The sequence below is a fragment of the Ciconia boyciana genome, chromosome 4, assembly GCF_034638445.1.
Source record: "Ciconia boyciana chromosome 4, ASM3463844v1, whole genome shotgun sequence".
Classification (NCBI taxonomy): Eukaryota; Metazoa; Chordata; class Aves; order Ciconiiformes; family Ciconiidae; genus Ciconia; species Ciconia boyciana.
The window spans coordinates 62,190,219-62,327,035 of record NC_132937.1 but is presented as its reverse complement, the minus strand read 5'-3'; the positions used below and the strand labels follow the sequence as shown (position 1 = coordinate 62,327,035).

Sequence of the window (136,817 nt, the reverse complement as noted above, 5' to 3'; positions counted from 1 at the left end):
CAGCCAAAAGATTGCCAACCACGCTGTAGCTATCTGGCCCTACAAGTTACCAGATGACAGAGGCCATGCATTTCTTAATAGTCCCAAAAACTTGCACAGCAGTATATTGCCTCTGCAGTTGGAGGAATGAACTCCGCATTGATCTCCAGGGAAGCATCTCATCAACATGAAACTCAGCTGCCGCTGCATATCCCAGGTATGCAGCACAATCCTCCCCCTCTGGAACCACTCTGCTTATGTGAATCCAAGATTTCTGAAAGTTGTTTTGTACTTTTAAATCCTTTTTCTTCTTTGTTCTCCTGGTACAAATACACAGAGGAAAGGGCCAGCCTGTATCTGCCAGAAGAAGACCCAGAAATGAGAAAAGCAAAGCTCCTTTGTAATGGTAGTTGACTTGCAAAGCTACTGCAGGCTGGCAATGTATCAAAAATACCTGTGCAATGTAAATAGAATAAGCTATGTCACACTTAACTGTGATAGGAGTGTGGCACAAGCAGCTCCCACAGATCAGCTATCTCACCATAACTTGTGTGCTGTGATCCTTCCTGAAGTAAAAACAAATGGTTTATTTGGATGCAATTTCTCCAAACAGCAAGGGAAGGACATTTTATTTAGGCAAACATCCATTTTTGCATTACTATGAAGACTAAATTCAGGATCTTTATTCCTGGAATAGAAAAAGCTGAGCTGGCTTACTTAAAAGGTTATGACTGTGAACATGTTTATTTATACCACGTTAAAGTCCTCTGGCTTAAATCTGGTTTCCATCATTTTAGCTTACTACACTGTGACTTAAGAATGGACTTCTACAGCAGCATGGTCTTAGTCAAGATGTATCTTAAAGTATTATCTACCCTCAAATGCAGATTACTGTATTTTATAGCAAGCTTTCACTTACCAACTTTTATTAGATGCTACAAAACCAAAAAAAATTTTCAGTCACATATGTAATTCTGTTTAGCCAAACATTGATCCAGTTTCAAAAAGCACAGGTATATTTCAGGGAGCACTGTGCTGATTTTACATGCCAGAGTCTGGTTTAGGTGTAAGAAATGCCAGAGTCATATTTGTGTGTAGGAAAACAAAACTTTAAAAAAACAGGTCAACTTTCTTTTCAGAAAAATAATCATGTTTTTTCTTCTATTTTACAGTAAAGATCCTTCTTACAGAAAAAAGCACAGTAAATTTCCAACACCAGAGTGACTGTTTCAGAAAGCTAGGAAGCTGTGAGAAGACAATTATAGAATGGATATCCCTATGCCATCTTAAGAAATGCTACTCACTTTAATACTTATTTTTAGTGCCAGTTTCAGAAAAGTTTTAGGAACTGCAGATATTTTTTACCTAACTTGATTTGAACACGGCTGGTAAAAAGGCTACCAAAAAAGCATGAGCAGTTTCTCTTCTTCCTTGCAGCTCCATGAAAAGTAACCGGCCTTCCTCCCCAGCCTGAGCATTCCTCACCAAAGATCTGAGGTGGCTCTGGAGTTTATAATGTCCCTCTGGCATTAACGACATTCATAAGTACCCACTTAAGAATCTTTGGTTTTGATTCTCCCTAGTAAAATATCACATTCAAACTATGCTTCAGCTGGAGCACCCATAATGAAGTTAGTTGCATCATTACGAGGTTAGAAAAGGAAGCAGCATCTGCTTCAAGGGAACATAGATAGGGTTCTGTGAGTTTTCTGAAGACCTGGGAGATGGCTGGGGAGCAGTGACACAACCCTTCTGAAACAACTCTTTGTTTTCAGCAGTCTTGTGATCTCCCAGAACCATCATTTCCTCACCCAAGTGCCAGATAAGAAACTGCATTCCAGCTTCTCTGCTGGCCTACAAGGCAAAGGCGACTTCGTTTGCATCTCAATGTCTTTCTTACCTGGTCACAAGAGTTGGGGATGATGCAAGGGATTGCTTGCCTTGCAAGAAAGACCGGGTGGGGGTCCTAGTATCGCCACTACTCAGGGTTAGGGTTTCCCAAAAGCAGTATTATTTTCCTGTGAGCTTTTCTGATGAAGTTATTTTTTGTATGTGTGGAAAAAATGAGTTGTTTTGTTTTCTTTTTTCTTTTACCTTAGCTTGTATTTTTTTAGAGAGGCTAAATACTGAGTCATACTTGAAGTCAGCATTGAAGCTTTGACCATGGTGTAACTCATGTACTTAAAATTTCAAACCTCAATTTGATTGATTCCTCATTCATTACTCAGTGTCTCCTCCTGATTTCTGGCGGATAGTCATTTCTGAGTTTTGGGAGATGTGTGATTTTAAAAGCTAACCTGGGGAAATAGTAGTGGGAGGATGTGGGGAAGTATCATATTAAATTGCTGATGTAGGAGTTCACAAATATAGAATAATTTCCACATTGTACTGACGTTTCTCTGAAGTTTAAAGGACATTGGTGTTTTTTTCCCTCATACTAAAAAGCTTTTTTTTTTTCAATTTTTACACAAAAGTAGTTACTATTTCCTGACTCTCTTAATTTAAGATTTTATTGTAACACGTTGGAAGTTGCAAATCCTGTCTGTATTGTAAAGTTCCTCTGACCAAGACCAATTTTTTATTGCCCCTGCCCCTCTCTACTCTAGCGATCACAGTGAAGGCATTTTAACAGAATTCAAAGAAGGCTTTGGGGAGTATTTCATATACTACTTAATATTTGAAATCACATTTTGATTTAAACAAACCATGATCCAACATTTCTGTTTTGAAACGGAAGTAGTAATAAAGTTCAGATAAGTATAAATCTTTAAGTGCTTGAGTGCAATGTTTGTGCTTCTGCAAGCTGTTGTAAACAGTTGCAGAGCATGAAAGAAAAATCTGTTTGTCTGTCTCCTGTCTCTTGGAGCAGTGGTGTCTAAAGGGCAAGCTAACATGCTGGAAAGCATTTCCCATGATAAGGTTAGGGACTGCGAGTGATGTGAGGAATTATTTTTAAACTTAAAAGTTACAGGCTGGGCTTCATTAACAGATCATGTGAGGGAAGGTTAAACAAAAGCTGCTTGCAGAAGAGGAGAGAGGCAATTGAAACAATCAAATACTGGTTTAAGGTTTGTTTTCCTGAAAATCAGGTAAGAGGAAAAAGAGACCAGTGCATGTGCTTTTTGGGTAAGAGCAGTGGTGACTCACAACTGCTGTTATTCCCGCTTTACAAACGGGAAGACTGAGGCAAAAAGAAGCGGTACCATGCTGTTGTGGCCACTAAAATCAAATGAATGACCCGTGGATAGATCACTCTAGGCTCTTCAATACAGAGGCTAGCCATGGTAAATCATAATGCATCTTTTTTCCCTCTTCTGTTAATCAAAATAAATCCAAGGGAATGCAAACAGATGTGATGATACAAATCAGTGCAATATGCATTGCCTTGCCTGTCTCTGAGCACCAGTTGAAGCACACTCAGCCCATTGAACACCAGGATGCTGGTAATTGCTGTAAGATTTACATAATCACTTCAAATATTTCAATCACTCTTTAATCACTGTGGCAGACACACACTACACCAGGTCTTTCATAGGACCTTTCTGGCCACCAAGGACCTGCTTGATTGGAATCTTCTCACTACCAGTAGAGCAGAGTTTCTTTTGATCTCTCCCTCTTTGATCACCCTCAACCCGTGGAGCATCCTAAATGTACACCCAGAAGCTTCAGGACAGCACAGCAGAAGGAAAAGGACTTCTGCACTGATTCCTCATGGGATACAGAAAGTGAGCGTGCACAAGGGGACATTCACCTGGATGTGAGGTGAAGCTGGTTTAGTTAGTGGCCAGCACGAAACAAGATATTTTAGGAGACTGTTTCACATCACAGTGGTGTCTTGTTGACTCCATGACGAGGCCATACATATTGCAGCAGCCGCAGAGCTAAGAGCTGAACGCTGCTTCTCTGACTTGTCTCAGGAGCAGCTATTAGCTTACACAATTTCCTCTTGCTCCATATGGGAACATCCACAGGGATTTCACTAGACCTTACCCTTAGGCTTGCAGAAGAGCACAGTGTGTGACTGACACAACATTCATACAATCACTTCTCATCCCCACCACCAGAGTCTTCTTCTGCTTTTGCGGTAGGCGATCTCTTGGTGTGTGGTCATGCAGTGGTGGAAAAGTGGGCTGGCATGGGGTGATCGCTGTGGTGCCTATGGTAGTGTGGAGCTGTGCTGGACTGTGGCCCAGCTGCCTAAAATCTGGGGCTGCTGAAGTCCAAGCCTCACCTTTCACATGTCAGCATCCTTTACTAGCAGATTCTTCCCTCCCCAAGCAGTATTGCTGCAAGTCAGAGACTTGGGTATCAGCCAAGTAAGATGTTTTACACACTGGCTTGCAACCAACTCGATACCTACAATACTCATGATTTAATGCAAAAATTTGACCTTTGCCCATGGCTGGAAAGCTGCTGATGAAACCCCTTTGCCCAGGTGCTGTCCCGATGACGCGTGCCTGGGCTGCCTTCTGCTCCCCTGCCCCCTGATAGTGGTCCCAAATGCCTCCCATTAGCATGAAGGGCAGACACCTGAGCACACACTGCAATCCAAACACAGCGCTGGCTGTTTCCTCTCCCCCAGTTAGCTTTTTTCCAAGGATTTTGTGTTTGACTAAACAAATAACTGTTCAAAACACAGGGTGTGTTTAAGGGAGAACAGTTTGGGCTCCTTTCGGCTTTCTTTAATTGGCAAAGGCTGGGGCAGCCACGCTGGGGGGGCACAGGAGCCACTGTCTGATGGGTCCCTCCTCCGCGCCGTGGGAATTAGCCTGCCTGGGTGAACGCAGGCTGTGCCAGCTACCATCTCTGCGGACAGAGGCTTTCCCTGCTGCAGGTTTCGATGCAAATTTACACAGGCCCTCAGTCCTGACACATGGATCTAGAACTAGGTACATTCACCGTCTGGCTGCAAAAGGTTAATCCCCAAATACTTCAATGGAGACAGACAGAAAGGAAGGAAGGGAGAAAGAAAGGGAGAAACATACAAAAGATTCAACATACTAGCAGTCTAGAGTTTACCTATAAAACCTTATTTTGTGACTATTTTGACTATACGTACAGTGGCAAATATCAATGTAAATGTTAAAATATTTTTCTAATTATTCTTTTTTCCTAGCAAGAAGAGTCTTCTTGGAATTGGTTTTGGGGTTTTTTGGGAGGTTTTTTTTGCATTACCAATAATTGTTTCATGAAATAATATATTCATAACTCATACATAACAACATATGCATTGTTTCATGTATTGTTCAATGGGCTGAATTTGTACTGTCCTAAACCATTCACAGAATGTATATGAAAATGACCAGAAAGAAGGATAAACTATTAATGGAAAAACATGCTCTAGTGATGTTCTGCATTTAGTATACTACGATAATTTAAATTAAAATACTCCTTCATAATAGTATTAAAACTTTCTCCCCTTGCAGCAGTAGTTGAAACTAAAACTAGAGAATTCTCTAGTCAACTACTGGATTAGACTTGGTTGAGATGGCTAGAAAGATTTCTAATTCCTGATAGAAAGCTTTTTCCCCCTCCTCCCCTTTACTGCTCACTGAAAGGCAAGCCAAGCAGAACTGGCAAAGTCCAGCTGAGACTAGCCCGTACTTCTGTCTGTATTTGGCTGCATTTAAAAACTATGTATAAAACATTGCCCGTTGCCCCAGTATTCACATCTTCAGTTGCCTGGTTTGTCTGAAGGGGCTGAAAACATTAAATTGGCTTCTAAAAAGCTATCAAATAAAGGCTGGTAGGTACAGATTTTCTTTTAAAAATAGTTTAGATAATTCAGACTCAGATAACTTGCTGGCTTTCCATGTTTGCTTTTAAACAGGAATCAATATACACGTTTTATACCAGAATGCCTAGCATGGATATGTCTGCATGTTTTAGCTCTGGCCGTAACATGCCCTTTTCACCCGGGCTCAGGGATAATTTTGTGCCTTGCAGATGATCCCGTACAAACCCAGTGCCGCCGAGGTTGTTTGCTCCTCCCGCGGTAACCTCGGCGAGGTAGAAGTCCGCTTCCTTGGCTGCGGGCCCCGCTGCTGCCGGCGGTCTTTCTCTTAACCTTTCCTCATGTGACAACGGTTGCGTGCTGACGGCTCCTCGCGCCGAGTGAAAATGAAGACAAACAAAGGATAGAGTTGCCAGAAGCGACTGATAGTTGGCTTAAATAGAATACGTGGGATTTCTTAACATTTCCCCTGGCTTTTTCTCTTCCACCCATCAGGTCAGTTCGTAGTCCTTTATAGTGAGTGTTCTTTTATGCCTCAACTTCTTCAAAACAAAAAAAAGCAAAAATAACCTTTCCCTCCCTCCTGCCCCTAACCTTTATCAGCAAGACCATTCACTCTGTAAAACTCGGTTTCATTAAGTGTCAGCCTTACCTTATCACCATCCTTTGGGAGAAGCAGAGCGCACCAGCCACCCTAGATACTGTGTTAACGCACATTGTATGTTTTCGGCTAAATCTTGATTGAAGATAATCAGAACAAAATAAAAATGAGATAATAAAATACCTCACTGTAATGATATCACTACTAAATGCGATGCTTTGCATTGATTGTTTTGTTGCATGCATGTTTTGTTGCATAACAAATTGCAACGCTTTGTTAATTAAGTCCTGTGAGGGAGTGGGGGATCAGTCCTGGAAATAATTTGGGACTGGTGTCTCTATAAAATCTCCACACAGCTGTCAGGATGCTCTCCTATGTATTTTCCTAGCTAAAGTCTGGCTGCAAAGATGAATGCCTCGGGCTGACAAATCAGCATATGTGTTGCTGCAGGGTTGCCTAAACTTTAGGGGCAGAAGATGAAAGCCAATTCTCAAGCTGATTTTTCTTTTCTTCTTTTTTTTTTTTTTGAGATAAAATGTTAGTACATTCTTTGAAAAAGGCCCAGAACCATTTGTTTAATGCAAAACACTGGAAAGACTACAAGAGTTCATCAAATAGGTTTGTAATTCATCAGCTCAGATGTAATTCTGGATCCTGAATTCACTACAGACCTGGATGAGAAAACGGCAGAATAGCAGTATCACGGTCCAGTGAGGTCTTGGCTGAGCTGTTGCTGTTCTCAAGCAGAGGAATTGAGGAGGATGCTGGTTGCTTGTTCTCATGTACGACAGCAAAGGTATATTCATAGAAACCCAGCTGCTCTGTGCAGTGCTTTTTTTTCTGATAAGACTGCACATAGTGGGGCTGTGGGTGGCTCTTTATGAATGCTAAGTAGGTGAGATCTATCATAAGAGCACAGTTTTGTCCTCAAGTCCCTGGACAACCTTCTCCTCACCTTTGGTTATGTACTTGCAATTGTGTACCTACGTAATTCACCTGCCTGTTGCCTGTTGTTTTCCCCCAAGTTTCCGTTTTGTTCCTCCCTCCCACTGGTTCTGGGAACAGCCGGGGTTACCTTGCATTTCTTAAACAGCTTTTTGAAGTTACTAACCCCAGTGTTTTTCTCATTAAATTGCTGAGTGTGCCATGAAGCAGAGGCTTCTTATAAACAGGGAGCGCAAGCAGAAAATCAGCACTAGTTTTTTCCATTTTCCTGTTTCGGAAGGACAAGAAAATACTCAGTTTCATGTGAATCATAGAAAAGCGCACAGTGCCTTATCATGCATCCTTACGTAGGCTGAGCTCAAAAAGCAGCAGTAAGAGTTTCGCTAGGTAGGCAGTGCAGAATAAATGGTGAGATTCACGCTTGAGACCTTAGTGAGACCATCAGTACCTTCTGTTTTTTTTTTCCCTAGGAGTATGAGACCGAGGGCAACATATCATCCATGTGTCTGTTTTCTTCCTTGTGTATCTTTTGAGCGTGTTGGCCATCACAAGTCAGGTGTGGAAGGGAGGAGGTTTCCAGCTTGCCTGGAAGGCAGCAGTTTAGTAGGAGAGAAGAAAACCAAACCAGAGCCTCCGCTGGGGGAAAGGCAGGCAGACCACAGCTGCCACAAAACAGTGCTCAGCAGCTGCCGCTGCTCCCCCGTCCGAGCACGTACAGCTCCAGACTATCTTTGGCACAGCTCTCTCTTGCTCAGTGGGGATGGGAAGAGATACAGAGAGGAAAGGAGGAACAGGAGACAAAAGAGAGATGCAACGATAATGAGAATTCATCGGTTCTGCCCTCCCACCACTTTTTTCTCCCATCCATGTTGCCCAGCTGTCTCCACAGCTGGTTCTCTCATTTACTTGCAGAAGATCCTATAGCTACCTCTGTGTCACTACTGAAGACAGACAGATTATTGAAATGATGAATCGTAGCTACGAAGAGCAAGAGGGAGCATATTCCTACCTGCGCTGCTTTTGTAAAGAAACTGAAGTGGGTTGAAGCAAAAGGGCAGTGCAGTATCCTTGGCTAGGAAGATCAAGCCTTTGCACTGCAAGCAGGCAGACTGCCGACAAAGGAGGAGGCAGAGGCAGGATGAGTTTTTCTTTTCTGTTTGGCTGGTTTTGATTATGTGAAGTCTTCTGGGGTAAGTGAAATCACTGTAAAGATTGAACGCCCTGCGACTGCCAAGTATGATGTGACAATGTACTTCTCATCAGTAGCAGAAACCAACAATGGTAATAAACATCAATAATTTTTCTAACCAAACATCTTAGAAAAGCAGACTGACAGGATCAGCACTAAAGCTCAACATATTGCAACATATATCATTATTTAATATGAATTTTAAAAATAGAACACTTTCCCGTTTCTATAGATGCCACTTCTAAAATACTTGGCAGGAACCTCCAGCCACCCCAGTTCTGAAGACAGTGAAACACCATGCCCTGTAATATTATCCACAAAGGTGATTTCATATAATTCTGTGAATTCACTCACATGAATAAACTACACACACACATCTAAATGTTTGCAGCGCCGAGCCCTAAACACCTAAGCTGTCTGCTTCAATGGGATGGTGGAATTAATTCTTTTTGCTCAGGGAATAGCTGATAACACTAAGTCTTTTGTCCACTTGTAATGCAGTGCCTCATTTTTTTTTCAGCACTGTAGCACTAAATTTCATGAAGACTGTAAAATAAAAAATAGTTATAGGGAACATATATGCAGTCTTACCGAAGAAAGTGTGTTTTGAACAGTGTATAATTTAAGATGGTATTTTTCAGAGGACTAAGTGGAGAGTAACCTGACATTTTTGCTGTGGAAACACCTAACTTGAGAAATTAGCAACTTTCTAAGAGCTGTGTAAGCAAATTGTATGGTCTGGAGGCCAAGTGGAACTGGTGAGAAGAAATTTTCTCCCTGCCCCAAAGCTGCTGTGAGCTCATGCAGCAGCTTTTGCAGGTGTCACTCTCTGCAATGCACAGTATAAGGATCATTAGTGTTTTGTTCGAACCTGTACAAGTGTTACAGCAATATTTCATAGTTATATACATCCAGTGTCCAAGGAGTCCAAGCTGAGGGCTTGAATGTGGTGAATCGATGATGGTAGTGTTGCTGTTTATGCACAACATGTTTCATGCTTCTCATTCTCTTCCAAACCCTCCTGGTTTTCCTCCTTCAGAGGTTATATGTGAGGAGGAGAAGGCTCTGAGCATCGTGAGCTGAGCATTTTCTTTAGGCAGAGTTGGTGAAGCAATGCCACTCACAGATGAGATTAGCGGTCGCTCACATTACTTGTATGTAATGTGACTGGCAGGCTGAGTGCAGAAGATCAGAGCTGCTGTTTTACATAGACCTTGTTACAGCCTTTTCTTCACTTGTCTTTAAGCCTTGCTTTATATGCTTTCTTCTCCTACAGCTTCTGTAGAGTTTTCTTTTGTCACTTGAAGTACTTGATGTCTTCTGAGCTTACTCAGGCTGGAATAGATTGTGTTTGGTGGTTTTTCCCCCCCTCTTTGACTAAATAAGCCATCGCCTGTGCTGTAAACATCCCTGCAAACTGCTTCTTTCCTACTTCTTAAGTTGTTCCCCTGATAGAAAAGCCCAGCTATCTATCTACATGGAGAGGGCAACTGAAAGGACAGCAGGAGGCAGCAAATGGTGTGGAGGACAGCCTCCTCTCTAGGGCCTTCTTCAGCATGGAGCCTGAGCAGAACAGGTAAATTCACACGCACTAACATGGACGGACGTGGCACCCAGAGTGCTGGACAAAGAAAGGCATTATGTTTTCCCTTTGAAAGATGAAACAACTCCCAGACTCCTTTTGCTGCTGCAGAAGTAGCATGTGCCTAGATACATTCCCATCCAGCCAAGCATTTACAGAGCTGTTTTAAGTGTGTTGAGCAGGGCCCTGCTAGCTTGGTGACTTCAGATGCCTGTGTCCACACATGACTTATTTGGCTAGCAGCTATAGCAATTAAACAAGTTCTGCCAGTAGCTTGGGTCGACATAGTCCTTTTCCCATTAAATAGGTCACAACATTGTTTTTTGATTTGTGCTCTTGTTTACCGGATTCTTACCCTGGCTGACAGATGGCCTGAAGGCACAATGTTGCGAAGGGGCAGTGGGATGGCTATGGGTCCTCTGATGAGAGATACATCCCTCCTGTTCAGGCACAGAGCTACCGCTACAATGCCCTCCGTACTTCCAGAGGAGCCCCTGCACAGACTGACGGGAGGTGAGTGAGGGGAGGAGGTGGGGGTCAGGGCACGTTGTGCTCTGCGGTTTGGCGAGTGTGCAATGCAACATCCCCAGGCAGAGACTTCAGCCAGTGCAGCGGTGCATTCGAGTGCCTCCCTGCACCAGACACCTCCCCTTATTTTACCAGAATGCATTGCATACAGGCTGCGCAGGAAATCAGATGTAATAGATATGTGGTTACGTTGCGAAAAAACCTGACTGTGAAATCACCACATTTGTTTATCTTACAGAATGGTCAGATGAGAGACCCTCACCTCCTTTCACAGGTGAATTGAACAGATTGTGCCTCCAGGGGTGACGGGGCAAAATAAGACCCTCTCTCTCACCTCCCAGAGGCAAGTGTGCTGACAGGAGTTGAGGAAGGATTGTAAAACAGCCAAACAAAGGAGGAATGTTGCAATGGTCATTTTGAAATAAACCTGTTTGTGACAAGCAGTGACTGTGGCGATATTTATGCTATGACTCATAGCGAAGTGCAGCACCTGCAGTTTTAGTCTGGATGACTTTTAGGATAAAAGCAGCAGCAAATACTGTTCTGACATTGGAGAATGAGAAAACAAGCATCAGGGGTGCTCTTGGCTCTGGGACTGCATTAACTTAGAGCAGGGCTTGTGTAAGAGGTGGCTGGAGCATCTTTCCACTGCAAGGTGCAGCTTGCTTATAACTGACTCATGACGAACAGGGGTTTGCACAGTTGCGTATCTCTCCATATTCACTTGCAGTCTCTCTTCTCTTTTATGTGGTAATTGCAGTTACATTGAACTCTTACCTGGCGTGTATTATACCACATTAGAGCTCTTCGAGGATGTCCTCAGAAAGTCCCTTACAGCACCTCCCGCTCCTCCTTGATAAGTCTGAACCTTCTTATCTGTGTCTACGCTAGATTGCCGGAGACAGCGTCTGCCTCTGTGTCTGTAGGCTCCAGGCACCTCCTGGCAGCCTCCCTACAGCAGTCCTTGCTGAGAGACATGCATGTTATTCTCTCAGAGCTACTGATAAGCAAACTCTTGCAGCCAGGAAGAGGTCAGAGATGGTCACTGCTTTGTATGCCTGGTTGTTGATGCCATCGGAAGGCGGCTTGGGTTTCTGCTTTTATGAACTCATCATATTCCAGTGGGCATCTGTGGGTGCTGCACGTGATAACACTGGAAAAACAGCTCTTCTGGGGGAATCAAGAAGTCAGGCTCCCGTTTCTTTACAGAAACACAGCATGGAGGCTTCAGAATATGGGACTGCACTCCCACTTCTGCCTTAAGACCATTGCTAAATATCAAGTTGGTGAAAATGCCTGGCTTACTGCCTCTCTTATCAGGGGAAAATGAGATCAGGAAAGGAAGTGTCCAAAGATTATTTCCTCCAAGAAGATCTTTGCTTCCAACAAAATCCTCAGTGCACAGACTTCTCAGTTCAGTCCTCAAGGGTATTCAGTGTTTCTTCCTACAAGTGCTTAAAATACTTGGAAGTGCAGTGAGAAATCTTTACACAGGCTGGTTGGATGACTCCTCTGCTTAGCACTACACATGTTCTTTTGTTGGTTTTTCCCTGTACTCAACCACTGGAGCTAGTTTTGAACAGTTTAAACAAAACGCCCTTAAACACTTAGGGGAAAAAAAGAGAAAAAAAGCAGTTTGTTCAAATAGACAAATGCCTATCCAAAAGCCTGGAAGAACTGCTTCCTGTGGGAAACCTTCATGCTGACATTTTTGCCCTTCTCACCTGACTTAATTTTTCACTTGAAGGAATTTTTGTTTCTTTTCATTTCCATTTCAGAAAAGGAAGATGACTTTCTATATCCTAAGTCAATGCAAATGTATCTCAGATCCTAGCCAGTGTATTTTTTTTTACTGCTGGAAAGGTAAAGTTTGTGCCTCTGCACTTTGGAAGCGGGTGTGTGAAAGCCAGTGTTATCCACACCTGAAGCAATGACAGATCCTTTGCCTGTCCTAAACTTTTAACAGCTTTTCCCTGCAGCACAGCCCAGTCCTTCCTATTTATTTATTTTCATGGGTCCTTACATTTGCTTTATACGTGAAGAGGAAAATAATTCACAACTACAGATTTTCTAAGCCCTGCTAAATTAATGGTGTTTTCTATATGTAGTAAATAAAAGACAAAACCTATAGGTAAATAGAATTACAAATAGCTTTCTGTACTCCCTTTTATTACATACACAGACCACTTAGAGACACATAGAGTCTGGAAGTTGTACAAAGGGACATCCTCTCCCACTCACAGGCAGTGTGACCTTCCCAATCCGCAAATCTTCCCAATCAGATAGGGCCAATGCAGAAAACATCATGGGGCAGGGAGAGTTGGGAGGGGGCTGCATCATCGATGTGTCTGCAGATGATGCTGTTACACAAGGAAAACCCTATTCCCTGCAAGAAGGGTTGGGGGTGAGAGGAGAGGTGCTGTCACTTCTTTAGTGAGAAAATGTGGACCACTTGGAGAAAAGCTTACGCTAAACTACGGTTACGGTTTAGCTGTGGTACTGTCTGGAGTCTGGTATCCAGCTGCAATACCCAGGGAACCCACTGTCCAAAAGCAATACCCTGATCCTTGGTCACACCTGACCTGGTGTCGGGGACCACATTGTCCTCTGCTGTAGCTCTCGGGGTGGTGGCTTCCTGGGAAGGCTGGTCCTGGAGCGTGGCCCCTGCGGACAACCCGTGCTGCGTGTCAGCCACAGTGTAGCAATCCCTGCTGCTTTAAGGGTGAAGAATGAATGGATTAAATGAACACCATTCTTCAGAAGCAGGATCACAGAGCATCCTTTAAATTCATCAAGGTTTGTTAAAATACTAGGCAAAGTGCTTTACAATTCACTTACAGAATCAGCACGGTTTGTTGATTTGTTTTTTTAAATGCTTTCCCAGGCAGAGTGACCTAGACTCAGGTCTTGAACCCAACAGTAATATCTGGTGTGCAAGAAATGGGAGATTGAGCCTTGCTTTGTAACAGGACTTTGATTTTTAATTCCATTTTCTCATTATGTTGGTTTAAGATGCAGCATTTACAGCAGCTGCTATATATCTGTAAAATCAGGGTGGGTTTTTTTTCCCTTCTTTTCCGACTGAAATCCGAAAGCCAATAGACTAAAAAGGTCTGCTGGGTATAATGAAAGAGATGAAAGGTGTCAGGTGACACAGATGAGTTTTACTCAGAAATGTTTAATGGCAAGTAGTACCGTATTTCTTCTTCATGTTCTGTGTCTGTCCATCCACATCTCCAGCTAGCCTCTTTCCTCCTAGTGTTTGTTTTGTTACAGCATGTAGAGCCCAGGGCCCACTGAGCTAGGGTGGTATGGCCCATGTCTACATCTCTGTGACAGTGCTGTAGGACCACAGCATGCCCTGTACAGCTCTAGGAGTTTAGCAAAAGCAATGGCCATCTGAAGGCGTACAGCTCCTGCAGCACCGAGACTTCAACCACCTGTAGAATGTTCCCTGTGCTGAGCCTCAGCCCAGCCCTCGCAGGCAGGGCAGTACCATTATCTGCTTGCATCCCGTGGAGGGATGAGTCACGGGTGGACTCTACGACTTCAGCAATGCCACAGGAATCCTGTGGCACAGGCAGGAGCACAGCAAACTCCCTTTTCCGTGCTTCAGTACTAACCTTGCCTTCATCACCAGATGGACCAGAATTAGCTGTACCCAAAGAGAGCTTGAGGAGAGAAGGAAAGGGCTATGGATATAGCATTCTTCATTCACTAACAGGAATAAAACAAATTGCAATTCCTAGTGCTTCAGGGATGGCCATGAGTCAGAAGTGGTCAATCCCACAGCCGTGGATTTGCTGTACTGCCCTCCCCTCCGCAGCAGAGCAGCTGCAATCATTCCTCGGGGCTGGCTTTCCTGGTTAAACACCCCCCAGGGTAGAGGCTCTACCGTCTCACGTTTGCTGGTGTTTCTGGCTGTGGGATAGTTGCTGATTCCCTAGGAGGGGAAACAGCCCTAGATGACTGTTTTAGCTTATTGCAATCTTTTTAAAGTGTCTTTTCTGCCAAAGGCCACTGACATCTGCCAAGATTTTTATCAGAGCGTGTGGAAATGCCTTTACCTAAAACAAATATTGAAGTCAAACCTCTACAGGGTTTGAAACTATTTATGGGTGTGGTTTCCCAAGCAGCTTAGGTGGATTTGAACAAGCATTACTGCTGAAAAAAGGCAGTCTGGCCCTTCCCCTCACCTGTGACTTCTCATTCCTGCTCTGCGTCGTAGCAGCAAGCTCATCAGGCTGCAGACAAAGCCTACCAAACAAAGTGATAGCTTCCTGCTGGATCAGTGAGCTGAACTGGCTGAGCTGAATCACATGGGTACCAGTGCAAGCCCAAAAGACTGCAGAGCAAGGGTGGAGAGGACAGGACTTCTCCTTTCAGTGGAACAAAGCTTCAGATTAGCTTAAGATACTTGGGAAAATGGACCATCAAATCTTACAGCGTCAAGACTAGAGTGCTGACTTGAGATATGGCAGAACTTGGTTAAAGTCTCTTCTGTGCCAAGCTGAGCAGGGATTCAGACAAGCCAGAATCAAATTCTCTCTCTATCTCTCTCCATTGTTGCGAAAATATTCTACATTAGAGTAAGGATAAAAAGAAGAGAGAGCAAAATGTCAGAAACACAGAAGCTGGTGCAACAGGGTATCTAACCCCCATCAGCTGTCCTGAGTGTAGTTACAAACAGACATGCACCACCTGCACACACCAACTACCCTGCAAATAAGAGACGTCAGCCTTGGACAGATTTACTGATCAGTTGCCAGCAGTCTCCTGACCAAAATACACAAGAGTTTGAGTTGTGGCTATCAGCCAGAAGAGCACCTGCTCCTCTCTCTCTGCCCCAAACATGTAGTTATGTTAGCTGCTGCATGCTTAGTTTTGTTTACTGTTTCCCACTAGCCTCTACTGTGCTTCTTTTCCAAGACAGCTTAGATAAAGCTGAACATGGCGCTTATGAAGCTGGCAGAATTGGACTCCCTCCTGCAATCGATGCAAAGGGGCTCTGCCAGAAATGGACGTGCAGGGCTCTTCAGGAACCCATACCAGAACATGGACTGGCTTCAGAAAGTGTTTAATCTTACTTCTCAGGTGCACTCAACTCTTGTTTACTACAACTATGGATGAACCAGGGCCTCCCTCTCCGAAGCCCCTGTCTGTGTCACAGGGAGTAATGCAGAGGATTTGTCACTGCTTCCTGCTGCCATTTAAAACTGTTTCTGCTCCCTACAGAAAGCAGTGTAGGTGTTTCACAAAGGTGAATGCCATCAATATGCTTTCTAATCTGACTATTTCAACACTTAATTATTACATTCCCACTCCCCCAAATGTTTTATTTACTCAGCTCCTCAGAGCTGGCTCTCACAGATAGACTTCAGGTAGCAGAGGTTAGGAGGAGCACATCTGGCTTTCCAGATTTGAAATTGTCCCTGAAGTTTGTTGCCTCAATGAACTAGAACTCAGAAGAAAGGACTGTAGCTATTTGTGATATAGCAAAGCCAGATAGCTTGTGAAATTTGTTCCTTGTGCAAGAACACCAACCTTTTTTTGACCCTAGACTCTAATTTCAGTCCTTGGCATCTGAACACTGCATCTATGATAAACAGCTGTACTTAACATCCCCAGCCATATGGCAAGATCAAGAAGCCACTGATTTCACAGATTTCCTTATTTTTCACATTCCTGTTCTACTCTCAACGCTAGCCCCCTTTCATATAATTAATAGAAATAGCCTGAGGTGACAGAGAACACCAACTATCGCATCTCTGCCCATCAGGAATAAGACAGTGACACCCCTGGCTAATGCTGGGAAATGTGAGGAGACAACATGTCAAGAGTTTGAACTTGGCTCTGCCATAACACCACGGCTGTGGCTGTAAATAATTTTTACTGTAACAATTTGGACAACATCCCTCATCAACAGTCGGACTGATTCAAACGCCAACAAGAGGAAGGACATCCTCACAATTAAGCATGCGTCAGATGAAAACTAAGTGGCAGAGGCAGTTTAATAACCTACCACCACACCCTGCCTGATGGCAACGCAGCATGTCAAGAAGTTGCTGCTGTTGGCAGTGCTAATGGAGGCCTTGTCCAAATTACAGAAAAGTGCACCTACACAGTATGTCTCCAGCTGGGATTTGCAAGTGCTGGGAAGCAACCTCAAGCATTGATAGTCACCCAGAGCCACATGTGATAATCATATTTGTGAGGAGATGCATGCATCCGCTGGTTATTCTGTTGGCCAACAGTGGTCCAATGTAGAGACTCTTCTGCTGGGCAAAGAGAGGAAACATTTCTACCAAGCAGAGGAGAGAGAAGACAGAGACAGTGCTCTTGGGTAATGTTTCCAGTGCGCAATTCCAGTCCAATTTCTTAGTAGTCATATTTCAGAATATAGCCCCAGTCGCTCACACTACAAGCTTTCTAGACTCTGCTACGTTTCCTAGATTCAAAAAAGACCAATGACTTTACCTGGCAGTTTTTTTTTTTTTTAACTGGAAGTTGCAGGAAGCGAACAAAACCAGCTGGTTGTTGCAACTGAAGTGACCTTACTGATCTTACAGCTTCTCAACATCATCATTAGCGCTGTTGGCACACTTTGCCTTTTGAGGCTTGCCTCAGCTGGATAAACATGTGGAGCTGCGGGCAGATAACAGGAGTAAAAGGACAGGCAGAGAAACGCAAGCCCTTGAGTAGGACTGAGACCAGGTCTGCGGGTCAGTTCCTCCAAGCTACAAATGGCAATCTTGCCTTCAGCTTACACAAAATGCGGCTCTGGGCCTGGTGGATATTAACAAGAAGGTTGCAATGGCATAAGTGGTCCTTGTAGGTCTGACCTACACAGGCTTCGTGCCTCCTGAGTGACCTACAAGTCTCTAAATACCTGTTAGGGAGGGCAGTCGTCATTCATGTCAATCTATTATGCAGAGGCATGCAGAAGTCATGACTCTGCTGTGGTAGTTACTATAGTTACTGTGGTAGTTGCTGTGGTAGATGCTTAACAAGGAGTTGTGGCTCCAGACTGATAGTGGATTAAAGGAGGTTCTTCTATCAGGTTTTGAAACTAATTCTTCTAATGACAGAAACAATTTGCATATTACTTCACTTACCAGTCAAAGTAACAGTCAGCAGCAGTCTCTATTAGTAGCTTCTATGAGTAGAAAATTGCTGCCAAAGGGTTTGTTTCTCCGTTGGGGAAAATTTTATTTTAGAAATTTCATTGAAACCACATCCTAGAAACAATGTGGACCAGAGACGGAGATGATAAACACTTGCTGAAAACAAGTGGTTTCCAGCACTTGTACAGAAGCCAGCTTCAGTTCTGGGAACAAAAGAGAAAAAGTGGAGCCCAATGACACACTGAGCAAGGCAGGAATGTCCCCCTTACGGCTTAACGCAGTGGTGCTGGGCTTTACACAAACACACATGAGTGTCAGACCAAGTTTCAGATAGATCCCTTTGTGCCTACAGTGCCTGTTCCTGAGCTCACTGGTGGAATGTGAAAGATGCTTCAAGTCAATCACACCATAAAGAAAAGCATAAGACAGTCTCCCCTCCACTCTCTTTAATATATGTGACATTTTGTGTTTGCTGCTAATGCCACGAGAAATCCAGAGAGATCACACCCACACTGCACAGCTGAATTGTGCTGGAGTCAGGAGCATGGCTTGTCTGAGGCTGAGAGAGGCCCTGTGACCATAATAAAAAATATGCATTTATTTGGCCAGCGACAGCAGCCGCCACGTCCATTTGCTTTGCCCTGTGCTCTTCCCCCATGCAACACCTGACCCGCCTGGTGCTGCAGATGGCATTTTGCATCAGTGTAGCACTCTTCCCTGCGGCGAGCAATTTAAAGCAGAAAGGGGGGTCCGGTAGGGGAATTGTGAAACTACTGCACTAGCATGGAAGATTGGAATATTTAAATAACTGAATATCCTTAGTGGAGCAGAATACATAAAGCAAATCAGAATTTCTCCCTGTCACTTGCACCTACCTGTGGTGGTTATGGGAGTTCCTACAGAGCTTTCCTGGCCACGACAGAAATAGGATAACTGCATAGTGCTAGGTCACAGCTAGGGAAGTGGCTCTTCCTGTGACACTCCTTGACCTTCCGCCACTGTGGGAAAGTTGCTCTCCCTGTTTCATTAAGTACAAACGAACACTGGTCCTTGGAGAATGAATGGCAAATGGGGAGGTCACTTGGTGGCTTTGTGTTCATTCTTTACACCCGTCCTGTATACTCAAACTGACACCAGTAAATTAGGTTCCTTCCAATATTTTCCTGAGAAGGCAGCAACAACTGCTTTGCAAAGGACTTCTCAGCCAGGTAATAACTACTTGGGATAAAAAGGTCTGGAAGTCCTCCTGGTAGCACTTCCAAGCTCTAGGCCTTGTTTCAGTTCCTGAAGCACACATGGAAACTGTGTTAATCCATCAGTTTAAGCATTCACGCAGCTCCTTGCTGAACCTCTGTAAGCAGACTGATACTGCAGGTATGCTGCAGGCCTCAAACTTCCTCTGAAATCTTTACTGGCACTTGAGTGCCAGGTCTAACAGCTACAAGCAATATTTCTTCCTGACTGTGAGCAACCCAGGAAATTCAGCCCATCCTATCTGATGCTAATTTGGTTACGGTGACTCACCCCCTTCCATGATTTCCAGGCTAATTGCTACAACTGTCCAGATGTCTCCAGCTGCCAACACAATCCCCAGGGGGCTGCAGAAAATTTTGATTCCAGGTCTTCTAATTGTAGAGGATAGTGGTTTAACTCCTTATGTATAACCAAATCAAAGAATCTAATCCTGCCTATCAAAGCCTTTAATGGGTGGAAATACCTACAAAATAATCTCTTTCCTGCTTCTTCTGCCAATATGTACCTTAGGAATGATGAAATAATCCACATTATAGGCTTAGGAAAGTAGGACCTGGTTCTGTCCTGCAGCTCACCCGGGTTTGGCACTGGCTTTCATGTGCCCTGACACATTGCCTTCAGCACAATATTCAAGACCTGTACCCTCTCTTTTCCACAGTAATAAAAGCTTTGGCTTAGCAGTAGTTGATTGCACTCAGCACTCTGCAGAATAATTTTTTTTTTCACATTTGCAACCCATAGAACTAAAAAAAGATGCCAATGCTACGAAGTTGTAGTGCTTTGTATGTAAACTTAGTGATAGCAGGATTTGCTGATGTTATCCCAATGTTCCCAGCAGATGACCCTTCTCTCTGCACTCCCTTTGCTTAGCTGATTCACTCTGCTACGTACACTTTTGCTTGTATTCAGTCCTGTGTAGGGGGTATGCAAGTAAGACTGATTAATCTCTAGGGGAAACAGACTATAGTGATCAAAGTATACTACTTTGTGGCCAGGCTAGAATAGCAGATTTTGCAATGCAAGGAGCAGCTCAAAAAGTGAAGCGCACAGTGACTCAGAGTCATACACACGTGATCTTTTAACAGCATCAGCAGTGTAACCCCCCTAATGCAAGAGCCCTCCCTTCTCTCCCATGTTTCTCTGGGAAGAGTTTTGAAAAGCACAACTTTATGCTCCCCTCCCTGCGCACCACATGCTGGTGTCTCACCCAGCCCTTACTCACTCCTGCAAATTCCACCCCCCCAGCCTCAACTGCTGAGATGCAGCAGAAGCATCCTGACTATACTTCCAACACACAGGGCCCGAAGCTTCTCGAGGTCAGTTACACTCAGCTGTGACAGTGCCAGAGCCCGCAGGGAAGATCTGCACTCTTTGGATCCCGTGCAGATGCAAGTGAGTGCATGTTCCCAACGCGGACACAGAGCCACTAGAAATGCCCAAACTAGTGCAGCAGGTGTTGCGACGTTTCGGGAGGAGGAAGTATGGGCCCAGGCTGTCAACATCTCTGGGCCAGCAAACCCATGTGAATAAGATGCAGCATGCCTAGGCATTTACTCCTGTTCAAGACCCCTCATCATCCTGCACAGGATTCTTTCTAGTCTTCTCTCTGCCTAGGAGATGTGAGCTCGCGTAAGTTGTGTAGGTGCCCCAGCCTTAGTGACAGCAGGACCCAGAGTCTGGGCAAGACAAGTCCAGGTTTGCCCCGTCTCAGGGCAGGGCTGCGGTTTTTAAGGTACATCCAACTGACTCAGCAACATGGTTGCATTCTGAAGAATGATCTTTAAATACACATTTTGTATTTGGACCTCACCCAGGGTAGTCTGGCTGGTGCAGAAATGCTACGTCAATTTGGTTAGTGCAAACCTGAACCAGGTCCATCAAGACCCTCGTCTGGCTTTGAGGCAGCATTAGCTGCTGGCCCCACTGTTCCTGTAAAGCTTGTTATGATAAATGGTGTAGCCACACAGAGGAATACCATCAGTCAGTCTTCTTCTACCTACAGCTCATCTGACTTTTGGAGACCCAAACACTTCTACCTGTGAAGTCTGAGCGGCTTGGCTGTAACCCTTTTGGAAACCAAGTACTTCAGGCATTGTTAAAAACTGATTTTCTTCCTCTTTTCTACCTACCACCTTGCCTTCTAAGTCAGACAAAGACTGAGAAGATATGGGAGTGAATCTGTGGTGCTGTTTAATGTTTTTTGTGACGCTCTAGACTGAGTTTCACGAACAAAGAGTCAAATAGAAATAAATTTTAATATTGTACACAGTGCTTTCAGGCCACCTTCAAAGAAGATACTGCACTGCTCCATCTCCTCTGACCAAGAGCATACTTCATTTACTTCGTTTGGAGTTACAACTTGGGCATTACTCCTCCATTTCATCAGCAAAGCTGAAAGAGTGAGGTGATTCAAATCAAGGCACCTGTTTTAAATAACAATGCTGCAACACAGCATCTTTGGAATACAAAGGTTGCAATGAACTAACAGGTAACTTCTTCTTGGGGGACAGCACTGCAGCCAGCACAGGTTTAGGATGTGGAATTGGCTCCAGCACAGCCAGCTGTAACAGCTTCACTACTGCTCTCTCTAGAGACCTGACCATTTAGGAAACTCTGTTCTGGCTCCTTTCTGAGCCTCCTGGCTCCGTCAATCTCTGACACTTCGGAGTTGCTAAACCCCTGTAGTTTCATAACTCTTTCTCAATCATTTGAATCACAAGGATCCTAAAACCTGTGGCTGTCTCCAGTTTACATCCTCTTAAGGCGAGAAGAATCATATATCCACCACCACCCAAGAAGGGCATCACCTCTGGATGCCCTTCTTGTCCCACCCTCAAAATCATCTGCATCTCCTGTGGCTTTCCAAACTCACCAGTCAGGTCAGCAGCAAAAATCCCACAAGGAATAAAACCAGTCCCTAATACAAATAGCAATATAAAGCACTTTCCTATCCTATGCAAGCTCCTGCATGCCAGGGAGAAGTCTACTTGGAAAAATGGTTTGCACTAAAATGCTCAATTCCTCCCTACCTTCTTCTTCAGAAAATTTCTTCAGAATCTGAGTCCAGATGTCAGCAACATACATTTCTAAACTGCAAGATCATCTGTAATGCATCTTGGCCTTGAGCAACTGTGTTGCAAGCTTGAGAGTTTGTCTGTATTACATATTTTGAAGACAAAATGAACACAGGGCTAATCCGCTTTACCTTCAGAAGTGTGTTTCAGAAGCTCTGCTCTGAAGCTACAAAGAAGTGCAAGTAAGAGAGCCTCCTAATGGCTAGTATCCAGCTTCACTTATCTCACCGGCAGGAGCTGAGCTTAGCATGTTCCTTGGACAAACTATACACAATTTACATTTATGGCTAAACTTTTTGGTCTTGCAAAGACTTGCATTTCCTCCATTTCTGGAGTGAGTCAGGCAGGATCAGTGCGTTACACAGTTCTACAAATTGTGGAATGAAGCTCTGCTCCTAGTTGCATTCACGAAACAAAACACGAAATCAGTAAAAGTGAGGCAACTGAAGGGATGCCCACTTCTATCACTTTGCTAACCTTTTTTTGTCAAAATTGTCATTTAGGACAACAACTTTTTTTTTTTAATGTCAGTGGCACATGATTTATAGGAAAGCAATCCAAAGCTAGCCTATGACTGTGATTCACTTTCCTGAACCTATTACCATGAAAACTGTAAATGATGCAATAGGTTGTTACTGCCATTCAAAGATCCATCATAGCATCTACTAAGTAATTTATACTCCCAGGGCTGCACTTTACAGTAAATGGAAGCAGAGAATTGTCAGGAACATGCTGCTGGGAGGAAAAAAAAAAAACAAAAGACGACTGTATCAATGTCGGTTAAGTTGGCCATGCATCTTGAGCATGCATAAAGCATCTGGGGACGCAGGCAGGGGAGGAGCTACCTGGTATCTCAAAATCTTGCCACTCCAGCACAAGCGGTACAGTGGTGAATTAAATCCTGAACTAACACATCACTGACAGCCCTGCATGGGAAAAGCATCTCACAGTAGTCTCTGCTCTCACAGGACTTCTGATACCAAATCCCACTCCTCTGCAGTCACACAGACTCAGTGAAGGTAACTCCCAAGTTTGATGCCTGGGGAACAGGGCTAAAAAACCAGCTAGAAAACCAGAAAGTCTTATGAGATGAGAAAGACCCCTTCACATACCAGAATCTGACAGAAGCGCTGAACATGTCCACAGCTGGAAGGTGAAGCATGGTGGTGGCCATGAAGTAACACAGGCAAATACGGGTAAAGTTGCTCCACTGAGCAACTTTAAGCAGTGGTGGGAGATGCTGAACTTGGTTTGTCAGAGGCAGGATACGGGAGCAGAGACACCTCAGGGTAGGACTGCTCATTAACTATACTTCTCACTGAGGACTAGACTTTTAAGGAGCCCAGCGATGCCCGGGGAAGGATTTAATGAAGCAAGGGTAAAATATGCAAAGAGAGGCCATGGGAAATGGCAGCTAGCATTTTAAGAAGAGTCTGTTTAATTCCTTTGCAGCATACACAGGGAGGAGGTATTGTGCAGAGCTGCCTGCATAGAGTGCTGTACAGAGACTGTGCAGCTATCAGTGACTGATGCTGAGAGTTTAAATCGTCATCAGCAGCACAGTCCCTTGTGTGACGAGGGGATCCTTAATGTAAAGGACCATAACCGCAGCACAGGCTCTAACGCAGCGTTCTCCCCCTTTGCAACACAGCATAATCTGGAGGATTCCCGATGACAGACTCGCATCTGCTGCTTTGTTTTTAATTGTAAAAAAACACAAAGGAAAAGCTATGTAGCAAACTGCTTTGGCTTGCCATTTGTCAAAATGAATGCAAATCCCTCTGCTGCAGAGGGACCACCTCTGCAGTAAACAAATAAATAAATATTCCTCCAGCATACTGAGAAATCCCCCTGAAGTGAAACAGGAGGTTTCCAGAACTTCAGAAGCCAGACATTGCCTCTCCAGGATTGTGACTGTAAGGAAAAGAGAAGTTTTGGTCCCTTTCAGCTACAGAATATGAACGACAAGGATGCAACAAGCAACAGTTTATTTGTAGAAAAATCCTTTAAAATTTTACTACATTGTAAGATCAAGGAAAAAATAGTATTAATATGTACATACAATATATATAAACAAACACACATCGCACCATTAAAATTACATGCTTTTTAGAACAGAGAATGGGTCATATTCCCTCATATCAATTTTAAAGTTATCACTGCAAGTAACCTTGCTTCCTTTTTGTTTTTATCCCCATCAAAGTTTTCAAGTACAGGAAGTAAGTAATGCAGGATCTAATAGTAGAAAACCTTTGTTATACACAAATTACAACTGACAGCTATACAATATTATTCTGCAGTATCCAACACTTGTGTTTTTTGAACTCTATAATGATATGAACTTTTACCTGAGGTGCATGGAAATAATGAAGCATGATAATTGGCAAGTTTAAGAGATTTTCACATTATGATTTGACTGTAATTGAAGTTGATTAGGTATCACATGTCTATACCCATAGTACTGGCACAAGAATGCTCTGTGTGAGTCTCATCACCAATGTCTTAGAAGTGCAGGAAAAATTAAAAGGCAAGCACCACTTGCAATGATAAGCATGCAGACAATTTCAGTGAAACAGAGGTAGCATGTTCTTGTAACTCCAGCAGGGTCATTCAAATCAACTGCACCCTCCCTTCTGCAAAAGGCACTCACTTTTTCAGCTATAAACAACGTGGTTTTAAATTCAGTCAGATGGACCACAAATGGTGGATTTCTCTCCTTACAAATATAAAAAAAGTTAAGCAGAGGACATGATGAAAAGAAAAAAATGGGTGTAAGAAATACACAATTCAGGTAATATGTGCTATTCTTCTCCCCCTACCTTTTATGGGGAGAATCGAAATATTTTATAAAACAGCTGCAGTACGTAATCCAAAAGTTAAGACTTTCCAGTTAAAATGGCAGTATCAAGCAGCACATTATGTATCAGGAATAATTTTAAAACACCAGAAGTACACCAGCCTTTTTAATAGATAAAGAGCAACAATTCACAGTTAGAAGTAGAAAGTTTATGCACAAAAAGGTGGTGCTGGAGAAGGATAAAGATCCTTTGATGTGAAACCTCATAAATTAAAATGCACATAAACTCTGGTACTGTATCATTTATCCTTTCTGCAGTTTGAAAAGACGTCCACGCAAAACTCCTGCTCTTACCGTGACACTACAGAGCTAATCGAGTTATAAGATGTGCCACTGTTGCAACTGGAAGCATAAGCCTCTTGACCATTAGCATCTAAATTTATTTTGAATACAGAAGATGCCTTCACTAAGAAGTCTGCTGCATCTCTGCGACCTAATTCCCTCAGCTTAGACATTAGGATACCTATGGTGCTCTCAGGAGCATTACTCCACTCCTGCAGAAGGGCATGGACTGGGCTTGAGGGAAAGTCATTTTGTGTTCCATTATTTGTATTGTACTTTGCAACGAGATCAGGGAGGCCCAGGTTCATGGCCAGAAGGCACCAATCTTTGCCCATAGGATCAGGTGGATCCAAAAGTCGACTTAGTTTTCTCCTGGTAAGTAGATTCAGATCGGAAACATGAATATCCATTCCTAGGCTTCCCTGGGAGTAGACATCAAGACACCCAAAACACAGTATACTGCTAAAGCTCTCTTTATATCCCCCCATAGTGTTAGTTAGCGATGTCTCCTTTTGACTCTGTGCACGGAAAAAGTCTCTAGGCTGGTAGACCATTACTGGTTCATGATGTTCCCTCAGCTGCTGAGGACTAAGGTAGTATTTCCCGGTCAGAAGGCCTGGTAAGGTTGTGGCCATTAAGTTATCAATGGTGCTGCATACAGAATCCAGGAGTAAACAGCACTTGATCTTCTCTGTTTCCAGTCCTCTAACTTGAACCTCTATACCCTGACCATGGTTGACCAGCAGCACTAAAAGCTCAGCTCCACGATTCATAATCTTTGATCCATTTACCCACAGACGTATATCAGCATCTCCCTCTGTGCTTTGCTGATGAATCCACCTGCAGAGATTCACCTGAACTTTATGAAAAATTCCACAAGGAAATGGGGTAAGATGTTCCACAGGAACGATTCTAACACCACCATAAATCAGCACCTCATCCTCCTCATCTGTCCAAGACCTGTGGAGATTGTCAGTCTTTATGAGAGCAGGAATATCCACCATTGCTCCACTGCTAAGGTCCCTTGCACAAATATCCATGGCATCCAAAATCTGTATCAGTTCTTCCACATCACTATCTGTCACCAGACGCTGGATGTCCTCTATAGTGTACCGACCTCTATAGTGATGGAGGGCTTTTGGGTTCTCCACCGACAGGATTTTTCCAAGGACATTTGAACAGAGCCAGCGAGGATCCAGAAGCACAACATCTTGGACAGTTTCACTCTGCATAATGTTAATCTGTTTATAAATATGAAAGTTACTATTTACATCTTGTGAATTACAAGAGGATACCCCATGTTCTCTCTTTCCTAACTTACTGACCCAATCATTTCATTAACACTGCTGACTGGACAAAAAACAAACAGTGCATTTTAATTTCTTGCAAGTATTCAGAACAAAGAGCAGATCTTATTCTTGATTTCCACTAGTAATGAAGCCATTAGAGCCCAAAAGCAGTAAAGCCTAGCCATGCCCTGCAAGTTATTTATGCAGAGGTGTTATCCTACAATTCAATTCCTAATGGACAGACATAAATTTCTCATATGCAGTGAACACATTAGGCACTACCTAATTTAAAGATGATAGCATGCTTATCCTTTCTGGGTATTATATATTCTTACAACTATAGCAATAAACCATAATTCTTCCTGTCTCAAAGAAATAATGTTGAATGAAATAGGAGCCACAAGACAATAACAATAACAAAAAGCATTATTAACCAATCTCTACTTCTTATGATGTCTTAAGAGGGAGGAGAAAAAAAATTAACTATAGGAGTTGGCTTAAATTCCATTAAGCAATATTCTACCAGAGCAGTACCTTCCTAGTAAAGATATGGAATTTAGATAAAAACACTTACTTCTCCTATGCTATGCAACTGCTGTGCAATATGCCGTAGGTCATCTTCACTTGCTAGGGGATTAAGCTGTTCCTGTACATCGTATACAAACTGCTGCAAGGACATCAGCTGGTTGGGTCCATTCATTTTTCTCCATGAAGGCAGTGTGGAGATTATTTTTTCACACAGATGAGTCATAGGTGGGCAAGTCTTACAAAAGCACAGAAAACATCCATTTGTAATTTTACATTGCTGAGAATAACAGTAGTATTGGTGGGGTTTTTTGTTTGTTTGTTTGTTTTTTAAGGGAGGTTACAAGGTGTAATGCATTAATGATGTATATTCACGTCTAAAGAGTTCCCCCTGTGATGGACCCTTACTCTTCCATCTGGCATTCAGTAAGATCTAACTTTTCTTAATAAAGTGAATTCCAGAAACAACTTTTTTGCTGAAAGAAGCAAACTTTCCAAACATCACCATGATTACAAAGGGAATCCTGAGATGTGGAACAAAGTTTGGTTTATATAGTCCTGCCTTGTCAAATGTGCTGACCACCTGAAACAGTGACTCCAAAATAATCAATTGCCTTCATGCATCTAGAAGTTAATCTTTATTTCAGAAACTGTCAACATTTAATTAAAATCTGTACTCATCAATAGCTCTACAGGACCAATTTACTTCACCAGGTGAGAAGCAGAGTACCAGATAAGAAGTAAAGATGGTACTTTTATCTACTGATTGTCTTGGACATCACTGATGCCTTCATCCTATACTCTCAAGCCACAGCACGCACTTCTTATGCGGCAAAACCCTCCAGATTTCAAGCTAGTGACGATGGCTATGATAAAGTTTTGTCACAGAAGAAAAGCTTATTAAATCAAGAGGCCATCTGGAACATACAATAGGCTGAATTTTGCATAAAAATAAACATTTACAGAATAAACTCAGTAATACACTAATTTTAAATTCATTTATTAAAAAATACCTATCAGAAGTAGCTGCAGAAAGTCTTGTTGGTGTGTCACACAAGTAAGAGGGCCTCTGGTATGAAAAAACTTACACCCATTTAGCACAGGCGACATAACAACTTGACTTGGTCACACTCAGTATGGAAGTCTTTGTGGATTCATGGTGATGACATCAAACCATGGCTTTTTTACCTTTAGTCTCATATACATATATCGACACATATATATACAAAACTCCAAGCACATATTTTTCAGTAAAAAAGCACAGTAAAAAGTTAATGCATATTCAGTTCACACATCTATGTAGGGAATTATCTTTCTAACAGTTGAGGAAACTGTTCTACACTGGTTTTTTTTTTTTTTTTAAATGAAAAACTTGTTTGCCTGAAATATATTCTGTTTCTCTGTAATATTACGCTGATTAAAAAAAAAAATAAAAAACAAAAAAGGGTCAACACCAGAATCCAATCACTGTCAATTCAAAATATGAAACTATAACTTCGAACTGAAAATCTCCAATCATTTCCTTTCAAGAGAGATCACTCTGGTGACCTGTACAAAACAACTACAATTTTAAAAATGCGGACTGAATCTTTGATGTCAGGAGTTTGTTTATCACCATCTCTGTCATGCATTCTGCTAAAAAATTGAAACAGCACTCATTTCTTTTTTCATAATGTAAGTAGTAAATTTACAGTAAATTATTACACAAGATTTTCACATTTTGGCTGGCCCAACCCAGACCATTAGACATTACTTACAGAAATTATCTGGCTTCTTATTTCTTGCAAGTGATTTCGGAGAAGCTTCATATCTTTAGACCCAGATGCTCCAGCATCCAAGACAAATAACTTGTCTGAAATTTGCAGATCATTTCCAAATCTAGAAGAGAAAAAGCGAGCAATTACTTACTTAGTCCCAAATCCCAAATAGTTTTATTTGTTAATGCAGTTGTACTTCCATCTTTAATTACACAGGAATTATTCTTCTTCAAGGAATGATGAAAAAGTTTAAGTACTGATTATGCGAAGATATTTTATAGCTGCTCTTTTATTTTCTTGAAAATAAATAGATATTGAGAAAAAATTGTTGTCTTTCCTAAGGGAGAAGGCTGAAGATGTGTAAGAAAATTACAACTGCGTCACAGGAGTTGTAATTACAAACCCAAACATTTTACTAGAGAAGCGATAGCAGGAATTAATTATTTTTAAGGACTTCATATTTGTTGTTTTCTTTCTTCTCACTTTAAAGAGTTCAGTTGTCATTGCTATTGACACCAGCTCTCTTTCTCACTTCCTTTTGACTTTTCAACTGCACATACTTGTTTTCCTAGCTCTGGGCTGATTTGCATTTAAAAGGATTCCAACATCAAAGATTACACACAGGTATTTTCTGTTGGTCTATTTCGATTGATTAAGATACTGCCCTGCCACTATTGTGCTGGAGCTCCTACAGCTGTTTCTTGTACAGTCCAGACAAGTGCCTATGCTCACAGGTATGGATGGTTCCTCATACCATGTATTACCCACTTAACTTGCTCACTGTGAATATAAATTATTATTACTTTATACAATAGTATGTTCATGAAAAATTCCCTATTTCCTTCTACAATTAGCATGCTCTCCAAACATTTGCTGAAGAAGGCTACAAGTTTCCCTAAATTCTAGGTACCTCTTGGATGGCCTTGTCACCTGTGTGACTCCACAGTGTCCAGCTCTTCACAAACTGTGTATGGAGTACCTCCAGGCCTGGTTTAAGTTTTTTTCCTACCCATCCTAAATCCGTTCAGAGCAAAGGGTGGCTCTCCTGTAAAGATTCTTCTTTTGCACCCAGAGTTTGTAGCTGAGAACTGTCCACTTTTCCGAGACTTGGCGCAAAACCTGAGCACCAAGATGTTAGACAAATGGCTGATAGAGGCCTTTGGATGTATCCCAGTGTTTGCAGTGTGAGACTTCCTGAACCTCAACTCATTTTTGCACCACTTGTCTCATTTTAGCTCACTTGAGGCAGCTCACTCACTGTAATATTGGTAAATGTTTCAATTTTTGCACAATATAAGCTTCCTGAATATACTAAAAATATCATAATATCATAAAGCTTAAGCCACATAAAAGCCTTTTACATATTCCTATGCATTTCAGGGTTTTTTCTTTCCAACTGACATGTTTAAACACTACACATAAATACAATCCCCACTTACCTGTTCCTGATTTCTCTCAACAACGACATGTCTTTGTCATACCAAAACTCTCCTCCAACAGGCCGAGGAAGATTCACTATGTCAGCATGTGTGGCAACCAAAACAACATACAGGGGACGTTTCAGCTTTCCACCAAATGCTAGAAGAGAAACAAAAGCACTCCCTCACTATGAGACATGCCTATGAAGATGAGCCAGGAAAGTAGCAATACATTTTACATTCTTCATACCAATCACTTTTGCAGTGGATTTACCAAGTCTAAGCATAGGCATACTGTGCTTACACCACTGGTCCTTTGGCTGTTATCTGCCTATAGGATTATCTATATAACATCCAATTTGAATAGCTAGACTCTTTGAATAACATCACATACCTTGATATTACACGACTTTATTGTTTTAACAAAAACATTAATCAGTAACACTAATGACATCTCTATTAACTACAAACTATAATAGTGTGAGGAAAAATAATTAAAAATAACAGCTTCTTGAAAGGGTTTCTCAATCTTTGGATGGTCCTTAATACTACAGGTGCAGAGTAGAGGATTATAAATAGAACACAAAACATCTACAACATTCATACGTTGGTATGAATGCTATTTTGCAGTACTTACACAAACAATGACCTCCCACTTAGGTGAGAGTTAAGTAGGAAAGCCTGTCAGAAACCATGAAAAAGAATGAGAAAGAAAGAAAGATACAAATGGCATGAATGAAGTGAGCGTATGGAACACAGTTTTCAATCTTTTCTCAAACTGATCTTCCAGAAAAGAGGAAACATCATTAGACTATTTTTAAAAAAGATAGTACAATCCAATCCTGCTGGTTTAGTCTGACAAAACTTCACATGGGAGAAATATGCTTACATCACTGATCAGTTTTCATCAACTGACAGCTACAGAATCTTGATTCATTCATAAAAAGCCACATTTTCCCAAATCTCTGCTTAGCACTTCAAGGTCAGTATTTTGTAATTGTAAATCTTTTTTTTTTTTTTTCTTTTTCTTTTGTGGCAGCTGAAGGATTTAGACAAAATAACTGGAAAGTAATTGCAAAAGTTTAAGTTTTCTGCTAACATCAGTTATTACCTATTACTTGAGAGAGTTGTACAAAAATGCATGGGTACCCAAACTGAGCTGACTAGTATAAACACTGACTTAAGCAAAGTATCTAAATAATGCTGATAATTAGATCACCGAGAAGAAACAATTAACTCGAATTCTAACTTGGTCAAAGCAAGAACTAAGTTTCCTTGCTAGACTGAGGAGCTGTGAAAAGATTTCAGCAATTGCAAATTAACTGTATTTTCAGCTTTGATACTTTTCTGCAAATATCTGAGCTTTCACTTCCAGAAGTAATTTCATGTTGGTTAGATGCAAATGCTCATATTGTTAACTTTGTGATTTGACCTAAAACGGAACATGAAAGACATGCAGATGCCTGAACTGAAAACTGAAGGTCTGCCTTGGCTTATCATTATTACGATTTGACTGAGATAATGCATACAGAATTGAGCAGAAAATAAAAAGAGAGGGGAAATACTCTTTGCACTATGTAAGTATTTGATATGCTTGTCTGGTGAATCCCTAGCAGCGTTATAAAAGTCCATGAGCGCTGAGTTAGATCCACGGGCCAGAATAACATTTCGGTTCGTAGTACCAAGACACATGTCAGAGCTTGGTTCATCCATGAAACTGTCACAGTCTGCAGACCAATGCTCAGGTACAAACACGAACAAGTTATATGGTACTTATACCTAGACCTACAGACCTTTTAAGGGAAAAAAACCAGTTATGTAAGTTAATTTGTTTACTTGCCAAGTAACTTCCAGTTTGTTAGAAAGCTTGAATATAAAACAAGTAAACTTACTTAAAACCTGTGCAAAGTCTGAGAATATGTGAAGTGAAATTTACTAGAAATACTGGTTTCTGTACACCCTGATGCACCACAGGTTAACATATTTGAAGTCCATGTACAACTCCAGCTAAACATGTTGAAGTGGCATGTACTGAGAGGTAACACCACTCCACAATGTCGTTCTGTCCTGTTCTCACTGAGAACATCAATTTATGCTGGAAACACTGTTAATTGGGGTTAGATATAAATAGAATTTAAACAATGCATCTAAAAATGGTTTTAAATGGTTCCAACCCTCTGAAACACTTTTCCATGCAGCTTATCTGACATAAAACTTCATCTACCATTTACAGATGTAAATTCCAGTGCCACAAGAGGCTGCACTGTACCTCATGACTCTTTTTAGCTGGACTAAGTGGTGTGTACAACTCTTCACACTTGTTCCACAGATGAAATTCCCTTTCTCTAAGAAACCTTGTGTAAAGTTTGTTTGAATACATGGGAATGAAGACACATAACAGCACGCAACACGGAGGATGTACAAAGTTGCAGAGAAACACAAGAAGCTTTATCTTATAGTCCCCTACTATTTCATTAACAGGCAGAAGAGCATACCTATTGGCTCCTCAACTGGGACTAATGATTTCAGGAAACTGAGCCAAAAGGTCACTTGGTTTAGCTGGATTTCGTAAGGCTCCTCGAGACTAAAAAGCACTATATGAATTGCAGTGGGATCATTTGCAGCAAAAAAATCGTAACAGCAGAAATACACAGGATTCCCAGCGAATTCCCAGATGCTGAAATCACCAACTCCTGAAAAAGAGACAAACAGATGACAAGATCACACTTTGTCAGTAAGCACGAAGCATCTTTCAGCCATGGAAAGACAAACGAAAGAGTTAATCTGATTTAAACTTTCACAAAGATAAACTGTATGCATGTGAGAAAGCAAGACTGCAAATGCAATCATGAACAAAGGGAACAGGTTTCAGTCAGTCTCAGAGGCTGAGAAGTTGGGTCCTCACAATCTGTTCCTCTCTCACATTCACTTCCCTAGGACATTCAGCTGGATGCCACATGGAAGCACCTGTGTGTTAAATGCATGAAGCCTTACACATTAAATTGGCCTTTGCCTTGCACAATAGCAACGGATCTTGTAATTCCCTTGAAAAACAAGAATAATGGCCCCCATTCTTTTCCTGCTTACCCCAAAAAGCTCAACATTTTAATTAATTTTTCTTCTTAACATGCCACTGCTGGTATTAAAAACACCTGAAGGATATTCTCAAAGAAACCACTTTGCTTTACAGAACTGTTCTATTCACATCAGGTTATTAAGAAGAATCACCATGTTAAGAATCCCAACAGCACCGTGCTTCTTTTTGCCATCTCCTTTAGCTTCAGGCAAGAAAAGTATTAGTGTGTTGCACTGTATGGCACTTCCCAGACTCACCATCTGATTAGGGTGAAGTCTGCTGCACTTTTACTACCTCTATTTAAATAAATGCTGATTAAGATGCACCTCAAATTTCTACAAGAAAATAAGCCAGAAAGCTCAAATCTGTTCAGTATAGCTATTTGGAGTTCATCCCCGTGCACGCTTTCCTTCTATATCAAGACAGCACAGAGAAAGAAAAGAAACCCCTTCTGACAGTCTGTTGCGCAACTCTCTCTCACTGCAGAATTTGACTTGGTTTCAAATTACACTGAAAGAGGAAATTAGCCTGGACAAAGAACAAGCTTTAGCTACATGCCAAACTCTTCAGCATCTAGGCCAAACGTTTTGTCACTGCATGTGTTAGTGTGCATATACTGCATTCATAAATAGGTCTCCCTCTCCAAAACAAAATGTTGATTAACCCTAACTCAGCTTCAAAATTGCAGCTGCTAAGGCATGCAAAACATTTTCCTTATTAAGAAGAGATCTTACCACCTATATAACTGTTAGTATGGCTGGTGGTCTATATGCACCATTTGTATGGTCTTCACAGTCAAAAGACATATATGTACTTATGACAACCTCTCTGACTGACCTGTTACTGCTAACTGGTCTAAATTGCAGAGCAGTTAGCTTCCTTTCAAAAAAAATTAAATCGGAAGCTCCACTCACCATGTTTGGTGAGCTCCAGGACCTACCAAACATGCTCCAGTCCTGCCATGGGGTGAGAATGGTGGGTCCTTCATACAGCTGAGAATCACTTACATGGTGAAGACATTTGGGTCTATGGGACCAGATTAAATCTGATAAAATCCCCAAACGATATACACTATAGGTGAAGGACCCTTCACACTAGTAGCTGGTCTGCCAACCCACTCATATTACACCAAATCCCTCCTTCCTCCTGCCCCACTTATTAATCTCAAAAACATTTCTATGTGACACTATAAGGATCTGACACATGATTCCTATGTGTATTACAGGTAGAGAACCTCACGCAGATTTACCTTCTGCTTAACCAAACCAAACCCCACCAGTGTTGGATTCTCAACCACAGTCACTACCACACTAAGTCAGATTTTTTTTTTCCCTTTTTATTTTCAAAAACAAGCAACATGGCATTAACCATCCCGCAGCATTAAGGCACGCCACCCCAGGGCTCTGCTTACCATGCAAGCAGGCATTTTGAATGTCAATGGCCTTCGTGGACTGGTCATCAGCAGAGAAGTGAGAGTGATGAGCAGGTGAAACGAAAGCTTCTAATACCCCTTTGGTCAGGCCCGGCTCAAACATCATACTACGGCTTCTCACGCTGACATTCTCACAACCAGGATAAAGATTCGTAATGCTTACTGAAACTGGGCCAGGGAAAGGAAAATGAGATTACAAACCATGTGAAAAATCACAGCCAGATCACTTCAAAATAAGTATGCAAAGCATAAGACCTTATTAAAAAAAGCCAAACTGCTCTTCAAGGAAAGGAGATGATGACAAGGTGTGAGCATATACAACTACAACCTTATTCTGAATGATGAAAAGGAAAATATTAGAATGATCCCATATAGCTCTTATTGCCCTTCAGCAGATACATCGCTGGGTGGAATGCATAGAAAAAACCTGAATGATTTGGGAATGAAAGGTTTCAATAGTTAAAGTTCTTCTGTGTTGCAAAGATATACTGCTTTTTTAGCTAGGGGCTGCAATTTCATAGCATGGTGTATTTTTATTGGCAAGGAAATGCTACATATTTATATACTAGAGTTGTGTAAGTAAGGATAGAAATATCACTGTGTAACAACTGTTTCTGGGGAGGTGGGGGAGAAAACCAGGCCCTTAACCAAGATTGTTTTACTAATAAGCAATTAGTTTAGTTCATGCTTAATTCAGATTCGCTAACAGTAAATGAGAAATGAAAGGGCTTTTTAATTGACTTGCACCATCTAGTGGAGAAAGTAAAGATTTCTTTCCTCCACTAGATGCTGAATTTTAATATTTGGCTTTTAATATAGAAGGAAACTACCTGTCAGCTGTAAAACTATATTTTCATGTTTGATCTTCTAGTGTAATATTTAAATCTTTAGGCTCTTGTAAATAAATACATGGCGAATTCACACACTTATTTTTACAGAATTTAAACAAACCTTAGCATGTAATCACGTATAGATGAAACTGTGCTGGTTTAAATGTTTATCTGATTATGTCACTCAACCCATAACATTATTTACATGTTAGATAACGATTTTCATCCAAAAAAACCCCAAATCCTGAAACAAGCAAAAACCAAGAATCCAAACATTAAAACAATGCCATAGTAGCTTTGTTTGCATAGAACTGAACGAGTTTCAAGTGTGCGTAGCACTGCACAACTTTCTGGCTTTATATCTAGGTAAGCTATTTTCAAGTGCATGCTTCAAATTCACCATTATTTTTATTCACATTATTTCTATTTCTAGTCACATTTGCCAATGTGACATAACACCTATCCTCTGGTTCTGGTACCAACCAACGTAAGAAAAAAAAAATAAAAAAAAAATCTGTCTTCAGTCAAAACCTTCCTGCACTGCCTCCAGGAACTGATATTCCTTGAGTGACTTACCTACCCTTGTATGACACAGTAAATTAAGATAAATAAATCAAGAACTTCTGATTGATTCATTTAATCAATGTCTTTATTCTGTTGTCACAGATATGAGCCCCTTGTATTAAGTAAACAGCAAATGCAGTAACAATCTCTGTGCCAGGTATCTTCTCTTGTTAAAGCCACTCTTGTGAGTACCTTATAGCTTCCTCAGGTGACTAGAGAGAAACCAGAGATGAAATCTGCTACTAGGCCTGTTCTAACATTACTTAAAAATGATGAACAAAACCTAAACCTGCAAGTATTATCCAAAGGTTTCTACAGAAAAGGCAACCCTGACCCCATCTAAAACTTACACAGTAAGACTCCTTCTAAACATCAGTTTAAACTTGAGCTCCTCAAAGAGCCTGCTTCGCTAGTATACATTGTGCAGCCTCTCAGTGTTAGAAGAGAGACCTGGACAAATAGTTCACTACTCCTTCCAGTGTCCTTCTGCCACAGCTGTGGGTTCTTCCAAAGCCAGGCACATGCTGAAGTGTAAACCTAGCTAGTTCCTCCGCACCCTATAGCTCTTCTCACTTCACACAGGCCAACTGGTGCTACGTGGGCAAAGTTTCCCTATTATTTGCACACATTTTCTTCAGTTTAGAAAATCTCCATTTTCATCTTGTTTGGAGACAATTTTAGACACCTCTAACTGGGCTAATCCACTCCTGTACCTTACGGAAAAGCACTCCAAAGCATCAGAGGGAGTTCTGAATCCTCTTATTATTACTTAAAAATCACATAAAGATGGAGCAACTGTTTCGATTTGCAACAGAGTTTATTGAAGCTACTCAAACAAAAAGGCTGAGAAAACAATCCCCAAAACCACGACGGTGGAATCTGGTCACAACACTGGTGTTCGTAGCCCAGGACTTCTTGTGAAAAATAAATGTCAGTGTTCGTAAGTCCTGTCCTCCACTCTCCAAATTCACTTATGCAGCATGTGAATAAACAAAACCTTATCTAATCCTACACCCTCCACACCGGCTACTCCTCTTCACTCTTACTTTAGGTATGAGCCTGCACACAGAGAAGTCAATACCCTCTCCGCTTTGCTTTGGTTTCTTACACACTTAGCCTGTCCTGTCTTTTGCAGTGCAGCCAACAGTTCTTCCTTAGGAGCTACACAGACTAAGAGGAAAATGTTTTCTCATTCAAACTTTACATCTTTGAAGTCATACCTGAAGGTTTGGAAGACAAAGGAGATGGGGGGAATCTGGTTGAGTTTGTGGAGGAGAGCCTAGGCCTACGTCTTCGGAAAAAGCTTCGTATCAGGCCACACTTGAGAGACTCGACGAGGGTTGTTTTCCCAGCGCCAGAGTGTCCAAACAGCTTCAGTTTGATCCGGGGCTGTGGATTCTGCGTGTGCCGCAGCTGCTGGATAAAAAGCCCCCGGTGTGCATCCTAAAATTCAACATACAGAAGAAATGAGAACGTGTGGCAGGCAACTTCTGCCTCCCAACAAACTCAAAACACAGGGTTTAGATAACGCTTTCTTGCCAGGCTGGTGTTCATCTGAATCACTTCCTCCATCTGCTTCATCATGCAAGTGATCAGTTACTGGCAGAGGGCAGGGACAGGTAGACAAGGCACAGCTGACTACTTGCTCTCAACAGCCTTGAGTCTTCATGAAAATCACACATGATTTCAGGCGCAACATCAGTGAATGGGATCATTTTGACCTCTGATGGAGAGGGCAAAGGAGGAAAAACTAGCCTCTTTCAGTACACATTCTCCTTACCTGTCAGTCCCAGTAGCATAACCAATATCCATATTCTTAGATAATATATATGCAGCATTGAATAACTTTGCAGTGACAGCTACCACCTAAGCAATCCAAAAACTTGATGTGTATTTCCCCTCTTCTTTACATCATCTTTTTTCTGTACTTCTCATATTTGGGAGAATTCTCTTCCTGCTCCCCCCCTCTGTTTCTTTCCACTTCAGTTCTTTGCAAGGTAAATATTGCTTTTGCCAGACCACTCTTATCTCTCCTTTCCCCACACACTTATTCTTCTTTACCTTAAAAAACCTCTCGCATACTATTCACCTTCCATTTTTCTAACCCTCTACTGCAAGTGTACATCCTCCACACTGGTTTCCCTCTTTACTCCCAGGCCTCCCTGCTTAATTCTCCACTCACAGTTTGCCCTCTGTGTGCATTCATTATCTCTTCCACAGCTGCAATCTCATCCTCCTACACAGGCCTTCCTCAAACCCAATCACATCTCCTACAGAAGAGCTTTCCACTTTGAGCTCCCCCATTATCCATCTGTATCTTGTCTTGTAGTATCTGAAGGTTACTCCTTCTGTTCCTGCTGAAGACAGAGTCGGGAATGAACAAATCAAGTTTGTCTTTTCTCTTTGCCCAGCAAGAGGCAACGAGACATGGATGCTCTATTTCCCACACAAGCTGAGCTTGAAAAATCAACTCAACAAGGGGATGCAGTGCAGGTCAGTGAACTATCAAGTGTCTCCCACCACAGAAAGACCTGTTTTAAGGAAACAGGGAGACAGCAGAAAGGTGGAAGGGCAAAGGAACTACCTTCATCCTCCCTTCCTTCATTCCCCCATTTGGAGCTGAGAGAGTGGCTCTGTTGTTCTGCATTTGTACTGAGTTTAACATGTAGGATGAGTCATTAAGTGAGCACCTACAGCCCCCCAAAATTATAAGCATGCAGCAATTAAGCTGAGAAATTTGACAGAAATAGTAGCGCATATAATTTAGTTCCTTCCTTTCTAACAGGCACTTATTAAATAAGTTAGTCACCATGCAAATACTGCACCCCCTCATGGCTAATACTGAATCCTCTGCAAGAGCCACTATGACAGTAGGTTCTTCATGTGTGTCCTATTAGGGACAAAACCCTCCACAGGCACTGAAAATAAAACAAGTGTCAGGTATGCTCTCTACTAGATGATACTGAGCATTTTGAGTAGTACTAGAATATTTTCAGTGGTTTGATGTAGTTTATTAATTCCAGTTGATCAGATTCTCTGTTGCAAAGTATACTCTGATAAAGTATATAATTATACATTTTCCCCATATATATAGGCAGGCCTTCAATAATTAAGTATACTTGGCTATCAAGAACAGAGTTACAGATACTAACATCTCTTTCAGAAGGGATTTATCTGATCTTCTCCCTTTTGTTCTAGGTCAATTTGTATTAGTTCCATATTTACATCACGACTAAAACACAAATTTACCCACCTGCATGCAGAAACAGGTAAGGGTTCAGCGTCGGGATGCAACTATGCAAAATGGATCCTGTTACAACAAATGTTTACAAAAGCTATCATTGCAAAGGAAGCCTGAACTTTGGCACTTTCTGACACCTTCACTGATATATTTTACAATGCTAGCAAGTATAGATTTACTGGCAGGACTAAAGGACATGATTCTACTTCCATGTTGGCAATGCCTGGTATACACCATATGCTATTGCTACTCTGAAATGGTCATTTATTTCAGTCTTCCACAGACCCATCAGCATAATTAAAACAGGACTCTTTTAACTGGTCTGGTTGTTGCCTGGAATCTCCAAGCCAGTGGTCCCTGAACCTTCACGGCATGAGTGATGCTGCCTATCCAGAATAATCAATGCGTATCAGATGTGTCAGACTTACTGCCTTACAACAAGCCAAGATCAGCTTTGCGTTCTAGTTGTCAGGGTATTTGTAGACAATGAAATTGCAGAATTAAAAAAAGACACTTAGAACTTACACAACAATTCCACATGGTATTAGAGTTTCCAGAAGCAGCACAAACCTCTCATACTTCCTAACCCTAATGTAACTAAAATGGTGATGGTGGGGAAATAAGTCCTCTTGTGGGATGTGCTAATTCTTAATAGTTTATTTTCCAGTTTCTGCTAAATACCTTAAATGCTTTGCTAGGCATTGTCAGAAATGGGATAAAATAGATCAGTGGTGCAGACTAGCTTAGCCATTTTTCTTAATATGTACATACTAGCTTTAACTGAGGGCATAATTTCAAATTAAAAAGGGGGGGGGGAAGAGACACTATTCCAGTAAGGATTTTTGCAACAGCTTTTTAGAATGGCTTTGATTAATATCTTATCATATGATTTCCCATGGTCAAACTTTTCTTGGTATCTTAAAAACATGAAAACCTCAGTTAAAATTCATGCATTCCCAACCTTTTTAAGCCTTGCAAGCAGACTGGCTACATGTTCATGCTGCTCTGCTCTGGCGAGATCTTCTGCTGTTTTCCCATCCTGTTAAAACACAAATTATTAGCAGCAGTTCCTTCCTTTTGCCCACAATAAAAAAATCACGTGCAACATAGCTCAGCTGCTCAAGGCAGTAACAGAATTGCTGTCAGATGCAGATGAAATAGGGAGAAGAAAAAAAAAACCAAACAAAACCAATGAGCAATAATTACCCCCTCCGAATCCCTGTTTTTTTAAATTGTCCAAAAAAATATGGTACAATGCAGAACAATGGCACTTCTTTTGTAAACTGACATCTGGATGCCACTGTAACAAGATACTTTGAATTCAGAGCCTGAGAGTGATGCCAATACTCCCCCCATCTGAATTCCCCTTCTCTTCTCACCAGTAGGGGATGACTGCAATTTATAGGTACTACATACTGAACAGACCTACAAGTTTAAACAGTTCACAGAGGGGGACACATCAGCATATTCACTCACATGAATAGCAGGTGAATTTTGTTTACTAATGGATAAAGAATGACAGTGGCTTATCAGTCACTGGAGATTTCCAGAAAGCAAGAACATTGTAAGGGATATGTATCAGCAAATTTAAAAGGAGAAGCAAAGCTGCCTTCAGCATTCTGGTCTTGCCATTTAATTACCCATGTTTCACAGGTCAGCAGTTTAATATTAAATAGGCTGAAAGAAAAATTGCTCACTACTTTCACTCTTATAACTACATTAAGCTATTGTGTTGTTTTAAATTTTGGGTAAGAGGTAACTAATTTATGAGCACTTTGCTTCTTTCACTCTAGCAGATAAGAGCTTTCAATTATTAAGAAGTAGTACTGGAAAACGAAGATCTCTTTCATGGGTTTCTACCTTTGATTTTACTAGTTTTTCATGTGAAACCTGCATTGTCTTAAGTTGTTTCTGAGGTTACTGTAATTATTATCCCTACATATGAAATAAATATCTTTGACAATTGACTGTCCACCTACAGAAGCCATTTTCAGGTTTCCATAACAGTTATTATGTACTCCAGAACTTTGGATAATTCAGACAGAACAGGAGCAGAATATTAGCAAGAAACAGCCAAAACTGTAGTTGATGGCATGAATTGACTACATTTGAACCAATACCTTACCGTTAAATTCCTTCCAGAGTTGACATGTAGTTGCAACTTTAGTAAAGAAATATCTGAATGTATTTTTAAAATTAATTTTCCTTAGAGAAGATGTATCAAAGGGGAAGAATCTCTTTGTCTGTGCTGACCCTACGCTCCCAATCCCAGTTAATCCTGAGTGCCTGCTGTATGAGAGGAAGAGTGGTCTAGTGGCTGGGCAGCTAGCCTGCCATCAGGAGAACTGCTTCAATACTTCTAGTGCTTCCTGAGTTTGCAGTCTTGGGCACATCCAGGGGAATCCAAAACCTTCAAATAAAGGGGAAAACTTGATCCCCTTCCTGAGAATCCCTGTGGTAACAGGATGTGGCTTTCACCAACCTAAAATGTGAATTTTACCTGGATCCCCAAATCTTTGGCCTCCTCTTAATCCAAAGCAGGACTGCTACAGCCTGGCCCTGCGCTCTTCCAGAGCACAGCATGTTCCTGTTGCAACATAAGGTTGGAGACGGCCTGGCAAACTCCAGCACCAAGCACACATGCAGCGACAGATCCCTGCATGGGCACTGTCCCTTTGAAATCAGAGCAGGTTGCACACCTCTCGATGCACGTGCCACAACTGTGGTGGCATGGCTTGGGTAACGTGACATCCTTGCTTGCTGTGTCTCATTGCTCCAGGGGGGTTTGTTCTGGCTTCAAGCCTGGCTTTGCCTAAACAGCTGTACTCCAATATATCATTTGTTTAAGCTCAGTCACAGCTATTTGGGCACAAACACAAAGGAAATAACCACCTGGTGAGTATTGGGCAAGGAGTGTGGATGGCAGTGGCTCAGTCAGAGCCTGACCGGTGAGCATGGTTATAATGGGATGGAGGTGACTGCTCCCAAAACTGGAAAAATGGCAAGAGGAATGGTTCAAATTGCTAAAAGTCTAAGCAGATGTGTGCACAGAGCAAGCCTACCTGTAACAGCACTGTCATGACCCAGAGCTCCCTCCTCATTTCCTAAGAGGTTCCTGAGCTCAAGACCAGCTGTCTAATCTTGGTTCAGGCTGCTGTGAAGGAAGAAGACCTGAAAAGAAGCCCCACCAGGGGCTTTCGCGCTACCTTTTGCTCAGGCGTTGCTCTTAGGCTGAGGCTTTTGCCCTTGGTCCTCACCTGGGCAACACTGCAGCTATATGCCTGCATGTGGCCGTGTATGCCACTGACCTGGCCCCTGACTTCCAGGTTTCACCTTGAACCTGTCTCTTCACCATGGACTTGCCTGGCGATCACTAGACCCTTGGCTGACCGTGGTCACCGAGCCCAATTCCTGACCTTGACTTAACCTCACACCTGCCTCATTCTTACAAACTTGTCTGGCGACCCGGACTCTTGGCTGAAGCTGGTTGCCATCACTGGACCTGGTCTGCTTGCCTTGCTTGGGTACTGTGGGACTGGGTGAGGACACTGTCCCTGCTTGCCTTGTTGTTTACTCTTGGCTCCTAGCTCACCTTCCCTTACGGAACAATGCCTTAGCAAGGGCATTGCCTGAGAAGCATCATTTTTGACGTCCATGGTCATCAGACCACACAGTAAACATGACAGGCAGAAAGGCCTCTGGAGTAGGTGAAGGATACCCCAGAGCATTGGCAACAAGCACCAAGTACAGCAGAAAAAATTTACTCTAGGTTAAATTTACCCCAAAAAAGCATTTTGACAGGTTTACACTGACAGATACTAGCAGTTCAGTTCACATCTCTGTTGAAAATTTAGACTCAGATCTGGAAGCTCAATTTATTGATTGAGAGAACAGCTGGAAAAATAATTTGTTTCAATGAAAAAGATATTAACACAAAGTTCCCTTTTTTGTCCAAAACTGTGAACTTGATGAGACTGTTTAATTCTCTGGATGTCCACTGCAGGATGAACTGTAGAGCACAACAAGAATTAGAAAATACATACACAAGCAAAATAGCAAACGGGCTGCAGTAAGTTATTTTCCCGTTCAAGCTTTCTTCAAAAGTACAGGGTATCTATACACTGGAATAGCAGTGTGTAAGCAAAGCTGGCATCTGAAAAGGGCCTTGTTACAGGATCCATGAAAGCATATTTCACACCTGGTGGTAATATTTCATTGCAATTGCTGACTGGCTCCTTTGTTGCAAATCAGATAGCTATGCCTGCAAGAGTGGTCCCGAGTTTAACTGGCCATTTGCAAGCACCATCATTCAAAGTTTTTAAGCAATCTGACAATTTTAAACTTGGTAAAATTTTAGAAACTTCCATGAGGAGAAGCCAAGAACATGGTGCCAGCTACCATGTGAGCACAACAGAATTTTTTGGAGGATATTCAAACATTGGAAATGATTGTATACTCCAGGAGCATAAGGTTTTCTAACAACATTCATGCAATCAAATTCAAAATCAAACTGAAATGGGCTTTAGCCTGGGGAGGAGGCAGAGAAATCATACTGCAGCCTGTTACTTAACAGTGCTGAAAAAGTTAACTCTCTCAGAAATGGCATTCTGAGAGAAGAAAAAGGTAATTAATTCTACTGCACTGGTTTGGAAAGAGCTGTTAATAAGACTTTTCAGAACAGTTTAACATCCACCTAGCAAACTAATGCAAAACTGAAATGCCATTAAAATCACCACACGCGCTTCCTCCCTTCCTCTCCTCCCTTTTCCCTTCTCTCTGCTACAACACTGCTGCAATAATAGATAGTTATGTATATTCAGTTATGTATAGTACATAACTGTTATGTATAGTTATAGTTATGTATAATATGAATAATCAGATAGTTATGTATAATCTGCCTCTCCTGCCAGATTTAGTATCAGCACTATTTAATTTGTTATCTCCTTCAAACTGATCTAAACTAAAGAGATAAAAAGTACTTTTATCTTGGAAGGACAGGGTCCACACAGGCAATTATACCAACACAGCTGTCATGACATAAATGGAGTGATACAGCTCAAGAATTCTCCCATCACCTTTTTGTTATATCTTATCTCTACAGTATGTAATAGTGAAAATACAGATACACAATGAGACATACCAAAAAACAAAGAGGGGGGGATGGGGGGGGGACGGACAGACACGGGGACGACAAAAACAGGTGACGAAGGAAAATCTGTAAAACATCACACAAAGTCCACTGCATGCACATTTCATTATTATTGATTAACAGGGGACATGGCAATCCATAATCTAGTAGTTATCAAAAAGTCATTTTTAGATGCTAAACTTGTTTAAGCCACAGTTCCATGTTCATTGGTTTTAATGACTGCTTTTTGAAAGCTTCCTCCTGCCACACAAGATACACGCTTAAAGGAAAAAAACGCAGTGCTAAATGCACAGGAAAACAACAAAACCATTTGTATTTTCTACGAAATGGGTTAAGCAAAAGAAACAGAAGTTTTCTCCTTTTTCCCTCCATTTCAGCCGTCTCAGGAATAATTCATACGGAGAAGAACTTTGAAAAACATGGACTCAATGAAAATCTAATCACAACATGATTTCAAGATACAGAGCAATAGTTATTTCTGAACAGAATGCATTGGTTACGGCGAGTTCCAATGTAAACTGATACAATACGTCTGAAAATAAAACATGGTTAGTTTGTTCAAAACACAGGTAATGGTGTGTATGATGCCTATAACGCATCATGTGCGTATGAAGTGTGCATGATGAAGGACACTTCATTCTTGGTGTGGATATGTCAGCTAGGAGGACGTTTCTCACCTTAGTGAGAATGAAAAATACCTTCAGTGGTGCCAATTGGAAGCAGTGGTGCTGACTGATCTGACATAAACGATTTGTTTTACAAGGATAGTTGCATGCTAGTTCACACATCCATGTACCCACACATCTCCTACCACGAAAAGAAAACTTTTTAATCCCCAGAAAGCAAGAAAAATATTTAACATATATACATTTGTACAGTAAACTGTACGTGATGTGAAATGAAATACATCTTAATGACAGTGGCTCACTGTGCTGACAGAAAACACAATGCTATGAGTAATTCTTAGGTGAAGAATTCTTAGGTGTAGATGAAGTGGCAGCTGTACTGTACCTTAATCAGTTTCAAATTCAGTTGTAAGAAGGGAACAAGTGGACAACAGAGAATGCTTTTCAAGTTGTGGACATAGAACAGACTTTTTTTTTTTAAATTTCAAAATGTAATTATATTAGACCATTGTCGTTCCATCCTCCGCCCCCGCCGAGATGAATTTGTTTCCATAATAAATTCCACATAAAAGAAGCAAGAAGCACAACAATATCTCTCAATACTTACAGAGGTTAAAGCTTCTACATTGGCACCAGTAAGACACAGGAACCGGACAACATCAAGAATGCCATTGTTTGCTGCCAAATGTAAAGGTGTTCTTCCATACTAACATGGGGAAAAAAATGTCATTACGTTAGTCAAAGAACTTCACTCCAAATTTTATAACTAATAATAAAACACATTGTATAATTATACATACTGATACACAGCAAAGTTCTTGCAAAAACTGTAAGAAAAAGGACTTTTGATTACAGCTTAAGCACAACTGCTTAAACCTCAATTAAAAACAAAGGCTAGATTAACTACTTAAAAAATGGGAACAATTTTATAGCTAAATCCCCCACAACTGTGGAGGAATCCTTTAGAGTTTTTTGGCTATATTTGAGAATGTCTTTCTAATTCCCAGTAGATTTAATTGCATTTTGATTAATTAAATATGAACCAGTTAAGCAATGCTAAGTCCTTAACCTTTAAAGCTCTGGATTCCATTTAAATTGAAGTATTACTGAAGATTACATATCTGCAGCCTCTCCCCTTCCGCCCAAAGGAATAAAAGGGATGAATGCAAGAAGTCAGCCCAAAGGAATTTGTGCTTTCAGTGACAGAGGGAAAGTGCTGTTAAGTATTGCTTCCCCAATTTTTGCACTTGCCCCTGAATCTCTCCACTGACAGCAGGTGGTCCTCATGACATCCACTTCTGCTCTTCCATGTCAGAGCTACTGTTGTAAATATCACTACCATATATTCTCTGCTTGTAAATCCTCTTACTATTACTTCACATATTTTCATGCTTTCAATACTGTTCTCCCTGTTTCAACCCTACATTCAGAAACAAACTCACAAAATTACTTCACAAAAGAGTAATTGAAAGCAAAGCTAACTTTCTGACAACTGGAAACTGAAAAGACACCCAGCTCCCCAAAACCCTACACATCAACTCAAATAGCATCCTGGCTTGTAGTATGGCCAGCAGGACTAGGGAAGTGATCGTGCCCCTGTACGTGGTATTGGTGAGGCCGCACCTCGAATACTGTGTTCAGTTTTGGGCCCCTCACTACAAGAGAGACATCGAGGTGCTGGAGCATGTCCAGAGAAGGGCCTCAAGTTGCGCCAGGGGAGGTTTAGATTGGATATTAGGAAAAATTTCTTCACCGAAAGAGTTGTCAAGCATTGGAACAGGCTGACAGGAAAAGTGGTTGAGTCACCATCCCTGGAGGTATTTAAAAGACCTGTAGATGTGGTGGTTAGGGACATGGTTTAGTGGTGGACTTGGCAGTGTTAGGGTAATGGTTGGACTCGATGATCTTAAAGGTCTTTTCCAACCTAAAAGATTCTGTGATTCTGTGATTTGAAATAAATGCATATGATGTTTTCCTGCACATAGTCTGTGGAAGAAACAAACAGTGCCTTCAATTGGTATTACGTACATGTGGGACAATGCCAGATGTGAGGACCAAGGATAAATGTCATTACGCTAATGCACTCCATTACAGGGCTCATGCTGAAGACTACCAATAGAAATAAAGATTCTCTGTTTGACAAGACCCAAACTCACCCTTTCAAATAAAAAGCGCTCTAAAAATCACTCTAGTATACATGACTCCTAAAAGAGTAACAGGACACAAACTTTAACCACAGGTTCTGTAGCCATGATCCCACCCCCACTGATCATTTGAAGACTGATTATTTTTTCCACATCATGCTTGTGGCCAGGCCACTGATGCCAGCTCAGCATTCTCCATTATGAAAGGAGGTGATAATCCAGCCTTGTGCTGCATTAACTCACCTTCCCCAAAATGTGTTCTCAGCTGTGGATCTGGATTTAATTGCCTAGTCAATCAGGTTTAAGCTCAGAGGCAGGACTGGGGAGCTCATTATTCTAAGTTTTTTCACTTGGCAGCTGATGATTTTAGTTATTAAAACCAAAAGTGATTACACTGGACAACCCTCAAGCCAAAAGCCCCACAACTTTCTTCAGCTGGCTAGTACAGAGAAGGTCAGTGCTTTGGTAATAAATGGAAGTGTTAACTAGCAAAATTTTATTGCCAGAATATGTACTTTTCCAGAAAAACAAAGAAGCTACAACACCTGAATCAAACAAATTGCAGATACCAACATAAAGACTCCTATGAATAACTTTCAAACTTTGTAGCATATAAAAATTAAATAGGGCAGAGAAAGACAATCGGAGCTAAATATCAAGCCCTAAGTCCCACAGCCTGTCAGCAGAGTCCAATGGCTGACCTTAACCTATTCAAACTAACCAAAGGAAAAGTTTCCTGAAACAGCTTGCTTTTCTCTTAAAGATCTCTAGCAGGAAAGCCAGGATATTAAACCTGTAGAGCATCACATTCAGTTATGCCATACACTGCAGCACTAGCACAACAGAAGAAGCAAACAAGGCACTAGTATGTCAAAGTTTAGGGACAGGCTATTAAACATTCTCTTTGGAAAGTGCTTACAACAATTATGGACAGTTCATATTTTTAGTTGGCAGTAATCCAGTGATATGCACTGGAATCAACATTTTTAGGTTTATAACATTTACCAAGTGTTTCTGCAATTGTTACGTGTTTGTGAAACAACGATCAGTAAGAAAGTTCCCAAAAAGCACCTCACTCAGACTGCTGACTTCAACTTTTGAAAATAATTTTATATTTAACATTTTAATTCTGAGATTTCCTGTACCCTGCCAGTGACAATTTGCTTAATAGCTAAATTAAAGCTATTCTATTCTAAGATAAACGTTTGATTAGGATTTATTTTAATAAATCAGCTCAATGCAGAAAAACATAAACCAGCCAATATGACACTTATTTTTATAACCAGGAATAGAATCTGCCTTTCAGTTAAATCCCTTGTTAGATGACAGTGCAGATCTTTTAATGTAATTTGGAGAATTCAAAGCAGATTTTTCAGAAAAATGTACCAGTCTTCAATTCTGTATATAAATTACTGTTATTAAATCACATCAAATCAAGGCCAGCAGCAATGTATTTCATCTGCTCTTCACTGCCTAGATGTAATCTACACAAAGCAAAGCTATACAGCTAGGGAAGAAGGTTGGCATATACTCCAACATTAGAGTTGAGTGGCAAAATACACTGTGATAATTCACTTGGGCTCTTTCTTCATGGATCTTTAATCATCTATTCAACTGAAACAAACTTAGGTAAATTTGCAAGGCAAGTCATTTAATGCTTTGCGTTTGGCCACTTTGAGAGAGAAAAAAAATGAAAAGGAAAAACATTTTTCATACCAGAGACCTGGAAAAGGTCATCTAATGCAATAGGTAAGCTATTAAAGTAGTTCAGTAACCGTATTCCACCTACCTTATTGGTGACATCCAAATTACAACTTGCTTCACAGAGTGCCATCACAATAGGAACATTCCCATCTTTGCAGGCCACATGTAAGGGAGTGTTGCCATGTCTGTCTTGGAAATCTACAAAACATCCTTGATTGATCAGAGTTTTAACTACTTCTATTTGACATCTTCTCACAGCAAGGTGTAGGGCTATATGACCATCCTGAAATCACAAGACAGCTTGTAAGTGAGATTTAATAATAGGTGTGATTTATCCAACCCATAGAAATCAAAGCCAAACCATATATCCACCTTTTTTCTCTTAACAGTTTGTTGCCAATTACAGAACCCAATGTTCCTGCCATTTTTCAGAGTGTTACTCATAAGGTGAGAATTGATAAGGTGATAATGAATCAGCAAAAACCCCATAGTGGAAAAATAATCAGTGGGCAACTTTAAAGAGTATTCCAGTCATCAGTAGTCTTGGTGTGAACTGCTCAGAAAACCCACGCCATGGAAACACTGCTGGCTTGCAGTATTCAACTGAAGCAATTGAGAGATACGGCTCTGTGACACCTGTGGTCTCTGGACGTAATTCCTGACCAAAAGCAACTCAAACTAACCTTATCTGTTGCATCAAGGTCAGCCCCGTGTTCTGCCAAGCATTCCACAATATCATGGTAACCCCTAGCAGATGCTGTCAGGAGCGGAGTCTCCCCTTCTTTGTTTTTAATGTTCACATTGCAACCTGCTTCACAGAGTGCTTTGGCAACAGAGTAGTAGCCATGCCATGCAGCACAATGCAGTGGGGTTTCTTCTTCCTATCAACATGGAGAATAAAAAAAACCACAACAGAGCTGAACCAAAGGCCAGGAGGAACAGTTCCCTGCCTTAACTTAGACAGAAAGATGACATGAAAGAAAAAAGCCTACTAAGTAAGCCCTATAACAAGATCCTATAATTTCTAATGCTGACATTCTCAAAGCAAGAATAACTCCTGCTGACATACCAAGTGATTATGGTAACACAGATGATTTTCATCATTACGTGGATTCTGAGAGTCCATATTTCTCACCATAAAACTAATTACTGACAACACCTTGCATGTCAGCAATCTTAGTTTAGATGTTTCCATGCTCCTGAAGCTATCTTGGTTCTCTCACTTGAAAACTGATCCTCATTCATAAGCAACTTCTACATCCTGTATACTGAGGGACTAATCCAGTGTTTAAAACAGATCGCCCACCAAGGAGATGCAAATCCCACTAGACTTGCAGTTTGAGGCAGATCACTCTGCTTACCATGGATTTAGGAGTGCAGGCAGTGACTCGGGTACTTAGAAACCCGAGTCCTTTAAACCCGCATCACGACAAGCCTTTGAAACTGTAGGAATTTTGAGTTCAGTTGTGACTGAGGTTCTAATTTGTTTTTTTGCTTGAACCCAGGAAGCTTCAAAATATTCACCTTCAATCTCCTTGCACTTCATAACAGTTATGTTGAACATCATTAAGAAACTCAAATGTTTTACAAAAATATGCTACTGAAAGTAGCCCACTGAAAAGCAGGGAGGATTAAAACCCACCAAAAAAGTAATTCTATCAAATTCTAAGAAATGGGATATCCTTTCTGTACCTAGCAAATACCAATGAGGAGACAATCAATGCTGATAATAGTAGAGGACTTGGACTGTATTCAAGGTTTCTGTAAAAATCTGAGGAAAAATAGTCGAACAGCATATCCTGTGGTCCCTTGGCCTGCTGCTGCTTAAACAATATAAAGGTAGTCCTAGAGGATGCAACACTTGGGGAGGCTTGTGGAACTCCCACACACAGTTAAATTTGGGTCAACTGGATGTTTTGTTCTATCAAGCCTTTCCTTTCCTGACTTCTCACAAGAGTTCAGAGCTTTAAAGAAGCCCTCCTCTCATTTTCCAAAATGAGTGCTTGACACTTCAGAAAAGTCCCATGACAGCTAAAAACAAGCTGAAGTCAAGTCAAAAACTAGTAAAAAGCTTTAGCTAAACTCACAGAGCACACACTACCACTCATCCCTTCATGATGTTGAGTTTCTCCATCTTTAAGCTTTCATTTTCGAGAAAACCTGTGTTTTATAGCACTATTTGGTTCATGCACACTTTTTTTTGCATAGTCTTCTACTAAGAGGTATTGAAACCTCCATAATTCTGTTATTTTTTTCAAATGGAAACATGCCAGAGGCTGCAAGGCAAGACTAAGAGTTTTGACCACTCATACTAAAGCTTTATTTGTTGAAGAAAAACAGTGTCCATGACTCACCTTGTCTTGAAAGTTTGGATTGGATCCAATGCTACAGAGAAACTGAACCACATCCACGTGCCCGTAACGAGCTGCGACATGGAGAGCGGTCTCCCCAGACTGCAATTACAGAAGAACACACCAATGTAATTTCATATGTCACCCCTAGATATACACTGCCGTGTACAGCCTGAATGCCTGTCAGCTGCATGGGGTACTCCTCCTCTCCATAACCCAGCAGGACAGCTGCAGTCAGCAGAGATCTCCTGCTTACAAACTGAGTTGTATGTGACAGATACACCACCACCCGGCAGGTTATTTCTTCAAAGGCCTTCCTTTTTTGGAACTTATTTTCCTACTTAGTTTGTTCCAGGTCTCAGCCACAATGGCATTTCTGAGCAGTACGAGGCGTCAGCTGCATGTGCAATTGGTGTTGAAAGAGATGTCCTATTTCTATTCATACTATTTCCATATGCTACCCCTTGGCCCTGTACATACAAATGTAGGGAGCTGGCCTATGACTTTGGTATATCCTGGCGTATTTTGGTCATTACATGTAATTATTAGCAACCTTTTGTTGAAATTATATAAAAAAGAAATGGTATTTTTATTAAGAGAGTAACTTCTTTCCTAGTAGCCCTATCAGGAGTCAAACACTAATTTTGCTAATGTGCCCTGCCTTGCACTAGTTCCCTCAACAAAGCAAACTGTGTTTCACAAGTATAATTGCCTCTGTACTGGAGCTTTGGCTAGTATAAAAACATCTCTATGGTATGAGATTTTAACAGCAACTAGTTTCTTGGGCAAATGTTGCTCAAGTAACACTGCTGAAGACAAGGTAAGTGCTCATCAGCTATAAATTGTTAGGCTTCATTATACTCAACTTAATAACAGTCAAATTTACTTGTCAGACAAAAGTGATTTTCAATCAAGAGGAATGAAAAACAGAATCATGATTTTACCCTGAGTTCCAATGAGAAATCTAGTCTTCAAGCAAAAATTAATTTAGGTCTGTACTTCCCCACCTACCCACCATGTACTCACCACATTTAATATGCATGCTTGGTTAACATTTGTCAGGAAAATAATCAGTACATCCAGCTACTTTAAAGCTCTGTTATTGCAGCCCTATATGTCAGCTTAAAAAACCACACTAAAAAAGCCAGTCACATTCTTGAATTTATGGCACAGCTGAAAATCATTCCAATTGAAAGATCTCTCTCTTTGCTAAGATAAAGTTATAAAAAAAAAAGGCTCTCTGCATGAAAAATAAAAATAATTGTTTTCTTACCTTATCCTTAACATCCAAAGGACATTTATTATCATTGAGAAATTTCAGCGTTTCTACATGACCATGTCGAGAAGCCCAATAGATTGCATTAGATCCAACCTGTCAAAAATATTTGCTTACAAATGTTATTGATCAATTTAGAATCCTAATTCTAGATTTTCAACTGAGGTATACATGCACTTAGAAGTACACAGGTATATTGAACAACTATTCAAGCTTACATGAACATATTTTACTTTTTAAAAAAAAATCTTCAAATTGATTCAACAACTCCACATACCAACAATGACAACAAAAACCCCTCTATGCAAGGATGATTAACAGCATCACTGTTGGCAAAGATAATCCTCTTCCCCCTTGTAAGGGAGTTTTTTGGACAAAACAGTCATGAGAGAAAAACTTTGCTACTGCTTACTTTACCACTTATTAGATAGAGAAGCAGACCGTGCTTCAAGTTTGCTTTAAATGAACCCCAGATCATTACAACACATTTTGAAAAAAAGCTTGTGGCAAAGCATACCCTCTGTCACATACGAGTTTCAGTTGCGACACTCCTCATCGCTAAAATGTGCTTTTATCTTTCTATATTAAAGAAAGTTCACCATTGTGTTTTAGGGCAATCACTAATTTGAATTAATTGAGGCAATTCTGTAAGCACGAACTACATTTTAGGATTAGTGTCATTCAAATTACTTCAGCTAATAAAGTGATCAAAATCAGAGGATATGCACTAGTAATAAATGACATTATTAAAGATTTGCTTTTATCTTTTTGCCGTGGAAGACAGAAAACAAGCTCTGCAGCATAGGTTTTTTTATTTCCAATACAACTTCGTCTGAACTGCTTGCCCTCCGCTAACTGTACTGAAAAACTTATACAGAATGGTGACAAAGCAGAACTCTGACCTTATCTTGAACATCAATGCGGGATCCACGCTTTAAAAGCAACTGAAGCATCTGAATGTTTCCACAGCCAGCAGCAATCAGTAGCGGAGGTGTTCCATGCTACAATGAAATACAAACAAGAACGATATATTTAATTTTTGAAGGATTAAGAAAAGAGAGTGGAATAGAAGACAGGCATTGAGCGGCATTTCTGGATTTCCAGTTTCAAATTAAGTCTTCAGGGAATACCGTTTAAAAAATAATTTGTCCCTTTGTCCAAAGAAGTTTATTGCTCAGCAATCTTCCATATTTTTTGGATGAATTCACATTTACTAAATGATACACCACACAGCAAAGGCATGCTTTTCAAATTGGGAATATTAATGTTAAGCTCTCATTAGCCCAATTTGGCAAGGATGTTCCCCTTTGCAACTTCTTTATATCTACATTTTAAGCCAGATTACCTAAGCTGTTTGCCACACCACCTGAAAAACACAAGCCACCATCAACATATGGGAAAGTTAAATGGGACTGCACCATTAAAACAAAAAAGACAGTGATTTCTTGAAAGGTTCAAGACCCCATCACAGTAAAATAACAAATGTTTTACTTTTATAGTGCTCTTCATGAATATTTCTCAAAGTATTTTATTATAATGAAGGTCAGTATAACCATTCAAAAAAGTGAAAATTAGAGCAGAGATATTTATCCAAGGTTAAACAGCAGAGCCAGCAACAGAACTTTGGTCTCTTGGTCTCATTTCCAATATTCCTGTTAGTACAGCAGCAGCGCACTGAAATACTGTAGTAGGCAAGTAATTTCATTTCTGAAAATGAACGACACCATCTAACATTATTTTCACATAACCAGTTTCTGCAGTATGGCACTTCTGTTTCTAACAGTGCTTTGCAAAGTCAGTTTTGGCAGTCTGGTTCATCTGATATACCACAGCTCTTGACAATAAATTTGATTAATACTTTTTCAAAGACCTAAGCAAAAAAAAAACCCAAAACCATTTTGGGCTCCATTTTCAGATAGTTTGAGAAGACTGAACGCAGAACACATTAAAATTTCTCCCAAAGAAAGGCAGAATTATTTCGAATCCACTTGTCTTTTCATTTCAGGTGTTACATTTCTATTTTACAACCACGTTGCTCTATTCAACAGGGTGATAGCTAGTCCCCCACGCACCTCAACTCAGACCCACACTACCTTGTTGGGTTGATTGACATCGTAATTTGTCAGAGATCCCAGAAGGTGCTGTAATCCAGGAACATTGTCATCATTGATGGCATGAATAATAGCTTTCATAACAAAAGAATCTTCCTCATCCTTGTAATTAAATGAGAAAGAAGAAAAATTGTTAGCTTCAAGGTAAAAATCCCTATCTCAACAGCTGCCAAGACATCTAAAAAAATTTAAAACAGTAAAATTTTCAAAGTCTTTTAGAGTGCTTCAGCTGCAAGTTGTAATCCTTTGTGAAGCATATGGCTAATAAGCACGCATGTTATTTGCAAACCCACACCAAAAACCCCCACACTTTTTCTAGTACAGTATGCTTCCCTTTTCTTCGCACATGAACCTGTTACTCACTGAGATTCCAAACAGGTTTCTCTCATTAGGTGTATTTTCTTTTTCCTCCTAGGACTTTCAACAGATGCAATACTTGCATGAATTCCATGCATATATGTGAACATATGTGAAAACCAAGGGGTACAAAAATACAAACTGGAGTATCAAGTTTTGAACTGTCCAGGAATATGACACAGGCGAGGTACTTTGGACCAAGCTTTCATCTATACAAATGGACCAGTTAAAAATCTAGAACATAAGTAATGAACCTAGATACCTCTGCAGGTGTAACGCTATTTTTCTCCCATGTACTAAAATATCAAAGAACTGAAATTCACTGAGCCCAATATTTGGATCACTCTTACCTCCTCTCTCCTGAGGTTTCAGATTTTTTAGAACACTAACATTAGGCTACAATCCTTTCTGCTGCAACACAGGTGTGAAATGCTGATCCAGCATTAAAAGGCATACTGACAGCTGAGGTGGGGGAGACAGGGAAAGGAGGGCAAGACCAAGACAACAAAAAGCATGGAAGCAGAAAGATAAGAGGATGAAAAGTGGAAACAAGAGCGCGGAGGGACACAGGGAAGATAATATGGATAAAAAGGGCTTTGCAGAGTTTTTGAAGTTTGATCCTATCAATGCACAGAAAAGATAAGGTTACCCAGCTCTAAACACATTAACATACATACTTTGCTGATCACAGGGAATTTGTGAAGTGTGTATTAAAACCTGGAGAGTAAGTTAAATAAGAATGCTTTTGGATTTACAAGCATTTGTAATTACAAAGCATACAGCAATTGCTCCTGACTACTTAAATCTAGTAGATGTATATAATACCACAAACTGAATACTGGCCAACTTTAAAATTTCCTCCTTAAATAACTGCTTATTGTGATACTGCTGTCTAGCATTCATTAGATCTAAGAGGTTCTCAATGATTTTGAATAATGTGCTAAAAAATTGCAATATTATGTTACTCTACACAGTGCCATGAAAAATTCAGATGCAACTTTTTCACATTATAATTGCTACAGTACAAAAAATCCTCCTGAATCAAACTTCAAAACCAAGATAGATGAACTTCTAGCACTAGCTATCAGCCCCACCATGGTAATTAATAAATTAAATTTCAATGTTTGTCTCATGCAGAAGATCAGACTATGGATAACTGACCTCTGTAGCCTTAGAATGGATTTCTTCCTACATATGAGATTAATTAATTATGCAGATATTTCTGTTAGAATAATTTCAGAAAATCTTAAGTTTCAGATGCAGTAAAGCATTCTAAGCATGTAAGTACACACTTACCAGAGTATCATCACTCCTAGCGACACTCATGTTACTTCTGGACAAGAAAGATCTTGATAATCTTTGGCACAAGGATATTAAGCGCACTGATTGCTTTTTAAAAATAAGAAAAAAAAAGCTATATGTAAAAAAAATCAAAACAGAATACTTGTGATAAAATGCTATTGCAGAGATTTTAAAGGAATACTGTCATATTAGCAAAACAAACTGGAATTTGACTTCAACATCCCCCATCTCCTTTTTATATTGCATTTGAACCTTCAATTTCTTTTGACATTTATCACCTAAATAGGCTATTCATATGCACTAAACAAAGCCACATAATATTTTTGGATTGCTACTATGTCACCAAGCTGTTCAAATACAAAGCAAAACAGATTTGTATTACATCCTCTTGTTCACACTAAAAACATCTAAATGTACATATTTTAAAGTATGTAGACAGAGAAAACCTAAACTGAGTGCAAATTAGCTAACAGCATTCCTTTAAAAGCCATATTACAAAACAGTTTAAGATATTCTTAGACCCACCATTTCCTTCTAGGGCAACAGACTAGTACTTAAATTTTATAAATACCATAGATGTTCACCTAACACAGACACTAAACTGTGGCAAAAAAATGGTACTGCGTAACTGCATATTTTGCCCCATTGGTCTGTAGCTTAGCAAAATCACCCTAGTTCTTGGCCTCTGTGACCATGAATAAAACTCCTTTTCTCATAATAGCAACCTCTGTTGTCTCATGTCTCATCTCTCCTCACGATAAACAGATGTCTCATGCAACAGTCCTGCCCTTGCTTAGTATCAGTGTGAATTCCCCAATGTGCATGCTGAAGGAGGATGGACAACTGTCTTGATGAACTGCTCCTTGCGCAGATCAACACTTTCAGCTAATACCTTGCCCCACTTCTGGAAAGATTAAGTGATGCCAACCTTCTAAACAGGTTGGCAGTCTCAGACCAAAAATCCTTTGCAAAAGAGACTCGTTTTTTTCCTTCCTACTCTGTTGAGTGTTGGCATAACTACTGGAATAATTAATTCTGTGAGGCCTGCTTAAGGGATATTTGATTTACTGGGATTACTGTCACAAAAATGTGTACCTACACTTAGAAGTGCCTCTTCTCTGAAAACATTACCAAGACAGATGACGACAGCATACAGCTAGATGGATAAAACAAACAATCCACACACTAGCATTTGTATGCAGATCATTAACAAAGAAGTCTTCTCCCATACCACCATACTCAAGCATCTAATTCATTCCAAGTGACAGAGGAACGGGTTTCTTCTTCCTTCTTCTCCACTCTTAAAGACACTGATGTTTCCCTGGAGCAGGTAAGACTACTGCATTTGTACGTCACCAACATTTTGAAGATTTATTGAATGACTTACTTTCCATTTTCGTCGTGCTGCGAACTTTTTGAATTTCTCCATATTCACTGCAGATGCTTTTCTACTAAGTGCTTGCTGGGTGTCTTTAGGCTATGCACAATAAGGAAAATAAAGCTGTTGTAAAACATCGCACAGTTACAACCAGAACTTTAATAAAGCACATTCCTGTATGTAAGACTGTGCTTCAATGATGACTTCCACTTACATTATAATAATACTGTAATAATAAAGTAATTGTAAGCACATCATTTTAACATCCACAGCCTAGTGGGGCATGCAGATGGAATTTCTTGAGAAAATACCATAAAGGAAATCCAGGCCTAAGAGTATTTCATGCAATACTAAAATTTGTTTTTCCTTTTAAACAAAAAAAGCCAACAGTCAACAGAACATTCAGCTTTATCCTTCACCTCCCTCTGTAATGGAGGCATCGGATATCATCTCCTACATAAATCTTGTCTTCTGGGAAGATTTCCCAGCTGGTTTTAAATGCAGTCAAACTTTGTTCCAGTCCCAGTGTAATCAGCTGGATGCTGCTGGGAGCCCCAAAAAATCACACCCCACCTATCTGTGCAGCAAGCTCTAAGGCTGCACCCTTTGAACCTTCTCATAGGCTAATACTAAGCACCAGCTACCAGTGGAGTATACCAAATTTTGCATTATATGATCCCACACTTAAAGTCATTTTTATGGAGAAATGCAGGTAAAGGTAGTGATAGGAAGGGGGAAAAGAGGATATGACCAGTGGGGTGGGGGGAGAATGCCCAGAAAGTTGAGATATAAAGGAACTAACAGGGGACAAAACAACATGTCTTGTCGCAGGACTGGAGACCCTGGTCCCTGAGAAACAAACTTGGACAATGCTTGCTTCAGCAGTTTAAAAGATTGTTTCAACATGTTCAACATGTTTCAACTGTTTAAGATTACCCCACCAAAAAAGTCAGCAAAGCACAGTCAAATCTGTAGTTTGGCATACTGGTGTAGAAATGTCTGCCCTAGGATGCTGAACTATGAACTGGAGCAGCTGCGGCACAGATAAATATTCTGCTAACTGGTTGTCTGGGAAGTGGAATGGGGTCAAATACCCACTTTGCATCCCCAAGACCTAGGAAATCAATGGCACTGAAGAGGTTTACTACTCACAATCAGAATACGATATGGAATTGAAAAAATTAAGTAGCCAGTGTTACTACACACATTAAAAAGAATGATAGGTCCCATTTTCTCCCTCTCAACCTAGTAGGACCCAACAGCTTGATCCAAACCAAACGCTGTGGAACACAAAGTAGTGGACCACCGACCCGCATCAACCACTTTCTTCAGTCTAAAGAGGAAGGACAGAAGAGAGATGACCCTTTTTCCCCCAGTCTAAATAAGAAGATTCGAAGATTAAAAATGTGAGAGGAAATTGAACTGGATTCAGAGAATGTATCTTTGTCAGTGCAATGCTCCCTGAAGATTAGCTTCTCTGCCTGAGCATGATTTTAATCTCAATAGCGGGCTACTCCCTATCGCTAACTTATACAGAGGGTATGTTAATGAAGTCCACATTCTGCACATATAGTTTTCATACAGACAGATTTCCAAAACAGTAAGTTATATTGAAAGATTATGCCAGTTTTCCTTGTTAAAGAACTTGAAAAGTGAAAGTGAAGTATGAAATGAAGAATGATTAAAAACAGGACAACAGACTGAATTACATGCTAACCTTGATCCAAGGATGCAGCAAACTATCTTGAATAGTCATTCTCTTCCTTTAACAGAATAAAAGATAGAACTGTTTCAGATAGTAAAAAACACATACTGCTATTAAACTAGTTTATTAAACTATTAGTTTATGAAACTAACATCTCAAAACATCATGTAATTTGAAATACTAGGGACATAAGCTGCAACAGTGCATACACAAGAGAAACAACTCACTTTGGATCCTTAACTAGAAGTCTTCGTATAAAATCTTTAGCTAGGGCACTGGTATTACTGAAGAACTCTTCTTCAAATTCATAATTCACAGCAGACACATTTGCTAATGTTTCCTGTTTGGTTTCTCCAAGAAATGGTGATGCACCACTTAGACTGCAAGAAAGACAGAACATTCCACTCATTACATGTTGTAACATTGCTGTTTCAACCCTCTGAGATCAAATAACAGCAGAAAGTGAACATTTTTTCTGCTTTAAGACTGCAAATGTACTTTCAGGAAGATGTGATCTAGCAGGGCAAAAAGCTTTGCTGTAATTTCAGAGAATATTGATTAAGATAAAGCTGCTGGGGAAAACCACCTACAGATTTGAAGACAGCTTCCCATGCTATCTCATTGCTGATTAATGGCCATTCTTTCAGTAATTATACTATTGCTTTTATGATCATTCAACTTGAATCATGATGTGCAATCAAAATGGTTTGACTTGTATAGACACCACCAAAACCCCAGAAGATAGAATCAGAATTTAAAAAACCAGCATTTGCAAGAACCACCCATAGATTTTGGTACTTACAGAATGTAAGTTATTACACCAATGCTCCTGGAGTGAAGGAAGGGGGGGGGCAGAAGAAAGGATGAGGGAGAGGGGAGAGAAACAGATGGAGGGAGAGAGGAGAGAAAAAAAAAAGGTTAGAACATAAGAATAATCATGAGATATTTATTTCAAGTAAGATCCAATAACTTACCACATATCTGCTTCAAGACCAAGAGGCTCATAATTTACTATTTCAGGAGCTAAAGGAGAAAGCAGGAAGATCAGTACCTAGTCAAAGAACAGATCTATGTCACTCTGAGCCTATATATGTCAGAGATAATAAGCTAAGATACTTATAGACAGAAACACCTTAATGCAAGTCTAAGTTGGAGCTGAATGCTACAAATTGCTTATTTAAATTTCAATATGTCATGAATTACACACAAATTACATAATCTGTAATTCAGCCAAACCAAGCTAAGTCACATATACTGTTTCACAGACTGAGAAAGAATAGTTTGAAGAAACAACAGTTTTCTCACCAACAAACTCTGGCGTTCCGAAGATATTTTTGAATTCATTTCCAAAGTCAATTTTGTGTGCTAAACCAAAGTCAATAATCTTGATTCGAGGCTTTGGTACATTCCTGTCCAACAACATTATGTTTTCAGGCTTTGAGAAGGAGGAAGGGAGAGAGAAAAATTACTATCTAACATATACTAAAAATTAACTACAGTAAGTTAGAATTTTTTGTTGATGACAGAGTGCTATGATGTCCACAGGGCCAAGACTGTAGATACAACAGTTGCAGTTTTCATGTTGGACTGACCTGAAGTGAAACACCCTGTCTTCAGTAAAGACCACAGGCCCTGTGCTACAGCCATTGAGCATTGCTGGGAGCTCGCAAGAAACAAAGTCCTATAAACTAGTATTTGGGCTTGGTTAACATTATGCCCTGAAAGAAGTTTCTTTCATACTGCACAAGCAATCAGGGAGGTATATCTTGTTGCCCTTGGATCTCCAAGAGAAACTTTAGGAGTGGTCCAGCTCCCAGATTTTAAGGCTCAACATACAAAAGAGGATAAGGAGCAGGTTCTCATGTCTTTTCTAGCTATATATTAAAATATGGACTTTGGATTATTTTACAACAAAGATTTGCAAAACCAGAACAAAGAAGATAAAATGTCAAGATTATCATCAAGAAGCCTGCTTTTGCACTCCATCACTTTAACTAGCATACAGAACCAGCTATTTAGTGTCCATATCCTGTCATGTCCAGAAGCTGGCATGCTCTGAATAGTTCCTGGAGCTACATCCATCCTGCTCACATTGTTAAAGACTTCTGGAGTCATTAAGGACAGCTCTTCATCATCGCCCTTTTTTTACCTCTATTCCCCAGTTACAGGGGCTGATATGTGCAAATGTAATTTTCTTCCTTCCCTCCCTACATTTCTATTGCATACTTCTATTGTTCTGCATACTTTAATTCACATATTCTTGGTATCCAGTGTAAGGATGCTTTGCTCTATTACCAGCACATTGGCAAAAATCTACATTTCATACCGTAAGAAATTTATTTCTTACTAGATTCACAATTCTATTCTCTTGCTGATTGTTATACAAAGACCAAATATATTACTGTAGGTAATGAGGATGAGACTGGAAAAGGTATGCTTGTTCTGAAAACCATTCCCCTCCCTACCTCATCCCCAGAACACAGCACCCCTTTAAGAACTGCATAGCAATATAATACTTATGCCTCCTTTTCCTACTATAGACATAGCTGCCGACTTCAGCAGACTTCAGGGAATGTTCAAGCTGCCTACCTCTGAAAAAAAATCTTACAGAGGAAAACATTCTGAAATTGAAACATTAAAAAAGCAATAACTGAGTTTAGATACAAAAGCTCTCTTTTCATTACCAAAAGGATGCAATCAACACTTTTTATAAAAAACAAAAAAGCCCTAAAAGCAAAAGAGAAGAGGAAATTAACTGCTCTGCCTGCTCCACAAGAATCTTTGTACTTAAATTGAAACTGTGTACTGTTTCAATTTAGTACCTATATAATGTTCACGTGAACATAGAAATGAATAAAACAGCAAAAAAAAAAAGTTGGATAAAAGATATCCTGTTCAGACTGTTTAATCCAGATCCCATTCCATAAAATCATAATAATCATTTTTATTTCAAGATTGCTTCCTCAGAATGGTTTAATTTTGTCGGAAGTTGCCATTTTCCATGAAGAATCTTACATTAAAAACAGACGGGAACTATTTATGGTTCAGTAATTTCTTTTCAATGGCTGAGCTTTCCCCTGTCTACATAAACTAGCAAAACAAAACTATGGCCAGGATCTGCACAATGGCAGATTTGTGGCTGGTGTTACAAAGGACTTTTAACGGATGTTGCTTACGGTTGTCGAAGTTTTTATCTGCTCAACACACCTTAAGATCAAAGTGGGCAATCTGCAGAGAGTGGAGATACTGAACACCATTAAGGATCTGTTTGAGAAATTCTGTGGCTTCCTCCTCCGTCAGAGATTCCTTCTCAGCTAAGAAGTCGAAGAGCTCCCCACCTGCAACACTTGGAGAGCAGAAGCAGAGTTATTAATGAGCTTGCTTTAACCAACGGGTTCCTTATAGCATAGCTATTCTCTGACCAGCCTTGAAAAGGATCCAGATGCTTTATATGTTGTCAATATAAAAAAAAGATGAAAATTACTTAATTCAATACCCAAAAGTTACCCCTCCTCGCCCTGAAAAGAATACAATAAAGAGTCTTATATTCAAACAAAAAGGTTTAAATGAACAAATAAACATGGTTGGCTGTATCTAAATTTAAATGAAGTAAAACCCACCTACTCTCTGTATGCACATTTAAAAGAATAAAATTAAATGTGAAGTAAGTATACTCAAAACATACTAATGTAACAGCACATCTACAAAATAAAACATAAATTGTCTCATACTACCAGTAAAACATCAGATTTCCACCCTCCCCTCCACTGAAAAATACAAAATTTAAACCTTGCTTTGAAATAGTTACTGGTAGCTGCCCTACTATTCAGTTTCTAAACTCCTCGAAGAATTCAACTCTTTGAAAATATATTCTATTCTTTGAAATAGTGTACGACATTCAGCATATATGTTGGATTTGTACTCTAACATTACCCCACCTTTCCTACAAGGAAAAGCCACTACTGCCCTTAAGACTATTTCCAGCAAGTGTTTCAGCTGCACAGGCAGAAAGCAGAGAGGTAAGAAGTGAGGAGGGTACATAAACACATCTAGATTTTGCATTTGAGGGAGAGGAATAAGCTGAAGATGACCCTTTTCTCAGCTCAGTCAGCAGTCTGGCAGGAATTATGATAATTGTCAACAGAAGAAGAGATACTGAAGTGAACAGGAAACATGAACTACAACTATTGTTAAAAAACAACCAATCTCCCTTCAGTTTAAGGACATACAGGGAGATGACCGTCCACCGTGGCAAACTGTTTTTCCTGTTCATAAAAGCAGTATTACTACCTAGAAATATCTTAGAGACCGCAGAGATGGTCATATTATCCCCTGTATTTTGCATTGTATTGGTATTAAAATTCAGAAAGTACACCCTAATTTATGTTGCCTTTCTGTAGGGAAAAAAATAATCTGTTCACGATTTAAAATTTTGATTATGACAAATAATGGGATTAACACATAACAATAGCTAAACAGTCTGGGCAAATTTCTGGAAATACATTTGACTTCTTTATCATGTCTACTTTTCAAGAGACTTAATCTGCATTATTGCAATGCAAATTGCATGAAAAGTGTATTTTAATGAGTTCTTGGAGCTTTCACTGAGCTGCCTAGACGATAATGAGAGTATTGTTTTGGTTACTATTTGTGTTGTAGTATTTTCTGCATGAAAGCAATTATTGAAACAAAGTGCCATAAAATATAAGAATTATAGACTGGAAGGAAGAGAGGTCATTTTAATAATCTTTTTTTTTGTTGCAGAGACATTAAAATGAAATTCCTAAAGATTAAGCAGCATTCATTATTTTACAGAAGCTGGTCAGAAACATCTTACAAATGGATACACATGCATATTCTCTCATTCTTTGCTTCTGACTGAAAAAATAGCAAAAGGTTTTCCAGCTAAGGTCCATACCTCTGCAGCACTTTGTGATGAACAAGAACCTGGATGGTGACACAGCGCTGGCATTTGTCTTCATTTCCAGTTACTGGGCTAAGGGACTTACACATCACGTGGAACTTGTTTCCACATGTTTCCAGGTGGATGTTTGCTGCAGTTGCTGGGAGGCTGTTAACTGGAGCCCAGCCATGCCACGCGGAGCAGGCAGGCTCACTGCAGCTACTTCCCCAGCTGTGGGCAGCCATGGCAGCAGCCACAGCGAAACCCATCACCTTCACACACTCAGTATGGTTTGGCACTGGGCTAATCGTCACACAGTTCAGTGAGCCAGCGGAGCCGGACCTTCAGCTGAGGAAGAGGCTGAAAGACTGCACCAAACACAGAGTTATCCAGTCTGCTTTTCATGTGGATCATCTGCCCTGTGAAACAGTGAAAGGGCCTGCTCATGCTTAAAGCATGCATCAGCTGTCACAAATGCAGCAGAAGCACTCAGGGCATGTGTTTTCAGCAATGCCAACTTGCAACACTGTGCTGCCCACTCTGCAGTCTAAAACAGACTATGACAGTGTCACACGGGTATGGGTATGTTTTATGGCTGTTACAGTTTGCTCTTATTCCTGTTGGCATTTTAAAGATACACAGTCTCTGTGAACCTACTAGTCATCTATGAACAGCAGCATTGGTTATACACGTTCCTTTTAGATCCAAAAGAAAGATTTAATTCCCAAGGTTTACTTATTTTCGAGATACCTAACAAAGAAACACAACTGTATTTGTATAAAATGCAAAGAGCCTCTTCATCTTCAGCTGCTTCTTATCCACAATAATTCTATTTTGTGCAATTTCATACCCTGAAAGTTTAGACTACATGAAATTACAAGTTTGATGTACATGTGTTTTTATGCATCTCAAAGATATCACATTTGTGAATAGCTAATTGCATGAGATCACATATAGCTCTTCTCTAGCACTGCTGAGTACTATCCTCCTGTCCCTGCCACAGGTTAGTTGTAGTGACATTTCTTTTATGATTATACCATAGGCTCTTGTGCTGGTTTTGGCTGGGACAGAGTTAATTTTCTTTACAGTAGCTAGTATGGGGCTATGTTTTGGATTTGTGCTGAAAACAGTGTTGATAATACAGGGATGTTTGAGTTGTTGCTGAGCAGTGCTTACACAGTCAAGGCCTCTTCTGCTCCTCACCCCACCCCACCAGCGAGTGGGCTGGGGGTGCACAAGGAGCTGGGAGGGGACATGGCTGGGACAGCTGACCCCAACTGCTCAAAGGGATATCCCACACCATATGGCGTCATGCTCAGCATCTAAAGCTGGGGGAAGAAAGAGGAAGGGGGGGATGTTCCGAGTGATGGCGTTTGTCTTCCCAAGTCACCGTTACATGTGATGGAGCCCTGCTTTCCTGGAGATGGCTGAACTCCTGCCTGCCCATGGGAAGGAGTGAATGGATTCCTTGTTTTGCTTTGCTTGCATGCGTGGCTTTTGCTTTACCTATTAAACTGTTTTTATCCCGACCCATGAGTTTTCTCACTTTTACTCTTCCGATTCTCTCCCCCATCCCACCAGGGGGTAGTGAACGAGGGGCTGCGTGGGGCTTAGTTGCCAGCTGCGGTTAAACCACGACAGCCTTATAATAGTGCGAAATAAAATGTTACCTGCTTTTCACAGGTAATATACCTAGTGCTTGCAAGTCTTGAAACTGAGGTCCAGAGAAGCTACCAGGTTAAAAAAAATTTACAATTTTCCCCCTCCCTTAAAATTGGAAGTTAATTAGCAAAAGTGGTAGGTTTTTCCAAAGTGTTGTGTGCTCCTCTAGATGCTTAAGTACTGTCACTCTAAGTGACTTGGCAGCCCTTACTTATGGAGTAGGTGAGTGAGGAGGGACTGGATGTAACACACTCATAGCTTTGTTCCAGAAGCAGCTGTACCTCTGGTCTGCAGGATTTTAGTGTGCCCCTTCGTGTTATGCACCTCACCCTTAATGCCTAAGGTGAGATCTTGCAAGGGCTCACCTCAGAGAACCGGCCATTGCAACTTCTCCCGTTGGTAACTCCTCAGCTGTGGGGGGCGAGGTCAGTATCCCGTGTTCTCCCTTTGGGCGCTGCCATCGCTGGCAAGCACAGTGCCCAGCCAGCTTCTCCTGCTGCTTACTTTTACTGGCAGGGACATAAGGCATGAGAGAAACGGGGTTTTATAGCAACGATGAGTAAAAGTTAAACTAGCACAGGCAAGATGACCTGGAAGCCCAGAAAAGCCCAGCTTCCCGGAAAGGTCCCTTTGCTTCAGGCGGCCTCCAGGGGCCCTTCCTGTATGTGAGCGGCTCCAACCCATGTCCCCACAGGAGCTCAGTAACGCAGGCTGTGTTTCTTAGCTTCCTCTTCATGCTCGTCAGAAGACTGCTTATTCCCTACCTTCGTGCTGCCTCTGGCAGGTCTGATATTAAGCTGTACCACCACAGGTATACAGAAAACCATGGGATCGTTGCAAGGCAATTACTTCAAGCAAGTCATAGAGGGTTAATACAGGTCCACGCTCAACAATCTTCACAAGTTTCACTTCCACAATTAATTCACTGGATTATAGTGCCCCCAGGTCTGTCAGCAGAGTCTGCTTTCACAGATTTCATAACCAGATTACTTACCTAGAATCACTAGATGATCTTAACTGGAATTCCAGATATCACAGATCAAGAAATGGGTTAGAACAAGCCAGTAAAGATACTGGCTACTTAAGCTACTGCAGTCTTCACAAACCTCCTAAAATGCCGTTGGGTTTTCAAGTCTAGCCCTGTGCCTCAGTTGGGATAATAGTCCCATGGTAAATAAACCCCGCACATTTTACTATTCCATGGTCACCTTCAGAGGTGGAGCTACAAGCCAAGCAGAAAGCCCCATTCCACCAATGTACCTGTGCATACCCCATCTCATGCACAGAAGCAGTCTTAATCTAAAGGAGAAGGGGCAGACAACTCCATACATCAGACGACTGATCTTTTTGAATATCAGCTTCTCCCAAGAAGTACACTGGTTCCACCTTAATTACAATGCCTCAGCCTTGTTTCTAAGTTAGCTTTAGGGTTGCTGGTGCACGAACACCTTGTTGAAATCTGGCTGAAACCAGATCATTGCGCGGGTTTCCAGAGCCATGCACGCTCACTCCCAGCCTGCCTTTGGGGCTCTGCAGAGGGACCCATGCAGCCAGTGTCTAACAGACTGCTGCCAGCCACCAGCTGGATACAGATTGCTTCCTGAAGGGAGCAGAGGCAAGAGGTTCACCAAGCACTAGCGTTTCTTCTTGTAGAGCACTTTGGAGTATCTATACCTAGTATCCTCTGGAAGTGCAGAGCTTCTCTCCGTTCCATTTCTGTGCTTGCTGGTAGGAATTACCAGACAGCTTTCTGAGCAGTTCATCTGTGCCATAATGCAACTCTGATCTCCAAAGTGCCAGCAAGTAACTGATGGGCAACAACCCATACCCCTTCAGATTAACAGAGGAACTTGATTACAGTCAAAATTCCTTTACAGCTGCAAAGCCTCCATGTTCACCTTCACATACTGTTTCCCTTTAAAGCATTAATTCTTTAATGTTCTTGTATAAAACCTTTCTGTTTACCTTTAAACTAAATCACAATTTTGCAGCTGTAATAGGTTGTTCAAATGTTTTGCTCAACAAAATAAAAATTTGTGACTGATGGAGGTCGCATCTTAATTCTAAAGGACAGGTTACATTATTGGCTACGTTATAACACAGAAATCCATACGGGCTGAGTAAATCTATTTTCACTGTCACAACAGGACTACATTTTATATTGCCTCCGAGCAGTGAAGCACACATTTTTAGAAATACTCTGTATTAACATTTTCACTAAAAGCAAAGCCGATATGTATTGATTCCTTGGTATTTCTAGGTAGAGGTGCTAGCTTTCCTGAACTGACACAAGTAAAATAAAGCTTTGGGTCAACTGCATTCTTTCTTATGAAATGCAATAGTGGCAAAAGCATTTCCCAGCCTTCCTGAAAAAAAGCTGACAGATGTGTTTGCAACCCATGTTATCTCCCTCTGGGAAAGAAAATACATCACACCTGTGGAAAAAGGATTTCTAGATAGTGCTTTTGCAAGTTGCCAGGCTTTCTTAACTATGAAACGGAACTGATCACAAGATCTCAGAGGAAGTCATTATGGGAACCTTCACAGGGAACTTAGAACCAATTAACCTTCAAAGTCAACATGGTCACCTCATAATGACTCAGTCACATGCCATGTTGATCACATTGCTCATATTGTAATAGCACCTAAATGATAATTAATGATTATCTAAGGATTTCTGATTGACTTAAAAAACCACAAACAAACCCCAAAACCTAAGCCCGAACCCCTTATTTGAAGAAACTTAAAGTAGTAACTTGAAGCTTACAAGGTTTAATTTACCTTGCTTAGATTTCAAAACAACAAAATGTATAAAGTCAAAGAAGAATTCCAGAACCATTATTCCATTTTCTAAAGCAGATTCAATTTGATAAATTATCTGAATTCTTCTCTAATCCAAAAATTTCTTCTGTCAACTTGCAGAAGAAATGTTTTCCCTAAGGATTCTGTGGTCAAATGTCTCTTGTATGACTCCCTGCATTATTTCAAAACAGAAGCCCAAGACTAGACTGAAATATTGCTACTTCTGTTTTATTTAAGGTTAAGGTGGTTTACATCCACTTAATTTCACAGCCTTTATGAATTGTGCAGTTACCAACCCACCCCTCAAAAGTACAAAATACCAAATATTTTGAAAGAACAGAACAGCGCTGCTAGCTTGTTACATTACCTACCCGTTGAACAACACTGTACTTAGTTTTCTCTTTATCTAGCTACCAGAAAAAAAAAAAATCAAGGCATGTTACTGCCAAGGTTACTGCATGTTACCTTGTCATTTTCATTTGTCCAGCTTCTATTAGAGACACCAACTGTCATGAAATCCTCTCTTTAGTGTGCCTAAATTCTTCAATTATATTGAACAAGAAGCATTGGCCTGAGAATGGCCAGCCAGAAGAACATAGGCACCAAAACCCAGACTAAGATTTAAGCAGTTAAGTCCCACTAAGAGAGAGACCTGAACACTCCTGTGAATCTTTCCTGCACCCAAACACAGCTGGTATTTAGGTTTTCATCACTGAAGTTCCCTCAGTGCTCAGTCTGGGCAACGCACATGGTTACCAACACTTTGGCCCAGTGGAGTGCCTTAGTATTTTGATCCTGCCTCAGACATTCAAATTTAATGTATGAAAAGCATTCAGGTTTAGCATACAAGAGTGCCATGCATTTTGCTCAAGGACTGCAGAGCCCAGAAGCCAAGTGCTCTCCTTCTGAGATGCGCTCAGTGCGTTGCAGAATCACACTGCCTCTAGCTCCTTTCTTTTCAGCCCTGTCAAGCCTTCATTCTTACCTGTCTACAGGTCCTCTGTGCATCTATCTGTGGGCCTACGATTCAGGATTTTGAAGTCAAAAGGTAGCACAGCATCTACAAATTAGTGGTGCAGAGCTTGCTTACCTGCTGTTACATCCCAGTAAGCACCAAAGATTCAATCCTCCTCTCAAAATTCTGTACGAGGCCATGCGAGAACAACTTTCTTATGACTTACAGGTAAAATTAACAAAAACCTCTGAGCTATTCCTATCAAAAGACAACTAAAAAGAAAAGAAACTCTGTGCAGACTTCAAGCTTCTCTGGAAGCCAAGCTATTATAAATGTAACAAGTTAAATTAACTCCCCAATAAGATAGAAGACAAATTTAAAAGAGTTCATCATTATTTGCTCTTATTTACTCTTCAGTGAGCAACTCATGATATCATCAGAATTTTTACACAAGGATCTATCATCCTCTCCTTGCTCTGTTCTGTTTTGGTTAATATTATGAAGGTACCAATAAGGTGGCAAGTCTTTCTGAGACAGTGGGATGCACAGGACTAAATTTTAAAGGAAGTATACAGGAACTAACTTTAAAAAAAAGCATAAAACCAGGTATTTAATGCACAATCACTTGTAAGTTAATGTCATTCCTCTCTTTCTGAGCTAGGACTTTCAAAGCTTTCTTCTCCTTTTTTGAATTTTGAAAACAGATATTAATCACTCAGAACTATGCTACAAGAGCTAATGGTCTTAAATTAAGATTTCTAATTCAGAAATGAAGGTATGTTTTTTGCAGAGAAAAGTATGAATACCTAACGCCATCCATAGCTTCCTAGTGAAGAGTCAGCTATTGCTATCGAGCTATTTTAAAAGGCAAGACCATCTGCTTTACTTTTGAGCATTCTAAGGAACTATGTAATTTAGGATAAGGGTATTTATTCTTTCCAGTTGCACCCAGAAACCATAACCAAGGCTCTACAAAGCACCACACACTGAATATATTTTGTAGGACTGCAGTCTAAATGAAGACCTAATAAAGTGGAAGGAAAAACAAAATAGAAGAGACAGAGATTATGCATCCAAGGTTCCCAGCAGGCCAGCAAAAGGGGAACCAAGTAGGTGCAAAATGTGCTTGAGGAAAGAAAATAATTATCACTGTGCAACAGAGGCATCTGTGTTTTCTAGTCTGTGAAGTCTGATAAAATGATGGCTTCAGCAGAGCTCACTGGAAATAGCTTAGTATTGCTAACATATAACAGAGACTAGTTGTTGCAGCTGGATAGAAAAAAGTACTATAAAATTCTGACTAATTCAATTATTTGTGTGATAGGAGGAAAAAAACCTATTACAGTTTTAAGTTAGATGAGGAAGAGACAGCGTCTTCCAGTTCATATGTAATATGCACAGCATTCCTTGTAAGATGATGAAAGAGTCCACAGAGCGGGCATTTCAAAGGTTACTTCCAAATCAAGGAGACACTTGCCACTATGTAAGATCTAGAAATATGAAAATATGCCCAATTTCTCTAAATATACCAAAAGACTGTAATAAAGTAAGGCTCTTCAAGGATACCTCATGCTTGTGTGTGACTGTTGAATCTTTTAAGGAAGCATCTGATTTTAAAAGTTTCAGAAATTAAATGTTTTGTAAATTTTTTTTTGCAGGTCAGTTTCCTGACATAAGGTAGTTGAGAGAAAAACCTCCAAACACCTATGTGGATAAAGTTTTTGATATGCAGCTCTGTTTTGCATTAAGTGTTGTGAGGACCTTGCCGTGCAATAATTAATGAACTGCCCACATATTTCTGCATACAAACCACCATCTTGAATACTTTGCTGGCTGACGTAATATTTGCTGTGAGGGAATGAAGTGAAAACTTCTACAGTCAGTCACTCACCTGAGAAACAGATGATTGATAACGCAGAAAAATGTTTGGGAGGCTGCATGCAATACTGCAAAGCTCTTGCTGAACCAGCAGGTAAAAATCAATAGCAAACAGACAACCAATGCTGCTGCCCTGAGACTGTGCACATTAACATCTGCTGGCAGCCACCAAAAGGGCAGCTGCAGTGGCTTGACGTCTGTGGGCTGCAGCTTCTACCAAGAACAGAAACCAGAGATACTTTTCCTCATCACTGCTTGCGTTATTACACTTGTTTACTGATGCAAAATCAGTGTTTCTTCGGGTTTTTGTTTCGTTATTAATTTCTCATACATAGCTGGAATGTTGATTTTTAGTTTCTCTCTAAATTCTAGAAAAATTAAGTTCCACAAAATCCTGTCTGATTGTGGTATACTGTCTCATGTTGTAGTCAAAGGAACACAAGTCCCAAGAAAAATACCATGTTCTAATCAAACAGGAAAATGGTCACTTAGCATAGATTGTGAGGACAGCAAAACAGGTTACTTTATGAGCTTTTGGCTTTATTTCTGTTTCTTTGAAATTGTTCTGTAAGAACAAAGAAAGCCGGGTGAGTAGGTCCCTAAGCAAAATGTGAATATTAGAACATTAGGAGAAAGAGATTACATATTTAAGTGTCTAAGCATGACACTAAAATGACAATCTTTTGACTTTTCAATAGCTTTACAGAATATCAGAGTGATTTTGAGAATTACAAAACATTACAGCAATTAGTATACTCAGTTTACAAAGGGATCACTAATACGTCACCTTTTCCTCTTCGACCCTCTAACTTAATAAATGCGTTACCTTTGTGATACCCCACCTAGCACTTCTTCAACTTGAAAGAACCACACAGCAGTTTGGAAAAGTGGAAAAAAAAAAAAGTCTCCAACTGAAACTATATGGGGATTGTTAACTAGGCAAAACAATTAGCTAAACTGCAATGCAAATAGTTTGCTGAGCTTCACACTATCAAGCTTGCAAAATATTAACACACATTGTCAGAAGGAGTATCTGCTTCCATTCAATGAACATTAGCGGGTACACACAGACAGACACAGCAGCCTTGCTGCCAAAAGAGCTCCTAACCCATGGGGGGGGGGGGTGGGGGTGCAGAACAGCCCCATTCCTCCTACCACTGCCCATGATTACCGAGTCTTCCTCACAGCTTTCAAGTCCAGACACTGGCCTGATTTCATCTGGACCAATTACAGAGCAGAAAGCAAGCACTGCAGAAGCAGCGATACACAGACAGTAAGGTTATGGACAGAAGAATGTGAGATCTAGTATCAAGTGGAGAGAGGAAAAAGCATCACACTAATTTTGCTGTGTATTCATGACACATTTAAAGAGTTCTGAACAAAAACCAGTAGTAGTAGATACTCTGACAGGAATATAAGGAAGTTTTACTTCATACAGGATCGTAATTTAGCTTTTTTAAAAAAATACTTGCTTAAATTATCCAAAGTCAACAAACTAATGCAAGTGTATACTTCTGGAACTGAAAAAACAACCCAGACTACAGCAAGTATTACAGTAAACCATTACACGCTGGACTAGAAGTGTAAAAGTATGTTCTAACATAACAAAGCAGTATCATGCATGTATATACCACAGAAAAGATGAAATTCCAAAAGCTACTTCCCAGTTTTCTTTTTAAATCTATACTTGTAAATCTACACGTTACTGAAAGCATGCAACGCTGAAGTATCCTTATAAGGTAAACAGAAATATAATTTGCCAGAGCTGGTAAACAGGAAGACATAACCTATGTAAGAAAAATCAAACAGCCAGCCAAGAAAGACACAAGTGCTGCTCAAGATTCGGGTACCAAATAATTTGCTTGCATGGAATACTTATTCTAAAGCACATTTAACTGATACAGAGCAAATATGGCAGTAACGCCGTGTCAGGCATGCAAACTATGTAAAGACATGCATGTCCCACCAGCAGACACTGCCAAACTGTAATGGGTGAGTAATGCTTAACTTCTAAACTTGCAATCTTTGAGGAACTTGAAGCCAGACTTGAAACAATGGAGAAGTATTCTCTGCCGACATGTTTACCTCAATCCAGTAACAATAACCTTGGATGAAAAATGGGAACTAAAACAAGGATATGAAAGTTCAGTTTACATTTCAACAGGACAGAACTGGGAAAATTCTGTTCTCTGTTATGTGGGTTAAAAAAATAGAGAAAGCATTCAGTGATGCTACTTTACTTTACACCAACATAAAACACAGTAAAATTTGCTAAACTAACCTCCACTTAGAATCTCTATTTCCCTCTGCTCTTATCTTCAAATCAGTTCATTTAGCTCCAGGCTATTCTTCTGGATCCATAACATCAACAGTGATTAAAGTAACAAGCAGAAAAAATTCCTAAATATGCTGGATTTTTTTTTTTAACCTTTGTAGTACATTTACAGTGAAAAATATGCATAAAAATCAAGAAGCTACAACTCTGACTTAAAAATAAAGCATTCTCAGGCTATTATCTATCTCCTTTTGGGGTAGCAAGGAACATTCATTAAATCACTGCGATTCTCAGAGAAAGTGTCTATTTTTTTAAAACAAACAAGCAAAAAAATACTCTGTTACTCCTCCTCAGATCTCTAGAGCTACTTACAGTTCCAGAATAAGAATGACATCTGTTTTGTTCTCATAAACATCATGCAGTGTGATCACATTAGGATGTCGAATCTCTTTTAGTATGCCAACTTCTCGCTCAATATCCTCCCGGCTCACTCCACGCCGGCTGGATTTTGTTCTCCGTTTCTTGATGAATTTTGCTGCAAACTGCTGACCAGTGCTTTTCTCACGACATTTTTTCACTACAGCAAACTGCCCACTAAAAAAAAAAAAAAAAAAAAAAAAAAAAGAAGGAAAGAATGAAGATGAGTGTTTGGTTCAAGGATGTTTAGAGTTAAGGATAATTTTTTTGTTGTTCTGCAAGAGAAACTGTTCTTAGTTTCTTCCAATCTATATGATCTATCAATATCCACTGTATTCTATCCTCAAGTTTGTTTTTTTAAAAGTTTTTAAAACAATACTGGGTTTCAGGACACTGCTTTGGTTTTCAGTTTCAAAAGCACAGATTAAATACAGTAATATCAAGACAACATCATCACAGTTATTGTATCATCTTATTAAGTAGGAAAAGTTCGAAGGTTAGAAAAGTACCAAGGCACTGAGGAACAAAAACCTATGATTGTGTTGCAAACCAGAAGAAACTCCAGGAAGCTGCTGACTCCAGCACGTTATCAGTGATGTATAAGCCTGCTGCTGCTAGATGTACACACTGATTCAGATCAGAAATCTCCAGGGATCTTAATGCTGAGTTAAAGCAAGAACAGGATTTCTAATACTGCTGAGTTTTCCTTTTAGGTTTTCTTAATCTCTTGCTGAGGATTCTCTAGCAATTGTGTTCTTGGTTTATTTCACTGTACAAAGAATTTGCAGAATTACAGAATGTACCAATGAGAAAATGTTCTGAAGTTAGCCTACCCTGTTAACTGAAGAAGCGGTGTCCCCTAAAGTAGACTTAGAACTGCGGTTAAATCAAAGCTAAGCCTAGTAGGCTTGACTACCTACACAGCGATGTAACATGTAGGCATGTACAATTTCACCCAGTACCTGGAAGAGGAGCTAACCTGTATTAGTGGTTAATTAATTACAACTGACAGGGAGATCTCTAGGAAGATGCATCACCCACAAAAAGGGCATCACATAATGATAAAGTGCCAAGTGGGAATCACTCAAAGCTATACATCTCATGCATGAACTCAATGCACAATACTGATTATTATTATTGGAGAATGAACATGTGCCAAATATGCTGACAAAGTAATTAAACAATCAAGGAATGCACGACAGATAGACAATAGAAGATGGTAATTAATCAGCAACAGTGTTATACAATAAACGTAGACAATAAAATGCTGTAAGGGAAAAATCACACTCATGATTTTTGAATGTAGAGGGCTGATCAGCTGAGAATGCTTTATGCTGCTGGGTCACCACTACTACCATGACTATGCTGACAAATTGTCAACTTGACAATTTTGTCAAATTGACAAAGTATCAAATTGTCTTGAATTGGGACATGCAGTTGGGCAAGGCTAAATGACTGTCACCTGCAGAAGACAGGGCAGAGACAGATCCTCTCCTATGAACTCCTAGAAAGGGACTCTAGAGTAGCCACCACCAGCTGGGAAGCCTCTGAATGGAGCCACAGGCAGTGAGAAGTAAACTCTGCGAGAAGCAATCAACAGTTTTAAGTTTTGAGGTTTGGTTGTATTTCAATGTTATGATCACCATTCAAGTGTCATTCTTAATTATTTCATGAAATCAGTTTATGAACTAGTGAGATAACTTTATGTTGCATGAAAAAAATCCTTGCCTTAAATTCCTCCCCCCTCCCCCAAATCTGGACAAAGTTGTCAAGGGCCAGGTTCACCAGAGAGGGCTCAACATGTTATTATTACAAACCGCAGTGGACAGAGCAGTGATTTAGACTGCACCATATCCTCTTCCCCATTACATGCAGGCTTGAAGACCTGCTTCACTTGCCTAGACTTGGTCAGCTAGGGCTATCTGAGATGCTCTTGGACACCTAAGACATTCATATGGGACTGGCAGATAAGGCACAGGATCTCTGGAAGATCTGTGTCATCCTAAACTGGCAGCAGAGGGCTAGACAAAGTAACCTAAGGTACCTCAACCCTCTCTGCTTGCTTCAGATCAGCTCCACAAGAACTCTTCCTGCAACAGCAGCTCTGGGTTTGATCTCCAATGTCTGAGCAATTTTGCACAGTGGGACAGCCAGCCGGAGTGGAGCATGTACTCAGGTATTCACACTGCTGCAGAGAAATGCACACAGAGTTTTCTGGCCCCTGCTTACAGGGGGAGGAAAAGCAGCAATTCTCTCACTCTCTCCCCCACAACATGCACATCTCCACAGAGATAGTAAGTTTTATTTAAAAAGCAATCAGCTTTTCAGAAAGTTCACAGTTCCAGAGGAACTGCAAAGTCAGGCAGTAGACAGATGTAGGCATCATCACAACTCCGAACAGCTACTCAAGCTTACGGACCAGAAGGAAGTAAAAAGCCATTGCTTGCCTTTTGGCCACCTGGCTGGCTTTTGGGCTAGAAGCCTAAACTGCCTGATAGAGGAAGAAAAATATTTCTGCTTATAATTCATCCATAGGCTTGAATGCTATGTGGCTAACCACTTTCTTATCGATGCTCACCTTTTAAGTTTGGCAAAAGCTACTGCTTCATTAAAAAAAAAAAAAAAAAACAAAAAAAACCAAAAAACAAAACAAAACAAAAACAACCACCCCCCACAACGCAAACCAAACAAACCCAACAACAACAAACCCCAAAAGACTAAAAACCAAAATTACTGCTAACATCACCTCTGGAGAGGCTGGGACTGAAAAGTAACTCTGAAGTACAAGGACATACAATAAATTTTGATATCCAAGAACATTTAATTATAAAAGTTAACTAGGATTAAGTTACCTATGTTTCAATGACAAAGCACGTATCATTGACTTCTGGAAAATTCTGGTATTTGAATTTCTGATCTTTAGCCCATGACAGAATTTTTCCTTTATCACTTTTTCACTGAGAGAGTAATGCATTTTAGGCTTGTTTCTAAATGGAAAACATTCTGTAAGTGCTTTTAAACATGCACTGGCTGTGGACCTGTAGGCTAAAGAAAGATGATTTTTCCCAGTATTATTCATATTTGAATTACACCATTCCCCAAAGCCACTTCATGCTTCCGATGCCCTTAAGGCTAAGGCTGTTTAATCTTCCTTTGGCAATGGGTCAACTATGACGTTACAGCATGAGCTGACCTACTGAAACAAAGGGGACCAGGTAAGACAAGTAGATCTCTTCTCTCCTCCTCTTCTGAGCTATGTAGCTTTATGTTTTCAGTCTTATACTTTTTTCTCCAACTACAACCACCTGTTTGAAGGATGTCCTGATCTATCACTATTCAATATAAAAGTGTTATCAGAAGACCAATACATTGTTTAAAACCACATGAGTTTATAGATTGGTCCCACCCATGGTTTGTCAGAATGTCGGGCTCCAGAAATCTTTGACATTGCTCAAGACTGCAAGAAAGTTATCAACTAACAGGTATCTAGAATAAGTGCCAGTTATGCACCAAATAACCTTCTTATTATTGCTGTTGTGGTATTCAGCACATAACCCCACAATTAGTTGTTATTAAATGCTGTACATGCAGATCACACTTAAGCTGCAATCAAAGGGGCTATTTCATGCCTGGGATCCCTAAGCCACACCATTTTACAACTCTCTGTAAACTCCTGTTTTAAAAGCAGAGGAGAGGTGTAAATCAAAGGCTATTTACTGGGCTCTAACCCATAGAACAGCAGTGACAAGCTCTGTATGGGCTAACATATTTATATCCAGTAATATTCTCCGACAGATCCTACAGTTTCAGATCCAGCATTCATTCATATAGCATCTTCAAAGACAGAAAAGCCCTTTAGTTTAAGTTCCCTTGCTTTTGTAGGTTTGATTTAAAGTGGGTGGGGTCAAAAAATGATTGCCATTTTAGTAGACAATTACACTGAAAAAAAAATACAGAAGTAAATCACAAACTCACACTTAATAAAGTATCTGACTTTTTTTTTTTCCACATGGCAGAATCAGGTTAAACAGCAAAGCAGGATGACAGCTTGACATGAGAACAAATACTTCTGCTAATAACAGTAATTTGTTTTGTGATCTTGTAATTCTTACTCAACCAGCAGTTAATTACTACCCTAAATCCACTCTTTTTGGGACACTTGGCATGGTATCTCCACATCCAGTAATTTTTCAGACTCACTTCAGAACAAGTACTTATCCCATTACCTAATAATTACATTTCTCCATCTTTTTTACATCATAAGACGACACACACTGCCCCTTACTCACTCTCGCTCTGTATATATATATATATGCAAAAGCTATGCAGAGGGGTGAAGGAATCGCCAATAAAGCGCCTATACTCCACCCTCTATTGGTCCTGGCTTAGCGGGATCACAAAACAACTATTCATTAGCATGAATTATGGACCGTTTTAACTACAGAGACGGATGTTTTAGAATTCAAGAGAAAAACAAAAAAAGTCATTTCATTTTTTCCAGAAGGATGATCACAGTGATTAGGGGTGGCAGACACTCTGTATTCCTCCCCATTCCCAGCCTTCTGCACCAGCTCTTCCCGGCTAGCTTCTTCTGTGAGGAGTGAAACTCTTCCCCCAAGAACCCTCCGGAAGAGGTCCAAGCTGGGACACAGAAATGCTTAAGTAACCCCCAGGGACCAATTTTCTAGTATTTATTGCCACAATAGGGCAAGCGTGGGAGAATTCTCCATGCCATTTTCTGAGGACTGCATTCAAAAGACAAAGTTTAATGGGAGCAGGGCATAGGAGTAAGGAAAAGTGTTCTGTTGACATCAGAGTAATAAGATGTTTTGGTATGCTTCGGACACTTAGGCACCTTTTTTTCTATTTTAAAAATTTGGTATTCACTACTCAACTCTGAAAATGCAATATATTAAGATCCAACTGCTTTTACTATTTGTTTGACTGCTTTCCTTTTTAGAATTATACTAATCCAACAGAAATAGACTTACATAATACTATTAGATTAGCCTGTGAAAGAAACTGCAACTCAACCATAGAGCCGTTTGTTTTCCCCAACAAAACAGTTACTAGCAGACTGTGGACACCTCTGCCTTTCCTCACAGATCTGCAGCAGGGAAGGCCAACTGAGCAGGTGATTTCCACCTCCAGCAGTGTCTCGGGGTCAGTCAGCTCCATCAGTCACCACCGCCACCCACGTACCACTCCCTGTCATCAAGGGCATCTGAGCTGCTTCTACTAGTAAGGTTAACTCTCACAAAACTCTCTCGTGAGGCAGCACTACCTAAGTCTTTTCCAAAGGAAAGGAAGACTTCTCCACAAACTGTGAAGGGTTATAGCTACATTAAGTCCCCCTCCACCTTCTAAATCAAGCAAAACAACATTTCCAGTTCAGCCGCAATGCCAAATTGGAGGCAACCTCTTTCCCCGCCTTCCTCTCTCCCTCTTTATGGTCTTGCAAAAGACAGTAAACTTCATGAGGCGCTTGAGAGCCTCTCTTGCGTGTATAATGCTTACAGCACCACAGCTGAGAGTCACTAGCACAAAGCATTACACTCACCCCATTGAGGAGGTAAGCTATTAGCAGGGTGGGGTAAGCCGTGGTTAATAGAGCACTCCAAGCAGATGCAACTGGGAAGCAGTAGTGTTTCATTCATGCATACCACACTCAAAAGACAACCTGTTTCACGGAATAGCAGCTTTAGTGCTAGCTACCAGAATTACGTCTGCAAGGAAAAATGTTCACTGATCTTGACAGATAAAGAAACTGGGATACTCTAAAACAAGGCATCTTGCCAGGTAAAGCTTCTCTAAGTGTGCATGTACATCTTTTCTTTTCCCCACAGAGGACACATTAGGGAACGTAAGGGCCCTTTCCCCAAATCACTTTTTAAATTTTGTAGCCAACCAAAGAGCCAACCATGCAGGACTGGCTGATAAGCTCGTATCATATTTGTTTAGGCTCTGAAAGTCAGAAATACTTGCACAGCGCTCATTATTTTTGTGCTCCTTCCCTTGCCCTCCTATGTTTAATTCTCTAGCACAGATGCCGAGAGAATGCCAGAAGTACTGTTTAGCTGCAAACCCTCTAAGTACGGGAGAGCTTTGAAAAGAAACGGCAAAAAACATGAAGATGAGAACATTGCAGGACAGGTGTATCTGAAGGACACATGGATCCTGGATAGATGATTAGGCTATTTTTTTTTTTTAACAGTTCTGGCAAAACATTTTACAATGTAAGTAACAAGTTTACACTTCAAGAGATGACACAGACACACATCTCTCAGTTGACAGTGGAGCTGTCTGCTTTGTGTCCACGGCGAAGAAATGCATTTTCACAGTCCACGGTGAGCCTAAGTGGCAGCACTAGAAGTACTTGACCACTCTGTAACATGGAGGAACAGCACCTAATTACTCGGTAGGAGAAAGAGGCGCAAGCACCTGAAGCCTATCGATCACCGTAAGCGTGTTTCAGCTGCACATAAACACTTGTTATAGGAAAGGGCATGCTGGCCATAGCACAATAGAAATAGTAACTTTGGGAGACACATGAAAAAAAGCAGTACTAAAGAAAAGAGGCAAAAGAGGAGTTAAACATGATACAGCATTTAACCTAAAGAGAAAATACTCCTCAAATGCTGTATAAGTGACTAAGCAGAATAAGCCAGCTGAAATCTGATGGTGCACCAGAGAGATCATTGTTAGGACTGGTCTTTTCCAACTACTACTAGTACAGAAAAGCAAATATAAGGACTTAATTAAACTTGACCATGAAACTATAAATAGTAGAGTGCTGCCAGTACAGAGGCAGAAGAGTAACACACGTTACGCACTTGTGCAGTATGTTTCCAACATGTACCGAGTTAAACAAATGTACTGACAACTGGTATTTCCTAAATTCTGAGTTCCTTTTTATGCATAGATGTGTTTATACACTTATGAACTCTGTGTCTCTTAAATTCCTTTTCCTAATTTCTGACTTAGAGTATCTTTTTGTGTCAAATTACCAAGTTTCAGAAGTACCCTGATCCCCATATAGTGTCTCAATGTATGTCATGATAAAATAGTTTGATTATCTTTCAGTATGAATACATCAAATATTTAATTTAAAGTTATTTTACCAAAACACCCAAAGTAGAAAAAGGACTTGTTCCCTTACGTAATATTGTAAGCAAAAAAACTCCCAAACTTTCAAAATAATCTGTATTATTAGCCTATGAAATACTTCCAGTTAGAAAAAACATTGCATTATCAGATACCATTTTTTGCCTGTATAAATTAGCTGAAACCTCTGCTGTACTACCTATTCAAATACAGTTTGAACAGTGTAACTGTAAATTTATTAACGAAATTAATAGAAAGAGAAACACTCTGATAGTTGTGTAACAGATGGTATCACAAGATGAAGCAGTCAGAATTTGAGGTTTCAAACACTGTAAGAAGCAGGTGGGCTAAGTTAACTTTTTAAGCATATCCACAGACTAAACTACCTACCCTAACTTTGTATAGCTGAAGTCAGGTTGCAGGACAGATCAAACAGTGAAGAATCACAGAAGTAAGGAATTTGTCCAATCTGTTCTTCCCTCCAGCATTTTATAAGCCCACATCTCATACTTTTGTGGTTTGGTTATTCTAAAAGCAACTCATCATGCATTTCAGCTATGTATTTATCTGCTGCACAAAATCCTCTTGTGCTGTCAGCCTCAGCATATTACGCGGATGAAACTGGAGGTGTCTGTCGCTCTGCTGCCTTCTGCAATTTCATTAGGCTAACGGACTTCTCTAGATGTTTACTAAGCTTACAGAAAAGTCATTTTTCAGTCTCTTCATTGTTTTCTTAGAAACTCAGAGGAGCCACTAGTCCTAAAGGAGGACATAACAGCATGATAAAGAACTTCGTCTATGACAGAGCACAATAAAGATACCACACTGTTTACTGTTTATTATTATTTCTTACATGCTTTCTATTGCTCTGATTCGTGTATCAAAAATTTTAGAGGAATAATTACATGGGATAATGGACTGAGAGAGAAAGAAAGAGAGAGAAAGATGGAAATACAGAAGACTACTTCTTTGTCTGTGTACATGTATGCATGTGTATCCAGTACTGAATGGAAGACTATGCTACAAAGTGTCTTCATGATACTAGTTTATGGTAGTATTATATCACTTTCTGGGCTGCACATTAAAAAAGGCAAGTGATCAGGGGTGTGACTGGCATTGCCAAGGCTCACTACACAGACTGTTATCCATGTACAGATTCAGTCAAGATCGCATCTCACTGAACACAGCTCCCCAGAATAGTAATTACTGTTAAGCATGAGCAGATTAATCAGATGGCTCTGGCAGGCTCAGAGAAAAGGGGATGAAGAAAGAGAGATAGATTTAAAACATTTTTAGTGTATTAGTGTTTAAAGTAAAACCAAGCACATATGTACACCTTCCCATGGCCCTTTCCCAACACCCTCACCTAAAGGAAAGGGGCTGATCTGCTTGGGACATTCTCATTCTCCTCAGAGAACTATGACAAAGTTTTTCCAACACAGTTAATGCCAAACAAATTAAACTGTTGGAGCATGCATGCGTGCACACACCTGTGCATACATTTGCTGAGCTGAAAAGCACTTAGTAACTAGTACAGTCCATCACACAGAGATGATGGAAAGTGGATCCTATGTTATCAGCAATTTGACAGTAAACTTCAACTGCAGATGACTGACAAATTGTTCCTATTTAGAAACAAGAAGTTTAGAAAAAAATGTAATCTCATGATGATTAGGCTTAACTTTGTGAAGTGGAACAAAGGACGAGTTAAAAAAAATCCAGCTCTTTCCCTCCCATCTACATGCAAATGTTTTCACCTACTCTCTGTGTACATATAAATATGTCAGTATCTCTCTATATATCACAACAAGAGCATTGTAAAAGTAGGATACGAAAATAAAATATGACTGCATGATATTTTGTTTATAGTTTATTTTATACACACTATACTGTGGAGTGAATAGATAGATACTCGATATATTCCATCTTTGTAAGCAGTAACTGAGTTACTGTCCTTGAAAAGGGTTTTAATTAGAAACATAGCACCTTGAAAAAGAAATTAAAAGAGTCAAAAAGCCTGCAACATTTGCATCCTGCTGATGTACTTTGCCTAAAGGCTAATGCATAGCCCTTGCCAAGTATGGCTGCTATGTAACCAAATGAGAGTGCAGTCCTCTTTTATCTGAGAAGATTTTTTCCCTTTAAGGAAGGCTTTGTTTCAGGTCAGGGCTCTAAACTGAACAGGATTTCAGCGTGCAAAATGTGTTCTGACTGGGTAACATCAAATCTCCCCATGAAGTTGCAAATATATCTGCTCTGTGATTCCTGAGCGTTGGCATATGACCTCAGAGTGGGGAGAAGAGTGGAAGGAATTGCAAAAAGCAGAGTTAGAGATGCTTTATTGTGTGATTCAATGAGAAAACAGTTATGAAAACACTTGAAAAAAATAGCAGCGTAGGTTCTGTTTGAAACAGAGGCCATTTGTATTCTCCTTATGTAGTCCACCTCCTTGATATTTAATCAGATGTGACTGAACTGTGGTTTACTTCACCACTTTAAAGGGATGTTTAGTACTTGAGTCACGATGCATTACACATTACAGTATAGGAAAAAGTAAATAATGTTCAAGAACATTTTAATTACCCAAAATAAAGGCAAAGATATTAAATTATAACCAAGCATTAAAACAGAAACATGTATAGCAAATTTAATATAAGCAAACCACATGAAGAACATCACCTCTGAAGACTTTATCTGCATTGAACACAAATTTGTCTCTATTTAAAGATACTATTGGTTTTAGGTTCAAAACGAGGAAGAAGAATACAGGAGTTATAGCAAAGCATGGAAAGCTCTGTGCAAACCAAGTAAGAGTCTTTTGTATACACAATACTTCAACAAATATTTATTATCTAAACTGAACTACCACACAAAGCATGTAATTGTGAGAGACAGTCAAGGCTTACCAAGGCATTTCATCATTGTTTAAAAATACTAAATAACATTTAATAAGTTAAATAACATAAATAAGTTTAACTACGACTTTAAATAAGAGTTAACATCTGTAAACTCAAATTGGCAGATAACAACTCAATAATGTAATAGAGATTTCAGTAAGTCCTTCAAAAGCTGCCTGCTCAGAAGAAAATGCTTTGCAAAAAAGATGCATCTTAAAGCCTCTGCACAGTCCTTAAGCTTAACCTCTGAAGCTGCCCAAACTGTGTGTTTCTATATACTACATTAGTCTTAAACTCTGCTTAACATTTTTATTGACTTTTCATCTTTAAGGGAAAGAAAAATTTCCTATGACTCAATTTCCCTCAACTTAGATAACTGTAAAATTAATTTAAGTTCTATTTTCCCAGGTTGTCTTCACATTTCTTATGGCATTAAAAATAACCCTTATAATTTTCTTTTTCATAGCCAATAAAAGAGGGATTTATACAATTCAGATGCAAAATAAGTGAAAAAACCCCACACATTAAATCATTACTTTATGATCGAGACATGACACAGAACAACCTCATACAAAACGTTATGTAAACGTGTAAGACTTAATACTGATGCATACTTTAGAAGATTTAAGCATTCACACAGAAGTCTTTAAACGATTTCTATGGGTTGTATTTCTCTTTTCAGCACCGATACGATGGAATCATTTCGGGAAGTACTTGAAGATTCTTGGAAACAGCTCCCATCTGTTAAATGTAATACTGCATCTGCTTTCCAGTGATGACCTTTGAATAACATGTTTTATTGCTTTAAACATACAGCTGCAACTGTCTCATGAGTTTACTCCACCTGCTGATTAGAAATAATGGCAGGGGCAACTGTCAAGTCAAAACAGACAAGTCCAAGATTTAAGAGAGTTTGGAGCATGGCACCTCCTCCTACTCACCCTCCTTTCCCTTCTTCCACCCCAATTGTGAATTGATTTCCTGGTTACGATACATCGGATAAACAAGGCTTGCTGTCACCAGGTGGCCCACTGTGGCAACATGATGAGACACTGTGCAACGTGCACCACTCATTTTGCTGTATTGCTAGTAGTCTTTTTTGGTCAAAGTTTTGCAATAGAAATGAAACACCGCTTGTTTGCCGTCCAACTTTTTTTAAAAACTAATTTTTGAGTAAGCTGCATAGTTTCATAGGCTGTTTATCTCTGGTGTTTACACCTTCAGCCCTCTTCGTCCCATTCGCTGTGCTCTTTCAATATAATTGAAAGGTTTCCTTCTCATTATTTTCACAACTGTCAGTCCACTGTATTTATTTTCCTCACTAAGCCCTCTTAATTCCAGATTTTTATGATCTCCACCTTCACCTCCAACCTCAGCACTCTCAAGTCCACCTCTCTTGTACCTTGCTAGATGTAGGCGTTGTAGCCATAGTGTCCAAAACTTGGAAAAGTTACAGATTCCTCCTTGCTCCTTCCAGCTCTGCTCTCTTTACTGCTTTTCCCCTGTGCTTACACATTCACCTGACTCCAGTGGGATGGCCAGGTACTCAGGTCTCTTCCTGAGGCACAATTAAAGAAATGAATCACTACTCCCCACAAAGTCTCTCCTAGGAGAGACACCCTTCTCCAAATCACCCTCTTGCTGCATATACTATGTCCTGAGCACACCACCTGGTTTCCTTCCAACTTGCCTAGCTTACCTTTGCCATCAACTGGCAAAACACACCCAAGAAACATACCTGGGGAAAAAAAAGCCCAACCCTGACAATTACCCTTCCTTTCTGGATTAAACAGAGTGCTGCACCCCAAACATGGCATTCACACTTTCCCAGCACCTTTAACACTCAGTAGAGCTTATTTATTACTTAGAGAGAAAAAATTAGTCAGAACCCATTAAGTTCTCAACTATGGATGTATGAAACGGGTGGACTCATAGCATGTTCAAATTAAAGTACACAGTCTTAAATTCTTTACTATAAGGAATAAACAGTAAACTAGTTAATAATGTAAAGCTTCAACTACCTCATTAAAAAAATACACATCTACTACTTTCAAAGTTATTTACTCTCTTTTATTTAGACAGCTGAATAACACTTGTAACAAGTATTTTAAGGAATAAATAAAAACCAAAAACATATAGGCACAAAGTCTAAATTTAACTTAACAGCTAAGTGGCAGATGGCACATCATGTGGTTACCCATCAATCTGCAGCATTGGCAAAAGGATTAATCTACAAATCCTGCTGCATAACCAGCATCAATATAGAAAGTGTCTACCTTCCCCCCACCCGCCCTCCCCGTATTCTCCCCTCCTCCCCATCTCACATGCACAAAAAAAAATTATGTCCCTTAGGCAATGGTATTCCAGTAGGAAACTCTTGGACATTTACCAGTCCGTTTGCTTTTGGGCCCAGGCCAGTCCATTTTTAAGTACTGCCCCATTTAAAGTACAAACCTTCTGAAGTTCATGTATTTGCCAAGATGTTTCACTTCGAGCAATTCTGTTACATATGAAGTTTCACATCTCTTTTCTAACTACAATCCACTATTCTTCCAAAGATGTAAACATAATTTCTACTGGTTTTCTTTACATTTTTTACCTCCTTTCTCTCCCCCCTCCCAATTATTCTAAGTATTGGTATCAACAGTCTCACCATAACTGAACTAAACAGAACAATTATCCAAAAACACAGCAAATTAATTTTTCTTTGACTTACTTCATATAGCTCTAATTTACAGCATCTAAATATTTTTTAAAAGTTACTCCAAAGACAGAAGGGGCTGTGGCATTCGTATGCTCTCCAGTCTGAGTGCATAGTACAGATTCAACAGCTGGAGGGAGGGAAGGGAGAAGACAGTGACAAGCTTTTTTTTTTTTTAACCATTTCTACTCGAACCCCCATAACTCTTGTAATGTAACACGTGACTCTCCAACCCCCTTCCTTCCAGGGAAAACAGAGACTGTGACCTAGCAACTCAATCTATGCATTTTTATGTTGAAAGATAAAAATGTTGAAACATGCTGAAGATTGCTGCTCTTTGTTACTTTAGTATTGGGTTTTTTTAACATGGAAATACTTCATCTTAGGACTTTGTGCTACAACAACAATCACAGTGTACTTGTGAAAGTAATGGATGAAAATCACCGGTGCCAAAACCAGCCACTTTGCTCCCTTCATTAGAAACAGTGTTCTCTTCCTTTGGTAGGATTTGAAAGTGCTGTTGTGCAGCACTGGAGAGATTGCAAATTTGGAGCACAACTGCTGAATAATTACATGGGCTCAGAGTAAGCATGCATTTCATTCACATGAGTGCTCCTTGTGGAACAAGAATGAGGTTTCCAGTTACACTTCCAGATAGAATTTGAGAAGAGGAGAAAATGTCAAGTCTTTGGAGGGTTGACTGGCTAACTTTTTCAGAGACTAAAAATGAGAAACAACAGCAGAACACTGAAAATTAAAAAGCTTGTATCAAATTAGTAAGACAAATAGGTGCATCATCATCTTACTCATCTATTGGCTCCCTTTAATTGTCTTAAATAAAATAGTAACACCACCACCATCCTTTGGGATTCCATCCATTTGTGTTCCAGATTCTTAGTAGTATCCACTTCCTCTCAAAAAATATCTAATTTTCCTTGCAGTTTTTAACATCCTTTCTACCTATAAGCAGTTACTTTGACCCATCATGAAAAAGCCAGCAATATGCATTTAGTTAAGAGCATTAAAAGCTTCATTTTTCAATGTTAGTGATGCTTTGCAGAGAATACCATAAACATTTTTTCTATACTTATAGGTAGTTGAGTTGATCTTCTTTTGAAGTAGAGAAATGGATTAAGTGACTTGTAGAGATGTCATCATGTTCTAGCTTTATACAAACCAGCTCATTGTTAAAAACGCATGTTTTTCCAAACACTCTAAATCCATATTTTATGTAGAAAAATTATTGTGCCTTAACAAAGATTAGGGAAGACACAGTGATCCAGATTTAAGGTCATTCAAAAGGACCTCTGGACACAGCAGCACTCTGCAACATTCAGAACTTACCTGAATCCCATGACCTGGGATTCAGACTTTCATACTTCCAGTATTTAATATAGCCTACTTAAGGGCTAAGTTCCTTGAGTGGCAAGTGGTGCCTTATTTTCACTCTAAGTTGTACTTGGGATGAAAGATGAATCTACTGCATAGCTCCTAAGCCTAAATTTGCCAGAGAAAGCAGCTTGCTTATGCACAGCAGGACTGGGGCTACACTGCAAGGCAACACATGCACAGGCAGCCATCCATCCGAAGCAGCAGAGGTCTCTCAGTGATCTTCTGTGGGCACAGAATGCCTCCTCTACTCCAGCTGCACTTCTGCAAGTGGATGTTGTGCACAGAAACTCCCTCCTGTAAGCTTTCACCTAACACCACCTCGATTTCCTACTGCAACAGTCAGTCTTTTGAAGCAGTGCAAAGTCCACGTGCCTACTTCAATGACCTTTATGAAAGCTATGAAAGCTATGAAAACTATGACATTGAAGGAAAGGTCAGAGACTGTTGTAAGCAATGCATATACTTTCATTAACACAAGCAGTATGCTCAATGAGTATCAACAGTGAGAATAAATACAACCAAAAAAGGGGGGAAGAGTTGCAAGTCCATATCAGCATTACTAAAAAGAGTTGTTTCCTAAAATTCAGCTTCTGTGCCAAAACAGAGAGCCTTTTTCTAAGTTTGGTTTTGACTAACAGGATGCCAGGAGATTTGTCATTCAAAACAGTTGTGTATTTATAATCACTAACGTTACATCGGAAAAGTTTCACTTTCTACAGTAATTCAGCCAGTCTACAAAAAGACTCACATGCACCAATTCCAGCTTTCAGTGCTGCAGCTCCTTCTACTCAGATGAAGAGTTAGACATCAGAATAAAAACGCAGTCCCGTGGACATCAGCTTAACAGTCACTGCAAGATACGTTTGAAATCCTTCTTCTGCTGTTACAAGGGCTGAGAGCAAAGGAGTACACAAACTACAGGAAACATTTTAGAAATTATGGTCTTAATCAAGGGGCACTTCTGCAGATTTTTGCACTGCAGAATTGGAAATGGTCATACATAACCTGGCCTTGCCCCCCTCCACCCTCTTGCTTTATATATTATGGATATGCAATACTACACCAGAGATAAAACAAGTGGAATAACTTGGGGACACTTGCTTAAGGGATGAAGTGTGTCTCAACACAGCTCCAAAATAAAGCAACAATTTTTAAATTCACAAATGACTTTGCAAACAGAGCTCTAACAAGAGTATTTTTCCAGAAAGCTGGTATTCTCCAATTACAGCTGGCAAACAAGAGAGTAGTACCCCTACAGAGAGCAGTATCTGCGTCCATCCCTCAGCTGTGCTCTGCTCCAGAGGGTTAGGAACGAGCAAGTAGGGGATTTGTGCTTCTTCCCCACTGCCACCACCAGCAGTGCGCTCCCTAGATTCAGTTCCTCATCTCGCCTCTACTCGGCACCTCCCTGCAACACAACTGAAGATGGGCAGGGCCCCGGAAAAAAGCAGAACCAGTCGCCCAGTTGCCCAGTGGCATTTCAGTACTTCCAACAAACTTTCTCTGCACATCACTTCTCCCTCCACCCTTCAAGAGGTATTCTACTGCACCCCCTTTGCTGTCATGACTTCCTCAAAAATAACATAAGAAATTAACTTCCTAAAAGTGTTAACTATGTAATAGATTTCAGAGGCTTAGGGAGGAGTACTCTTGACATGCTGGAAGAGTACAATGGGCTTTCAGTTAATTTTAGCTCTGTATCGAAGCTCTCTCTGGAAAGTTTTGGTCAGACGTTTCTGTATTACATGGTATTCTAATAAAAAAAAGTTGACCACAAGTGACAGCCTGCCTTATGGAAGATATATTTGTTCTAGTTACTACATATTTTTGCACATGGAAATAAATGACAGACAAACCTGAAGTATTTCACTTCACAAGCCACAGCCTACTTTGATCTTTTATTTTCTATATACAGACTTTTCAAGTAAAGACTTAAAATATTAAACAGCACTAATTCCTGAAATTTTCTTGTACCTATTGCCTTGTTGACAAAGGTGTATTCCCCGAGGAAACAGACAGAAATGACTCAAGCTCCAGTAGCGCAAGCAAAACTGTAACTAATTTTTGCTGCATTTTTTGTTACAAATCCAGTTCACAGGGGCATTTTATTTTGGCCTCAAGAACACAAATTCCATTGATGCATTTCCTTCCTTTTTCTGTCATAAAGAAGCATTCACTTGCATGAGTTGCATCTACTTGAAACATTACCTGGAGCAAGGCTTCTCAGTCGGGACTGCTATTGTTTCTTTCACAGAAGCACGAATCTCTAACAAAAACTATTATGTTGGATAACCATGTGCCTCTCGACAGCTTTCTGCATGCACCCCCGGTGCCAATGACATGGTAAGCAGCCTGCCTTTCCTATGCCAGCCACCAGCTTTTCAGCTCAAGACAAATTGTCTTAGGGAGGCCAGCACAATGTGCTCTCCCCCAGTGTCATGCCTTCGTTTTGCCCTTTTTCATGTTGAAGTGTCAGACAGAAAAATCGCTCTGATGGGAGGTTTCTCTCTGCTCTTTACACAGGGGAAAAGAACATCAGTGATGAACTACAAGAGAGCAAGAGATCACTGTGGCAGTGCATTTGCTACAACTGACCTTGCAGAATAGTTTGACGAAGAACAGCAAATTTTAATTGTCCTTTTTCATTCTGGGGAAAGAGGTCTTGAGAAGGACTTACTGTATTTGGTAAGAAAACCTGTGCTGCCAGATGCAGAGCCTGGCAAGCAGCATTTTCTTGTTTTGCCTCCCATTAAGGTCTCACGCCCAGCCAGAGACGGCAGCGGTGACTGCTCCTTAGGAGGTCAGCACTTGAACGCAGCTCTGTGAAGCCGGGGGACAGCCCGGTGTTGCGTAGGATGGCTCCCTCCCTATTCATGGTGTCTCAGTAGCCTGCCTCAAGGCCAGGTCTTGCTTCTGCTTCTCAGTTGCTCAGTGTGCAAAACTCTCCCTTTCAAATCAGAGTCCTGCTATCCCTCTGCCCCACAGTGTTTCTTAAACTGTTTTGGCTGCTCAGTCAGTTTTACCAAGTACCAAAGCACCGGGTGCCAGAAAATGTTGCCCTTTTTCAGCGCTGATCAGGAGCTGGTGGAGCCAGTGTCACCCTTGGTGGAGGGGAGTCCTGAGGCAGGCCCCTCTGCCGGCAGCAGGGAGATGATGCACAGACGGGGTCAGCACCACCTCCGAATCACTCCCTCCTGCCGGGGCGACTGCAGAGAGCCCGGCACACACAGAGGAACACAACCAAGCGTTTGGCCGGCGAGAGGGGAGTGCTCAGCAGGCAGCCCTCCGCAGGCAGCGCTGCCCTGGTGAGAGCCCAGCCCTCAGCACCATGGCAGCACGCACCTCCCAGAACCGGGGGAACGTCTCTATCGCTATGTAGTTCGAGGGTATGAGGCTAAAAACCAAACTCCATTGTCCAAAGAAAGCAAGCCTGGGTCCCCAAAGCATCAGCTGCCTCGCACTTGGAGGCAAAGCATCTCACATGTGAGGAAGGCAAGTGTGCTGGTAAGCGAACAGCATTGCGGACGGACTGTCTGTCACTGCAGAAAAGACTGTTTTGTTATGGCAATCTGTGGGGTGCATCCACTGTGACCAGCCGTGAGCAACTATGTGGCACACTCAGCAGTCACAAAAAAATTAATGAAAGCCACTCGTGGTCTTGGTAGCCTGTCCAGAAAACGTGGTGGCACCTAAGTTTGCAGAGCAACAGTTGCATGCCAAAGTCCCCCTACCCTCACAGGTCAGGTGTTTCTCTCATAGTCACAGTGAGAGCCACTTTGACCTCACAGCATCCTCACGGCTGAATGAAGGAAAATGAGTTTCAGAAAAAAAAGAAAAATAAAAAAAACAAAAAAGGATTGCCGGAAGTGGAAAAGCACTAGGTCACCAAATAAAGACAGCTCCCTTCTTATCTCCTAGAGTGACACCAGTGAAATTTCTCTAGCAATTAATGAGTTTGCACAGGTGTTACTCCAAGTGTAACCGTAAGATGGTCTAGCTGGCAGAAACATCACCGAAGTGATAATGTGTTGGTGGCAACAGAAAGAGAGCAGAGCTCAGCTGCCATTACGCACAGTAACTAATGCCGTGTTGGCAGTCAAAAAATCAACCTGTAGGCTTGACATGGAAATCTGTCAAATGGAATAGGGAATCCCCAAAAACCTTCCCATCTGAAACCATATAATCACACCCAAAGAGTCAGAAAAGCTTCGAATTACTTTTCATTATCTTGGCAACAACAACAGACACAGTAGTGAGCCTTAAAGCTTAAATTCACTGTCGTTCTCAATGCCTTCACTAGGTACAACTTCAGATATTTATTGCACTTTTTGAAAGCTTTCTCAAAGCATGGAAATAAAAAAAAAAAACCCTTCAGCATCAGAGAAAGTTTATCTCAAGCTTTGCCTCAAAGAACATTTGAGTAAACAAGCTGAAATCCTGATAGGTGTGTGGGTTCAGGCTTCCACTAGGCAGTGAACAGGGTAAGCACAGGCACTGCTGCAAGCAGCCAGACACAACCTTTGTCAGGGATGCAGATACAAACTGTCTTCACAGTGAGTACAAACTCCTCCCAACAAAGGTTCCTCAAAAATCCACATCCTTTTGGAAGATGTAACACAGGAGCAGTTGCACAGGAAAAAGAAAAGTTACCATGCAGCTGTAAACAACCCTGCACACAACCATTTGACCATGGTGCTGAAAGAAAACGGTTTATCAGAAATGGGAACGTGATAAGATGAAACTAGATTACAGAATGGCTTGAAGCAGCACCCACATGAAAGAGAACACGCTCTCTGCCGAGCGGGCTGTAGATGCTACCGCTAGCACTACCTAAGCACAAACACAGCTTTCTCATGACTGCAAGTACAGGGGGTACTGGAATTACAGCGAGCACAAGGGACACTGTCCTCTTCCGAAGATGTTATAGAAAACCCACAATCACATGGAAAACAGACCGCCACCAAGAAATAGTCAGTCTTTTTCTGGCCTCACATGATTTTTTCATGCTATATTGCTGAAACTTTTCCCCATCTGCCACATGACCAGCAGAAGAAACACCATTCAGTCAACACCACCAGGGTGGCACAAAAAAGGCCAACACTGCAACTCTAAAAATGAAAGCAGGGAAGGTAGTAGCTTTTTTGAATTCTGAAGCTCTGCTCCAAAGTTAAAGCAGGAGAGCACATAAAATTAGTTTAAAAATCAGTACTATGAAGAACAACAGGAGACTTGTCTATGCAATTTATTATAAGTTTATAATTTTCTCCACTCATAGTCTTCCCAAAATAGTATTTTTGCATAAATCAGTTTAACTAATTGTCACATTAACATCATATACTTTACACACTTTTGTTGGACTGGATTGCTAGCATGGTGGTAATTCTGCAGCATATGGCACTGCAGAAAAGGTCTCAAACATGTTCCTCCTCTGTCTCAAAGTGAAGCTGGTTCAAAAATGTCTGTGTACACCTGACCTACCCTCCTGCACACCCAACTACTTGTTCCTGTTGTCATACCTCTTCTTCAACTGATCTCACAAAATCAAAATTTACTTCTAACCATTAATGCTTAATGATCCAGTTTAAAAAAAAAAGTTCACACAAGTCATGGAGGAAAGTGCTTCTGCATATCCTAGGATGAAATGGCAATGAGCTGAAATTCTTTGAGCTAATGTTGCCCTGTATCCTGCAACTACACTTGGAAAGACAGTACTCTAAGAGGCAGGAGACACCTTAGAAAAGTAGGCAGACTAGAACATGAATATACCTGAGATTGTTTTCAACTTCTTTTATACTACGTTTTTTTTTGAACATGAAAAGGTTGTTTGCAAATACCTATAAGTTCTCGTTTGCTACTCCCCCAGTTTTCATTTGTGATAGCAAAACCTCTCACACAGGTCTTCCGCTTGGCCAGCCATATCCCAATCATTAACATTAGCCAGAGAAGTCAGGAAATATTTTGGGGGTGGCATATGAAAGCCTTTTTATTTTCTTCTCAGCAACTAGTAGTTATTCAGCATAATTTTCTGAATTTCAGTTGCTTTAAGATGCTCCACCAAAGACAAAGATGAGGTTATTTGTCATGCAATATGATGTGACTAAGGAGAGATTTACTAGGACTTATGTGGAGTTCAGCCAAAAGCTCCAGTACTTTTCCACAGTGTTCAGTTTCTTCTAACTACAGAAAGTTAATTACTGTCAGGTTAAGAAACAAAACTGAAATAAATTATAGCTGGTTCACTACATTTGGGATACTATTCTGGAAACATCAAATTTGATTTTTATATAGGGCAGTTACAGAGATGTATTACTTAAAATGAAATACAAGCTCACTGTTTTGAATTAATACAGACAATAAAAAGCAAAACAGGTCAGAAAATTTTCCCTGTAGATGATTTCCTCCCTGAATTACCAAGTTGAGAGGACAGAATTGAAAAGGTTACACTTTGCTACACTAACTTCCCAGCAGTAGCACCAAACCACCTATGTTAAAAAGTGCAAAGTTAACGCCAAACATTTCCATCAGCTTTCACTGCTGGCAAACTACACCCAAATTCCACAGAAAACAAACAAAAGGGTCACGTTGCAATGATTGTGGAGGCTACTTCAAATGAGCAGAATGGTCAAAACCCAGTTGTCCTTGTAACCTAAAATCCAGTAGAAATGCATAATGTAATAAATATACTCCTTTACTATGTAGTCTTCTCATCCCAGAAAATTATTGGTGTGCAGTTTGGACAACTGGGAACTTCAGCATGAAGGTTTGTATGGACAACAGTGAGGTTGTATGCAGGACCAATTTTGGTGTCTCCAAATAAAAAAGTTTAATTCAACTGTTGCTTCACTATGAGCAGATAAAAAGGCCATGTTACAGCCCCATCTCTGAAAACAGTTCTTCATTCAGGTTCAGAGTAAGCTCCTCTAACCTAAAATGCAAACGACTGCACATCCTAAACACTTCCAAAAGAACTTAAAAGCAATGTGGTACTGCAAATGGCAAGGAAGAGACAGTAAACTGGCCTTTAGAGGCCTCTCAAAAGCACTTGAGGGTGAAAAACGTTAAGACATTTACACTAATTCTTTTCTCAACATCTTCCTACCCTATGTAAAAACACAGTTACCTTACAATTTTCAGAATAAAAATTCTGAACGGCTACAGAGAAATGAAACTTTCCATCACAGTTACATATGCATAAGCAAGGTAAGTATTAATAATTAGCAATGTTAAGATGGATGCAAGAATCAACTGTAAGATGTCTTCTGATATTAAAGATCCCAGCTTCACTGTTGTTTTATGACTGCTTTTTAAGCTGAAGTAACATTATTCCAGTAACTTTCAGTTAAAACAGCTATGACTGCATAAAAAAACCCACAAAAATAAACTGATGAGAATTCACCATGTATCAAGATAAGCTTGTTACCACACAAGACAACTTCCTGAGGCAGATGATACAGTCAGGATGCTGGATAAAGATAGGCTAAGAGCACATCACAAACGAAGGAGATGGTTTCAGACTAAAAACGAAGATGTTGCCATCCTTTCATCACTATGAACATCCTGAAAAATCCCAACTTCTGGGTGTTTATTAAGTGATTAAGGACAGCATGGTGCATTTTGATACTCAGAGACCAAGTCAAGGAAAAAAATCCAGCAGACAGCAGGAAGCGAGTATCATGGTGAGACTGAATAGCTGGGAAAGTGCAAAGGATAAAAAGCAGATGTAAACAAAGATAACACTCAAGACATAGACCAGAACGTAGTGATGTGTTGTTTCTGATGGCATATAGGAACAACTGAACTTTGACATCAAGGAATAAAGAGAAGGGAGAAGAAAGGGTAGAAAACAATTGTTCTAAAGAAAGCTAGACATATAAACAAGCTGTCAAATGTACTTAACCTGGTCTGAGCTTTACAAAGATTAACCAGCCTCTCTCTGCGCAACTTTGAAACACGGTGAAGCTACTGAAAAGATAAGGTGAGCAGCAGCACTCCAGGCAGCTCCCGGCACTTGCAGCTCTGCTTCACTGTTGTTAGAGTAAGCACCCTATATTCCACACTGCACAAAGACACAGCCATTACATACAACTACTGTAAAACCAGAGTAAACCTGCTCTCACTCCAACATAAGGCTACATGGTGGATCTGATAAATGTGCATTATCTACTACCTCCATGCACGTACTTGTCACCCAAACACATGCATGCACATTTTATAACCACCAACAGGCTGATATTAACCATATTCATAAAGCTTATCCCTTTCTGTAAAGGATGGATTCAATTCTCAGTTCAAGAAGCATCACATTATGTTATCTTGCTTTTTCCAGTGTTTTGTCTCTAACTAGGTGAAGAAACTGTTTCTGTAAGATACCTCTTTTTCTCTATGTCAGCAGAGTTTGTCATTCTTGAGAATGTATGAAAAACCACCATTAACACTACTAAAGATAACATTACTTAGTAGATATAAGAAAGCTGCGTTCAAATGAGACAGCTTAAAATGCTTTTAAAAATTCATAATCCCCCAAAATGAGCAAGAGAATTGGGTGAGGGAACAGAACTTTATTATTAAGCCATTTTATGCAGCTGACTAAACACAGGACATCTCAACACATGCCGATTACAATACAATCTATGCGTGGGGTAAAAATGGAAGAACAACCAACCAGAAACACAAATACCATACATCCTGTATGTGCCCACAAACAGGCACACAAAGTCTTTTTCCTCTTCCCCTCCACCCTTGTTTTTAAGAAAAAAAGCGAGTGAGCTCCCTCACAAATATTTTCTCATTTGCTTTTACCTCTCATTACTGCCAGAAGACTTACTACAGAGGGACTTAAGGTTGTATGGTCAAGAACCTTGGGCTGTAAAACTTTACAGTATAAATTACAGACCAACGGAATTGCATAAAAAGAATAATATTACGTTGAAAAGACACCCTTGACAACACATGGCATACAATACACACGTGACATCTGAAAGGGCAGTCACCTTTCTTTTCCTAACTTTTTTTAAAGAAGTTACGAAAAAAGACATAAAAATGGGCAACTAATGCTGGCACACACACACAAACAAACAAAAAATCAATGTAGTCTGCATCCTAATTTTCAATTGAAAGCGACAATCAGAAGAGCTCTCCCACCTCAGCTCTCTTTCTCCCCTCAAAAAACAGGGGCATGACGACAGCATGAAGGATACTATTAAGTGCTACAACAGACACACTTTAAATTCAGCAGGAGTTGCCCAATGACAGAGAAGTTTCTCTCCTACAGAGGGACAATCAGTCCTCCAGGAAAAGATAAAAATTAATAGCTCACAATTAATTTATTTAGCTAATGAATCAAATAGCAGCTAGGAAACACTGATGTTTTTCTTTGCACCATGCTTTGCAGACCATTAACTTCAATAACCCTGAAAAACTTCACACTTGACACTGAAGGTCTTTCTTATTAGCAAGCGGGTTTTCCTGTCAGTAGGCTACTCCGTGGGCTAGAAAAAGTCCTGCACCCCCACTTAATTTGGGACTTGTTTTAGTACAGATAGACATACACAAGGAACTCAGAAGTAATTTCCATCTGCCTCACAAAGGAGCCAGAGAAAACATTTCTTCACTTGACTCTCATTTATGTTACCATTATGCACAGCTTAAACCAGAAGTGTGTAAAGAGAGTTTTCACAGCACAGCCCCACATTCATCACTGTAACGAACGATGGCAGGAAACGCAGGTTTCAACAGATGGAGGATTCGCTCTGCGGCAGGCTACTGCTTCAGGTTTTTGAGAGGTGGCCCTGATGAGGTAGACAGAAAGTACCACCAGTATTGAAAAGAAGGCTGAAGGTTTGCAGCAAGGTGCAGGGAAGGAAGGCACTACGGGCTCCCTGGGTGTGAGCACGCAGACAAGAGCCAGTTGCGCTCCCTCTCTTCCCACCACATTTGCTTGCTGCTGCACTTTGAAGGCTTTCAGAACAAGGAGGGTATTAGCTATCATTGCATCTCCTCCTTTACTTTGTCTTCCAGTCTCTTATTACTTATCTGTTTCCAAATAATCAGAGAATTTCAAATTTACACCATGCCTGCATGTAAGCCTTCTAAGGAACAACATGCAGGAACACACACCCAGGTAATTTTCATGTGGATGGAAAAAGAAAGTATAGATTCATGATTCCATCAGGCACAGATTCAAGAGTTTGTCTTTTTCTTAAGTGCTATGCAGCATGAAGGATAAGGGTTTTCAAGAAGAAAAGGTGGCATTGACAATGGTATTTCAGACAATGAAAGAAAAAGGAGAGATCTTGCAGCTGCTACATCATCCACAGACAGCACCAGCACCATCCACAGACAGCCCTCCCTCCCATCAACGTAGTCGTCTTCTTTCAAAGGAGCACATGACTTTAAAGAAGTTATGACCACAGGGTTAGCAGACAATATATGGGATTTCTCCATGATCATACTCTGCTAAGCAATTAGGTCAAACTGTGCTCTTGAAAATTAGTTTAGCACAGTGAAGGTCAAGGAATGAAAGCATGCGGGGGAGGAGATGAGGCAGAAAAGGCGTAGAAAGATTTATTTTAACTCAAGCACGTACAAAGCCCTTGCCAGAAAGAGGAGCTGCACTGTTGCTAGAACTTTACAGTGTATGAAAGGAACATTCTTGGCACTGAAAAACTGGCATCTGTGTACAAATAGAAAAAGTGTTGTTCCAAGTTACAAGCTGTACACAGAAACAAAAAGGAACTCCTTTACATCAATGTGCTCACCAGTACTGGTCTTGTTCATTCTAAATTACACTTTTCTCAATGGATTGATGTGGCTCAATAGTCAGGTAAATAAGCAGATTTTTGTTCCTGTTAACCAGAACAAAGAGATATTACATACTTTTATGGAGTTCTGTAATTCTGATTTTTTAAAACAGATTCTCTTGCATGAGCAGGAATTCTGATGTCAGATTTTTTTTCTATTCACATTTGGGTTTTGGAATGCAAATTTGAACGAATGAAGTACTCTGGGTCTACGTTGGCAGCAGATGTTTGGAAGAGAAGGCACACTAAAGCTGGAAGCATTACTGACGGTTTGATGATTCTGTCCTCCTGGAAACCCATAAATTACTGCAGATACAAAACAAGGACATACTAACAACTTTACAGATTGCTATAAGAAGTTCACTGAATTATTTAAGTCTGAAAGTAGCCAAACAAAGACTAAATTCTCTTTCCTGCTTTTTATAGTGCTTTGAACGGTTAGAATAGGTGGGTGAGAGGCAAACACCAGACAGGCACAGACAAAACCTTCCCTGCTTCCTGTATGTATATAAACAATTCAGCTCTGTCTTCAGTTTCACATTATCTACCCAACATTCACTTGTACAATCTGGGTAACACCAGACATGTGTGCTTGTCACTGTGCCAGTAGACGAGACAAGAAATGCAAGTTATCAACATCACTGAAATTTCAAACAACAGGCTGAGCAATGGCCAAACACTATCTTTTTTCTGCTCTCTGATCCAGTCATTGCCTAGGCAGGAAGAGCAATTACAACATTACCAGGAAAAAAAAAAAAATTCAAGTTGTTGGCTATTCCTTTGTAAGCAAAAGCACAATACCTAAATGCTGTGATTTGCTCTCTTTAGGAGCTGTAAAACTTCTCACTGCTCAACAGATAAACAATTTTTCATGGTTCCTCATTCAGAATTCATTTTACCATACAATTACTTTTCACTTTTGAAATTTCATCTAATATAGTTCAATGTGAGATGGCCTAAGTTCACAGGTATTATACATACAGTTCGAAAACTTTAGAGTTAGTTTTTAAACAGTCTTCTCCATGGTATGTTCAATCCCCTTTTCTTTAATTTTTAATATGAGACTAAGCCATACTGGAATGCTCAAGAGGTCTTAGCTTCCTAGTATACAGATGACAGCAGTGCTGTCATCTCACTGTCTGTCTGTCACTGTTCTCACTGTCTCTCTCATTTGTACTCTACAGTTCACAGAACACGAGGGTAGTGTCAGATTGTCCGAATCTTGGTATTCTGTGGTCCTCTCTCAATGAACACTTCCAAGTCACTGATCTTTGACAAATGCATTGATAACACTAACAAAAGGGGAAAAGCTCTGACCTGTTCTAGAGGACTTTGGAGCTAGTCCTTTGTCAATATGCAGTGGAAAAAAAAATTCACTAAATATGGTGTCAGTTATCTCACATGACAAATGTAAGAAGATGTACACAACCAGTATGAAAGTGAACCCAGTCTAAACACACATGTATCATTCTTGTAAAACCTGGAGATGGTAAAAACAAAAAAAGTGAAGATGTGAGAAGGTCCCATGCCTCAAGTCCCTTAACACAAGGACTTACATTTACATGATTATGAAACTACAGAATGCGAAGAACTAGGTATTATCTTATTTGCCCAAGTGAGGACTCAAGAAAAATGCTTCAGACAGAAGTCTACTCATAAATATGGTGGTTTAAAATACCAATGTGAAGTCCATGCCAAGATGTAGTGGTATTTAATGTATAAGCCAGGGGAATATGTATGGCTGTAAAACTTCCAAGGCAGCTGGATGTCAGCTATTTGCTATTAATGATGCTTGGGCTGGAGCTTGCTGAAACCCATTTGCTGAATACATGTACATTTGCTAAAGCCTTTTCAGAAATCATCTTCTAGTATGAAAAGCACAGAACTCACACTTGTAAACAGTTCAAGTAATAACTACATCTATGATGGAAGGGGAAAAAGCCAGAAAGAAGGTGGGATAATGCAGATATTTTCAAGCAAAGTGCTACCCCTACTGCCATTTACGGTATCAAAAAGGAGCTCACACATACAGGTACTTAAAGGATCAATGCCTAAGTACATACCCATATAAATAAAGAACATAATATACCGTGCCAGTACTTAATGCCAGAGTTTGAGTCTTAATGCTTCTGTTGTTCTTTAGTACTTCATTTTCCCCTTCATCTGGGCTTTTAATGAAATTTGTAAACCAGTGCAGCAATTAACATTAAATCATAAGTTAGTCTTGCTAAGTGTTAAAAGATGTATGTGACATACATCTGACTCAGAAATGAACATAAAAGCTCAGTCACCACTTGTTCAGAAATTCTTAAACCGTGAGCCTGGTAGATCACTAAAACATATGAGCAGAACAAACATTTGATTTTGGTGATAGTAAAGACTGTTGTTGCTGCTCTTTCATAAATAATATGTTTTGAGTTTCCTGCTTCACTTCTGTAGCAATGCGTTCTGAAACACACCTGAAGTAGGTGTTTGTTCTTCAGCTTGGGGAGGAAGAGTCTAGTGGTAATGCTTATCACATCCCAGCTATGCCATCCATTCTTTCATCACAATGAGCAGCTTCCCTTTATTTCACCTTTTCAGAACCTCTCTGTTTTATAGCATATGACCTATGATCTTAATGAGCAATAACAATGTGCTTCTAGGCAGCACTTCTATGCAGATTTTGACTCTGGAAGATATCTACATTGAATGTCCACAAATAAAAATACACAAATGCATGACATTTGCAGCACAGCTGCACCCATTAGATACATTAAATGATCCTAATGTAAGAAAATGTTGCTTTTTCAGTATATTTGAAAAATAATTTAATACGGTGATAGGGTATGGATTATTCACCAAACACTTGCTAGAAAAAGGGTAAAATGTAATCACTGAAAGCAGAAGTGAGGATGGACTGCAAAGCCCCAAACAGGTTATGATTTAGCTTTCCCAAGAAATAACAGAGTTAAAGGTGTGGAATGGATTTCACCACATTGCATTATTTCCCATCAGGTATGAAGAATCACTAACATCCACAGATATCTTTCTAAACTTTCAGTACCAGAGCACAAGGAGAAACATACAACCTCAAGCTTATACTCCACAGAAGATGGCAGTCATTTTTCACACGGGAAAAATTCCATTTTTTCCTTCTCTAATGATTAATTTGATGTTAGCTAAATACGTAAGAAACTCACCAAGCAAAACTCACCAAGCAAGTCTATAAACACATGATTTAAGCCAAAAAATTTAAGACAGTGATGAAAATACTGCTTTTCCTTGACTGGAGACGGCTTTTTAGGAAGACGTGGCATTACAAACAAAGCACAGTTTGCGTCACATACATGAATCTCATACCAAGTGCCTTAGTAACTGTCCATATACATTATGGTTTTATGAGCTGCTATTTACAGCCAAATAATTGTCCGCTTCCCCAGCTCCTCAGCCTTTATTCACAACTACTCACTCTTGCAGACAAGCATGGGCACTTAGGAATTTTGAACATTTAAAAAAAATATTTCAGGTTGCCCCCTCTGTCCTCCATGCAAAGGACGGCTTGTCTGGCTACCCCAGGGCTGCTGCTGTGGGAAAACATACTCAGACTGTGCAGTCAACCATCTTGTTGTCCAGGGTCAATCGACAGTCAGGTTTTGCTTCCCAGTTCAGAGCAGCTGTTCCATGCAGCCTTAGCCGGCCACACCTGCACAGTCCTGACGCCGAGCACGTGGACTTTATGGTGCAGGTTAGTAGACTGAGCTGCAACCAGAGGCTTCCCCATCCCTCTGGCCACGCATTTCTACACCGTGCTGGCGGCTGGCACTGATACTTGCCCGACATGCCCACGGTGACCCAGTTCAGGGAGCTCAATCCTCTCCCGCTTCCAGGCTGCGCTCGGGACGGTGCCAGTGCCAGCACAGGAGAAGCAGCAGGAGAATGCAGCTCGGCGGGTGAGGAACAGGATTGTCCCATTCACAGGCCCTCTCATCAGGCTGGTTTAAGCCACCCTGTAAAAACACCCGGGCAGGCCAGCAGGCAGGTAGGGCAGCGCTGACCAGGAACTAACACACCCTTAGGAGGGACAGTAACATAAAGGTTTCTTTTTAAAGGAACAAAAGGGGCAGCAGAAGTGGACCAGTTTTGTAAGATATAATCTAGAATGGTTTGTTCTCCAGTTAATGTTGTAACTGGCAACAAAAGCAGGAAAAGCAATCCTTCTTTTAGGCAGGAATGTGAAGTAAATAGTATCAGAAGGCCCTTTCAAATAAAAAGCAATGAGAAAAGATGAGACGTAAAGAACTAAGCTGTTCCCTGATGTGCTTTCCTTTCCCAGGGAATCAACAGCAATTCTGTGCAGATGGCCCTGCTCATGGAGATTAGAAAATACTGCCAGACCGATAATATACCGAAAAAGTCCTAACTCCCATACCAAAATGCTTGAAGTCTATGCTTGCAGAAAAAAAACCAAACACACACACACACACTAAAGATAGAGAAAGCAGAAGGAGACAAGGTGAAATATCCATCTCTGGGATTACATCTGCATCATCTTCATTAAAGGTAATAGGAGCCTAGTGTCCCAATAAAGGGATCAAAGTCAGCAAGAAGAAAGGTACAAAAGAAAGCTAAAATTTATTACCATTCAAGACTCCCGTGTACTGTTTTTTCTTAGGAAATAATAAACTGCCAGTTTTGTTGATAAAGCTATTGAAAGTGCTGAGTTCTTAGCCACAAAGTTAGACCCAAGTAGAATACCCACTAATAATATTTTCCTCTGTGGATAAAGGGGAAAAACCCCACACCGCAATCTCCATTAAAGTTGGCAGAATAATTTAGTTGTAAAACATGCCAGAACAGAATACAGTATTATCAGTTAACATAAAAGTTAGCTCCACCTAATTATACCTACATAATTAAGTAAAGTAAGTGCAAGACCAAATTATACACACCACACAGAGTACACATGATTGTAAGTTTTAAGCATTGGCTTTCTTAGTCTCATTTAGAAATACAGGATTACAAAGGACCATCTCAGCAATCAAGTCCAATCCTCTTAAGCTGCAAGACAACCCCTGCAATAGTCAATGAAACTAAAAATTTCAGAAAACGGAGAAAGAAGAGAATAGAAGAGATGAGAGGCCCCATACTGCTTCTCTATAATCTCAAGACAGTTAAAAGTCTTGAAAACCTTTTCTCCATCCCGTAAGAGTAACAACTTCAAAACACTACAGCTTCAATAGAATATGGGACCTGGGGAAAATGTCCTCCGCTATCAGTTCCCATGGCACATGAGCAGGTTCTCTAAATGAACATTTCTACAGGTACACCCACCAAATACCTCAAGTCTTACAATGACTACTTACTGATATTTGAGAGAAAACTGAGGAAAGGGACAAGAACCCAGAAGCCAATTTACATACCAGACAGAAAGCAGGGCTCCTCAAGTAACTTGTGAAAACTTAGAAATGCAGTATTAATTGCTTACAAATAAAGACAGAGTGGAAATCAAGTATTTCCAGTATACCAGTTCCGTTACAGACTAACTTGGCACCCTGTTCAAGCAAGAGGCACACAGATAGAATATTACTGCCCAAAGCAATTTTTTTCCTTTCCACAGTTCAGCAGAAAATTCAATTAAACTATACCTTCCAATCAGGTTGTATGCACAGTTATAATTTATGCTGACTATGAACTCTTCCAAGCTTTGGATATGTCCCCTTATGTTTGTGACCACCCACTAAGAGATATTTTTCTTTAGGTTAAGTACAGGCAAGACCATCTAAGGTTCCTAACAAACAGACTTGCACCTGCAGGCAGATGATACTGGGGAAGACTTGCTCTAGTAAAGAGTGGTACACTACCCCACTGCAAGGTCCTGCTGCTGGTGGTGGTCAATGCATGCATGTGCTCTGGGCAGCCATGCAATGACACTTCCTCCTCAACAGTATTGCCTCTTGAAGCGGAAATTGTCTGTCACATTTGCTTGAGTAATCAGAAGAGAATAAGGGGAAGGAAATAAAACATCAAAACCAAGAGAATAAGGTTGCAGACCATCACGTGGATTACTCCATGTGGTGTCTTACAGCAATCCTAAACCATGTGAACTATTCTGGGTTTGGGTGAAAAGCCCCTATTATAAGACATTCTCCCCAAAATCAAACAAACCAAACACAACCAAAAAACCCACCAAACTCCAACACACTAAAAATATAACACCTTTAGTACAAGAGGACAACATCCTCAAGGACTACAATATGCCTGGAAACTTTGAAGGAGAGAGTTAAAACTAATCTAAGATATTCACTACTGTATCCTTATCAGCTTCCTCCTTCCCCAGGACAGTATCATAGAATCCCAGAACAGTTTGGATTGGAAGGGACCATTACAGGCCATCTAGTCCAACTCCCCTGCAATGAGCAGGGACATCTTCAACTAGATCAGGTTGCTCAGAGCCCCGTCCAGCCTGACCTTGAATGTTTCCAGGGATGGAGCATCTACCACCTCTCTGGGCAACCTGTTCCAGTGGTTCACCACCCTCACCGTAAAACATTTCTTCCTTATACCTAGTCTAAATCTACCCTCTTTTAGTTTAAAACCATTGCCCCTGTCCTATCACAACACTATCATGTAATCCTTTCCTTCAATTTTACAAGCCCAATCTTGATATAATTCAGGTTCCCTGTTCACATTGGCTTCATTTCAAAGACAAATCCCAAAGTTCACTCTCCTGAAGGCAAGCAGCCTTTCAATTTCCAGCCTGCAGATTCATCTGTGAACACTGTAGTATAAATCTAGTTTCTAAATTTCTTTGTTTCCCCAAGCATTTTTGTTCTTCCAGTGTATTTAAAAATCATACCACTCCAAGCTTTGTGGTGCAAGGCTAAATGTACCAAAGTCTTAAGTCTCCTCTCTTAAGAAGCTTCTTCCCACAGCTTCATCACTTTAGCACTTCTTCTTCACTTTAGAACAGAACAGCAGCAATCTCTTTGTAACAGATGGACGAGAGCTGCGAGTACCATGTAAAGGAGGATGTAACAAGGTATTGCACAAGGATATGGGGAGGTACCTGGCCCTACAATTCATCTCTGGTATTAGCCTGTTCCGTAACTGCACCAAAACCAACAGCAATGTCACCCAACGACTGACTGAAACATGCAGGCTCCGCTCTTTGTTTCACCCCCTAGGTGATGAGATCGCAGAGTTTAACAACATTACCTATATTAGGCTCTTTGGCACAGGCCTTTGTACCCAGTTCTACTACATTTCACACTATTAACATTACTCTGTTTATAACGAAGACACGCAACTACATAGTTTAGGCTTGAAGATCTTTAGGCTTTGTCCACATTTCTCTCAGTTTCCACCTAGCTCAGCCATGAACTAGTGATGGTTAAGTAGGATCTACTATACTGCATGGTATGTTGATGAACACTTTTCAGGTTTGTTGGATAATCCTCCTTTGAGTCACCTATCTTCCTGCAGTGGGGTCAAAATACAGTTTGAGAAACAAGAGTCTTATTTGAGACAGAGCTCCTATGCAAGCTGCTACCATCCAGGAAACAGAAACGACTGAGCCACTGCTTTAACTGGCACCTTTTCTTTGGAATATAAAATTGTACCAACAAGTTGCACAGGTTTGCTAACCAAGCCAGTTAAAAACAGAAAGACACGTGGCCATTAAGCCCAGCTGTGGGTCTCACAGGAAACATGCAGTTTCCTCCAAAAACTGATACACCTTTGAATACCTCTCAACAACTGCAACAACTATTCATCAAGGTTCCTCCAGAACCACTGCACTATCCGTTGTTCTCCTAATTTCCAGCTTAACTTCCTTGTTGGTTTATGTTCTTCTGCCTTTGTAGTAAAGTGACTCTTTATCTCTGTCCCTCCTACATACTTAACTTGAGGTAGATTTATGGAGGCAATCACAACTCCACACAGGCTGAGATTTCACAGTGCTTTCAGCTGATCTCAGTGTGCACTGCTGCCATAAATTAGATATAAGGTGGGTTTTTTTGCCCTTTGACAGCACCACTGCATCAAAAAAAAAAAAAAAAACCAGAACCCACACAGAAACACACAGCAGAGGACAGTGATACTGCTCCTTTCAGCCACCAACAGTGTGGACTGAGCTTGGCACACAGCTCTCATGAAAACATGGCCTCAGCCTCTCTTTTCCTAAGCTAAAGGGGCCTATTTCTGTTTGGTATGTACAGCTCCAGCAGAGGAAGTGACATACGCAACGTCTGTAAAGGGAGATAATGGGGAGGAAAAAAAAGAAACACCAAAAAACCCCCACAAACACAGAAGGACAAAAAAGCAAAGCCCGGAAGGATGGAATGAAAGTTTCGGCACACCCCTAACATACCAGTTCCAGTACCGATCATGCCTCACTGAGCCTGGCTAGAAGAGAAATCAAAGACGAGCACTCTATCTGCTTCCTGATGAGTTTAGATTTACAAAGGTTTGTGCATTCAAACTGAAGGCACAGAATAATCAGTAAGCTCTAGTTTTAATTACACTTTGTTTTAAAAGACCTACAAAGCAGGCATTATTCTCCCCCAGAGCGAGAAATAAACTAAGCAGGATCAAGCAGTTATACCCAAAAAGCATCTGCACCTCTTGTGCTTTTCATGCAGCAAACCTCTCAGCCCATTTTATAAGGCAGTAATTGTCACCAGTAGCACTGTATGGTGACAGCCTCTTGCAGCCTGTGCAATCGGCAACTTGCAGGTTATTATGTATTTGCGAAAAAGAGGTATTTTGAGGCATGGCTGGGAGGTAAAGTGACTTCAGACGCAGACGAATAATTCCTCCCACGACATTTTCCAGTTAAGAGACCTTCTTCTTCAGTACCCATGCAACCATCAGGGCTAGGCCTTGCAGAGAAGCATGGAATAATCAACTTCTCTGAGAGCTGACAAGACTGATACAACATTTACACGGTTCATGAACAGCACAGAAAGGGTGCTTTGCTGTAATCTGAATTTCACAATTTTCAACTCTTAAAAAAAAAAAAGCACGCAGAGACACCACCAACCAACCAGGTTTCCTGCTCAAACAGCAGCTTTGTGGCCAACGTTTTCAGGGTCCCTTCCCAGGTCCCTGTCCCTGGAAAACTCAGAGTCACTCAATTTACTGTAATTATCATGTCCTACTGGGATTTGCATACATGTAGTTATAGAAGCAGTGAATTCCAGCATTAGAAGAAACATTTATAATTGTGCTTGTATGAATAACACAGGAAACTGTACCGCAGAGGTTTGCACCTTCTGCATCTTCAGTACTTAACCATTTTAACTCTGTATGAAAAGCAAGGTTAACACATGCCTTTTAATGGAGCAATGGAGATGAGGTTATAGCAAGAAAATTCAAGAAAACAGAAACCGGAAATTTCAATGTATCACAGTTAAAAATTTTATACCTTACATGCAATACTTTTAGCCTTACCAGACCATCTTTCACATTGCTCTCCCCCCTGCCCCGATATGACTTTCTAATCTGATAATTCATAGGAAAAAGTGTTACACTAACATTATTAAAGACAGTTGGCATGGGTTTTAAATGTGACCATTTTGAAAGGAAGTATCACCTCAAAGGAATTTCACATCCGATACATCTCACAACAGAGCTTGACAATACTCACAATTTTAGCATGTCAGCTCGTTAGCAAGATTAGTTTAGGTTGTCAAGCCTGAAAAGCGCCACAAAGGTCAAATTTTAGTTGCTATCCAAGTATTTTTTGTTTGGTATTTTTACTTTCCTCCCAACACAGGAGTGCGATGTTTTTACAGTTATGGTGTGTGGATAAATGACGGACAGCCTTCACACTTCTAAAAAGCAGTGTTTCTGAAAACTGGTATGTGAATAACCAAAAATGCGTGCGTGTGTGTGTGTTTTCTGCCTACATACTCCTACAGAAGTAAGTTTCCAGCGTCTGGGGGGGAATCTCTTTTCACTCAACACTCAAAGGTAAAAGAGAGTGTTTTTCAGATTGTAAATACACATTTGCACAACTCCCTGTTCTCTCTTATCGGCATCTTCAGCATGTTATCCTACGCATTTTTCCTTCACAACTGATAAAGCGATTAGATACCTTAGATAGTAGGGTTAGCTTACTGCTTTTTGCTGTTAGCGTCTCTGCTTAGTGAGCTACCATGCAGGAACAGACCGGTTTCTAAAACTGCTGAGATTCTTCATAGCTTTTATTCAACAAAAAGTTGCAAGTGTTTCCCTAGTGAGTCCAACAGGTCCAAACAGGCTTGAAGTTTAAAATCGTTAGATACCTCTTCCTACTTTTTGAATCAACAAGAATCTAAAAATTGCAAACCACAGTGCAATGCAAATACCTTTCTTCAATTCCAAAACTTTATTTCAACAATCTGAATCTCTCTTAGGAAGCACATGAAAGTTTAAAGAAAAAAACCCCCACAAACAGTGGGCAGAGGGTGAAGGAGGAGAGAGCTGTTTGTAACACCAGGAACTAAATCCCTTCAATTCACGTAAGTAGACAGAGTATGTATCTATACCATCGCTTTGTTTGGGTACCTCTCTCTATAATTATTTAAGCAATGCCACATTTCTCACAGTCCTGTAGCAACTCCCAAGTAAGGCCAATCACAGGAGGGTAAAAAGATATTTTGATTAGTTCGATCTGGTTTCAAGGCCATTACTTGTGTGCTCACCGTGGTGAGGTTTTTAATACTGATGAACCTGAATTCCTGTCTTTTGCGTGGACTGAAGTAAAAGCACTGCAGCAGGGCATTTAAAATGCACAGTCACATCGTCTGCAACTGCAAGCAGAATTGAAATGAACAAAACAGCTTTAGTAAATTTGTTGCTCTTTCATGATAATCTCTACCACCCCTTGAAATTTCATGGTTAGACGATTACTTAACACATCTGTAGGTAGCCTGCATCTGAACAATGCAAGTAATATGTATCACTTCGAATTTCTAAGTCAGAAAAAAAGTGTATGCAATGCAACATACACAATGATCAAGAGCACAATCTTCTTATATGTTCTGTGCTAAAGACAACATTTGATCCGCAGGTGTCAGAACATTGTTTTGGTACAAACGCTTAAGACAAACCAACTTGAACAGCCATGACCATGTCAGAAGAAATCACCTACAGGCAAGACAAATACGGTGATCCTGTCAGTAGTCACAATCAAGTCCCTTTTTTCTTATTCTCCCCAGGCATAAATCAAAACAAACTAAATAATGGAATAAAACTCAAACATTTTGGTAAAAGGACAAGGACTGTTTATTACTTTTTCTGCAAAGGCACTGTGAAATACCAGAAAACTACACTGTGCATTTTTTTTCAACCCAGGCACACCATTATCCCTTCTCCTTGTTTCCAACAACTCCAGGTTTTATGTTAAGCAATATTTAAACCTCCTTTATTAGTTTCAATCAAAAATTTCATTTACACAACCCATTTACTTTCTTCAAGACACCTGTCTTAGATCACTTTCTTATTAAAATGATTTTTTTATTGTAGTTACTGTCAGAAGTATTATAAGGTAATAAAGACTGCTAAATAATTTACAAGGGAAAATAGTGAAGATTATTAAAATTTCTGAGTATTTGCATCTTCACTGAGCCTTCTCAAAAGGCAGGCTGGCCTAGGAACTTCAGGATCTCTTCACTCAAAACACACCTCTGTCAATAAAAACTCATCTGTTCATTTATTCACCTTGTTTGCTGCATGACTGCAGCTAAGTAAGAGGAAAAAAAAAGAATTCTTCCCTAAGAAGGCAAAAAATAGGTTGATTTTGCAAAATGGAACCCTTCATCATTGCTTAGCTCAAGTATTAAATCATGATTTGGGTTCCCAAATGGAAAGTCAAAGGTGTGTTTAATATTCACTGCGTTTTGAGCCTCAGGGTTGACATTTGCAACTACATTTATATGCAAACGTAACGGTGAGAAACCTACTTAAGGGGTAAAGGAGGAATGGAAAACGATGGGATTTACAAAAGAGTATTTCAATCAACCCTAGAAATTTAAGTTTAAAAAGAAGTTAAGCACACCACTGAACTAAACCATACAACAACTATCCCGATATTTGCTTACTCTTATGGTTTTACAGCAACACTTTGCAGTGGAATAATCCCAGTTTCTCAAAGTGATGCTGAAGTGAAAGCTCTGGCCCTTTTAAATAACTGCATTCCATTTTTAAAGCAAAAGCCCTGTCAAACATTTTACAATGTTCTACCATCCACTGGTATTTTCTCACAAAAGTAGGTAAAACTGATGAGGTTCTTAGTTTTCTTTATTTTTTTCCAAGGAAAAACAAGAGCATAGTTTAACTTTCTATTAAATTCTTAAAATACTATAGGTTTAGACCGCATGCCAAGCTTATATAGCATTAAGATGAATAAAAACAACCTCAGTACTGTAACACCTTGTCTATAACTGATCACATTAATATATCAGTTTTTTACTGAACTCCATTACCTACTATTCTGCCAATTTGAAAAACATCATTTGCTTTGTTTTGACTATATAACATTATTCAGTGTTTGTACTTCCCCGTACTGTAAAAATGAAATGCTTGGTCTTCACTGCCATGTTCTGGAGCTAACATGTGACTTCCAGAGCATGTTTGTTTGGGAAAAACCCCCATACATTTAAACATTTCTTACATAACTGGCCTAAGGGCAGTTGTTCTATTTCATAAATATGTACTGGGGACCAAATATTGCATTGACACTTTCTGTTTAGAAAAAATACGAGAGAGGTTACATAAACCTTAACACTTTCTAAACCTGCATACTGACATCTTCTCCCTGGAGAACCTTAAAAACCCGTAATTTTAAGATAGATCAGATAATTTCTAGATCTGTGTCTATTTTCTTCTATAAAGTAGATCAGTGCCTGTAAGTACAAACATAGTTTTATCTTTAGGAGTCCAGAAACCTAAACCTGAATTTCAGAACACTTTATGTGTTCTTGCCAAGAAGAATGGAAATCAAATCAAACAATTTCATGTGTCCAAACAAAATATTTAGACCACACAACCCAAACTTATGGTTGGTTTAGCATGATAACATGTCTAACAAGATACCCAGTAAGTTAACACAACTTCGCTGTCCAACATAGCCTGTCATTCTAGATGTATGAAAAAGCCAACCCAGAACACTATGTGAAAATAAAAGTACACGTTCATCATGTACCTGTACAAGTCACAGCAACAAGCTTGTACATAAACGGGGTGAAGTTTATTTTAAATACAGTCCAATGAACTTTCTGGTAATGTGGGGGCCTTCTGTTTGTTTGTTTGGGTAGTTTTTAAGTAACCCACTTTTTGGGTGTTGTATTTCCAATTTCCTGTACCAGTAAATATACTGAAAATACCAAGGTAATTTCTACACCAGTACCTTGTTCGCAACTTTTGCTATCACTGGACCCTTCACTGGAAAGGCACACACAAGTAGCCACGGGATCATCTGCCCCACATATACTGCTCTGTGGTAATTAAACACTGATCCTAAGCTTTGAAATCGCCGAGACGAACACTAGAAAAGGATTCTGCCACACTGGCAGGCTAAAATGGCATCAGATTCCCCCTTAAAGAAGGGGGAAGGAAGGTGAAAGGCCTCGCATTTAACATAATTCAGTGTTAAACTAACAGTTTTAAAACACAGAAAGCACCAAAAAAACAAGGCATGACTAATAGCTTGAGCTCTTCACACAAATAGCGTGGCAGGAGGAGATCACCACACAGCATTCAAGAATCAAGGTTCAAGCAGGCAGCACGTCGTCTGCAGTGCTCTGCTACGCAGCCCCTGACCTGACTTCCAGCTCCAACAGCAATGCCTAGAAAGCAATCTTCACTGCAGTACTATTGATGAAATACAATTACAGAGTTTCTCTCACTTCTTTAATCGTGTTATTAAAGCAAAACGGACATGCAATACATACGGAGTCCTTCACTACTAACACAATGCAAACTTCTATCCTGCAAACCCACCACGTTTCCAGTTACCCGCCTGGCTAACAGCAGCAAGCGTTACAATTTCACAGGTGCCCCTCCGGCCCGAAGGCAGCAGGGATGCCCGTACGCGCCGCACGACACCCAGATGGGCACCAAGCAGAGAGGGTACCAATGAGGACCTGCCCAACTCCAAAATCCCACCAGACCCGCCTTATAAAAGCGAACACGCCGTAGCTTAAAACACAACTCCCTTTCCCGTCTTCGGGCACCTCAGAGGGGGTGGCAAGGCAACGCGGGGCCATTTCAAGCGGCAGGAGCTGCGCCTGCCCTCGCCCCTCGCCCGCCGCGCTCAGCACTAACGGCTCCCCCGCCCAAGCCCGCCGCCGGCCCGCACCCACCTGCCGAGGTCCTCGCCCGTCTCATAGTGCTCCTCCAGGTTCTCCTGCCGGAACACCGTCATGGTCGCCGCCTCGCCGCCGCCGGCTTCAGCCCCTGCTCGGCGCCCTCATCACCAGCGCCCCGGAGCCGCCGGGGCCGCCCCGCGCTCGGCTGCGCGCCCTGCGGAGGAGCGCGGAGGTGAACGCCCCTGCCCGCGGCCGGGCGGCCTCCCTCCCGGCGCCGGGGCCGCCCCCCGCCCTCCCCAGCCCCGAAGGAAGCGGCGCACGCGGGCCGCAGGGCACCTCCCCTGCCCCTGCCCGGGCGGCGGGAGAAGAAAGCGGCGCCCCGCGCCCCCGCCCCTTCCCCGGCAGCCGCACCGCCGCCCAGCCGCCGCCGCCCGCCCGCCGCATTCCTCCGCGGCTCCGTTGCCCGGTCAACCGGGACGTGCCGCCTGGCCTGCGGCGGGAGCCCCCGGGCATCCCCGCACCTGACCCCGGGCGAGGGCGGGAGGGCGAGGCGGGGGAGGGCGAGGCGGGGGATCCCCTCCCCGCCGCCGGGCAGGGGCTCGCGGGGCCGGTCCCCCCGCCCGCCGCGCCGCCCGCCGCGCCGCCCGCCCGCTCCCTCGCTCGCTCCTCTCTCACCCGCTGCTGCTGCCGCCGCGGCGCCCCGGCCGCTCGGCGACCTGTGAGGCGGCGACAGCGCCGCGGCCGCTCCCGGCCGGCGCGCAGGCACCGCGCGACGCCGTTGCGCGGGGCTCCGCCGCCCGGCCAATGGGAAGCCGCGCCCCCCGCCCCTCGCCGCGGCCTGCCCGCCTCCGCCCCGCCGCCGCCGGGCGCCACGGCCCGGTGCGCCGCGCCCCGCCCCGGCCCGGCCCGGCGGCGGGGGGAACGGCGGCGGCCTGCCCCCTCCCCTCCCCGCCCCCCCGGCCGGCGCGGGCCTGCGGGCGGCTCCCGGCGCCGCCATTGTGTGAGCGCCCGCCGGCCGCGCCCGCCCGCGGCCCGCGCCTTCCCCCGCCCCGCTCGGCGGCCGCGCCCCCGCCGCGGGCAGGCTGAAGCGGGGCTGGGGGCCGCCGCGGGGCGGGCGGCGTCTGCCCTCCTCCCGCCCGGCGCCGGCACCCCGCTCTGTCAAAAAGGCCGTCGCCGCAGGACGGAGCGGGGCGGTGCCGCGGAGGGCGCCGTCCTGCCCGCCCGCGGGACCGCCGAGTGCCGCGGCCATCGCCGCCCCGCACCGGCACCGGCACCGGCACCCGCCCCCGCCCCAGGCCCCGCGTCCGCTGCGGCAGGGCCTCCCCTGGGCCCCCGTCAGCAGCGGCGGGGGCGGGAGGCCTGGCGCAGCCTTCCACGCGTGCTCACCCTGGGCCGAGCGCAGGCAGCGTGCCCACCGCACGGTCCCGGCCCCGCAGACAGGGTGCCCACGGCAGAGCTCGCGGCGGGGAGCCCCGGCAGCGTCCGTGCTCTTAGGCACTCTATAAAGTAAGCATTTAAGTACAGTTTGCCGGTATTCCTTTATCACCAGGTAACAAGGATCAGCATTTTATAAACACAAAATACATTAAACTGTTTCTGCAGGGTGTTGCACCCTGTATTTGGCGTTTGTTAACGTTTCCTATCGTCACATGCGCTGCTGCTGCTCAGGTTCAGCTTTCCCAGCGCATGATGTTTCCTGTAGTGTATTGGTCCCATGCCAAGTTGGAACTTTGACCACTGCTTACATTTTGGAGGTGAGTTTTTTCCTAGTTGCTCTGTTTTCCTCCCATCCATGTTGTTCAGCCTCTAGCGAGTACATGATGTTGGGTAACTGAACAGCTTTTAACTTCCATCTGAACTCTTGAGATCTCTCAGAAAAAGAATTGCTCATCAAAGGTGAAAAAAAGTTCAATGCAGTCATATGATTTTACACTTACTTGCTTTAGCACTTGCAAGAGCCTGGCCTTCCTCAGGTACAGGGCAACAACTACAGAAGCCCTGAAATCTTCCAAGTGAGTCACGGCGTGACCTTGGGCGAGCATCAAAAATTTTTGTGCCTCTACTGATGTCATCTGTAAAATGAAGGGAGGGCATTGGAACGGATCACTGGATGTCAAGTTACATAAAGCCATCTTCAAAGAGGGCAGCATGGTGGCATCTCCTCAGACTGAGTTACATTCAGAACTGTGCACCCCTCACTATTTGATTTATAGCCAGACATGCAGGAGTATGATGCTGTGCCTTGTCTTCAGCCCATCTTCTATGTATTTACCTCTAACGGGTTTTCAAAGTCATGACTCACACACTTTAGGTTGTTTGATTTTCAACACAGCTCAAGGTTTTTAACAAATCCTGGATACCGGTTCAAAAGTTCATTTTGGTTTTAGAGATTCTTCCTTTGCTGGAAATGAGGACAATCACTGGAGCCAGCCCATGAAATCAGAAGCACTGTAACCTTGCTTGATCTTCAGATGTTTTTCACTTCTTTGTTTCGGGATTTTTTATGATGGTCCTGAGCTCATACAGCAGTAACATTCATTGTAGCTTGTATGTATTTTGCATTGCAAGCACTACTCAAACACGCAGTTCAGTATTACTCCTTATGAGCCAGCCCTGCTTTAACTGAGGCAATTGAAATTTCACTATTGATTCAGGTAAGAGCAGGCGCACATTGGAATCAATGCACCATAACACATAATTACCAAGATGCATAGGATCAACAAAACAATGACTTACTTAAAATGTTTCTCTTTTCCCTTTCAGTTAATAACCGAATCTGAAGAGGGAAATCTTGCTCCTGTCGCCTGTCCATCTAGGTCTGGGATACCTGAATTTTGTTGTTCAGGCCCCTCAGATGTTTGTTTACCAGCTGAAGCACCGTTCAGATGTTTGCCAGCTGAAGCACCGTTCCTGTTTCCTCAGAGAAATACTCAACCGCTTGTGTTTGATGCAGCCCACTTCAAAAGGGCTTGCCTGTTCCTGGTGGCACTCGTCTTGCAGTCTAAGAACACTTAATCTACGTGAAAACCCAGCCCCATTGCTAATGCTTTCAAAATGCTCATCTACTTCCATGAGAATGATACTGGATTGCACATGTAAATGGGAAAAATAATTTTACATTGCTATCAAATGTAATCCAGCAATTGTGATTGTGGTTTACGCTTATGGGTTTAAAAGCACATTAGATAAAATCCATCCCTAATAAACTCAGTAGCAAAATCTCCATGATTTCATGATTCATGATTTCAAGCCAATGTGTCTTTTTCATTTATTGTAATATAACAGAAATAATAAAGTGAGATTAACTCCTTACTTATGCTGTTGTAAATCAGGAGTGATACTGATGTCGGTAAGATTATTTCAGTGTGAAAGAGGATCGGGAGCAAGATTAATAACAACAAATGTGTTTTCAAAGGAGGGATTTGTGCCTGCCAGCTTACTACGTCAAGTGGTTCATGTATATTTTGCTATGTAGAAAAACAAGTGTTCTGTTTCTCAATAAATATTACAAAGAGTTCAAATTTGCAGGAAGTACCTGTATCCCCAAGCAGTGTTAAGTGAAAGGAAAGCTACATTATTTGTGCAAGTCAAGTGATTTATAGCACTCTTCAGCCACTTTGCTACTGAATCTACACAGCCATTTCTACATAAAGTTAACAGACAAGGAGGCATATTAAGTGTATTGTTTCAGGATAAATCTTTTCAAGATCACTGTCTGATTTGTTTCTGTCACCCAGGTAAGATGTCTCTCCTAATAAAGTAAGGTACTAATTATGGCAAAGAACATAAATTACTTAGGCTGGCTATTATTTCTTCTGCCTATAGTTCTCTTTTTAAGAGATCAGCATTTATTTTTGGCATGACTGTAACAGCAATTTCCTGGGTTGTGTGTGATGTTCTCTGTGCTGATTCATAGTTTTTTTCATATCTATTTTAATTTCTCACAAGGCAATGTCGTTACTGCCCCTGAAAGTTGCTCTTCTGTATCCATCAAAGACACCAGGGATGACACCAGAATGGGAGGGTGACCGTTAATGTCACATTAACGTTAATGTTTTTTGGGGAAACCCAAAGCATTTTTCCTACAAAAGGAGCTCCAGATGTGCCAGTGACTTTTGTGATTAGGGCTCACATCCCTCAAGAAAGCAGACTGAATCCATCGATTCCTTTCACAAAGGCCTGAAGCTGCTGATAAAGAAGGCAGGACCTGTAGCTTCACAAGGCAATACTTTTAGCACTGTAACTAGGCTCAACTAAGTGGTGCAGAGTAAATTTTGCAGGCTGGAAAAATCATTCCTTAGCATTTCAAGGAATAAACAAAACACTGTTTTGTTAAAAATTGTTAAAAATTTAATTGCTGTGTTTTGGAAGCCACGTAGAAGTCAAGTTCATAGAAAATTATCAGCATCACTCTTCTGAAAGCACCACAGAAAGATGAGTGCCTCTTATATTCTCTAGGTATTTATGTCAGTTCCTCATTAAAAAAAAAAAGTGTTTTGTCTCCCAAGAGAGTTACAGCTAATCTAGGATCTACTAATTCATGTGTTTATTCATCAGGGGCCCATATCATGTACATCCCACAACAAAGTCTCTATTTGGCAAGGCAATTAATTGAATGCCTGATTTGGACCAGCAAATGGCAGATTATCTGAACTACTTGAGGGCTTAAATGCATATGTATCAGCATCTCCCTGAATCAAAGCCCAAACCCAGAGTCATAGGCAAAGCACTTCTGGAGTTTGGGTTACAAAGCTGTATGCCATTCCTTCTGTGACAATGCCCTGACAGGGCAGCTCTTCTCCACTGGAAAAGTCAAGCTGTCGATGGAAAAAGGAAGACTCACATCTACAGTGGATGGGTCTTTCCCTGAAGCTGAATTAAGATTACGAAAGCCTCTGACAAATGACCTAAGAATAACCACTAACCACAATCAGAACTAAATAGCAATTACATCTCTTCGACTTAGATTTCTTGTAACTATTCTCCCATGTAGATTTGGTCTCTCTGTTACTGTATATTTATTTAATAGAAAACAAACTGCAAATGATTAAATTTTTGGCAGAAGTGTTCTTTCTGAAAAGCAGGTTTACTCCAAGTCAAAACATTTTGACAAAGATTTTGTTAACGTGTAATTTCAGTAAGGTAAATGTGTAATTTGTAACATTTAGTTAAAATGTTACTTCTAATAGTATAATATATCTTTATGTTGCATATAGGATTACATATTCCGTGAGACAAAATATATATTCTAAAGTAGCATGAGAAAGTCCTTTGGATTTTTGGCTTTTTAATTCTGAGCTCAAAGAGTTTGATTTCCTACAAAACCAAAACCAATCAAATATGTAACAGCATGTTTAGTAAATTTTCTTCAGTCGCACCAAAGAATACTCCAAACCTACATTTGAAAGAAGAAATCAAGAAAGCACTTGCTGGAAGTCCTCCGTAATTCTCAAACTACTTCAAGAATTTTACAGGGAAATTGAAGGCAGTTTGTACAGTATATTGCACAGTGTATTATTTGTACAGTATATTGCACTATAAACCTTGAACTTGACTGACATCTCAGTATTGTGATATGCAGGTTTAAAAATGATAATTTATAACATTTACTGTCATAAAACAATGAGCTTTGCATCAGTTTCTTGCACAATATGCACTACAGTTCCTGCCGCTCAGCTTTGAAATGTAAAAGTTCAGGAGACCTATCAGTGATATATGATACCATGAAAACGTATTTGTTCGGATCAGTAGGCTTCCAGAGGTAATGGATGACAGGATGAGGTTGCTCTTGCTGTCCTGTCTGAATGTCTATTTCTTCTTTTTTCTTTTTCTAAGGGAGCCTCTACAATCCGAGTCATGAGACAAACAAAAAAATCAAAGTATATATAAAAAAGAAAATAAAAAAGTTAGTAAGGGTAATTAAATTTCTATAACGACTTTCATTCAATGCTCCCCAAATGCTTTGCAAACATCGGCTGCTTTAATTATCCTTTGCTACACCTCTGTAGCAGTGAGGGTCCTTAAGTAACTATGCTTGTAGATGCTGAACAGGCACTCACTTGCATTTGCCAGGGATGAGAACCAGCTTTAGAGAAAGCCACGTGGAGGGCAGAGGAGGTCGGCGGGATAGTGCCTGTGGCAGTATCTTTTGGTGCTGTAGTCAGCCAAACCTCTCACACCACTTTCCCAGCGATGTCTCCTGTTAGAAGGGAAATGTGCTTGCTGACACTTGGCCTTGGCTTGCTGCCTGGCAAAGCCACTTGTGGGTTCAAATTCCTTTGGCATAGTACAGTAATACAGCGGTCGTAGCCTTATCCTTAGAAATAAATGCTGAGAAGTATTTAATGTAATCATTTTACAGATAAGGCATTGGAAGTGCAGGCTAGATATGGGGTTTAACCCCCAAACCATGGATGTGTATTTAATTGCTGGAAGTAATTTTTCTTTTTTTCTTTTTAGCTAAACGTGACTAAACTATACATGCAGGATGTCTGTAGGATCAGTCTGACTTGCACAATATCACACCTGAAGTGAGTGATGATGACTGAAAAAAGATGCTATCCCAATGCTTAATTCCTTATTCCAGTTAGTCCCTAAGACTGCCTCTGTCAGCTCCCACGAGCCAGGACACCTATGTGATAGTGTTCCCTTTGAGGCTGCACTGTGAAAATCTGGATGGAAAGTCATTAATGCTTGTAACTGCTACCCCAGATTTTTCCTGTTGCAGTAGGTCTGGCATGACAGATACACTGCTGCAGAGTCCACATTAAATACCTTGTTACTACAGCTAGCATTATTGCGTCTTCTGTTCTGAAAGAACGTTTACCAAGGGAATCTCAAAATCTGTACACTGTGCTGATCCAAAACTCTATCTTCACGCTGGTGCTTGCATGTGCCTATCACAATTTTTGGAGGAGAATAGCTCATAGTGCAAAACTTGACTAGTGCTAACCCAGAACAGATACAGCAGGCAATATTTAAAGGTAAAAGTGTCAGAGATTTCTTTTGTTGAATTAGTACATGATGCAGGTTCCTCAAAATACTGGGGAACCAAGGGCAGCAGTTTGAAAATCATGCGATGGGATGAACTTATCAGCTGCCTGGCACCCTGCCTAGCTACAGGGGGAGTGTTAAGAGAGTAGCACTCTCCAGCTGTTGGTGAAATGCCTATGTGTGAAATCATTAGCATATAAAAAAATGTCTGTTTGACTGTTTTGCAGTGTTTGCTCAGTGTATTTGGGCATTTCTGAAAGCAAAACATCCCTGAGCATGAATCTACAACAAATATGGCTGCATGGAGTTGTCATCTAGATGTTTGGGAGATAGAGCAATCATGTTTGGCATGTTTCATGCCCATACATTCCATCTGCCTACCTTGCCTACGTGTACAGCAGGCAATGAAATGTTTGTGCTGTAATTTCTGAGGGGAGAAATTTGAAGCTTGCGCTCAGTTACCTTTGCATGTGATTCCTTTGCCCAGGTGCTGCCCATGACACACTTGGATCCTGCAGAGTGCTTTTGTGTGCGTGCCATGCAGAGAGCTAGGTAGGAGCACAAGTAAGCTTTGCAAACTGGTGGATTCACCAAGCAAAAGGGTATGGAAAAAAGTATAAGAGGCTTCTGTTGTGTAAGTGACACTTGATCTTGGCTGGCTGATTAAGAGATACTGTATATTGTTCAAGTACTGTAATCCGGTCAGTTGAAGTTCCCTGTGGTATAGAAAAAATCTGTCCTGATGAAATGCCGGTTTCTGAGGTTGATCTCTAACTTCACCTAGTATAAAGAGTAATGGTTGTGATGCCCGGCCATTGCCTGCTGAATTTTGGTTCCCCGGCCCTCCCCATCCTCTTTATTTCCCCTAGTTGCATTGTTAGCTTAAGGTAATGAAACCTAAGTACGTTCCACCTTGCTATGGATGGCTACGATAGCCTGCTGAGGATCAGGGAGTCATGACGGTTTCCCTGATAGCACCTCTTTGCTGGGAGTAAACTGGGAGTAAACATGATGGAGGAAGGGCTCTGGGCCAAAATAATAATTTCCAAAGCAAGGCAGGATACAACTGTGGTGTGGAGGGCCAGCAGGGAGCACCTCCCATGTCATATGATGCAGACTGTGTTAAAAGGGGGGTAGAGCCCATTTTCCCCAGCTGAATTAATCCCTCCCAGCATGCCTTTAATTCATTTAGTATTGTATCCCCTTAATTGATTTATTATTGTATCACAGATAAAGCTGAACAAGTTATTTAATGAGGTCAGCTACTAGGATGGATGGATGATTTGTTCTATGTTTTGGTGATTATTTTCTTTCTGTGCAATTTTCAAAGGAAAAGCGTCTGCCTTGTACCTTGTATGCTGTGTACCTACATACTCAACTGTTCCAGTAGGATTTGACATCCTGAGTCAAGGACCTTCCTTCCCCAAATACCCTAGAGGCTCGTCGGCTACAAATAGAACAGGTGTGACAAGTGGTGTTACTGCTGTCATTGCCAAAACCAATATATTTTTTATTCGTGATTGTCACAGTCGCCCATTAGGATGGAAAATTCTTGCAGGCATCTGTAGCCAAGATTTGGCAAAGCAGATCTGGAGGTCTAGATGCTAGACATAGCACTGTGAACTCTGAATCTGTTGGAGTAAACCACTGCTCACATAGGTGCAGGCTGGAGAGCATCCAAGCATGCAGCGCCCTACAGAACAAAGGGTGAAATTCTTACTAATGTGCTTAAATAAAGGGATTGCTTTTCAAATCCAGAGTCTTCTCCTGGCTTCAAGACATAGGGAGTGAGTAGCAGGGGTTTGTCCCCCATTAAAATACAGAATGTTATTTTAGTATTCTCAGCATAAAAGTAGCACCATGATTCATTCGTACTCATATTACAAAAATGATACATTATTTACATGCATATTGCTTAAATAGATACTATTGTATCCATAAAGTATTACTAAATGGGCAGTAAGCATTCAAAACATCTTGTTCCTGAATTAACAAAGGCATGCATTAACAATGATGTGTCTTGTACCTGAAACCATATTTAGCAGGTTATTTAACTGACAGGCAAGGAGAAAGAGCTCTGTCATGCAGCTCTTTTTTTTCTATTTACTTTCAGCTATCATGCTGTTGCAAAGACCTAATGCATAATACTGTGCAAAGAACCTTTTTTTTACAGTACTTTCTATTCAGCCAAGTAGAAACTTTTATTTTTATTAGAAAAATAATTCTTATTCTGCAAAAGAATACCCATACTTAGAAAACAAAAATATTTTACAAGCTGGCCAATGAGAGAAAAATCTAGTCGGGATGCATGAAAGAACAACAAAGACATACCAAGAAATTCAGAGTAGAAAGTAGACATTACAATGGAAACCTGGTGAATGTTGCTCAAGGGGAGAGGCAGCCCTGCCTCTGCGCGAGGGAGGTGGGTGGATTGGTGGCTTAGCAGTATGACCAGGACCTCTGACTCTGGAGTGAAAGCAGTGCTAATGGAAAAGGACTGGGACTGGAGGAGGAGGACGGAGGAAGCCCATGTCCCTTCAATGCTCTTGGAAATCTGCAGTTGCCTTGCTTTTTGTAAGTAGTGAGAATATGAAGAAACGCTAGAGAACACTAGCCTCTATTTCAAATAAAGTGAAAAATGTTCAGTAATATTAAATATCAGAAAGTTACCCAGGGCTAGTTCTTCAGCTGGTGTAAATCAATATAATAAATTGGCTCGGTCCTCTCAAGTAATGGAACCAGGATAACTTAAACAAGGACAGTGTTTAATGTGAATTAACTGTTTAACTTAACTACTTGCTTTGATTTGGGGGATTCAGTGTTAAAAAAGCATGTATGAGTCCAACCTTGGAGAAATACCCATACAGCTAAATGCAGGGCTAGGTACACAGCAAGAGAGTGGTAACTGTACATTGTTTCAGAATAATTACATGGAGGCCAGGATTTTTTTTTTTGGCTGATACAAGCCTGTTACATTACATTTCATTGTGTTCTAATCTTAAGGCCGTGGTGTGTGTTCTGCAAGCTCTGCTCAGCCTGTCGATCTGCTATGGAGGTGTTCATTTTGAAGTTGTGGTGCAAGGGTGAGGTGGCACACTGAGTTAATGCAATAGCATTTTACCTCAGGAAACCAGGGTTCTACTTCAAACTTGACATTGCTTTGGCAATGCCAGGCTAGCGTAGGTGCTTGCTCCCGCCCCTCCCAGCAGATCACAGCGCAGTGCTGTAGAGCTGACACCGGCAGTTAGCGCGTGTGCAGAAGAGGTTCGGGACTGCGGATGGACGGGCACTCACAGGCGTCCTCAGAGGGCACTGGACTGGAGGCATTTCAGACAGCACGCCCCGTGCTTCCTCAGCATGCTGAGCATTCACTTGGCTTCTCTACACCTGTCAAAACAATAACTATTACGTCCTCCACCCCAAAACATGCAGATGAATAGAGGCTGGGGGTGGGGAGGGTTTGCTGATTATTGATGGTAATGAAGGAGAGTGGGTGGTGATTGCACATTGCAGAAACCTAGAAGAAAGGCAGTATGATATAATTTCACCCTGGGAATCTATTGCTATGGCAACAAAGAACAGATTTTTTTTTTGAAAAATAGGGTTCAATACGAAAGTATCACAAAAGCAGAAATAAGATTTTTAACAAACCTTTTCTCCTCCTTGCTTGTATTTTATTAATCTGTATTATTACTGAAATGTTTGTAAGCATGAAAAATAAGTGTTTGTGGCCCACAGACATTTCCCGTAAATGAAATAAAGTATTGTTGTGTTAGCTTTATTGACTTGGTGTGAAGTCACAGCAAAAATCCTTGTGGTGTTCTTGATGTTCAGTCTACAGACCACTTACAGTTTACATTCCATTTACAGCTATTAAACTCTTCCTCCAGATCTGACGAGATGTAACTGAGGTCAGGATTCAGCCCACACCATTTTCTATTCCATATAGATAAAGAATTAATGAAAACAATTACTTTTACTTAAAGCCACTGGAGAAGGTTTGGATGGCCATTACAACACACTCTGCCAGCCGCGTTTCACTTCAGGAACTGCAGTGGCTTGGGCTGGTGAATAGGTGCTCGGGAGGCAATCTTCTACATTTTCTGTGTGAGAAAGGTTTAAACTCTGCAGTAACATTAAATGAAGGAGCAGTGCTAATCACCCCTCTACAGGAAGAAGTAAGGCCTTTTGTTAGAAGGCCAAAAAAGAAATCCAGGAGCCAGATGAATACTGTGTGGCTCCATGCCAGAGTCGCCTGCCAAACCCCTGGGATCACCAGTTTGAGTCTGCTGGAGGCAAGCTGCTGGTACAAGGAATAGTGACCATTTCTGAGTTTCTTTCCCTCTCAGGGTTTCAATGAGAATTATGAGTTACTAGCTAGATGAGCCAAGGATTAGCCCATACCCGAGACTTGCTCCTCTGTTTCCCCCCCAAGACATCTTCATTTCATTCTTTCAGGCTTCATCCCACCCCGTTTTCCTAATGCTTGCACTACGGTAATCACATTTGCTATTTCTCCACTCGGACATGATGTTCATTTCAATTACACACTCATGTTTATACTATTTTAGCTCTACAGCAGGCATAATTACATTTTTTTCATTATATTGATCATGTATTTTACAATATCTGCAGGCTTTTCATATGATATTAAAATGAATTTTTTCACACCTTGTTTCTGACATAGAACTTGCCAAAGAGATCTCTGCTGCTGTGAGAGACCCTGAGCTCCATGCAAAAAAACCTCTGGGAACACCAATAACATCGATAGTCAAATTACAAATTTAGAGAAGAAAGGCAGCATGCCTACAGCAAGAGGCATCGAATCAAACAAAGCAATTTATCTCTGTATGACTAGTTTGCACAAAACACAACCAAACCAAACTCAAAATTAAAACAAGAAACAGAGAAGAAACAAAAGAGAACCAGGGGCTCATTTTGACAGAAGACAAGGGTAAATACAGAGATGGGATCCTCAGGGTTTTTCCCTCCAACGTGCAGATAGGACGAGACAAGGATGCTGTTCTGTTTAAAAGTCAGTTTAGGAGCACCTGCCAGGCTGGTAGGTGCTGAAATACTGATGTCCCATATTTTCACTATATTTAGCATACATGTATAGGAAATTAGATTGCCAGGCATTGCTCACCTTTGGACCATTTTGGGAAGCTGGTTGAGGACCTCTGTTGCGTATGGGAATCAGTGGTTGGCATTGACCTTACTCAGACAGCTCTTCAGCACTCACTTCCTCATCTTTGCTGTCGAACAAGGCTGCAAACAAACCTTAGCATCTGTTCGGTGTCCTGAGATGAGAAGACAGGGGAAAGAGGGAAGGCTTCTTAGGGCGTATTGAGATGTGGCAGTCTTTGGCTGGCAGAACCCTCTGTAAGGAGCAGTGGTGCTGAGAAATTTTCTGAGACCAATTTTTGCTTCTTTCCTCAAGAGTCTTGCCTATAAATGATGGATTTGCAATCAAAGGACTCTGTCCAGCAGACAAAGCTTCCACCACATAATTACTGCTCACAGAAACTGCAACACTTGTATCTGGATGGAGTGACTGAATTATATTTTCATGACACCGAAGAAGTGAAAATTGGTCTCAGAGCTCTTGCTGCATAAAGAACAGGGGCAATCTCATGCGCCTTTTTGGCCTGGCATCTGCTTTTAATATTTATTTGCTCTTCTTGTTCTCACAACAACACTACCAGTTTTCCTGCTGGCAGGCCCTCTGGCAGGAGCCCTGGCCCCTCTGAAGTGAGCTGGAGCCTTGGCACTGCTGCCAGTGGCAGTGGGGTGTCAGCTTCTTCTATCTCTTTGTGTTGCTAATGGAGCTTAAAATGAACACAGCTTTTCTATGTGTTTGGACAGTAACTTCACAATGTTTTTTCAGAGGTGTTTTTTTTTTAATACTAATCACCAGAAGCTAAATTCACCTGTGCTATTACTCTACCCTAAGCAATAATTTTATGGCAGGCATAAATCCACCCTCTGTGTTCTTCTAAAGCTGATAGTTATTAGAGAGACCTCTGTGAATACTGTGGAGTACTTTTAGTTTGCTGTTAGTTAAGCCTAACTTATAATGATACTTTTTTGAAACAAGCTGTGTTTAGTATGAACTGATTTTTGTTGCATATCAAATGCTTGGAATTTAGGCAGCAGAGACTTCCCACCTTGTATATAACAGAAAAGAAAAGCAGCAATTTTACCTCCTGTTAAACAATACAGATTTACTCTGCCTTGTATCTGTGTAGGCTGCAGTAAAGGTGCAGCTTTTTTCTATGGAAAAGCCTTATTGAATTGAACAGGGAAGAAATCAGTAAGACCCCATAGAAATTTAGCAGCTAATAGGTTTGAATGGAGAATTACATCCATCTTGCAGTGCTCTCTGGGTTGTTCTGAGCATTCTATAGAAAGCTTGTCATTCCCTGTTAAACTCCATAGGAATTTCCCATAAATGCTGTTTTTTCAGCTATTGAGACTGGAAGTAGACCCTAAAGGTTAGGAAGTGCCATCCATTTCTTTGACTACTAAAAGTTATCATTTAGTCTGCCTTACATAGCTGTCATTCCTCTGGGACTACAAGGCAATCCAAAACCTGTATTCCATTATGGTGGTGCACTTAGCCAGCACCGCTGCTGTAATGGGGGTATTCGTTGCAGCTTTACCCTGGTAGAAAGGAGAAGAGAAATGGGATCCTAATTTTTATTTTTAACTCCAAATCAGCAATATAATCCACACTATATGGCATAGCTACACTACTGCAGTGTTGGGTACTGTTTAGGGGTCAGCAAATGAACATATTATTAGATTGGTGGGTTTTAATACATACTGCAGTGTAAGTGCTGGGATTGCGTCTGCCTGTAGGCTGCAGAAGGAAATCCTACTGTACATTCAGGGATTGCACTCCCATGAATGACACGGAGTCTACGCGATTCAGGTATCATAGCAACCTCCATGAATCACAATCTTTGTTTCTCTGTGACTTGTTTATATAAAAAACACTGCTAGCCTGGGGCCTGCCCTTCCACTCTTCACCACAGTGAAGAGAAGGACTGCAGAAGTGGTCCCACCAGCTCCAGCATGAGTCATGGGGGAAGGATCGTGTCCTCTTGTACTGAGTTCTCCGGGGCGGGAACTGCTTTGTGCTAGGTGCCTGTGCAGGCATTAGCACCCACTGAGATTTCTGACAATTATGCAGTTTTAATAATGAAAAGGCTTAGTTTTGCAATAGCACAGAAAATAAGGAAATATCACTTAAAACAATCCTTCCCAAATGGGACGGCTTTTCTAAGAAAAAGAAAGAATTTAAGGAGTTATTGTGCTTGCACAGGCTAATGCTGCGTGGCTGGCCTCCCTCTTTGTGCTCACCAGGTCACGGTGCCCCACCACTGAGAAGGAGGTGGCTCAGGAGAAAGTAAATTCCTTCAGTGCCTGACAGTGAGCGATTTGCTTTGCTTATGCTCGCTGATGTCTTCTCAGGTTGGAGAAGGGAAACTCAGGTCTACACACTTCTCACTGGGCTCCACTTCCTCCCTCCCTACCATTTGCAGTAGGATTAGGGAACAGAGACTTGGCTCCAAACTAGGTCCACCAAGCAAGCAAAGGGGTGAGATCAATGTCATGAGGCTTTTTTACCCTCTGCTTTGGCAGGTAAACACAAAGAAAGTGGTGCTGGAATTTTCTCTTATGTAGGAACACAGAAAGACAATGCCGTGTAGAAGAACAACTGCAGTGCGAGTTCTTGGGCTTACAACTTTTGGTCAGGCTATCGCTTCCATTTAGCCCTGAAACTTCTGTGCAAGAGAAAATGCTCTTAACACTTTCCCTGTGAGAAGGGAATACTTGCTCACAGTGTCAAGTATTGCACGGAGAAGAGAACAAAGAGCGAAAGAGTGAATCATCACTATGACCAAGCAGAACAAGACTGGCTAGCCATAAATTTCTACTTATTTCATTTTCTCTGCTGTCATTGGTATTAGTTCATGCATTTGTTCAAAATGGAAAATAACCAGTTCCTAGAGCCACTGCAGTTAGATGATATTGGCCTGAAAAGGAAGAACATCCATTAAACTCTTGAAGTACTGTATAGAGCAATAAAAACATATTGACTTTTGTAAAATAAAACAGAGGGGTTGAATGACTATCTTGAGTATTACATTAAATATCTTATAAAATTTCATAAGCCAGTAGAGTCTTTTTAAACTTAAGTTACTGATTCTGATATATGGCAACATCTTAGACACTACTGCAAAGGCAAAGCTAGTGATAACTTAAAAGCTCATGACCTTACCAGGCAAAAAGTGCTGCAGATATCAAAAACCCTCAGAGTTACTTGCACATCCTTCTCCGGATGAACAGTATTTTGCAGTTGCTGGGAACTTGAACATTTGTAATCTTCATTCAAAGAGCAGCCTTTTGACAATAACCCAAATTTGATACTGCAGACAGTAGAGCTAAATCACAGGAGTTCAGAAATGAACTGTAAAGATGAAGATCAGACATAAAATGTCATTCTAGGTGAAAAAAAAAATAATTCAGATGACAACTACAGAACCCAAAAAGAAATGTAAATGTTCTTGTCAGTGGTACAAGGAAGATTCCCCTATGCATTCTTGTGCAGAGATAGGTGGTGCCTTCATGTATGCGTGCATTAACCTCAGTTACAGGATTTCGGGCCAATTGGCCTATGGGAAGTTAAACTTTAGTCCTGGCATTATACAGCATGCAAGCCACCTCCACTTTCATTTGTGGTGTTAACAGACAGGCCAAAGATGTGAGTAATGTGGTGATTGTGACTGAACCTAGTGTTTCGCTTCCAGGGAAATACTAACATACTTCACTGCTGAGCACTCTGGTGTGGTCACAGCTCTGTTTTTTGAGCAGTTCTTTCCCCCTCACCCCAAAGTGAAACCAGTAAAAGAAACATTTTGCTCGCGCAATTTTATCTACATGGGGGTGTCTGTTATACCTGCTGCATCATTACATTTATTAAATATCCTAGATAGCTGTGGCAGGTAAGCTGCAGTTCCTTACAGTCTGAACTACCTTTCTTGTTTCTCAACAAGGTAGGGGCATCCTGAGGAACTGGTAGAGGTGGCAGAAGTCTTCCAGCGAGGAATGTGTGCCCTGCCTGACTCCACTGGCATTTCTTCACTGTGGAATTACAAGTGCACTATCTAGAGGAGCCTAATGCTGTGTAACTCTCCTTAATTTTAAACTTTGTTCTTTTATTTCTATAGTATATTTGTTCTTATCTTTCACCCTGTTTGGCTGATCCCCCTCATATCTCTTCATCTTGCTCGGCTTCCCATACCCTTCTACATTTGGTTGCTAGAGGCTCTTTCTGCCTTGGCCGCTTCCTGGCACCTGGGCTCTGTCCAGGCAGCTGGGGCTCAGTGAGCTGCCTGATCCAGGCCAGGGGCTACAGCCCCGCTACAGCCCTGCGCTTCCTTCCTCCAGCCTTAGACCATCAGTTACGAATTGCCCTCTGTCTATCAAATCTGGGATCAAGGAACTCAGAACTTTGGCCTGCGATCCTGTTCCTCTTTTCAGTGATCCTAGAAATTAGAAAGAAGACTGAGGGCATCTGTCTGGATTTTCCTAATACAAAGCATGTTGTGCCCTTTCTTATTTTAATTCTGCTGTTCCAGTCATTATTTCCAAAGACAATGATGAATTCCTGATGTCTGATGTCCTCTGTTAACAGGGCTCATTAGAGTGACCTTGCAGTGCTTGGCAGTACCAGATACCTGACCTTTTTTTTCCCTGACATTCAACAGTCACTCTGAAGGTATAATTTGTTTACAGCTCTTGAAAACCTATTTACCTCATATGAAGCTGGTGTCTTTGACCACAAATTGAGGGCACACTGCAGCAGCTGGCTCTTTATGAATCTAAAGGGAAACACAGGAGCAACGCCACTGACAGATAAATGGAAATGAGACAAACAGGTGCTTGTAATGGTGATGTTCAACAAGCTAAGACCATGGAAAAAATGTTGCCTCATGAACAATGTAGATGGTATCCAGGAAGCTGCTAACAAAAACAAACCATCAAATGAGGCAGATTTCCATAGTGGTTATCTATGTTTTGACAGCAAAAGAGTTTTTGGGGAATCTGTTGCTTCAGATGTAGTTGTAAAGGACACAAAGAACAATCTCAGTTCAGCATTTGCAGATTAATCAGAACATGGAGCCTCATGTTTTCATGTGACCATTCATGTAAGAACGAAGCTGGCACCTCCAACATAAGAAGAGAAAAGATCATAATGTTCTTGACACAAGAGATTACTTCTGGTGTTTCCACGACACGGCCTCAGTTTGCAGACCATAGAAGAGAGAGCACCTTCCCATACAGATTCTGGATAAAAGAACACGATAACAGAAGTAGTACCCATGGTTACCAGGGTTCAACTCTGGGCTCCTTTAGACATCATGCTCCTGAGCAGAACCTCCTATATAGGTCTTAAAAGGCCCCAGTGGACCTTCTGTAAGGAAAAGAGCACAGTAACATCCATCTCCAGTTCTTTCTAATTCAGACATCTGCCCTTCTTGATTGTTTTGAGTGGTGGCTAGTGGAGAGTGTAGCTAATGGCTTCAGTAACAGAAATAATTGTTTCAACACTTGTTGTTTCAATTCTTGTTTCAACAATTCTTGTTTCAACACTTATGAAAAGAGCTGACAAGCTTTGCCTCACCAAAACAGGTATCTACTTTCATTCACTAGGTAGGGTGAGGGAGTGGAAAGGCTGGGGCTGGAAAGGTCTTTCTTTTCCAGGATGAGACTACTTGTTGCCTGTTTCCAGACCTGGAAGTCCGTGAGAGCCTTTTAGGCTGTAGGAGAAGGTTTGCTGGTAACAGCCCCCAACGCCTGTTCACAGGGCTGTCGGAACAGAGCACTTCTTGTAGTTAGGCTTGATAAGTAAAGTCTTTTCATCATTTGATTCAGGGTACTTAGAAGTCAGGGGGAACCACCACCGCAAGTAGCTCAGTTATACAGCTTAGTCCAACACCCAGCTCCTGCTTCCTTCTCCCTTCAGCTAGACTACACTTTTTAAATTGTATTTTTTCTACTTTCTGTACAGTTCAGACTGGGCGATGCAGTTCATTTCCAAATGAGGTAGGTTACATTAGGCTCTATGCTTCTTCTCTCCCAGCAGGAGAGAACATCGCTCACTGAGGAAGCTGCATTTCAGGGCTGCTAAAGTTGCCTTTGATTAGTACCTTTGCCTTTCAACGGTGAGTCACCCTGTTCTTTCCTCCTGTGAAAGCTAATGTTAGTTGTTGTTTTGGGACAAATACTTTACAACTGCGGAGTTATTCACTAGCAGTGAACTCAATGCCTTTCTATTTACAGCAAGCTTCCCACGCTCTGTTGTCTTGTGATAGATCTGAACTTCACAGAATCACAGGGGATGGCACTGTACCCTTCTGTGCTGAAAAGAGCTTGAGAAGAAAACTATGTGATACAAGAAGCAGAGAAGTGGGAAAGGGCAACGGAACAGTCTTCTATGGAGATGCTTTGAGACATATGTATTTGCTTCTGAGGAGGTGGAAAGGAAGCTGAAGCCCTAAGAAACTGTGGGCCATTCATTAGCCGCTTGCTATCCAAGCTCAAGAAGTCCTATATCCCAGGTTGGCAGAAGACCTCTTAATACCCAGCATAACACCATCCTGCTGGAGAAGGGGAATCTGTGTAAGAAAGGTAATCACTTGAAAGAAATGCTGTCGTGGTCAATAATTAAGTTGCGTGACTGCGTAAACACAGATAACTCTGTATGCCACAAAGGTTTTGCTTCCTGCTGGGGAAATTATCAGCGACCGAGGAGTGCCTACACTTCTGCTACAGGGAAGCGTAAGACCTATTTAAATGTGTGCAATGGAAAATAAGACAAGGAACCAGAACACAATTGGCTGTCCAGGCTGTAGTGACAGTGGGATCTATCAACTACATTTAGAAGTTTGTTCAAACCCCTGCATATGTCTGAGTATTGCTGGACGCTAGTTTGTTCTGTGTCTGAGTTATTTACATATTTTTCCAGGTTAAACGCAGCAAGGCGGCAATACAGTCTGCAGACCTAATAGCAGGGGAAGGAGAGATCCCCAATGAAAGTGTTAGTGCATGGTGTCAGCCTCCAGGCTAACGAAGGTTTGTTGGTGCTGGTTTGGGGCACATGACTCCCATCCTGCCCATGGGACTATCATGAGCCATAGCTGGTTTGACTTCCAAGAAACTATACCCCAGATATGTCTTGCTGAAATTGTGCAATATGAAGAAGGTCGTTGTTTCTCCAGAAACTGGGTCATCCTGCTCCCATCTGTTGCTTCTGAGTCAATCCTAGTGTTACACCATCAGATTCGTTTACTCAGTTCAGGATAACAGCCTTTTAAAGAAAATATGTGGCATATTCTGTCTTCACCATTACCTATTGACACAAGATGCAATCCTGTAGTTGCTTTGCATTTTCTAGAAAAGAGAGACAAGTGGTAGCTATGGGGAAAGGCACAGCATGGTTTTCAAACTTGTTCACGCTATGTTACTAAGAGATTTTACTTTCTGAACCTAAGGTCCTCTTTTACTCTCATTCACCATTGTATGCCATCCCCGTGGCAACAGCAGTGATTACTTACAAGGAAACATATTGTTACTAAAGAGTGAAACATATTTCTAGCAGCCTTTAATCCACCTTGGTGGGTAAGAAATAAGGAGAAGAGCCATTCCCATGAGCTCAGCCTGTTCTCCACTGACGAGTGTAAGATTCTGAGAGGGAAAGTTTTGGTGGTGGGCAGATGGCTAAGAATTGCTCATTGTGGCATTTTTTTCTTCCCTCTGAACTTCCCATCAGATACCATTTACTCCTTACAAAATACCGTTTAGTCCTCTTCAGAACTATTCTGTTCTTGTGGGTTCCAGATTCCCATTCCAACATATTTCAGGTGCATAACTGAAATCAGCTGGAAGATGGGAACCTGAAAAGGTTTGAGATTGGGCCTGATAGTTACACGTATATTCTCAAGTTTACATCTTTCCAGAACATGAAACCAAGAGTCAAATAAATTCTAGAATGCAGAATCTAGCGTCTTTTTCCCCTTATCTTTTTTAAATGCTATAGTCACTTGCGAAGCAGTGCACATCCAGTTTGATGCATACATAGCTTCTGGATGGCCTGACATGAGTCCTAATCCTATAGTTTGCCCAGGACATAAGGAATCAAGGCAAAGCACTGATGCTCTCAGGCCAATTGCTAACAAGTTTGTTTTAGTGTCCAGATGCAGAAAGGTCACATGACTTCATGTTTGCAGTAGTTAAATGCTACCAAGCAGAATTTGAAAGGAAATCCTCTATAATTTCTGTAATCCAAAACAGTTTGCAGTATTTGCTGCCAGCACAGATTGTTCAGGTTGGGATGTTGACTGAAGGATTAAAAAATACAACCTATGTGAAATTGGTTATTTACTGGTGAAAGGACTAAACATTTACTATGGAAGGCACAGAACAAGCAATTACTTTCTACATCCCTCCCACTGTACCTCCACCCTCCTTGCCCACTTACTTTCCCTTCCCCAGGGCTTTTCACTACAGCTGCATCCTGCCCTTTACAAACTGCCCTTCTTTTCTGGCATTTGGTCCCTTTAACAGAAGCTGCAAGTCATGCTGGTTTGCAACAGCTCTGTGATGTATGCAAAAGAGGAAAAACGGGATCAGAGCCCCATGTTCGTGTTTGCTTGTAGCCTAGGGAAAGATTTGAACTCAGGTTTGCAGGAGGAAAAGGAAAATCCTTTTTGTTGTTACAATTCACAGTATGTTTCAAAAATTGTTATGGCCTAAAGCCCACAGATTAAAACCTGGTGTTGAATTTGTGCTTCCTTTGATAAGAAAAAAAACCCCACCGTGCTTGTACGGGTCTGAAAGAATGTAAAGCATAGCACCAAGTGCAGGTCTTTTATGTAGGCAGGCAGAAATAAACTGCTTACTTACCGTTTTCTAAGATCTTCTGACATATTGAGGCATGCCTTTTATGAAAAACTGTTCCCTGTTTCTGAAAGAACTCCGCACGAGTTTGGTAGCTCAGGGCACAAATGAAGGTGGAACAAGACTTGCTCTTTGCAAATTATTATACATTTGATCTGTAGGGTTAACCCTGACCAGCAGAGCTGCACTGCTAGGTCAGTGAGGACCTCCTGTGAAAAGTTCAGCCTGTGCGTTTCCTTGACGGGTGTAAACAGGCACTCCTGAGCCTCCCTGGAGGGAAGGGATGGGAGTGACTGCCTCAAACAGCAAGCCCGCTGCCCTGTGCGTCCAGTGGGTTGTGTGGTAGGAGGCATTTGTTACCCCAAAAGCGCCCAAGAAGCAAAGCACAGCAGCGTAACTAACACTGCCCTTCCTCAAAGGTCCTGCCAATGACAAGAGAGAAAATCTTCTTTCATAAGTCCAGATCTGACAGTTGGTTTAAGGCTGATTATCTGAGCAGGTCTCAGAAAGTGTTAGCTTTCTTAGCAAATGATCTCTGCACTGCAAGGTAACTGTGGATCCCACTGTAGACTTAGCAGGCAGAAAAAGGACAGCTGAATAGCAAAGTACATGGGCAAACTGTCCAGGACAAGTCCCAGATGTTCTTGAGTGAGGATTTATCTTGGAGATTCAGAGCTGTTATTTTCTTCTCTGGTTTGATGTGCAGGATTATGAAAGGGTACACGTTAATGGTGTTTGGCTGTTTTCAAAGTACAAGAAAAACATCACAAGTAAATGTAAGTAAGTCCAAAACATCCCTACAGTACCGTTGATGCAAAGGTTAGAAAACAGTGGTAGGACTATTACGAAGTGGCAACTTTTGTGTGATTATTTCATGCTATAATTTCATGCTGAATATTTATTTACAAAATCTAAAGCAAGGGTTGGCAAATATGACAGAAATAGTTCACAATGAAACAGGATTCAATTCAGGTATGAATTGAAGTCATACTCTTACACATTGAAAATAAATGGATACAATAGTCTGCCTACTGTCAGGATAGAATGACTATTTAGTAGATTAATGTAATAATCTAGACAGCTATTATTGGTTATTATGTGCCTATATGGGATCTTCCTAAAGATACTGAGTGTTATTTACAAGTAACTAAATGTTCAAATACTGTATTTCTATGCATTTCATTACATAAATACTTCATTTGAAAAAAATGGGTACCTGAAATAAGAAAGTTTTTACACTTTTTCCTGAGTGGAAGTCAGAGCAAATGAATCAAAAGGAAATGCAAGGACAAAGGCAGGTTGATCTCTACTAAACAGTGAATTATTGCCCTATAATTGCTACACTTGGTGAATAGAGCAGTTCATTAATAAGCCTAATGTAAAACTGGAAAACTCTTATATAAGTACAGATTTATTTTATATTTTTTGAATTCAGAGAATCCCTTTAGTAGTAAGATTCTGAGATTTTGCCTGAATCAGAGCTCACTGGAGACAGAGGATTTGCTTTTATAAAAATGGTGCTTTGACCTCCATGCATTAGTGAGAAAGATGCAAAAGACTAGGTGTCTGCAATACTCCTCATCCCATGCTTTAAAGTACTCCTTCCACCAAAGACGAGCTATTTCTATCTAGACCTAGTGTATTTTCTACTCACTCTGCCTCCTTCTGTCTGCTCACAGTAAGCAGTTCTTGCTGCATCCCTCCACTATGATGAATGGAGGGAACGAGCCCTTAGGTCCTTTGGTCCCTACCTGTCTCATGGATGCTGTTTATTAGAGGGAAGAAAATAATGTGGAGCATCAACCCTCTGCACGTTCTCTTTTGGGGTCCAAAGAATCTGTGCAACCATCAGCCTTAAGGCTTCTCTTTGAACGCATGGTTACTAGAAAAACACCAGGTAGCTTTTTACTTTTTTTCCACTTTCGGGCCCCTCTCCTGCAGTTGGAAGTTATCTGATCCCCCGACATTCAGTTTGGCTGTTATTATAAGGTACCAGCTGTGCAATTCTGTCTCTGTATATAACCCTGCCATTAAAGATGGTAGGATTATCAGTTTCTATCAGAGAAAATGCCTTGAATTCCATTAGTGTTCATTGACATGCATTCCTTCAACTCTCTTCACAAGTCCTTGCTTTGGAGCGTGAATATTTAATTAATTGTGTCAAACTTGCTTCTAAAACTAAACGAGACTGAGGCTGAGTTAATTTACATTTAAACAATTGATAGTCTCCTCTGAGTTATTGATTAATCCTTTTTTCAGAAGGATATTTGAGTAAGAATGAGTTACATAGCCAATGCTGCTTCTGTTTCGTATGTTGTGCACTCTACACTGATAGTCAATACTCCTATCAAATTAAGTAAATGCTTTAATTCTGGCATTTAATTGTCACACTAGAAAGAGAATAGTACGGTATC

At 41.0% G+C, this 136,817-nt stretch overlaps 1 protein-coding gene and 1 long non-coding RNA gene across 5 annotated transcripts; one reads left to right on the top strand and one right to left on the bottom strand.

The window, feature by feature from the left end:
• Positions 1–24,015: 24,015 nt before the first annotated feature.
• On the bottom strand, positions 24,016–114,235 carry DAPK1 (death associated protein kinase 1). Of its 4 annotated transcripts, XM_072859670.1 has the most exons (26): positions 114,118–114,235; positions 113,497–113,656; positions 74,232–74,453; positions 62,592–62,730; positions 60,690–60,819; positions 60,359–60,407; positions 60,187–60,213; positions 59,612–59,764; positions 59,397–59,442; positions 57,689–57,778; positions 56,296–56,388; positions 54,625–54,744; positions 53,434–53,532; positions 52,529–52,627; positions 51,259–51,357; positions 49,588–49,785; positions 48,990–49,187; positions 45,664–45,762; positions 40,243–40,320; positions 37,261–37,483; positions 34,626–34,814; positions 32,634–32,831; positions 30,160–30,298; positions 28,721–28,841; positions 27,013–27,201; positions 24,016–26,390 (listed from the first exon to the last, which is right to left on the bottom strand). In XM_072859670.1, the coding sequence occupies exons 2-26, from the start codon at positions 113,556–113,558 to the stop codon at positions 25,158–25,160; spliced, it is 4,293 nt and encodes a 1,430-aa protein (XP_072715771.1). In that variant the 5' UTR covers positions 113,559–113,656; positions 114,118–114,235; the 3' UTR covers positions 24,016–25,157. The 4 variants fall into 4 exon arrangements, with proteins under 4 accessions (XP_072715771.1, XP_072715772.1, XP_072715773.1 ...); XM_072859671.1 differs by lacking the exon at positions 60,187–60,213; XM_072859672.1 differs by lacking the exons at positions 74,232–74,453; positions 113,497–113,656; positions 114,118–114,235 and having other exon boundaries at positions 60,359–60,435.
• Positions 114,236–114,474: 239 nt separating this feature from the next.
• Positions 114,475–116,651, top strand: LOC140650923 (uncharacterized). Its single transcript, XR_012042198.1, has 3 exons — positions 114,475–114,948; positions 115,111–115,196; positions 116,206–116,651. It is a non-coding gene; the product is annotated as an uncharacterized lncRNA (long non-coding RNA).
• The last annotated feature ends 20,166 nt before the right edge of the window (positions 116,652–136,817 follow it).

Coding starts and splice junctions, on each gene's coding strand:
- DAPK1 (XM_072859670.1), bottom strand. CDS start 113,558: ATGACGGTGTTCCGGCAGGAGAACCTGGAGGAGCACTATGAGACGGGC. Junction 53,533..54,624: donor ATGTCAATCAACCCAACAAG/GTAGTGTGGGTC, acceptor ATTTCATTGTAG/CATGGAACACCTCCGCTACT. Junction 28,842..30,159: donor TTGAGAGAAATCAGGAACAG/GTAAGTGGGGAT, acceptor TTTCTCTTCTAG/ATTTGGAAATGATCTGCAAA.